The sequence below is a fragment of the Haemaphysalis longicornis genome, unplaced genomic scaffold (assembly GCF_048455015.1).
Source record: "Haemaphysalis longicornis isolate Haplotype H1 unplaced genomic scaffold, Haemaphysalis longicornis Haplotype H1 scaffold_57, whole genome shotgun sequence".
Classification (NCBI taxonomy): Eukaryota; Metazoa; Arthropoda; class Arachnida; order Ixodida; family Ixodidae; genus Haemaphysalis; species Haemaphysalis longicornis.
This window is the reverse complement of record NW_027526400.1, coordinates 271,507-415,685: the sequence shown is the minus strand read 5'-3', so window position 1 is coordinate 415,685 and position 144,179 is coordinate 271,507. Positions and strand designations below refer to the sequence as shown.

The following is a 144,179-nucleotide window of genomic DNA, read 5'->3' as shown; positions in this document are numbered from 1 at the left end:
CTGGAATCACTTCCGTGACGGATATGACGTCAGGGAAATCTTCGTGTATCCAGGAAGAAAACACTTTCGTGTTAAAATATGTAAAAATTACGGGAAATGGGAAAACGTATTACGCATGCCATTTCCACAATAATGCAGATTTCGCGAAAGTTCTACCTGAAATGGTTATAATACAGTAAGTGTAGATAATTGGTTTAACAAAATTTTCAAAAACTAAACAAATAAGGAAAATATAACATATTTACAGGAACTGCAAACCGTGTAACCCCACAACCCTTCCCCAGAGCAGTGGGAGGGCCTGCTGACCAGCTTTGGTCACGCTGACCAGATCTTTCTGGTCACCCGTGCCAGGGCTGCAGCTAAGACCCAAGGGTACCTGGACTGAGGCGAACCCTCCCCACCGAGTGACGGCTCAACCACCACCATTTGCTCTATTAAATTTTTGCTTCACCTCCCCTCCATCTCCACAATAATGTAGAGTTTGCGAAAGTTCCAAATCTAATCCTTCTAATAACGTAAATGGACATAATTGATTGGACAAAATTTTGAAAAACTAAAAATAAGAAAAATACAAAAATATTACTGAAAAGGCAAAACGGATAACGCATGGCGTTTCCACAATAATGCAGATTTAGCGAAAGTTTCACCTGTAATCATCATAACAACGTAAATGGCGACAATTGTTCCAACTGAATTCTGAAAACTGGGAAATGGCGTTGTAAAACGAGTGTCCCGGTGTTTTAGCAACGGGACTACATGAAACGACGACGACGTCAGGAGACGACGATGACATGAGACGCCGACACCCCGAGCCCCTAAGAAGCTTCGCCCCTAAAACATATTGCTACAAGAGAAAGAAGTGGGCTGGGGCACACTTCGCTATGGAAGCATGATGACAGTAGACGAAGTGTAGCATAGCCCCGCTGTTCACTAGCCCTATCGTAGCCACCCATAAAATGGTGGCTTCATCTACCACGGTTTGTATCTGTCATCCTGCTGCCGTGTAACAGCACTTTTACTGCAAAAAACAGCAAAACAAAACCTTGCTGCCACCCGAACAAGAGGTGGGCGGTAAACATTCTGTAGCCCCAAAACACAACCGTCAACAATGATTTGTGATAGTGTCGCACATGAGTATATTTGGAATGAAATTACGCTTGTCGAGTTCACTTCGGTGCATTGGATGTTATAGGCTTAAAGCATCACCTCCATTTGTAACGAGGTTTCGCTTCGAAGTGCATGCTTGTCACGAGCCACTCGTTGGAGCTGCGGCTGCCTCTGCCTGCCTCCTTTTAATTGCTGAACCAGCAAAGTACGATGGTGGTGATGACTCAGACGATGCACAACAATAGGATTCAATACATACCCATCCCCAAAGCATTTTTATTTCTACTTATTTCACTTCTTTGTTAGGCAGCGGTAAACAACCGAAAAATGGGACGTCATATCTTTCAATTATCACCAAAACGAATTACGAAGCGTCTCTACCACGTTCGAGATCCCCTGAAAAACGGCGCGTCATGGTAACAGTGGGAGACGCGTTGGAGCGGCTGTTAGAATGGCTGCTCCGCACTGCCTTGCGCTTCCCGCATCGAGTTCCACCATTCTCGTTGCCAGACTTGTATTTTCCTGCGCTGTGCCTTTGAGCACGACCTGGATCTTGAATTTTTGCGACCTGCGGTGGCCGTCTTCTTCGTGGCTCCGGGACACCGAAGGCTAAAGCCCTGCCGCGGGCTAACGCCCTGCCAAAGAAGGAACGTTGCTGGTGACGATAACGATGATGATAATAAAGAGCACCCCAAAGAGTTTCATACCCATTCACCTGGCAAGGGGACCGGAAAGTGGCCAGCACTGTGACAACCGTCCCCTGCTCAGGATGTCCCTAGAGCACAGGGAAGGCCCGCTGACCAGCGGCAACCTCGCACTTTGATCACCTCAGTCAAGCTGTGGGAGAAGGCGCTGGGCTGCTCTAACCGGCAGACTCCGAGGACTCTTGCAGAGCGAGCTGCCATGGTCACTGAGAGGCTGCGGCTGTCCATTACCCAACGCGCTTAACTAGGCTTTTAAATAAAGGTCTCTCGCTCTCTCTCTCTCTCCCTCTCTCTCCAAGTACGTGTTGGTACTTGTACGCGCTGATGTTAGGGGGCGCTCTGACATTAGCCCTTCCTAAATTAAGACGTTTTTTCTCTCTATCAAAACAACTTTGCACAGCGATGTGTCAGCAAGAAGCACTGGTTCTAATGATGAGTGCGTCACCCACATTAAAACAAAAGTACCCAGCAAAACTGAGCTATACAGCCGAAAAAGCCATTCCTACTTATTATTAGTAATAACACGTGGACAGTTCACGTAGCGGAAAATTTGTTCCCTAAACACTGAACTGCAACGCATAAGACACAACGCAACATCATGACGCGTTGGCTACATATGTAGGTATTTCAATGCATTCAATGTAAGAATTGGAAGCTCTTGCAACCACACCTTACCCGCGCCTCCTTCGTGCGTGCATTCAATGAGGGAATTGAAAGCTGGCCGGTTGCGTCGCCTCAATAAAAATAAATCTCATTTCTAAAGTATTCGCCATTGAAATGTTGCCATTGCGTTAAGGGGCGTCACCAGATCGCGCGGTTTGCCCAGACTTTCTCTCAAACACAGGCCTTGCGGAACATCACACCTGATGCCCCCTCCTGACGGCACATGGCAACAGCATGGGCCAGTGACAACCACGTACATTCGTAGTAGATCATGGAGGGAAAAAATCATGACAGCTCTGCCTAACGGCGGCGACGGTGGAACGTGAAGATTTCTAGTGATGGATTCTTTGGTTGGCCAATCCCAAACTGCGACTGCGGGGTACTCTGTAGGTATACACCATCTTTATAGAATGCCCACAGCAACTCTCGTGTGTGCACTTCGTAGGTCTAACGTTTAGGTTTGAGTGTTACCACGCGAATCGGTACCTGCTTCTCGGCGTTCGTTTTGACCATGTCGAAATGGAGCAATCGGATAGACGCCGGCTTCATAGCGCAAGGAATCCAGTTTCCCGCCACGGAAAGTTCTTTCCTTTCACCCTCGATCATTCATCATCGTCGTCACAGAAAATTGGCTTTCCTGCATGGCGTACTGGAGTAAAACGGCATCTGTGAGGATTTTAAAACTTTGCTTTAAAATTAGAAGACCGCATGCCGTCATGCAGACAACCTTCGCAATCCCATGTCCGTCTCCACCACTCTATCCTGCTTCCCTTGCCCCCGAGCATGTTACCATGCACGTGACCCGCGATTCTTTCCTTTTCCAGTTGGAGCAGGCGCGCTCTCACATGGCGGGGTCACGTAGCACAGTGACGTCCGGACCGAATTTGATTTTACTTTTCGTGAATGGGCCCCACGCTTCTTGAGTTCCGCCGTCTCCTACTTTTTTTCATCCTCGGTGTGGCAGGTAATGCGGCAAACACACCCGACGTTATCACCCGCAGTTCTGCGGCCACGGAACCATGCCGTCCTGCAAGCGTGAGGACGGCAATTTGGGCTCACGGCGACTGAAGTGGAAACTGGTCCAAGTGAATCCTGTGATGGCCGCTTTTGATTTTCGTTATAACGGGGGGAAGATGACAACGAAAAATTAGGTGTGAGCCCTCCTGCGAGGAGTTGAAATTTTCCACAAATCCCCAAGTGCTCACGCATTCTAATATCATAGCAGAGTTCATGCGGGTCCTTAAAAACATTGAAAACCGTTGAATTCGGAAAGCTTGTTTTCAAGGCCTTGAAGTGCTGGAATTTCTAGAGAATCTCGAAAACCTTGAATTTCAGGAGCTTCCTTTTTAAAAAGCATAAAGCAACTGGACGCAACTCAAAGACTAAACGAGCGAATAAATGTTCCATTTTTTATCACACTGAAACGGCTTATCCCTGAAACTCTAACAACGTTGAGAAATCGTCCATAAATGAAATGTTGCTGGAGTCGTTGTTTTGACAACGAGAAGAAGATTCTCGGCTGAAGGCACTTCACATGCGCTCCGGGATCTTTTAACTCGCTCTCTGAGAATCCATCCGAGTCAGATTTATCTCTGTATGTCCCCTCATCTTTGTGCTCCACGGGTAACTTTCCCGAAACGGTAGGAGCATTTTTCAACCATCGACGACGGTTTCTTTATGGGAAGAGCGCTAAGCCTACCGCTGGTGTTGTGGGCCTAGTGGGAGTATGGTGACGATGGAAGGCTTACCCGACGATGACGGAGGCTGAGCCGCGGCTTTTTCAAGCGTCAAAGCGTCAAAGACCTGGACCCGAAGATGATACCGATATGCAACACGACGCAAACGATGACAAGAAAGAACGTTCGCCGGCGGAATACGACATGCCATGGTTCGCGGTCGTGTCAAGAGCTCAGTGACGCCGTCAAGAAAAGACTCAATATGAACTCAGCCTACCTTCGGCCCCGCTTATAATACAATCTACCCCAGCCCCAAGAGCCCAGCCCTCTGCTAGGAGACGACTACATACTCGTGCTTCGGCCGCAAGACGGACTAAAACTAAGTGAAATCCAACCATCCGTGCTTTCACTTGCTCTTCTCCAAACCACCAACTGCACGCCGCAGCAAGCCAACCTACGCCTCTGCAGGGCGCAGCGCAAAATACAGCCACCATTACACCCAGTTTAAAGAAATAGCTAACGCCTTCTGCCGACTGACCCAAATACATTTTGGCAACATCATGTACGCCGTCCTCTTATATTCTGGGCTAACTCCCGACGACGCAGTTAAATGTGTCATTCGCGGAGTCCCCACAGTACTCACCGAAACAGAAATTCCAAACCAAGGCAAGCTTGAAGATTACTCGTGCCGGCAACTGGCAAAATAGTCCACAACCATTTTCCTGGCATTTATAGTACCAAAACTTTCCTACTACGTCCGACTCTACGGAGCTGAACACCCCTGATCACTATACAAGGAAACTGTTGCAGTCTGCAGTCGCTGCCACGAAGTACGCCACCAGATAACGGCGTTCCCTAATCCAAATATTCATGTTTGCCACCAATGCGGCATCTAGAACTTCTAGACCGGCAATACCTGCGTGGTCAAGTGCGAACTTTGCGAGGGCCAACGTCACACGGGAAGATAAGAACAGCCCCAAACGCTTAATAACACCCTACATTCTCCGCAAAAGGGAGCACGACAAACGCCAAGCGGAGCAACGATCCTCCCGACGGGACCAGACCACCCAGCACGAGATATCTCGAGACCGATCCTCCACCCTGCAGCGAAGGCAGTCACAAAACCGGTCCCGCCGACCATGTCGAAGGGGTCGCAGTTCTAGCACAAGAACAGCTTCGCAGTCTAGGTCTGCCGCTCGGACCATGACACCCGAATTTGGTGTTAAAGTGGGCAGCTGGGCACGCAAAGTATCTCCCGCTGCTCTTGAAAACTAAAACCACTTTCCCGCACTAATACAGGATATGCAAACACCGTTTAAAGAGGGCAGGGAACTATAGGCCCAACTAGCACAACAGGCCAAACTGATAGAGTCACTGCAAGCCCGCTTGGAGGCCATCGAGCAAGCCCGACAACACAATCCTTCTGACTAGTGCAAGAAGCCAAACCCTCAGCAATCGGTAACAGAGGCAACTAATACTCTGCCACCGCAAGCGACAGCAGCAATGCAAACACCACCTACCACCGACGCTAGCCCTATGCTTAGCCCTCAACCAAATAGTCTCGCCAAGGAGATTCAAGAAGCCATTCTAAACATGTCAAACGTTCTTTCGAATCACGTGGACGTGCTTCACAATGCAGTTCTCCAGCAAATCGTGAAAATTAAACAAGGCGTGCAAACACTCAGGCAAGACGTGCAAGTACTCAAACAGGACGTGCAGGTACTCAAAAAAGAAGCACAGAACCACAGTGCACGACTAGATCGACGTGAGGACCACACGAGCCAAAGTTCATTTAATCACTCAGTCAGGCGCTCAACTCCATACTCAAGACCCCACACAGACGTCAAGAGCTCCACTAGCAATAAAGATGGCCCCAAGCAATAGATCGCACAACACTGCGACAATCATCCAATGGAGCGGTCGTGGAATCAAAGAAAAAATTGTAGAGCTACTGCAATTCAACGCGACACTTGATCCACAAACCAGATATTAACCACTCCAAGAGGTTAACAGTAGGACGCGCTTGCCTGGGTGTGTTACGTACACCGAATCAACAGGCAAGCTAACAGCCTCACCAGTCAGAAAGAACGTCGCTGCAACGCAGCACCTTAAAAGCCAGAAAGAATGTGGACACACTCTTGCAGACGTTCACTCTTTCTCCACCAAAAAGAGAGGAAACTCGTTCGTGCTCAACGCGTATTGCCGACCATCTAACAAAAAGACCTGGATAGAAGACACCATTCAAGAGACCCTCATCCTAGGCAAAGACCACTTAAGTCTTATCCTGGGAGACTCTAACGCTCCCCATCAGATGTGGGAATACAAATTCAACTTCCGGAAGGGAAAGGAAATCGTTAACATCATTGCTCAGAACCGACTCACTTTGCCTAACCAGCCTCACGCGGCCACACTCAAAATCGGAAATATCACCGCAGATCTTATCAGCTCCTCTCCTCGCTCCTATTTAACATCACGCTACTGGGTATACCGACAAGGCTGGGAAGTATTCCAAATTTAAACCATGCGCTCTACGCAGGCGATACAGTCAAACCGGGATGTAACCAAGTTGACGAAAGTTCGCAATTTTTCGTAACATTCAGGTTTTCGCTACATGCAGGTTTCGACCTAACGGTCGCGGGAATGCAGCAGAAACGGGACCGAAATGCTAGATATCAGTGAAGGTGAACTCACCCTTCATGTATTTATTGCGCAACGAAAAGTTGCGTGAGTTTCGGTTTCTGCTTTCGTGCGAGCTTAGCCACTACACGGCGCTCAAAAGAACCGAGGACACTTACTCCCGTATTAAGAAACGTAACTGAAGTATCACTTGTGCCTTTTGACACTTTTCTGTTCCTTAACACGTTATAAGGACCAAACTTATGCTGAAAAGGTGCCTTTTTGCGATTTTGACGCTCTTTATCGCATTCAAGTTTGTTGAGAGGGTGCCAGCTGGGATACTATACTAGGCGCAACATTCTTCTTTCTCGCCAGGGGAGACGGCATTTAAAACTGTGCGCTTTTCTTGCACAACTATTCGTGTTTTTTAGCAGCAGCACTCATCACCGACGAACCGATACCACAGATAGAAGTGGAGACGTGCGACTACACGCCGTCAGGACGGCCTAGAACCTCAAAACTTAAGTCTAGAACCGAAACCACACTCAAACGTGGAAACGCACGGTAGTTAGCGGTGCGGGCGAAGAAAAAACGTGAAAATTAGTTACTCGTGCTACCTGGTGTGGTGTCACTCTACACAAGCAAAACCAGAAGTGACTGCTACGTTAGCCGCTGGATGGTGGCTCACGTTCATCATCAGCATAATCAGGACGATTTTCGTGTATAGGCGATTCCAGATGTTTTCATTGCTGCTGGCTGCATACGGTAGTTATATTAATTGCTATATTAGTTCCTTTCTCCGGTCGATTTTTTAGTAAAAGGGCCGAAAACAATGACGGATCAGCTCGCCGACTTCGTTACATCAAGGTTAACCGCCGCGACATTTTGTTACATAGAGGTCGCAAACACGTCGGCTTTAATGGGGATAACAATGGGGAACTAAAAAAACTTTGTTTTATCCAGGACTTAATTACATGAAGGTTTGCTACATCAAGGTTTAACTGCATAACAATTTCGACTGGCGCTGACTCAGTCGGGAGACTGCAAGACTGCCTGCAACAAGCACCTGACGCTGTAACGCAATACGCAAAGGAAAGCGGAGTGTAGTGTTATCCTCAGAAGTCAGAACTCTTGGTAGTCCGGCGTCGTCACACTAAAAATCACAAAGACAGCATCGACATCGTTTCAGAGCGACACACAATTGAGCCTTGCAGCTCACTCAGGGTACTTGGACTATTTGTTCCAAGCTGATGCAAAATGCGACATAATGCTCCAGCATCTCGCCAGAACTACCGAACAAGTTGTGCATATGATTCCCAGAGTCACAAAGAGACACCGAGGCATGAAAGAAGGCGACACCACCCGCCTTATGCAGGCCTTTGTTCTATCGAGGCTGACATATGCAGTGCCCTACAAGGCTCTAACCAAGACAGATACGAAAAAACTCAACACCCTTATCCGTTAAGCCACGACGCAAGCACTTGGGATCCCCATGAGTGCATCAACTGCGAGGCTCCGTCGCATGGGTCTGCACAACCCGGTAAATGAGCTCATTGAGGGCCACCTGTTCAGCCAGAGAGCGTGGCTTGCAATGACAAAAACCGGCCAAAAACTGTTGAACCGAATCAAAAGGAGCTCTCAGACGTCAAGCCGAACAATCAGCTTCCTGAGCCGTGGCGGCAAATCTTATCCCACCCATTGCAATGAACATGTACCCTGTTCTTTACCCCAGTCGGCGAGAAGCTAGAGCAAAGCCTAAAAAGAAATACGGCGCCCTCCCGGAAACGGTCTACGCGGATCCAGCCGCAATCCGTGGTAGAAAAGCAAAGACAGTGGTACTCACCCCATCCACAAAGACAGAGCTCCTTGTCAGTGCCACCGTAAAAACCGCATCGGCCAAAGAAGCGGAAGAGCTAGCTGTGGCGCTGGCCCTCACGCAGACGGAAGCCACGGTGGTCGTAAGAGACCTCCAGGAAGCGTGCAGGAGCTTCAGGTCTGGTTGTGTGGCAGCAGACACGCACCGCATGCCATCAACCAAATTCCCTGACAGAAAAGTAAGGATTGCATGGACGCCTGCACATGCTTCCATTGAGGGCAACGAATTTGCCCACCAAAAGGCCCGATAAATTGCCGACCAGGCCTCGGAGGATGTGGAGAAACCTGTACCTCTTCTAACGTACCACGAAATAACACATTATAACCTTAATCGACGGTCTTTCCCGCTACCTCACCCTAACATCACCAAATCTTATACACTCACTCCTACAAACACCTTCTTGCATTCGATTACACTACACCGGATATCCGCCACCCAATATCGAGCAGAAAGAAAATACTGCCAACAACCAGGTACACGCAGACATATTATCCTAGAGCGTAGAAAAAACAAGGTACTACCATGCCTTCCCCGTATCCCAAACCCTCAAAAGCAGTGGAAGACACTGCTGTCCAGCCCCTGCCTCTCGGGCCAGCTCCTGCTCACCGAGAGCGAAGCACGTGCTAAGGCAGCTCATAAAATCTCCTGAAGGTGATTCCACTCCAACGCCATAAATGCTTTTACAGTAAACGTTTCTCTCTCTCTCTCTCTCTCTCTCTCTCTCTCTCTCTCTCTCTCTCTCTCTCTCTCTCTCGTTTTGACAAGGGGACTTTTCTGAATGCGAATCCTCCCGTTGAAGCGTTGGCTCCATCAATGTTCCCATCTTTCGACGGTTTCTCATTACTTCAAGCCTCCATTTTACCCTGAACATCAATCTTAGTTTGACAACAAGGTCCTCGAGAATCCACGCAGGGTGCTTGAAAGTACTTCAAAACCCTTGACCTTTTGTCATATAAACCAGCATGGACCCTGCCATCAGGTTTTCATTCAATTTTCGTAGAGGAATCATTGGCACTATGTTCTACTTCAGTACACCATATGTCGTGGAAACACAGCAGTTTCTTCTCTTGGAGCTTTTTGGATAAGTATGCTTCGCGCCTTCAAAAATAAATAATGTGTATTGCTTTTTACTAGACATTATTAGTGGTCTTGTTCCCTTCTTGCCACCCACTCAACACCTGCATCCGATGCATGCTGTTGCTGAGGTCCAGCATGTCCACCCGACCCCTCACTCGGTCCCCAGCGCGTGAAGCACCAGGTACCACAAAGTGCGCCTGCGCACCGGCAGCATCTTTACTGAAGTCAAGGGTTTGACGGACAGCATCTTTACTGCCGTGAAGGCAGTAGCAGCCAGGCCGACCCCGATGCGTAGAGGTGGTGGCAGGCGTCAGGGGCAGCGGCTGAGCCAATGCAGCCATGTTCCAGCGACCAGCTGGCCGCCATAGAACTTGGCGCTAACCCAGGAGGCCATGGAGTCGTGCGCGAGACCTTGAGGTCTGAACCCGGCCATGCGGAGAAGTACGTGCGTGGACAGGTACAAGGTGCCAGTGGAGAGCGCTGAAAATAGAGCGACATGAAAGGACATCACAACGCCGTCGAAAGGAGGGTGAGGTTAGTTTCCTGCTTTTCGGCAAAGAAATTGAATTTGGCAAGTACACTACAAAACGCACCAAAACGTTCTTCGAAAGCCTTGCTAGGCAGCATTGGGCATGAGTGGGAGCTCGAATCGCCGCTGTGACACAATCAGTTTTAAACCATCGTCAAAAGCGAGGTCTAGTGCAGCTACTGGGACGATGGAAGGGTATTTTAGCTAAGGACGCTTACCCCAGACGAAAAGAAGACGAGCAGCCATTTTGAGCACGACCTCGTCCTCTTCCAGCTGCAAGAACAACAGCGGACGGGAAGGAGGGTTCAAGAACTTTAGTCACTTAGCCCTCAACAAGCCGCCCACCACTACAACTTTCAGCTAAGCACTACTTTGAAATTGTGAATGCGAAATCATTGATGTCCATGTGAGCTCCCCTTGCCCGCTGGGGACTGCCGAGTGAGAGGAGGGGACGTGTGGGGCTGAAGAACTCTTGTGGAAAAAAATCCAGCCGCACTGGTCTGCCCGCAGTCCGCGTGTTTCTGGACTGCGGGGAGGACGCTCACACGACATTTTTACAGAAGGGCTGTCAACACCTCGGTTTCCACACACCTTAGCTGTCTGGCACCGAAACAGAACGGAAATTTTTCGCAATCAAGAGTCTTCATGAAGGGTCCCACAGTGACCTCTTGGCCGTTCTCGCACAGCTTTAAGTTATTCCAGAGCGGCATTCCGTCTGTTGTCTTCCACGCCCCAGCATGCGCACACTGACGGTAGCCCCGTAATGCGTGCACGCGGAGCCAGTCTTCTCACTGCCTCGAGTACTCCGTAATCGCATGCGGATTGGTTAGTGCGACAGGGAAACGGACAGCCCTGTCTTTGTTCAATACAATAATCCTTCTCACTTTCATTCAGCTATGAGTTAAGCGGTGTGCTTGACCGGGAATCCAAAACAAACGTCCCAATTTTATCGTGCCGTTCTTGGACTGCGCCAAGCAGCATGGTCATCTTTCTTCACTGTTTTTCCTTCTTTAGGTAGTACTGGCGCAAACTTGCGGGGTTCATATTATCATACAGACGGCCTCAATACGCTGTCTCAATTCCGAAGGGGCTTTGACACGTAGAAGAAAATGCGAGTCCTATTGTGCCAATCGAGCCGCCCTCCGAAGGTAGCGCGCACCAGACGGACATCCTGAAGACGCCCTCCCGCTTGGACTACGTGACGGGAGGGACATTGAGGACAAAATGACAACGCTAAATTTCACAGAACTGGCCCTTTCCCAGGCGGCACAGAAGGTGTGCCCCAAGACCGGCCCGTGTATGGCCGCTTTCTGGCATGTCCGGCCAACATCCAGGTTCTGGCAGCCACTGATCATGCATTGAATGGCCAACATTCGGCAACCAGAACTTCGGCATTTTTCCGTCCGCCCGTGTCCGGACGCACAACGGCAGCTAACCGGCTGCCAGATATTCAGTTCTCTTACGGCTGCCGATGTTGAGAAAGAGAACGGCCGAAGTATGGCCTTAGGGCATCCGTTTTTTCTTCGGGAAGCGGTAATCGGCCGAAGCACGGCAGGCGACCGGCCACAGAATATGCGTATTCTTGCGGCAGTTGGTGTTCGAAAGGAGACCGGCCGGAGCGCGGCTGCCGTGCATTCGTCGTTTCAACGGTGAACCGCGCGTCCGGCGGACGTACGGCCCCAGAATATACGTTTTGCATTCGGTTAGCTGTCCTCGGCCGAATTACGGCAAGCGAATGGCAACAGAATATTTGGCAACCGGTGTTCAAGAGGAGACCGGCCTACGTAAGGTATCTCGTTATACGTCCTTTTTTCGGCAAACGGCATACAGCCGAACAACGGCTCGCGCCTGGGCGCCGAGAATTCATGCACAGACGTGTTTGGAAGGAGACCGACCGGTTTTTTCCTGGGGGGACAAAAAGCCGTTAGAGAGCCGAACGACGGGGACGCGTTTTTCATCCGCTCCGTGTTTCTACGTTTTAAATGAACGAACATCGTTTGTCAAACAGTAATGAGTGTTCTCGGCGAACAGGCAAGGTGTATGGACTCACTGGACATTAGCAGGGAACCTTTTAGGCCATCGAAATGTCATTTATTGCCACAAGAAGACTGTGCCACACCGACGGGTGAGCTAAGCCTCGCCAGTCATCGCCGCTACCACGCTTCTGCCGCCGGCTTCGCCGACGCATCATCTCGAGGCTATTCGCCCGCTCAAGAAATGGAGAGCATTGGAGACATCGATCCGCCAGAGATGTCCGATCCGAGATGGAGATGGTTCACCAAAATATCTGGCCTTCAAGGGCGTCCAGCAAGCGGCAACCACGCAGGAGCTAAACCGCCACCATGTCAAGGACTCCCCACCAAAGAAAGGCAAGTGGGAGCAAAAGCGCAAGTTATTCTGCTTACAATTAAACTGCGACAAGCAATGTTGCACTATGTTGTTGGTGGTAAACGTAGAAGAGACTCGCTCGTGCATTGGTAGGATCAACTTCATGCCCTGCACTATGTTACTTCAGGGGATTTTATGACTGCCTATTTAGAAAAAAAATTATTTTAAATTTGCGATAACAACAGAGCCTTGTCACTGACGAAGCGTAGCTGTTAATTTAGTTCTGATGTTTGAAGGTGAGCTTAGCTACTCTTGGGATATGACTCATTTGGGTAAGCATAATCGCCAGCATCCTAGCAAACACGGATTTTGTCAGGATTTTCTTGCTCAACGCAGATTGTTGAGTTCACGCACTATTTGGCTCTTGAAATAGATAAGCCTAAAGTGGTTGACTGTATATTCTTGGACTGCAGAAAAGCAAATGATGGTGTTGCATATCACCCTCTGCGTAGTACATTTCATCCTATGAACTGAATGAATCGGTTTTTGCATTGTTATTACTATTGGTCCTATAGCTTTGTTCAAAAGTACTGTGTAGTTAACCGGACTATAGCGAATGAACGTGATTCCGTATACCTGCAGCTTTATTCGCATTTAATAACATCCTGGTGTGCTGATTCAGAAAAGTTTTTGGATGTTAAACAGTCTGTTAACGGCACCTTTACAAGAAAACCTTCATTCCAATTGGATACGTATACCGTAAATTATGCTGCTGTGACAACGGCCGAGGAATATAAATACCTAGGAGTTTATTTAGGGAGTGGTTAGAGGTTAAATAGGCAGGTGCACACCGTAAAAGTTACAGCTGCATATGTTTTTGGCTTCCTGAGACGAAATTTCAGTGAACCTCCATCTAACTGAAAAGAACAACCGTATTTAACTCATGTGCGCTCAATCTTGGAGTACGCATGTGTTTTCGTGGATCCCTACGCCAAAAGCTCGTTGATACGCTCGAAAACATACAGAATATGTCAGTGCGATTCGTATTAGGTAATTGGCACGCTCAACTTAGCATGAGAGAAAGTAAAAATAAACTGAAATGGCAGGACGTGAAAGATCACAGACGAAACTACAGGTTTAACTTTTTTCGTAATATCTATCATTCGAAAACTGTTGTAGAAGGGGAGAAGTATGTCCAAGCGCCATTCTACATATCGCAAAGTGGGACCGCTAGCTTAAAGCAAATTATTAACTTTCCTTTAAAGGTGACGCCTTGCGCGATTCATTTTATTTTACATCAATACTGCAGTGTAATTATCTTCGACGTATGATTGTATTAACTGTTTATATTGACGATTTTCAGCGCGCCTTGTAAAATTATTTTGTTATTTTGTCTCATATTTAATGCTTAGTGTTATGTATCTCCCTTCTGTAATGCATGCAAAGGCAAGCAGGCATCAAATAAATAAATAAATAAAACAATGAATAAATAAATAAATAAAAATAAATAAATAAATAAATAAATAAATAAATAAATAAATAAATAAATAAATAAATAAATAAATAAATAAATAAATAAATAAAATTCCAGAGGGGCAAGTTTTCCTCCGACGGGTTGAGAACCCTACGCAGTCAACCTTGACCAATAAAATATTTATTGCCCTATTCGTTGCAGTATGCAAGGTTTCCTGTATACATGCTACCATTGCTATTACGTAACTCTAATTATGTAACTAACAAATTATGTAACTCTAATTTTACGCCTTTCCTTGCGTGAACACAAAGGGATACAACTGCAGCCACCTGAAGCAGGGCGTCATTCGCGACGCGTCTAGAATTTTTTGAACGTAGTATGACATTAGAAGAAAATTAAGCTCTTTTGGACTATTAAGTGGTGTGGACGTATACTCATGAAAACAACATTAAAATAGATTGAAAATGAAAGTACCTGTTCGCTCCTTCTTAGGATCAGCCCTGCGCAAGATCATCCGAAAAGTTGATCGAGTAGAAAATGTCTTTGCAAGAAAAATGGGCAAAAACTGGACATACTTTTTTGTGAAGGAGTTATATTAAATGCTCCTGAGTGTTTTGTTGAGAACCAAAACGCTTCGTAAAGGCATTCATGCCGGTTTTATATACATCAAAATTGGTCAAGCAACTGTTATAAAAATAGTTTATGTAGTCATAGCATGAAAGTGTTCCGGAATATTGCCCTAAAAGAAATTGGCTAAAAGCGGCGCAATTTATCTCTCTGAAATTCAACCCACTAAAGTATGCGCCCCCCCCCCCTCCTCTTTCCCCGTTTATTACAGGTAAGCCGCCCACAGAGGATATCAGGACCTGGACAATACATCTATTGAAGCTCTACAAAGAACTGAATATTTTCTGTGTTCGGCAGTACATGAGGCACAGCAATTAAAGGAACGACAATTTGTGAGCACTGTTTAATAAACGAATTTTGCTGTCTACTGAGGCTGGTAATTAAGCAAGGCTGCGCTGAAAGCTTGACGGCTGGTGGTTGCGCGCGAGCTCACTTTGATGTGGCTGCATTGGACCCAAAATGCTGGGTTTGTGCTGCTTCTGCACTGCGCGAATGAGTCATCTGCTTGCGCGATATGCAGTGACCGGCCTCAGTACAGCTAACGTACTGTGGCTGAACTCCAATGCCCGTAGGACGGCCGTATTTCCGGTAGCTGTAGTCCGGCTGGAGTCCGACGACCGCATCTCGGCTGTCCTCCGGCGGACGTACTTCGGCCGTACACGGGTGGCTTTGGAATGGCCGGAGCCCTACGGCTGGAATCTGGCCGTATGACCGTACGCCGGTCGACTGGCCGACGGACACTGGCCGTTGGACAGCCATGGGAGTACGGCCGTATACGGCCAAAAGGCCCACATTTGGACATGGGCCGAACATGGCTGCCGGAAAACGGCCGGACAGAAAATCACCGGCCAAAGTACACCGGCCTCTTTTAGGCCGAACAGTCCTGTGCTGCCCGGGTAGGTTCTATTCCACAATGAAAGGCGTTCTTGTTAACACCAGAAATGTTTTAAACTTTCACATTTCGTGCGAAAGCGACAGAACAGAGGCCAGCACCAAAACCCTAGTTATCAATGTATTCTGGCACGTCAGCCTTAACGTGACGCGATCAAATCGGAATAGACACCCAGTGCAATCGTCGGTGATGTTTTGTGGCGGTTGATGAGGTAGGCGGCTGCCTATCGCACAAAGAAAATCCTGTGACGACATAGAATCCTATCCAGAGATTGGCTACGTGGTAGCCTCTGCTTCACCTTTCCCTCAACACCTTAACATTTCTTCACCCTAATGTTTGTTCGAAGTTTGCTCTGAAATTGGCAGCGAAAATGCACCCTCGAGCTCCGTAACACCTATTTACCCGCCAAGACTTTAGAGGATGAACACTTTAAAAAACTGACATGGTCGCCTTCCAGCTCAAACTAACCCCACCCGGCCTTCAGGGTCTCGGTCCCTCCTTGGCCTCGGCGATTAAAGGCCCATTCTGGTAGTCTCTCTGTCTCTTCGCCGACCTTCAATGCTCGTGAAGCATAGCATGTAAAAGCATAAACTCCGTTCCAAAGCGCTCTCTGGGAGTTAAGGTAAGGGTATCGCATCCTACAACTCAAGTCCAAAACGTATATGTCATCTGCAACTTTTGGGGGCGAAGCCCCTTAGCATCTCGGGCTGCCGGTGTCTCCTGGCGTCGTGTCATTTCATGACGTAGTCATGGTACTAAAACACCGGGACACATGTTTTCCGACGCCTCGCGCTAGAACGCTTCGTGCTTCATTGACACGAGACTTACAGCAAAGTTGTATAGCTCTACATCCCAACGGCTTGACCTACGTGGGGAGATACACCAAGGCGCCAAGAATACACTTATTCACTGGATGCTTCGCCCCTCCTCAGGTTTCACGTTACTGGAGATGGCCCGGAAGTTTTTGTTTTGCGATGACCAGTGTAGACATTAATGAAGCACGAGAGCACTTTCATTACTTCGGAAAGGTCTTTCCTGCGTTCGCCTGGCTTCCACATGACATCACCACAGCCCTTTCGGGTAGATTACTCTCAGCGTTCTCAGCGCTGAGCGATACGGAGGCGGTGAACTGGCTGACAGCCTTGCACTCAGCACCAGCACAGCAGCTACGATGACGTCAGTGCCAGCTAGCTGTAAAGAAAGAACTTCAGATGTTCGGTGTCGGTAATACAAAAAAAAAATGCTGGGAACACCTCACCTGGCGTGCCAGATATCCGACACCTGAAAAGACGTCATCTACCCAGGAGCACAGCGTCGCCCATACCAGGCACAGAAACGCCACGGTCTTCCGGAATAACATGATGGTTTACTGCAAAAAGAAGGGCAATAAAGTAGACGTTTTAATGAAACAATTTCAGTTGCTACGCACTCCTAGTTGGCGTCTTTTTGATGCCAACAGAATGACTGGTGTGAAGTAAATCCTTGGTTCTTACCACTAGAAAACTCAAGCTGACGGTAAAGCCACTAATCTCTGTCTTTAAAATCCAAATCTTGAAGGCGAAAATATGTAGAGCAATTAGGCTCTCCCGATAATGTCTCAGCAGTGATTTTTAATACCTCGTGTGCAACGCCAGTGTTGATGCGCGGCAGTCTTCCACTAACCCTGTGGTGTACACTGAGCGATGGCAATGGCGACGCGAGAAACGTTAATAATGGGTACAACGGGTAGTAAGTGTGGGCGACAAGGACAAAAAAAAATAGCAGTGGCTTAGCTCGGCTATGCCAGGATATACGTAGCGTGAGCTAAAGTTTAGCTGGTTATTCTTAGCTTTCCTGGCTGGCTAAGATTAGCTTGATTATCATGCCTACTGCTGCTTCAATCATGACACGGACACGGTATACGCATTATGTGACACATTATTATTTATCAGGCGGCTCCGGCGCAACGTCATCAATCTCCCCAGAGCTAAGCTGGTTCCACAGGCGCACGCCGGTGTTGCTGCGACGCACGAGTCATCGGTTCCACACCCGGCCACCCCTCGCATGATCAAGTGAACCGGGCCGCCACCTGCGGAACGGAGGTCGGCGAAGACGCTGGACGCGTGGGGTGTGGTTCCACAGGCGCAAGCCGGTGTTGCGGCGACGCACGAGCCATCGGTTCCACACCCGGCTACCCCTTGCATAATCATCAAGTGGACCGGGCCGCCAGGTGCCGCGCTGGCGCAGCACGGCTCTCCAGGAGCCGCGCGAGACTGCTCAACCTCGGCCAGTGTAGCTCACGCTACAAAAAGGAATACATTGCAGCCAATGCGCGCCTATGTCGTCTCTCGTCGCTGCCGCTCGCTTGTGGGCTCCTTCTGGCCGGCAAAAAACCGGTGATGACGACGGCCCCGGCGGCCTGAGTATAAATGTTTTCGCTTGTCGCTGCTGCCGCCCACACTATCCGTTTGCTGTCTCCATGGAGCTATGATTTTCGCGTCGCTCGTCGCCGTCGCTGCATCTCGTGAATGCTTGAAACATGCACTGCCTCTGACAAGCGCATTGAGGTATTATATATGGCGACTCTACAAGCCTGGATGTACTTGCCATTCAAATTATTCATGCAATTTCATAATGCTTTGCGCGCTTGTTTTATACCTTATTTGCGGTAAATGGTTTCGCCTCTAGATTTATTTCGTCTGCCTGGGCAAAACAAATTATTACAACGTGAAGGCATCTCTTGAATCTCTAGTTGTTGCATCTCCTTCCCCTGCCAAAGTGCGTAGCCGACGATAATGCAGTATTGAGAGGAAGCAAAAAACAGTTTAAGACAATTGAAAATGTCTATTTTCAGCTTTTTATTACCATAAAACTAATACTATAGCATTTACTCTGGAGTATACAATAATTTAAATATACCCGGGACGGTCCGCTGTATCTGGTCGTGTGAGCCAGTTGCGACACGCCTGCATTTTCTTCTTTCTAACCGCGAAATTTATTTCTCAGCCTGAACCCGTTTGAATGCGTAACGCTGCGTTGCGCGTTACTGCGGTGGCTAGATACCGTGAGCCCGGACCAGCTCCGAGAAAAAAACGAGCCCCTTAGGAGCCCCACACTTACTGACTGGTTGCGATGTGCCGAGAAAAATCGATGTCTCCACGCCACGACTTGAGTGACGTCGGCTGACTAGAGCAGCCGCAATCGCTCGCTCTTGTCCAAGTGGGAACGGCACAGACACGGACGCCGAGTTGGTTGCCTAAGGCTGAAGTTAAACACTGCGCAACGAGTTCCACTAGGAGCCTTCGAGTGCGGACGGCGGCAGTTCCCCCGGCGAACAGCGTCTTGTATAGGTGGTTCAGAGAGGTTTAAAAAAAAACGCGCGAGCCGAAAGATAGCAGGGCCACGAAGCGGTGTCAAGGTGCTATCGCTTACCAGTTTAATCAATTCTGGACGGCTGGTCAACATGACGAGGCGCGGACAAAGTCATCATCATCATCATCATCATCATCATCATCATCACCAGCCTATCTACGCCCACTGCAGGGCAAAGGCCTCTCCCATTATTTTCCAATTATCTCGGTCCTGTGCCAACTGTGACCAATTTATCCCCGCAAACTTCTTGATCTCATCTGCCCATCTAACTTTGTGCCGCCCCCTTGCAACGCTTGCCTTCTCTAGGGATCCACTCTGTTACCCTTAATGACCAGCGGTTATCTTGCTTTCGCATTACATGCCCTGCCCACGTCCATTTCTTCTTCTTCTTAATTTCCACTAATATGTCTTTAACACCAGTTTGCTCTCTGACCCACTCCGCTCTTCTTTTCCGCTCCATTGCCCGCTGAGTCGTTCTCAATTTAAGTTGAACCCTCTTAGTGAGCCTCCAAGTTTCTGCCGCGTAGGTGAGTACCGGTAAGATGCAGCTGTCATACACTTTCTTCTTCAGCGACAATGGTAGGCTGCTATTCATTATCTGAGAATGTCTGCCATATGCACCCCACCCCATTCTGATCCTTCTAATTATCTCTGCCTCATGGTTGGGATCTGTGGTCACAACTTGGCCTATGTAGATATATTCGCTTACCACTTCCACTGCCTCGCCACCTATCTCAAACTGCTGTGCTGTCCCGAGGTTATTGATCATTACTTTAGTTTTCTGCATATTAATTTTCAGGCCCACGGTTCTACTCTGTTCGCCCAGTGCGGAAAGCATGCTTTGCAATTCGTCCCCCGAGTTACTTAGCAAGGCAACGTCATCAGCAAATCTGAGGTTACTGAGGTATTCTCCATTAACCCTTACTCTCACCTATTCCCAATCCAACGTTCTGAATACTTCTTGTAAGCATGCTGTGAATAACATTGGAGAGATTGTGTCTCCTTGTCTGACACCCTTCCTTATGGGTATTTTACTGCTCTCCCTATGGAGGATTATGGTAGCTGTAGACCCATTGTAGATATCCTCTAGTATTCTTACATAATGCTCATCTACCCCCTGGTTCCGTAATGCCTGAATGACTGCTAGGGTTTCGACCGAGTCAAATGCTTTCTCATAATCTATGAAGGCTATATATAGGGGTTCAGTATACTCAGCGCACTTTTCTATCACCTGATTTATCGTGTGAATATGGTCCATTGTTGAATAACCTTTACGGAACCCTGCTTGTTCTTTAGGTTGACTGAAATCTAAGGTTGCAGAGGTTCGGTTAGCGATTTTTCAAGTCTTTCATGTCGCCTTTCTTATGGATTAGGATGATGTTCGCGTTCTTCCAAGATTCCGGTACCATTGTGGTCATTAGGCATTGCGTATACAGGTTTGCCAGTTTTTCAACTACAATTTCTCCGCCATCCTTCAAGAGGTCTGCTGTTATCTGATCCTGACCAGGTGCTTTGCCCCCTTTCATTTCTTTCAAAGCCTTCCTTACTTCTTCGGTCGTTACTGGTGGGATGTCTATCTCCTCTGAACTACTGTCTCGTTCGGCATTATCCTGTATGTCCCGGCTACTGTACAGATCCCTATAGAACTCCTCGGCCACTGTGACTATTTTATCCCTATTTGTGATGACATTGCCTTGCTTATCCTTAAGATCATACATCTGATTTTTCCCCACGCCAAGACGTCTCTTCACTGCTTTCAAGCTACCTCCGTTCTTTAGAGCGTATTCGATCCTCTCCATATTATGCATCCGTATGTCAGCTGTCTTACGCTTATTGATTAACTTCGAGAGCTCGGCTAGTTCTATTCTGTCAGCTGCGGTAGAGATTCTCATGGTTGGCCGTTTCCTGATTAGATCTTTCGTCTCCTGTGAAACTTTACCAGTATCCTGTCTAGCCATAGTGCCCCCGACTTCTACTGCACACTCTGTGATAATGCGTGTACGGTTGTCGCTGGCTTCCTGTGTCGTAAGCTCGGCTTCCTCGTTAAGCGGGATTCACACGACGGAGAAACCCTCTCTTTTTGGCCCGCGGGACCCGCTCACGTGACCGGTTTTAGGCTCCGCCCCTCGGTGGGGATAGCACGCGGTGGCTCCGCGAAAGAAAATGCCTCCGCGTGTTTTCGCTCGACGGCGGTGGCCCTCGGCGGGGAATAAAACCTGTTCCTCGGCGCTGTCGTCTGCTACTCACTCCGCGTAGCTCCGCACGTGTGGATGCGCCGCCAGGCCGGATAATCCGGTCACGTGCTGTTGACGTCACATATCCGTCCGCCTCCGTGAGAGGGTTCCTCCGTCGTGTGAATCCCGCTTTAAGGGCGGAATATCGGTTCTGCAGCGCGATCCTGAATTCTTCTACTTTACGTCTTACTGTTAGCTCATTTATCGGCTTCTTTCGTACTAGCTTGTTGCGGTCCCTCCTCAAATCTAGCCTAATTCGAGATCTTACCATACGGTGGTCACTACACCTTACCCTTCCGAGCACTTCCACATCCTGCACGACGCCAGGGTTATCGCATAATATGAAGTCTATTTCATTTTTGTGCTCCCCATTCAGGCTCCTCCAGGTCCACTTCCGACTCTCCCGTTTGCAGAAGAAGGTATTCATTATGCGTAGGTTATTCCGTTCTGCAAACTCAACTAGTAGGTCCCCCCTGCTATTTCTACAGCCCAGACCATAGTTCCCAACTGCCTTGTCTCCAGCCTGATTCTTGCCTACTTTAGCATTGAAGTCCCCTATAACTACGGTATACTGTGTTTTTAATTTAGCCATTGCCTATTCTACATCTTCATAGAAGCGTTCTACTACTTGGTCGTCATGGCTGGATGTGGGCGCGTAGCCCTGCACCACCTTGAGCTTGTACCTCTTATTGAGCCTAATTACAAGACCTGCTGCCCTTTCGTTAATGCTATAGTATTCGTCTATGTTGCCAGCTATGCTTTTATTGACTAGAAATCCCACTCCCAGCTCTCTTCTGTCCTCTAGACCCCGGTAACATAGGACGTGTCCATTTCTCAGCACCGTAAAGGCTTCGCCTGCCCTCCTAACCTCGCTAAGCCCTATTACATCCCATTTAATGCCCTCTAATTCCTCGAACAACACCTCGAGACTTGCTTCGCTAGATAAGGTTCGCGCGTTAAACGTTGCCAGGTTCAGATTCCATTGACGGCCTGTCCGGATCCAGGGATTCTTAGCACCCTCTGCTGCGTCACAGGTGTGATCGCCGCCGTGGTCAGTTGCTTCGCAGCCGCTAGGGACTGAGGGCCGAGGGTTAATTGGCGTATTCATGGGAGGTTGTGGCCGTTACTACACCAGGGTGGCCAACCCTGCTCTGGTGAGGGAGTGCATTACCGGCAATGGTCGCCGGGGTCAGGCCGCACCCCAAGCCCCTTTGTGCAATTCCTTCAATACGCGGATTTTTTTTTAATCCGGTGGGAATTGTCTGGCACCGGGATTCAAACCACGGTCCTTCTGCACGCGAGGCGGGTGTTCTACCTCTACGCCATCGCTGCCAAGGATGGTGGTTCAGTGGTAGAATACTCGCCTGCCAGGACAAAGTAATAGCGTCCAAACGCCGCTGGTGCGCATGCGAGTGTCCACAGCGATCCCTGTGCTGACATCAGAAACGAACAAATAAAACTGATGGCTCGCAATGGCGGCGGCTTTGAGCTAGGGGTATACTTCAAATGAATAATAACTATTTTTTGCAGCTTTGGACATCGTTAGGACTGTTTGCGTGAAACGTAAAACCACGAGGCCATCATCATCATCACCGTTTTGAATAACTTCTTCGTAGGGTTAGAAATCTCGAAACCACGCTTCGGGGGCCCAACCGGTGGCCACACGACCGGAAGTACTGGCAACGTGACTAACAAACAAACTACGAAAATAAAATGAGGCTTGCAACGCGGAGGCTTTGAGTGTAGGGGTATTCTCAACATGAAAAATTGCGACTTTTTACATGGTGCTTCAGGCATCGTAAACATATTTGCGTGAGAACGCCAAACCGCAAGATCATCGTCAGCATAAAAATACTGTGTTTATGGTGAGACCTTCGGCAGAACCAGGTCGGCAGCTTGGTGGCCTATGGACGTGCTTTTATATGCTGCTGCCGTTGGTATCCCCTTTCCTGTACCCTTACGATTGTTGGTGCGCAAGAACGGACATCAGCAACGTTCTGAGTGCGCTTGGCATCGAAACCGGTGCTTCAGCAGGCGCTTACCTCTCATCATCATTGATCACCATCATCATCATCTTTATCACTACTCCTCCAGGGGAAGCTGCCTGCTTGCGGAGGCGAGGGACGGGGTGGTGCGCACTCGGGTGTGGCGGGCGCGCTTCCCTGCGGGCATGGAGGAAAGAAAAGCTTAGGAGAGGCCCTGACGTCACACCCAGCGCAGCCGGAAACGCCATTTCTGTAAGTCGAATGGCGGCATGGAGGAAGAAAAAGTTAGGAGACGGCGCTACCGGAGAAACGTGAAGCCTATACATAAAAAGTAAAATCTAGGTCGGCCCAGGCGTCACTGCACCATGTGACCCCATCGCGCCGCCGCCGCGAGCTCTTCAATTTCGTCTGCTCGAAACTACTCTGTTGCCCGTTGTCGCGAAGCCTGATATATGTTCGTTTTTTTTTTTTTCACGGCTTTTGTCTCTCACACATACGCGGCACTCCTGCCCGCACACGGGCATGAGATCACCGAGCAGACAAATGCAGGAAGGACGGGGAAAAGCTACCGCCAACCAAACACGAGAGAAGCGCCGGAGTCAGAGACCGCCGCCGCCGCCGCCGGCCCACCCGACCATGGAGGTCACGTGCTGGGCCGACTTCGGCGGCTTGAGAAAGAGAAAATTCCCCCGCATTTCCCCGAGGGGGAGAATGTGAAAGTGCGAATGCACGGTTGTCGGCCCGCTTGCGGCGCTTGCGCTTGGCCCCCGCAGCCCACCGCCTCGCCGCCTTCTCTTCCATCTCTTCCATCGGGTTTGTAGTATCACGTGTACACCACGCAGTTATCAAGCCGCTATAACGCCACTGAGTCGCCAACGCACGCCGCTGACGACGTAGTTTGAATGCGTTAAAGATATAAGGCGCGTCACTAACACTGATATCAGCGTCGCGTCCGTGGCTTGGACGGTAGAGCGTCGCGCTGCGGCCGCAAAGTCCTCGGATCAAAACCTGGCGCCGGATCCTGTTTCTTTTTTAAATATACAGGAGCACTGCGGACGCCGCCGCCGCCGCCGCCGGCGGTGGATGGTTTGGGGTCGCTTATAAAGTGCATTCGCACTTAAAACGGCGGAGGGAGCGGCTTCAACGGAGCTGGGCTTGCGAAGGCGAGCTGCGTGACGTCATGCCGTCTCCTAACTTTTCCTTCCTCCATGAATGGCGGACCATTGGCCCTCCATGCCATTGGCGGACTCTTTTTGCCTCTCTCTCTCGGTGCACCTTCTCCGCCTCCTCCGTCCTGTATCGCCTCTCTTGTCGTCTGCATCTACCAGCGCCGAGCCGGCGGAAATCAGCTGATAGGCAGGTAGAAGGCCGTTTTGCAGCGCGTGACCGTGAACCTAAACGTGCGGTTACACAGTTACACGTCTTCAGTGTGGCCGCAGCGGGTTTGCGAAGCGGCTCGCTCTAACAATGCCGCAATGCTCGGTGCCAGGCTGCAAGTCGCGATCGGTACCCAAGGAATTGGGCGTCACTTTCCACCGGTTAGTGCATCATTCCGCTGACAAGTATTGCTGTACATTGGTGTGCATTCATCCTTTGTTTGCAATCGCCGCCGTTTATAGGTTCCCAAGCGATGGAGAACGCCGCAAACAGTGGGCGAACGCCGTGCGGCTACCGGACTGGAAAGTGCCCAAGTTTGCGTTGCAGTTTCACTGGCAATCCCAGAGATGACTAGCCAATCAAACGGCCGTTCTATATATAGGTGAGCAGTACTTCATGCAGATTTAACGCTAAAAAATTTTGGAATGTTTTTACCGTTGTTCGCGTGCCTTCGATAGAATTTTTTGCGAAGGAGGAGGAGGAGGAGGAGGAGGAGGAGGCAAAACATTTTACTGAGTAAAAAAAATGACAGGGTGGGTGGCATCAATAAACTTTTTTTCGACAAGTTTCAACTTGTCTCAGTGTCAATAAATTCAAGGTGATATCAGTTGAAAACGTTGATACACTAACCTCGCAGTATGAAGCGTTGAAAAGCGAAATCCAGAGCGAGACCACAAAAAGATCCAGATTCCAGATCCAGCACTCTTCCAGTCAACAGACGTACACCTACTAAGGTAATAGGACGATGGAATTATATCAACTGGGAATCTACCTTGTAACAGTTGCAAAGGCACTGCCGCGCATTGCCGGCCTAGCAAACTATATATATTGCAGCGGCGATAACCAAAAAATTGAGTTGCGAATCGTTCGGTTGCAAGTCGCCTACGTACTGCACACCGTGTATCACTTCCCGAAAATCTACCTGACGGGTGTCCGCGCGTACGACGTGACGGCGCGTTCATGATATCTGCACTTTAATAGGCGCGTCGTGATCGCGACCGGAGCAAAAGCTTGACGCGGTACAGGGTGCACTTGCAAGTAGAAATTAAATGACATATTCACATCGGCGCAGCTGTCGCAACTCGCAGCATCCTTTTCGAGTTCCGCAAGACCACAGCGCAGCAAAGCGAAGCAGCAATCTTCGCAATCGGACGACAAGGCAGGCGCTGCCTTTCCTCCATGACTGGCGAACGGCGGGCGGGCTGTTGCTAGGACGCCGTTGCTAACGCGACTTCCAATGGCCGCCGAAAACACGTGATTTCCTCCACACTTTTGCCAATTCGCGGGGATAGCTGGGGGCATGGAGGAAAAAAAAGCTTAGGAGAGGCCCCCAGCTATCCCCGCGCATTGGCAAAAGTGTGGAAGAAGTCACGTGTTTTCGGCGGCCATTGGAAGTCGCGTTAGCAACGGCGTCCTAGCAACAGCCCGCCCGCCGTTCGCCAGTCATGGAGGAAAGGCAGCGCCTGCCTTGTCGTCCGATTGCGAAGATTGCTGCTTCGCTTTGCTGCGCTGTGGTCTTGCGGAACTCGAAAAGGATGCTGCGAGTTGCGACAGCTGCGCCGATGTGAATATGTCATTTAATTTCTACTTGCAAGTGCACCTTGTACCGCGTCAAGCTATTGCTCCGGTCGCGATCACGACGCGCCTATTGAAGTGTAGATATCGTGAACGCGCCGTCCCGTCGTACGCGTGGACACCCGTCTGGTAGATTTTCGGGAAGTGATACACGGTGTGCAGCACGTAGGCGACTTGCAACCGAACGATTCGCAACTCAATTTTTTGGTTATCGCCGCTGCAATATACAGTTTGCTAGGCCGGCAATGCGTGGCAGTGCTTTTGCAAGGTAGATTCCCAGTTGATATAATTCCATCGTCCTATTACCTTAGTATGTGTCCGTCTGTTGACTGGAAGAGTGCTGGACCTGGAATCTGGATCTTTTTGTGGTCTCGCTCTGGATTTCGCTTTTCAACGCTTCATACTGCGAGGTTAGTGTATGAACGTTTTTAACTGATATCACCTTGAATTTATTGACACTGAGACAAGTTGAAACTTGGCGAAAAAAAAGTTTATTGACGCCACCCACCCTCTCATTTTTTTTTACTCAATAAAACGTTTTGCCTCCTCCTCCTTCTCCTCCTCCTTCGCAAAAAATTCTATCGAAGGCACGCGAACAACGGTAAAAACATTCCACAATTTCTTAGCTTGAAATCTGCGTGAAGTGCTGCTTACCTATATATATATATAGAACGGCCGTTTAATTGACTAGTCATCTCTGGGATTGCCAGTAAAACTGCAACGCAAACTTGGGCACTTTCCAGTCCGGTAGCCGCACGGCGTTCGCCCACTGTTTGCGGCGTTCTCCATCGCTTGGGAACCTATAAACGGCGGCGATTGCAAACAAAGGATGAATGCACATCAATGTACAGCAATACTTGTCAGCGGAATGATGCACCAACCGGTGGAAAGTGACGCCCAATTCCTTGGGTACCGATCGCGACTTGCAGCCTGGCACCGAGCATTGCGGCATTGTTAGAGCGAGCCGCTTCGCAAACCTGCTGCGGCCACACTGAAGACGTGTAACAGTGTAACCGCGCGTTTAGGTTCACGGTCACGCGCTGCAAAACGGCCTTCTATCTGCCTATCAGCTGATTTCCGCCGGCTCGGCGCTGGCAGATGCAGACGACAAGAGAGGCGATACAGGACGGAGGAGGCGGAGAAGGTGTACCGAGAGAGAGAGAGGCAAAAAGAGTCCGCCAATGGCATGAAGGGCCAATGGTCCGCCATTCGACTTACAGAAATGGCGTTTCCGGCTGCGCTGGGTGTGACGTCAGGGCCTCTCCTAAGCTTTTCTTTCCTCCATGGCTGGGGGCCTCTCCTAAGCTTTTTTTTCCTCCATGCCTGCGGGCCTGTCGACGACTTGCGCCCTCTGTGGAGGCGCGGAAGATACTATTGCTAGAGTGTACCCGTGGTTGTCAACTGCCCAGACATCCTCCCAGCCGCCCGCACCACAGCCGTGCTTGACGCGCTTGGCTTCGCTGAAGAGGCAACCGAGACGGAGCGTGGGAAGGTGGTTGAAGTGACAAAGGGGCGCCTGGAACACTGGCGGTCCCACGGTGCTCAGCGCCAGACGTAATGTGGAAACTGCGTTTTTTTTTGGCTCCGCCGTGTAAGACGCAGTGACCTGCTGCAAAGGTTACAGCGACAATAGCCATGGCCATCGCCATCACAGCCTACTGCAACGATTGCCTTGCCGGTCGCTCAGCGGCTACGCCTCACTCTCCTCTTTAGCGGATGCCTGCGGCTGCTGCACGTGCCACCAGTCTTGTTCCTGCAAGCGCGCGTTGGCTCGCGCCGCCTTCGCTGACTCCTCCGTCGGCGGTGAAACCCACGCGGTCAGCATAATCATTGCAGCAGGTAAAGAACTCGCAGCGACCGTCTAAACAAAACCAACGGAGACGGCAGAAGAAGCCGCAATTTCCCTGGGGGCCACCGCTAGAAACGAGTACATCACCATCATCACAGACTCGCAGACGGCGTGCCGCAACTACTTAAACGTACGAATTTCAAAATCCGGACTGGTCATACTGCAACGCCACTCGCAAGTGCCGCGCACAGACAACGTGTGGTCACCGGGACACTGCGCCATCGAAGGAAACGAGACGGCCCACGCCACAGCACAGAACATTCACTGCGGGCAGTTTCCGAGAGCGAAACAAACCAACAGATCGATTCATTTTCACAGTCCATGCCACATCACACATAAGCAGAAGTATTAGACTCGTCGAAAATACTCAGCGCTGGAACTCAGGAAGACGCCACCATGCTACGAAGGCTTCCAACCAACACATATCCTCACAACAGTTTACTCCGCGCCATGTGCCCTATACAGCATCCTGCCACCTGCAAAGACTTCCGCAGACACACACCCTACACCACATCGTTTCTGAGGCCCTCACACGCCGGTCCTCACACACTGGAACCCCAATCGCTCTGTCGAGCATTGGATAGAGCTGCTGACCAGCCCTGACCTCTCCGACCAGCAAACGTTGGTGCTGAGAGGGAAGACGACCGATAGACCCCAAGGGGTCCGGAGTGAGGACCCCTCAACCGGGCGGGTGCGCCTGTGCCTGCACCTTGCTGCCCAATAACAAAATTCAGGGAAGCACGCACTAACGCGTAAGACTTGAATGGCGAAGCTGTTGTAGGTGAGCATTGCCGGACACATAATTAAGTTTCAATATCCTTGTTTATTTGCTTAGTTGCAGTGCTAGTAATCGTCTTCATTTGGATCGAAGAGGTCGTCCTCTTCTTCGCGGCGAGGGGTGGATGAAAAGTCGTTCTCAGCAGCCCCGCGTATTAGGTGCGGTATTCTTGCGACACTTTCGTAATAAGTCGACCAGATTTAGGGGAAATCTCCAAGGTGAAGTAAGTTTCTGTGAAAGAAAGTTTACATCCACCTAAATGCAGCCATACGGCTACAAAGAAAAGCTATACAGCTTTCTCATAAACATCTATAATGAGGAAAAATTCGTCCTGGTCCAGGATTGAAACCTGGGACCACCGCTTAACCGGAGCAGTCCCTCTACAAACTCAGCTAACCAGGAGGCTAGCAGTTCGTAACGCGAGAGTGAATCCTCGAAGTGAAGGACAGGTGTTGGTTACGGTGCAATCCGTTATGGTGCGCCTCATACCGCGGGTTTAGCTTCTTGGCGTTCAAAACCCAAAATTTGATCTTTGACCTCCTCGGTTTGAAAGTCAAATTGACGCCCTGCTGTGGGAAACCGGTAAGACATACTGACACTCAACAAAAGCTGGGCGAACTTCACGAAAAATGCTAGTGGCATTGAAATAAACAAATAAACACATCTGTCTCGTCGTTCTTCGTTTTTTTTTCTGTCCTCGTTTGTAGCGCTTGATTTTCTTTAAACAAATCGAAATTGCGCTTTCGTTGAACATTCGAATTATATGTTCTTCATATATACAATACTTCCATGGGACAACTGGTGATTTCTAGGGTATGTCTAGAATACCCAACCAGTCCAAATTTTCGGGGTCCTTAAAAACGGCTTGTTACTGCACATTTTGAATTAAATGTGCTTAGCATTGAACTGCGTGGGGTTCGTCCAGTTTCTTTGGACGTGGTTCACATGGTGACGCACTTTTATAAGCATCGGATCTGAGTTGACGGGTGATGAGCAGCGGGGCACCTCGTGCCGCACCCTTCTGCAATACTTCCAGCCTTACTCAGTAGCCCACGTGCACCAGAAGCACAATTGTGCAAACCAACACATTCTGCTGAGAGGTGCCTGACTTTGACGGGAAAGATTGTCATGATGTCCTCCACCTAAACAGATTTGATTGAGGTCACTTTATGTATCCACAAAAAGATTGGGTCAACGGAGGAATCTATTCAAGCTAAATGTCGCTTACACAAGTTATTTTCGACTCAAGATGAAACAGGCCGCTTCCCCCTTCCTGCACTCTTTGTAACGTGCGCGAGGACTTAAACCACGTATTATGTGAGTGTACGCGGTACAGAGCAGCTAGAACGTCCCTTTTAGTGTCTTTGGGTCTTCCGCTTTCTAGAGGACTAACTCTAAGTGACGTGCTAGGTACTTGGTCGAACTCTAAACGAGCATCTCAAGCGACAAACGCTCTATTGTCTTTCCTGAGAAGCACAGGACTTGATCAGACTCTTTAAACAGGACTCTATTAATGAGCGCATCACCTTCATCACAGTCATTATCATCATCTCTTCTTCGATTTCCTTTTTTCATACATCTGGTGTAGCAAGCTAGGCGCCTTGGCCAGGCTAACCTCACAAGTATCATTCAAGACTATTCTGTCTCTCTATTCAAGTTGCGCGCATCAGGTTCGCGTTTTCCGTGGGTGTATTAGGAGCAGGAGGTTATTGTTGCTGTGATTGCCCCAACGTTTCTGTTCTCAGAAATAAAGTGAGAGAGTGCAACACGTGTAGTGCACAGTTTTGCTTACAAAGTGATATTGTCGGAGCAAAGGGTAATAGTTCGTTTTCTTGCACGCATAATTCTTATGAGATGTAATTTCTGTGCATTCAGTATAGTTTTTTCATTGTGCAGGAAAAGGCCGCACCTCCATTACTGGAGTAGAATTAACGGTTATACTGCAGACGGTGCCCGAATATGTATTGCATGGGAAGCAATGTTCAAGGCTGGCTGATTCATTGCCTCTTCAAACTTCGGATTGTGACCAAAAGGCACAAGTGTCTTATATTCGATTTGCCCAATCTGCATGCCTTTTAGATATATCCTTTCTAAATGATAATTAAGCTGTTTCAGTAATAGCCCAAAAGTGAAAAAATGATTTAAAAAGTACACCCTGCGCGATTAAACGAAGACAGAAACAGGGGTATGACCAGAGGAGAACAAAGCTTGTCCTTTGAAGAATGGAGAACACGCAAATAAACATGCCATAATCAACCGTACGCAAACGACAGCGAGAACATTGTTGTCCTCCTGCCTCTGTCCTCATGCAATCATGCAGTAAGTGTATTTTTAAATGATCAGGAACTACATAGCCAGGAACTCAGGATTATGATTTACCTATCGGCAGCTTGTGTAAACTTAATGTTTCAAGATTTGCAGTGTGCCTTATAGCAGTATGCAGTAGGTCGCTATTTCGCAAATTTGTCCACCAGTACTTCCTTTTTTATTATACGGTTGTTATTAGTCACCTTAATATATGTTTTATTAGCATTATGAAAACCTCCGAACTGCCGACATTTAGGTGAACGTTAAAAATTTCCATCTAGTGAGTATTATTCCGTAGCCTTCCAGTACTTCTCTCACTGTCAAGCATGCCTCATAATTTAGGCATGCTTGACAAAACCCTCCACAAATGGTACCGTGTATAGCCATTAGCAGACTGTGATACAATTTACCTAACACTTCCATGGCTCTATTATTCTTTCGCTGGCAGGAAAAACGTTCAGTTTTATTTATTTTTATTTATTTATTTATTTATTTATTTATTTATTTATTTATTTATTTATTTATTTATTTGTTTGTTTATTTATTTATTTATTTTTTTTTATTTGAAATACTGCCAGTCTCTTTTTGAGGCCAAGGCAGGCGGGCATACAAGGGTGTATTCATATACATACAAAAGTGCTTAGTCGGTAGGTATTTGTTTTATTGCTTGGGAGGTCGTCCTCGCAGTACATCTGCGTACGAAACGACATGGGGTGCAGGCACGTTGTACGTTGTAGCTGGGATGCTGCCGGGTGACGGTGGAGGCTGAAATGCCTGTCGTACGTCTTCACAAATTACGCCGGAGAGAGAGGCGGCGCTTATCTGCCGAACGACGCGGTGGGGTTTCTGCAGCTCGTGTTCTTCGCGCACAATGCTTCTCATGATCTCCTGCACAGAGGATTCATCGGGTTCCAGGACTTTATAACTTGGCAGTTTAAATTCAATAAATCAGCTTGGTGACTGTATAGGATGATGCGTTGCAGTAGAGCGCGTTCCATCGATGCTGCTTCACGCAGGAAATCAGCCACGCTGGCCAGATGACCGCGAACGAGGTCTGCAAAAAGCTGCTCTCTCACGCCCCGCAATAAATGTCGCACCTTTTTTTCTCATCGGCCATATTTGGGTCGACCCGCCAAAACAGACAGCACATGTCCTCGACGAACATGGCCACGGTCTCGTTCTGTCCGTGCACTCTGGACTGAAGAGCGAACTCTGCTTCTTCTTTTCTGTCGTTGCTGCAGAAGGTAGCTAGAATCATGCATTGAAATTGATGACAGGTATTCATGGGAGCCCATACTCTTCGAACCAAGTATTGGCAGCGTCCTCTAGAGAAAAGTAGACATTTCTCATCTTCCGTTCGTTTCCCATTCATTGTAAGCAGCCACGCGGTCGAAGCTGTCGAGCCAGCCTTGAACGTCCTAAACTCTTTCCCCGTGGAAAGATTTGGTGTGCGAGGAGAATGCAGGTCAAAGAGTTCAACTCTGCTTGCCGATTGACTCGGTTGGCTGGGCGTAGACGTCATCGCAGACCTTACCGGCGTGGCGAGACGTTAGACCTCTGGCGACAAACCTTGCAGGCGGTTAGTCTGGTGAACCAGTGTCGTGTCCGCCGCGCCCGTCGTGGAAGCGATGGGTTCTTCGAGCTGGAGGTGCATGGGTTGCTACCCAACAAGCTCCACCAACATGTCACGAGTGAGGCAGATAGTCTTGGCTTTGTAGGACAAAGGACTTGGTTTATCAGGCAAAGTACAGAGCAGCGAAGGCAGAGTCTCTTCTTCTAGAAAAGTTTGTTGATTCCACCTAGATGTTCTAGCGTTTTCCCCATCTTCGGTGCATGCCCTTACGGGGCTAATCACGGTTTATAGTGTGGCAATAATTTAAAAGGGTGTTTTATTACCGGTTTTTCAAAGATGTAGGGGTGTTAGTTTTGGACACGAATCCCCCTCAATGGTCTAAATCGTCTTACATTGCAGCCTTCCCTGTTGGTCAAGAGCGCTCTGCATGCCTCGCCGCAGCAACATTTCAGGCACTATGGCGGCTTCTGCACATGGCCCATCCCTTACCCCAATACCGGGGTAAATGGAGCCGGCCAAAATACCGGAAGAAACAAACCTTAATACGTGTTCATACATTAATCCAAGACAATTCACCCAGTGCAGTGCGTCTACACTGCTTTCGCGCTCCCACACATGAGCAGTTGTAAATGTATTCTCGTACTTTTCACTCTGCCAAAAGCTTAAAATATTTTTTGTTCTCGAGTTTCTTATTTGTGTTTTTTTCGTTGCTAATTTTTTTATTGAATTCTGCGGTATCCTCGTTTTGCTGCTGCGCCAGATTCCCGCGGGAAATCCCCCGTGGTACTAGTGTATTTTTGCCCTTCTTTCGGCATCAAGACCACCACAGTCGCGAGCACACAAGCCAGTCTTCCTCTTCCAGCGATTCACAACAGGCCCGCTTGTTGTGCCTCAACATTTGCGAGAAATGCGTCGCCGACGTTCGAGCAGCACTCCCTCCGATGCCAGAGTTCTCAGCCCAGGGAGATGGCCACTGAACGCGCCCCTGAGTAGCCAAGATCCCCCTACTCGCCGCCCATTGCCACAGCGTGAGGAGCACGCAGGGGCGTCACGGTCGTTTCCAGATATTGCTGGCGCCAACCGTGCCACCGTCACCAACAACCACCTTCAAATATCGTCTAAAACGCCTTCCGAGTCCACCATTCGTCGCCATTACAGTGCCTCGTCATACTCACTACCGTGTGCAGTACCGAGCTCAGCTGATCGCCCAGGGCGCTGTGCCACGAGAGGCCACAACACTGCCTCTTCAGGAAACTGGCGCAGTACTACACTGGTAGATCAGATAGCGAAACCATCATCACGTAGGCGGCGCCTATCCTCTGAAGCCCGCGTAAAGATCCCATTCTTTGTTACCCAGCTCAATAGGCAAGTGCGGGGCCTGAAAACCAGCATTTGTGATCCTTGGCGCAGAAGATCATCATCGGCCCCCGACACGGCGCCGCCGGATTATCCTTGCACCAGGAATGCCAGCGCGTCTGGTCGTACGCACCGTGCGCCAGTCATGGCTGCAGACGCAGATGCGTCTTCTCAAATTTGCCTCACATCATCGACCACACGCAAATTTGGTCTACGAACTGGTCACGTCAGCTGCGCATTAGGAGCTCGTTCGCAAACCACCAAGACCACCTTAGGGACTTTGCTTCGGCTCTCCCACAATCCTACGGCCCCGCAAGCTGCGCAAGGAGATAGGTACGGGCCATCCCCCCTCAACGTCCACGTCCTCGTTGTACGTAAGCAAGCGACGGCCTCACCATCTCCCCAACGCTGCGAAGGATCCACCAGCATCCTCCATACAGCCGAGGATGCTCCTCTCAATATTTACTTTCCCCGTTCGCCAGTGGGAGATCCATCCCCAGTGTGGACAGGACCGGCCTCTTCATCCCGTAAAGCGCAAGCCGTCGCACTGGTGCCTGAACCGCGTAGTGGCGAAGTCAGCCCGCCCTTGGACTCCCTCCAAATTCCTACAGCCGCTGTCAATTACGGAGATCAGCAGCCAGTTAGGAAAATTTGTTTGCAGTTCTGGTTCATCTGCAGCGCTTCTGCGGTCACAGTCCTACTGCCACTTTTGCTCCTCTGGCTTTCCTATTACGTTACGCCGGGCGCGAAGCGAGTAACAGGGGAAAGCAGTCAGCCCTTCAGGAACCATAGCATCTCGACAAGCAGTCCGAAGTTGGTTCCGATAAGCCTCCCTGCAAGCAGTGCGACCTTGAGAACGACAAGCCTCCCTACAAGTAGTACGACATCGGGTCCGACAAGCCAGCCTACAACCATTCCGGCATTAGGTCCGACAAGCCACTCTGCTAGCATTCCGACCCTGGGTTCGACAAGCCCCCCTTCAAGCAGTCCGCCCTTGGGTCCGACAAGCCTTTCTGCAAGCATTCCGACCCTGGGTTCCACAATCCTCTCTTCAACCAGTCCGACCTTGGGTCCGACCTTGGGTTTTACAAGCATCCCCGTAAGCACCCCGACGCATTCATCACCACCGCCTCTGCTCACAGCTGAGACACCCTTTCTCGCTGGTTGTGGAGGCGAAGTGCCTGTGATAGATCCGGCAGTCCTGTTTCCTGGTATCCCTGTCAATTTCACCGATAAACCAAAGTTGCAGAACACATTCTGCATTTATAACAACACGCGTGTCCAGCGGAAGAACATGGAGTACTTCTTGCCTATAAACATGCCACTCACATACTGCAGACAAATCGTGTACTGGTCGCTGAAAGTTCAAAATGGAACCGTAGGCTCCCGAATGCCGCAATTTGACGGAGAGTATGGTCTGAGCAAGTTGCGCAATTTAACTGTTGCGGCAAAAAACTCCAACGCCATTATTCTGGCAGCCGTAGGAGGCTATCCCGCAGAAAGCCGGGAGTTCTCCCTCCTGGGCCGCAGCACTGACTCTATGGCGCGATTCGTCACTAGCGTTCTCCAGATCGTAAGCGAAAACCAACTAGACGGCATCGCAATCCACTGGGTGGCACCGGAGCAGCGCTGCATTGATCCCAATGCTACTGCAATGCTAAAGGCCATTGTGAGCGCCATTCGCCGTGGTTTCCTGCAAAATCGCCTCAATGTTACAATCGCAGTATTTCTTTCCGCTGACACCAGTACTTCGCTTCCATTGTGGACCGATATCCATACACACGTCGACTACGCCTTCATCGAGACGCAGATTCTGAACCCCGCGAATGGGTTCGACCTGACCATGTGTGGCAAAATGTCCCAGTTGGCCGCAAACATACTCGCGCAGTTTGCTGGATGGAGTGAAGAAAAGGTCTGTGCTGGCGTGTCCCTGGCGCCTTGGCTTGCGTATGGCAAAGTGCGCGGTCCATTCTCGAACATGAAGCTGGACACTGGAGAGCAGTCAGCGGGCATGAGCGGAACCGGAAGAGGCCGAATGTTTGTGCTGTGCAAAAATAGAAAGGCCATGTGCCGGGTTCGCACTTATGCAAATGAATGCGTTGTCTGGGCGAAAAAAAAACAATACGTGGATCATCTATACCTGTTCCCGGATTTGCCGTCCCTGTACACAGTCGTGGCACTCGGAAAAAGTTCTCCTTCGAACCTAAGTCAGCACTGTCTCGCCTTATACGACATCGACGTCGACTTCTACAGACGGGGATGTTATATTGATTATAAAAACCAACAATATTTCGTCAGTTTGCGGCACTTAATCCAGGCAGTCGATGCTCCGAAGAACGGCTCAATTTTATTAAGCGCACCTCAGTGCCTACCTTGATTCTGAATTTTCCTGGAAAATGAATAGCCATTTAGATGATGCTATAGTAATCCGGATGGTTACCTGTGCCAGTTCGCAAGCCAACTTCTTTTACTCAAGCGGTTACCCGAACTGCCTTTTGGATGCGTTCAACATTCACCAGGACAAGAAACGCCTTCTGGAAGCTTATATCATATACATTTTGTATTATGTCGGTACTCCATGCTGTGGGAAGCACGCTGCCCCTTCTCGCTATGTTCCTGCGTGTCACGCATGCAGTAATGTTTGATATGCCTTGTATTAAAATACAGCATGCACGTTGCGCTGAAACGCCCTCTTTTACGTTCCTGGCTTCTTCAGAAAGCACATTTGACGTTCGCGTTGTGACGTCTTGCAGCTTGAAATCCGCGTACAAACATCTTGCTTTCAGTTTTCCTAGACGCTTTGCCAACATGTTTTTTCAAACATTTGCACATTTTTTTCGCCCTTCTCTTTGGAACGTTCAGTAGCTGCAACTTACGCCGCAATGTCTGGACCACGTATACGCTATAACGAAACCGTCCACGCCGTTATTACCGTTTATTCCGGTAGGTGAACGGAAAGAAGCTGATCTGCTCTACGTCAACCAAAATTAATCCCCCTTCATCTAACGATGATGATGGATGAACGCGAATTAAGCTTTCTCGTAATGGAGTCTTTGGTTGGTCAAAGCCACACTACGAGTATGCGCTATTGTGAAAGCGCGCACCACTTTTCTGGAATACCCACAGCAACTCTCGGCTTGGCGATTGCTTCGACCATGTCGAAATGGAGCTATTTTTGCTTTTTTCTTTGTTAAGTACCGCCAGGGGTTAAGTCTTTTCTCTTTCGGCTGCACACGGGAACATTACTAGTGCGCACTTACAGGGAAGAAAAGGAACTTTTTATGGCATGGGGAGCGATTGTTTTAGTTGCAAATAACCGAATACCATGCTTTTTTTGCGTTCTTGGGAGGACGTATATTTTTGCGGTGTTCTGCAGACGACACTTTGCAAGGATTTTCCGCTACACCCTTATGGTATAAGATATCTATCCGTAGATGGAGGATGGAATGCCGTAACATGCAAATAACCTGGACACCGTACAATGCATCTCTCGCAGGCAATGTGCCAGCACATGAGGTGGCCTAGGTTTCAGCTCCCGGGATTGCCCTGATGACGCTGCTCGCTTGGACCAGGGAGCTAGGGACAGGCTGTTGACCCACCAGGACCTCACTCAACACTATCGCATGGAGCGCCCCAAATATCCTGCAGCTTTTGTCACGCTCAACAGACGTCAATCTGTAGCCTGGCGTCAGCTGCAGGCTAATGCAATCCCCAATCCCGCAGTAGTGAGCCACATTTTTCCCGGCCTTTACAAAGGTCAATGCCAGGGGTGCACCCAGCGAGCCACACTTAGTCACATGATTTGGGCTTGTGATGCTCAGGCACGAACTCTATGAGCATGCTTACGAATTACCAGTGTGGAGCAGTTGGAGACCTGTTTGCTTAGCTCCGACCCCGAAATACAGATCAAGGTCGTCCGACTGGCCGAAGTTGCCACTGGCGCCCAAGGGCAGCAGGCCGCCATCTGAGGCGGAGAAATTCAGGAAGGCTCCCACTTCCTCTTCCTCCTTTCGCCCAGTTTTGGGCAAAATAAAGTTATTATCATCATCATCAATGCCGTGGGTGTTAGTCATGGCGCTGGGCCTCCACAGCATATGGCGCTTTCGCACACCAAAGCTGTATCGCGACGTTGATGCCTGTTCTGCAAAGCAGAATTTAGGACAAAGCGTAGGTCGTTTTCTGGAAGTTATTAAATCCCAAGAGGTCTCGCCTGTGTGGATGCCAGAAATAGAGCAGCGCACGGCATTGAAGGAATTTTGAATGACATATCTAGCCCTCGGTTGGGCAGCCTCACCACGCTATTGTATAATCGTTTGCGCTATTGATCAGTGGTGTGTACTGCCGAAGAAAGGCAATAAATTAAACTATGACGAAATGGAGCAATCGGGTAGACGCCAGCTTCATAACGTGAGGGACCCAGGCTCGATTATGGCCTCGGGAAGCATTTTTTAAGAGCGGAGATGCTTTACAAGCCGTAAGTTCTCCTCATCTCGAACAACTTGAATCCAAACTAAACGATGTTGACGACAAACTCGCCAGTAGGGTGTCGAAATTAGAAAAGGTTTTCGTAGCAATGGCAGAGTTGAAGAGCCTGAAAAAGATAGAGGATAGACTACTGGAAATGGAGAAACGCACGGACCGGTTAGATAAGTCTAACGAGACGGCAAAAGAGCTCGAAAAATCAAGAATTCAATAGACCCGATGGATCACAGGCAACCGTATCTTGCAGCCTGGCAGTGGAATAGTAGGGGCTACGGCAGAAAACGTTCGATTTTGCAGGCTTTCCTCGACAGCGGCGAAGGTCGTCCGGTAATAATTGCGATTCAAGAATGTGGGAAAAATTCCAAATTATCGGGGTATAAAGCCTACCCGGGACTCGGAGACGACACCCGGGTAGTCACGTTCGTCAAGCGAAACGTAACGGCAGTGCAGCACGAGACTGGGAATACCGAGATCGACCACTCGATGGTGGAACTCATCCCGCGTAAGCGCACGGATAAGAGTCTCTACGTCTTGAATATGTACAGCCCACCCAGACAGAGGAAATTCGATTTTGGAGACTTGTTTTTCAGAGCAAAAAATCTAACCAAAGGTGCTCCCTTGTTGGTCATGGGGGATTTCAACACCCCACATCCAGCTTGGGGGTATAAACACAGTCTAGTCAAAGGTAGGGCCTTGTGCCAGGCAATTCAACACCACGATCTACTGCTAATCACCGACCCCATGAATCCGACGAGGCAAGGTAATAGTGTGTCGTCAGACACAACGCCCGACCTCACCCTCACACACGGCGGAGTCAAGGCCACATGGCGAAATACCGGGGAAGACCTAGGCAGCGATCATAAAATCATAGAAATCGTAGTGAGCAATGTTACCCCATTTCCGAAAATGCGCAAGCACAAAATCACTAGCTGGGAAACTTTCAGAAGCATAGACGCGACGGCAAGCGAACCGATACGCGACATTGGGGAGTGCAGTAAGAAAATTATCGAAGCCGCTCAAGCGGCAACGGACGAGATAGAGACGGACGAAGGGATCAAAACGGCTGACAGCCGCCTCGTCGGCTTATGGAGGAAAAAGAAAGAATTAGAGGATAAACTCAAACATAAAAAATGGGACAGGAACCTACGTAGGAGGATTGCAGCCTGAAATAGGGAGATAGAGGACTATTCTTTGGAGCTGACCAGACTAAATTGGGCAAACACATGCAGTCAGATGAACCAAGAAATGGGAAACGCGAAAACATGGAAGTTACTTAGACACCTACTCGATCCGGAAAAGACCAGATCAGAGGCGCGCCAGCAACTCCAAACCCTTGTCTACAAGTTCGAGGGAACCACGCAAGACTTACTAGACGAGGTCCGTAGCCGATACCTGGGGCCGTCCACCCGCGAAACTCTTCCTGAATACGCGGGAGCCGCAAACGAGGCCTTGGACGCCCCGATTACAGTAGCGGAAGTTAGAGCAGAGCTAAATCGCCTTAGAAGCAAAACTGCCGCCGGGCCAGGCAAAGTCAGCAACAAAATGCTACGAAATCTAACCGAAGAGTCTATCTATGACTTAGCCGCTTACATGCAAAAATGCTGGGACAGCGGGGAGATTCCTTTGGAATGGAAAAGGGCCAATCTGGCCCTCATTCCGAAACCTGGAAAGACACTAAGCCTCGAAAATCTAAGACCGATCTCTCTCACGTCATGTGTCGGCAAGCTAATGGAACGCGTAGTCCAGACCAGACTTAGCCGATATCTCGAGGACGAGGAACTGTACCCGGACTCAATGATAGGATTCAGAGCTAAGCTTTCGGTCTGCGATGTAATGCTCCAGATCAGAGAGGACATCATAAACTACACGGGTAAAGATACGAGAGCCATCGTCGGTCTTGACGTTGCCAAGGCCTTCGACAACGTCAGACACACAGCCATCCTTCACAACTTGAGCAAGTTAAACGTAGGCGCTAAAACGTACAACTACGTGCGAAATTTCCTGTCAGATCGTACGGCAAACATAGAACTGGGAGGTATGTCCCTCGAAAACATCAATCTAGGCAACACGGGAACGCCACAAGGTTCGGTACTATCTCCCACTCTCTTTAATGTAGCTATGATTGGACTCCCTAAAAAACTCGACAGGATAGAAGGCCTAAGGCACACCATGTATGCGGACGATCTCACGCTGTGGATAAATCGTGGCAGCGACGGACATATTGAGAACGTTCTTCAGAATGCCATAGACGAGATCGAAAGCTACTTAGAGCCGCTGGGACTCAAATGTTCAGCCGAAAAATCCGAGGCGCTTTTCCTCGTCTCCAAAAACAACAGAAGGATGGGCAGAAATGACTGCGACATAAGACTGAAGGCCTGCGGCAAGCCTATACCCGCAAGGGACAAGCTCAGAGTCCTCGGGCTATACGTTCAGGACTCCGGTAGAAATACTGAGACTATCCGCAAACTAGACAACGCCGTCGCGAAAATTTGCAGAATGTTAAGGCGAATCTCCAACAAGCACGGGGGAATGAAAGAGACTAATCTACTGAGGCTCTTTCAAGCCTTTGGCGTTAGCAGGGTACTCTTCGTAGCCCCCTTCATGAAGCTAACCAAGGCAGAAAAAAGTAAGCTCGACATCATAATTAGAAAGGGCATCAAATGTGGGCTAGGCCTTCCCCGAAACACCTCCACGGCCAAAATACTTAGTATGGGTGTATCTAATACTATCGATGAACTGATTGAGGCGGTAAATGCGTCACAACAACAACGGTTGCTGAGCAGCAAGACGGGTCGGAGGATTTTAGAGCATCTGGGATACCAGACAGGAGAAAGATGTAAAGACAGTATAGAGCTACCCAGGCCGCTCAGGGAAAAACTTACTGTGTCACCACTGCCAAGAAACATGAGCCCAACGCATCATGAGGCTAGACGTAAAAGTAGAGCCAGAGCCCTGCAAATTAGATATGGTGGCAGGACTGACGTCCTGTACACAGATGCAGCGCAATATCAGACGAAAAAAGCTTTCGCAGCAGTGGCAGTTACGGAAAACGGTGTACCCGTTTCGTGCTGCACGGTACTGAGCAAAGACATAACAGAGGCAAGTCAGCCATCGCTCAGGCGATGACTCAATCAGGAATAAAAACGATCGTGAGCGACTCGAAGTCCGCCATCAGAAACTTCGATCGAGGAAGGATCTCCAATGCCGCATGGATGATCCTCGCGAACGCAAAGGCTCCCATCGAACAGGCAACATTAGTGTGGGCACCAGCTCATACGGGTCTCATCGGGAATGAAAAGGCACATGCGACCGCCCGAGGTCTGACAGTCCGGACGATCGCCGCCGCCACCGAGCCAGACGCGGTTCCTCCGTACGCGGAGCCCCTCCCGAGTGCAGACGACGGGCTAGGAAACTTCCACGAAATAGTACAATACTATAGACTAGCGAGGAAAGTACTACCGCCGGCTCACCCGCACCTTACTAGGAAAGAGGAAATATACTGGAGAAGGTTACAGGCGGGGGTCTTCCCAAATCCCGAATTGTACAGTAAATGGCACCCCAAAGTATCTGATTCCAAATGCAAAAAATGTCAGGGCATAGCGGATCTCGTTCACATGGTCTGGACGTGTCCCTCTTACAAAAAACCTCACAGAAATGCTGCATCCTGGGAGGCCCTGCTACTCAGCCAGGCCTCCAGCAGTCAGAGAAAAATCATCGGTCTCGCCCTGGAAGCCGCCGAATCGCAAGGGATTCTGGCTGACTGATGGGGGAGCGCACCCTTTTGTGCTTTTGACTGGTGTAAATAAAGTTTCCCCTCCTCCTCGCCGTGTAAGAAAAAAAATATCGAGAAACAGCCGAGCGCTCGTGAGCGCGTGCCCAGCGGGGACCTCAAAGCGTCTCCGGCACGCGCAGTGCCTTAAGCAAGAAAACTGGCAAAAAATCCCGAGGAGCTAGAAAAGGCCGAGCGTTCGTGAGCGCGTGCCTCGCGGCGACCGCAGACTTGTTAAATCTTTTATTCAAAAATGAAAGGCCGGAAGCCTCGTTGGGAAGTTGGGAGGGGAGCATTTATGCACTCAAGGAATTCGTCATGAGTTCGTGGCCGTCTAGAGGCGGCGTGAGTTTTAGGTGCGACGCTGAGAGCATCTCTTGTCGGCGGCCCTGTCCTTCCTGCGTGCGTCCGTCGTCGTCGGCGCCCGCACTCTCCTCCGCTCACCCCCTCTCCTCTCCGATAGCGAACACTCTCTCGCGAGGGGCATTGGATTGGATTCGTTTTTATTGGCTTGGCTTGGCTTGGCTTGGATTGGATTGGATTTGGATTGGATTGGATTAAAGTAGATTGTGTTGGATTGTGTTGTGTCATAGCCGCGGTAGACGCACTGGCGCCGGCGCGTGTCCAGGTGAGAGCGAACGCTCTCTCTCAACATCTGCGGGTGTCCGGCCCAGCGCGCTCTCACTCCGCCGGTGGGCTGCGCTGCTCGCGGTGCTGCGCATGTGCAGTACTCTCTCTCTCCGCGGTCTCCTCTCCTTCGGGCGCGCTGCGCATTTAACCGGTGTGCCGCTCTCCGGCGGCCTTTCGGTCGACGGTTGCTCTCCGCTTGCGCTTGAACCCCCCTTAGCGTCGCATCACACCAGGGTTCCTGCGAGGGGAGGTGGGCGTAATTTTTTAGGGGACAAGCCCCTTAGGGACTCGGGCTGTCGGCGTCTCCTGTCGTCGTCGTCGTCATGTCTCGTCTCGTGTAGTCGCGGTAATAAAACACCGGGACACTCGTTTCCAAACGCCTCGCGCTAGAATATAATGCTTGCAAAAAAAAATTCCCCCGCATTTCCCCGAAGGGGAGTATGAGGAAGTGCGAAGCACGGGGCGATGCTATGAGGGGGAGTTTGTTGAAGTTTGGTGGCATTTTGCCCGTTAGTTACATTAACACCCCCTCGTGATCACGTTCGGCTTAACACGCCTCGTTTGTCCCTGTGCGGAAATCTTGGTGAATTAACGTGTATGTTCGAGAGGAGGAGCGCACCGCACCGCAGCGCACCGCAGCTGCGAAGCGCCGACCGGAGTGAAGGGAGAGGAGGCGCAGTCACGTGAGAGAATGCAGAACTAGCGGGTTTGTAGTATCACGTGTACACCACGCAGTTATCAAGCCGCTATAACGCCGCTGAGTCGCCAACGCACGCCGCTGACGACGTAGTTTGAATGCGTTAAAGATATAAGGCGCGTTACTAACACTGGTATCAACGTCGCGTCCGTGGCTTAGTCGGTAGAGCGTCGCGCTGCGGCCGCAAAGTCCGCAGCTCGAAACCTGGCGCCGGATGCTGTTTTTTTTTTATATAGTGTAGTGGCCTGGCTGGCGCGCCGAGAGAGGGTGTTGCGAGCTGGAGAGCAGTAAAGGGGCTTTAGGAGAGTAGGCGAGGGGGGAGAGGAGGCGCTATGCGAGCGCGACTATTCAGGCTCGCTTAAGAAGTGCATTCCCACTTATTCCTGGCCAATCTCCTACGTGGGTATGTGCCATGTCAGCGGCCAGGCAGCGCGCGCCCATCTCCCCCCGTTGCTAAGGAAGACGAAAAGCGCGCGCACCCGCAGCTGTTGCTATGCGGACGGCGGAAGGTTCGGGGTCGCTTATAAAGTGCATTCGCACTTAATATCACACCGGGACAGTAGTTCTCCAATGCCCAGCGATAGAACGTAATGCGCCCTAAAAGAACACACCGGGAAACTCGCATCGCGCAGGAACGCTTCATGCTCCAAAGACACGAGACTTTTACAGCAAAGCTGTATGCCTTTACCCTGCAAGCGGTTTCATCTCCGTGGGCAAAAACGCCAAGGCGCCAAGAATACACGTTGCACCTCATGCTTCGCGCTCCTTCAGGTTTTACGTTAGCGGAGACGGTCGGGGACTTACGAAGAGGTGTAGGTAAGGACCATCGTGTGGAAGGAAGACTTCCAGAGCGAGAATCTCCACTGGGCCGCTTCGGGGCAGCCGAGCCCGAGAGATTCGAGCCAATTTTTAGTTTTGGCTGCCCTGAACTTGTCGCCGTTCACGTTGACAACGTTATTTTAGAGGCGAAGCACCTTAGAACCTTTCTTTGTCCGCGGCTTGGCGTCCATGTACGCAGTGTTGCGCACGCGCGAGAAGCATTAGATTGGATTGGATTTGGATAGGATTGGATTAGATTGGATTGAAATGCATTTGATTGGATTAAATTGAATTGTATCGGATTGGATTGGATTGGAATTGTATATACTGTACACACGCGTTGACACTCATTTACATGCGTGAGTGGGCAATGCCACGGGTGATTTACAGTAAAAACGATCTCCAGTGCTTCGCCCACTCGTCATGGTTCACTTCGTGGAGATGCGTGAATTTTTTTGTGTAGTTAGCACGGCCTCAAACCCCGTCCTTCGACGCACCCTACAGGGATTAGACTGAACCACAGAAAGGGTGTCAGTGTTTACGGTGCCTAAATGATGTTAGCGTAGTCGCGCAGCAATATACAGCTCCAAAAGGTGCATTGGACGCCCAAAAGTGGGCGTGCTCCGCTCGACGTGTCGAGTGGTCACCTGCCTGTAAGGGCAGCCTCCAACCCCCCTCTTTTCCTTCCAAGCAGACTGGATACTACTACACGCATGGCTTGCAGGGAGAACATAAACGACAATCGTACAGAACGCGGGCAACCGGATAAAAAGACGATTTCAATTGCATTATTCCGATACTGCACAGTAGTGCACAGACAAGAAAGGCACCGACGGTGGCGATAAAGCACATTGCAATCGGCGAGACTTTGTCGCACCACTTGCAACGCCAATAACGGCGGGACGTAATATGAATACTGGCGTACGAGAAACAAGTGGGCATGAGGAAGTGAAACGTACTGGAACTGGATAGACGAGCTGGTCGTTGGTAGTGAAGTATTACTGAGACTTGAGGGAAGAACTTTAAAGGTGCGGACACTTCTCCCCTAACCAACCTCTTCACTCTCTCCCAACGCAAAAAAGGTGCATCGTTCAGTCCTATCTATATAGAATGAACACTTCAAAATACTGACAATGTCGCTATCTCGCTCAAGCTTACCTCTACCCCGTTTTTTAACACAAGCGTGTTTTATTCTCGGATACACGCAAATTTCGCTGACGTCATATCCTTTACGGAAGTGACGCCAGTACAACGAAGCCAGCGGCCTGTAAAGGGTGACCCCTGCACACAGGGTCTTCTTGTGGGGAAGCAACCTTTAGAACCAAAGAGTACGTTATACGTGGGGTTGTTCGTTTTCAGGTTTTATATTTTAACACGAAAGTGTTTCATGCCGCGATACCCCATGATTTCACTGACGTCATATCCATCCCGGAAATGACGCCAGCACACCTTTGCCGAAGCGGCCCGCAAGCAGAACGTCTCTCGCAAAGCATACCCACAAGAAGACACCCGCCGACCAGCAAATCATGCTCAGCTGCAGACTTCGCGGCATATTTCACTTTCGTGTTTTACCGATTCCTATGACAGCGGAATCAACCAGTTTTTTTTTACTTTATATTGACCACCACCCCGCAGCGACAACCTTTCTTGATCACACCTTAAGCCCCAGGACCGCAGAGGGTATCTGACTTTCCTCGGAAGCGGTGATCAAAAAGCGTTGCTGCTAGTCTTTCTCTCTTTGGTGGCTCAGTGCTCGTGAAGCGCAAGTCTTAAATGCATTACCTCCATTCCAAAACGCTTTCTGGGCGTCAATACAACGCTGTCGCGTTGTACATCTAAACACGTGAAATGTCGTCTGCAACTCTTCCTTGATATCTTAGCGTGCACGTGCCTCCGCAGCATTAGCGTCCCTAGTAAGGCTTGATTATTGCATGAGCGTAGCCCATTCTGCTACAATAATACGGTCATAGACCTGCCGGGTACCAAGTCTCTAAAACGAGAGGCAGTCGTTTTGAAACAGCGCGGTAGTGCCATGCAAATGCATGTGTTCTCTGGTTGGGGCGCCGCTTTCAGAGGCGGGAGTAGGAAGCGACACGCACTTCCCCCCGTCGTTTTGCGTGTCGCTTTGTGCCCTTTGGGAAGCACCCCCCTCACTGCTTTTCTTCCTATTCCCGCCTCTAAAAGAGACGCCCCAACCCGAGAACACTTGCATTTGCATGACACTACCGCGTCGTTTCAAAAGGACGGCCTCTCTTGGTTGCGTGAACAACACAATTACGTTACAACACTCGCCATGGTTTTCAATAATAAATCATTCGCCTGTTTCCCCACAACTATAGATTTAGGCGTTTACCGCGAGACGGACGAAGCGGGTATGCCGACTGCTCGCTATAGTACTTTTTAACGGCGGAGCTGTAGAGGCGTTCTTCTGTCTGTGCGGATGTGGCGAAGAGGCAAGGAGCCCACAAGCAGGTTTTGGAAATGCACGCTTCAAGAAAAGACTTCGGTTGCGGAGACTCGCGGAATCGATCCCGGGACCTTCGCGCCGTCAAACCGTCGAACCGACAACCCACTGGGCCATCCCAAAGGGCCGAGAGGTACGGGGTTACTAGCGGTAGGGTAGAATAACATGTGCAGCCGTTTGGAGAGAGAACGCTCTTTAATGAAGTCTGGCGATGTTAACCGGGCTAAAATGCCTAACTTGCTACGCCAGTTGATAACGTGATGAAGATGATGGCGATGATGTTCAAGAACTTGATGCACACAAAAACGGCGCGTTAGTCACAGCGACTGGTCTAGACCTGTGTGTTGCAGGTACTCTATCAGACCTTTGGTAGCCTGTAAAGCACGTTTGGGACAAGCCCATGGTACTAAAACGTCCTTTAGCTGAATTTCCATGGAAAGCGGCAGTCCCAAAGACACTGCGAGGGACACTCTTTGGGCACTGAATCGGGCACATTCACAGATCAGGTGCTCGAGGGTTTCTCGCACATCACAGTGTGGGCAGAGACAGAGGCGACGTGCCTCGTTACATCTTAGAGGAAGCTGGAAGGGCATGCGACATTCAACCGCGTGCGATGTAGAATTGCTTCTATCCGCATGGAGAGTCCTGGTGGCATTTTGGATTTGCAGTTGGAATCGATAGAAAATAGCGGCGTGGAATGACGTGATACGTCATCCCAGGTTGCAGTCAGCATGTTCCACGCCACGGTATATGCAAGGACAGATGCATCTTTCCTTGAGAAGCGTGAGGATATTGACGATGCACGAAGGTTATGCGCAACGGATGCAGCAATGTCCGCCTTCACATTGCCAGTTATCCCACAAGGGGCTGGAATCCACTGAACTGCTATGTGATGGTGCGCTTGATAGCTTGATAATGTAAAGCGTGTAGTCACACACAAGGTGGGGTTTTGAAAAAGACGCTGGAAATTGAAGGGTACCCCTTAAGTCTGTGCACATGGCCCACTCTCGTGCGAGTTGCGAGCGTCGGAATCGAACCAGCCGGAGTACCTCCTGCTATAAAAGCGGCGTTTATCCGATTTCGCTACCATCGCACTCGGCTCGCACCACATTTCCTTTGCGAGCTCCTTTGCGAGCGAAAGCCAGCGAAAGGCGGATGTCGAGCGAAAGAACATTACACAGTTTTTAGATGCGACGCTGAGAGCATCTCTTGTCGGCGGCCTTGTCCTTCCTGCGTGCGTCCGTCGTCGTCGGCGGCGGTGGCGTCCGAACTCTCCTCCGCTCACCCCCTCTCCTCTCCGATAGCGAATACTCTCTCGCGAGGGGCATTGGATTGGATTCGATTGGATTGGCTTGGCTTGGCTTGGATTGGCTTGTATTGGATTTGAATTGGATTGTGTTGCGTCATAGCCGCGGCAGACGCACTGACGCTGGCGCGTGCCCAGGTGAGAGCGAACACTCTCTCTCTAACATTTGCGGGTGTGCGGCCCAGCGCGCTCTCACTCCGCCAGTGGGCGGTGCTGCTCGCGGTGCTGCGCATGTGCAGTACTCTCTCCGCGGTCTCCTCTCCTTCGGGCGCGCTGCGCATATAACCGGTGTGCCGCTCTCCGGCGGCCTTTCGGTCGACGGTTGCTCTCCGCTTGCGCTTTAACCCCCCTCAGCGTCGCATCACACCAGGGTTCCCGCGAGGAGAGGTGGGCGTAACTTTTTTTTTACCGTATCTATTTATTTCTTTCAATCGCTTTTAGCAACATAGCTGGGCTCTCTGCTTCAATGCAAGCTTTGCTGCGTTATCACCTTCCCTGCCGCCACCACCGCCACGCCATCGTCTGCTGCTATGTTACAAGTTTATGGCGTGATCAGAGAAAAAGAGAGCCGCGACTGTCGCTTCTGTGACACATAAGAGCAGTGAAGCGCTACGCCTGATAACCGCGGAGCGTACCGATGTCGCCGATTCACTTATTCGTCAATCTTAACTTCAATCAGCGCTGTAATGAACCAAAGAGTCACTTTTCTTTGTTATTTTTCTCTTCAGTTCGATCATGTGACCCAGCAGCTTACCAGGACGAGTGGGGACAAATGCCATGCATTGGGTTCTCTTTGTCATGGAGAGGCTTGTACTGCCGTCTTATGTTGCGGTTACGCCAAACAAATAATCTGTTTTTATTGCCAAACATAAAAGCAAGACACTGCACGTTATTTGTATGCTCCATGATCGCTGACTTGGAAGCAGTTGAAACTATAATTTGTTTCGGTAGGAAACATGCTTTAAACAGCGTGCATGCGAAACTGCGCCTGCAGCACATTGGCGGACATTTCGCGGCATAGAGATAATATACTCTTCACGGCGCCGAAAGCCGGGGCAATTTTTTGCCCTAATTTGCTTGTATTTTGCGACAAAAACAGCCGCGATTTTCAAGCTGTTACGTAACGTTACATCACTTTTACGCAGGCTGAAGTTACCAATTGTTGTATCCGCCGCCCACCGAGTCACCACACGTGGCATAGAGACGCAGACGCTACCTCGTACCCACGGAAAAGAGCCTTTATTCTTGTTACACGATATTTATAACCGGGCTCGCGGTTGCTGATGATGATGCTGGAAATTGGCCACCTTAGCATTGTGCGCCACCAGGTGGCATGAACAGAACTACATTACACAACACAACATCCCCTCCTCCCCAAAAGGGGCAGCACACCGTCGCACAACACAACATTCGCTCCTCCCAAAAAGGGGCTTGCACAGTCACTGCATTGTCTCATAAGTCATACTCAGCCAGCCACGCAGGCTTGCGTCGATCTCTGGTGGATCGCCGTGGAACCGCACTTTCAGCACTTGTCTCAGTCCCTCCCGACACGCTCCTTGGTACACTCATGTCCGTGACATCAACACTCGGCACACCAGTACTTGCAGTTGAAGTTGGAACTGCCGTTCTGTCGGTGCTGGCCGGGGTAGTAAGTGGCTGGAACATCTGGGCACTCGGGGGCTGTGCTGCGGTGGAGCCGGGAGTCCCAGGGGAAACGCAGGTTGCCTCTGTCGCAGGATTCCAGGCTGCAGTGTATGGAATCAGCCGCTCACGATTCCAAACGCGACCATCGCTCAGCTCATACGTGTCCTCATTTTGGCGCCGAACCACGGTGAAAGGACGTGAATACGATGGGGAACCCTTTGGCACATGTCCCGGTAGCTTAATCCGAACTGCTTGTCCTGCGCTCAATGACGAATGTTTGGCTGCACGACGACGATCCGTATAGTGCTTGCTTGCAAGCTGTTTCCGAGTTACCCTTCGCTTTACGGCTTGAAGCTCCACGCCTCCGACCTCAGGAACACTTCCAGTCGGTCCTGCAGCGAGATCGAGTCTGGTCCCTGGGTGACGGCCGTGTAGGAGAACAGCAGGTTTCTGACCCGTAATTGCATGCGGGGTGCAGCGGTAGATCCCAAGGTATTCTGTGACAGCCTCCTTCAGTGGGCGGTGTTCCTCCAGACATACCTGAACGTAGTCCTTTAACACACGATTAAACCGTTCCACTTGTCCATTTGACTCTGGATGATAGATTGCCGTGAATGTGTGGTGGATACCTCTATTGCGCAAGAATTCTTCGAACTCGACGGATGTAAATTGTGGCCCATGGTCACTCACTATCTCCTTCGGATAGCCTTCACAGCTAAATATACTCCGCAAAAAGGACATGGTCGTCGCTGAAGTGACGTTGGAGGTGAACCCTACTTCTGGCCACTTGCTGAAGTAGTCTACTAAAGTAATGGCAAGACGACAGTCCTGAGGAGTCCTTGCGAAAGGACCAACGATGTCGATGCCTATCTTCTCCCACGGCGCTGAAGGAAATGGTACCGGCTACATTAGCGGCACAACTGGCTTTGCTGATTTGTCAACAGACTGACAAACGGCACAAGACTTGATCAGCTGTTCGACGTGCTTGTTCATGCCAGGCCACCAGTATTTTTCTCGGAGTCGTTGCTTTGTACGCGTGATGCCTGGGTGTGATTCATGGGCGATATCCAAAAGTCTGCTCACCAACGAAGAAGGTACCACGAACTGTTCCCCTCGGAGCAGCAGGTCATTCATCACTGACAGTTCGTCTCGAACCCTGTAGAAAGGCATTGCTTCTGGAGGCAGCGTCTTGACTGATGGCCACCTGGACGTTGTCCACTGCATCACTTGGCAAAGTACGGAATCCTGCGCAGTTGAGGTTACGAATTCCTCGTGAGTTAAGCATGAAGAAACAAAGCAAACAGCATCTTCCGGCTCCGGACGGGCTCCATACTTCTCCTGCGGTAACCGGGAAAGGGCATCTGCGACAGTGTTTTCAGTGCCCTTCTTGTATTCTATTTTGTAGTTGTATAACAGATCAGGAGAGAGCTCTTCCGGTTTACAAGAAGTGTGGAAGCAGCTCCGTGACGTACCATTTATCTGTAGTTGCAGTGTGTTGATGGCGTCGATGCCCAGGAGATTTGTGCCTTGTGGTACCACGTAGAAAAGGAGTTGAGCATGCCGGTTCCGATACTGGACTGGAGTGGCGAAGCATCCTTGAATGTTGATTTTTCTGCGTGAAAAATCGAGCAACGTCGCCGATGTTGGCTGGAGTGGTGGTGGAGGCCTCAGTTTGCTGTACGTGTCAGCAGCAAGAATTGAAACTGCACAACCCGTGTCCACAAGGAAATCAATGAGAGTTTCTTGAACCTGTACTTGTATGCGCACTCCGGTGCTCTGTTCCCCGTTAAGTTGCAGTACGCTGAGAGCTGTTGGATCACGGTGCTGGACTTCTTGAACAGCGAGGGACTCCTTGCTACGCTTCTCGCTACGACAGACTCTCTCGAAATGGCCTACCTTGCCACAGTTGTTGCAGGTCTTGTTCCTAGCTTTGCAAATACTAGAATTGGCTAAGTGTTTCGCAGAGCCGCAGTGAAAGCAAGTCCTACTATTTTGTCCCGATGAGGCACGTTCGGCTGACCCTGGCGCCAAACGCTTATCCACTTTTTGCACGTACCCGGCAGGTCTAGCTGATGACAACTCCTTGGAATATTTTGCAGCCTCTTCGATACTCCGAGCAAGGAAAAGGGCACGGCGGCACTCTTGGCATGCGGGTGGATAACCCCTTCGTATTTTTCATGCAGCTAATCGTTGCCTTGCTGCTGATACCGGCAAGGAGCAACGCAGATCACCAGCAAGCGGAGGCGACGATCATGGTCAACGGCGCAGGCCCCATATTGTGTCCCACGCCCCCGATCTTGGATAGCAACTGGAATCGTTACTACCACTCGTCGTCGGAGACATTCTGCGGCGGCGCGAAAACATGTGGCGCCCTGGCGGTGCCCGCTCTGCAAAGTATAAAGGCCATCCACGATCCTCTGCGCAGCAAAGGGCACGGCGGCACTCTTGGCATGCGGGTGGATAACCCCTTCGTATTTTTCATGCAGGTGAGAAAACATTACTGTAAATGCTTCCGTTCCGATAACCCCTGCATAATTGTGCTGCCGTGCCCAAGGCTGCTGTGCTCATGTGTTTATGAACTAGCGTCATGCCTTACCGAATTACTATTGCTGGCTGGCGATGTCGAAACCAACCCCGGACCTAAAACGGACGAGCTGCTACAAAAGTTAGAACTGATTGCTGGCGACATCAAGGAAATTAAAGAAGATAGACTGACTTCAATTGACAAAAAACTAGAAAATCTTGATGTTTTGGCCATGAAAATTTCGAGCTGTGTTGAACAAGTTGCACATTTACAGGAAGTTGTATCTGCCCTCGAACTGAAGGTAGACGATTTAGAAAACCGTTCACGGAGGTGCAACTTAATAATATACGGAATACCTGAAAACCAAAACGAGGATAATTCCAGCCTAGAAGAAACTGTAACTGAAACGGTGTTTAAAGAGAAGCTTGAAATTGATGGTGTCGGTATTGAACGAATACACAGACTAGGGAAGCCAGCCGCAAATAAAACTAGGCCCATAATTCTTAAGCTGCACGACTTTCGAGACAAAACGCGAGTGTTCAAAAACTGCCACAAGTTAAAAGGAACAGACATATCGGTTAGCGAAGATCTCTCGGTGCGGGTACGGGACATAAGAAGAAACTTGTGGAACTGTGCAAAGGCTAATAAAGAGTCAGGGGACAAAGTTTCACTAGCCTATGATAAACTCCGAATAAACAAAGTCTGGTATCAATGGGATGAAGCAAAAAAAGACAAAGTTGCTGTACGTACCGACTCGAGTGCTTCTTCAATTGAAAAAAAGCAGCAAGTCGAAGCACCGGCACTACGCCCTCGGCGCCCAAATCAACCTGCCAAACCATAGTCTTTGCAAATGTGAACGCACGAAGCATTCTAAACAAATCCGAGGCCGTTGAATCGTTATTGCTTTGCATAAAACCCGACTTCTTAGCAATAATCGAAACATGGCTCACACACGACGTTATGAATTTTGAAATTACACCGCCCGGCTATGTTATCGTACGGAAAGATAGAACAACACGTGGAGGAGGCGTGGCCATCCTTATTAACAAAAAATACCTTATACTGTTATGCCTGAAGCTTTCGATGTAGAGGCAATATTCTGTAAACTGATGTTTGGTTCATGTAACGTTATTGTAGGATGTGTTTATCTAAGCCCCAATTCCGGAACAGATAGCTTGCAAGCCCTGCATGGCTACATGCAACGACATGTTGCTGGTGCAAGGGTTATCTTGTTGGGGGATTTCAATCTCCCGACTATTAACTGGGAAACATTACGATTCCAGTGCGCACGCTCGGAAATACTTTTTGATTTAATGTTGTCCTTTAACCTAAGCCAGATCGTGAAAGAGCCAACACGTGTTCAAGGAACGAAATCAAACATACTTGACCTGATTTTTACAAGCAACCATTTCCCAACACATGACTCTAAAATTGAAATAATGACCGGTATATCAGACCACAAACTAGTTCTATGTACCTCCCACATTCAAAGAAGTAAAACTGATTCAGTATCACGGACCACATTTGCGGACTTCAAAAACGCTGACGATACAACTATAATTGATTATCTTTCCTTTCAGTTAGAGTCATTCGTAAATGCTTCAGATCATCCCTCCGCCGATATAGATACAGTGTGGCAATTATTTAAAAACATTGTACTACACTGCCTTCACAATTACGTACCAGTGAAAACAAAAAGAACTAATAAGCATAACCCATGGATAACGCGAGACGTTATTCATGCCAAACGCACAGTTAAAAGACTTAGGAAATCGCTGAAGCATAAACCTAATCCTTCTAGGAATTCACTTTGCACTGCCATAGTTGAAATCAAATCTAAAATTAAGATGGCGAAATGTCACTATTTTAAAAACGTTCTACCGAGCTTTATTCAAAACGCGCCAAAGAAATTCTGGGATTATCTTAACCCTAAAAAACGTAGCGACAAACCGACCACGGGAACAAACCGCACAACAGCAGAGTCCTTAAACACGTACTTTACATCTGTTTTCACTATCGATGATGGTAAACTACCGCATATTGACTCATGTGACGAAAATCACCTCGAACCAGTGTCTGTAACTGAAGCAGGCGTACTCAACCTCTTGCTAAGTCTTGACATAAAAAAAAGCCCTGGCCCTGACAAGATTCCAAACCAATTCCTAAGAAGGTATGCCGAATGGGTAGCAAAGTATTTATATGTCATCTTCAACAAATCCCTCCTGACAGGTACTGTTCCAAAAGAATGGAAGAAGGCAAAAATAATCCCTATACCTAAATGCGATAACACAAATGATGAATCAAACTACAGACCAATTTCTTTAACATGCACAGTATGCAAAATTTTGGAACACATAATTCTTAAACATTTGACCACTTACCTCGAGCAAAAACACTTTTTGTCACCTTCCCAACATGGGTTTCGTAGAGGGCTATCGACAGTAACTCAGCTAGCTGAACTGATACACGACTTGTCTTCGAGCATTGATAACCAAAAACAAGTAGACCTCATCCTACTAGACTTTTCAAAAGCTTTCGATCGTGTCTCACACGAAAAAATAATTAAGAAACTTCAGTCAGCTATAGGAAATTGCTCGGTTGTTCGCTGGATTAAAAATTACTTATCTGATAGGACACAGTACGTCGAGATAAATAACGAAACTTCCTCTATAGCAACAGTAACTTCCGGAGTACCTCAAGGCAGCGTCCTAGCACCTTTGCTGTTTCTTATATTTATTAATGACTTACCCCTGAATATTCCTGTTACCGTAAAACTTTTCGCCGACGATTGCATACTGTACAATGAAATTAACTCCCACGAAGATCATATAGCGCTAAACAATGCCCTAGAAACCGTGTCAAAATGGTGCGCTGATTGGCAAATGACAATTAACGCCAAAAAATCCGCTCTGCTGACAATAACTAGAAAAAAAAAACAGGTCTAATTTCCCCTACACCATTAATAACATTCCCCTGCCACGAGTTTATGAACATAAATACCTCGGCCTAACAATAACCCAGGATCTCAGGTGGGACTCCCACATATCCACAGTAACCTCAGCTGCGTTACGGCGCTTGATGTTCCTTAGACGACGCCTTCGGTTAGCTCCTGCAGAAACAAAACTAATTGCGTACAAAACTTTCGTCAGAAGACCTGTGTTAGAGTATGCCAATATTGCTTGGTTCCCATTTTCTGTCACTAAAATTAACAAGTTAGAAGGAATTCAGAGGAAAGCAATTAGGTTTATATACAATAAGTATCGATTATCTGACTCACCCACTGAACTTATTAAAAAAGCTGGAATCCTAACTCTTCAAAACAGAGCCAAACTAGCACGACTACGGTTCATGTACCAACTGATACATGGAGAGCTAAAGATTAATAAATCCAAATACATTTCTATTGCACAAACAAGACTGACACGTCACACACATTCCGAAATGCTTGACGAGTGCTCATTCCACACAGATTCATTTAAATATTCATTCTTCCCATTGGCAACAAGGGAATGGAACCGGCTGAGCCCTTCTATAATACACTGTACTTCACTGGATAATTTTACCGCGGCAGTAAGAGAGCATTTACAAGGCGACAACGAATAACTCGACTACATTACAGATTCTCTGAATTACTCGTGTTCTGTACGAATTTTGTGCTTTTGTTAAATCAATAAAAGAAGGTAGTTGTTGTCAGGTTGTCATGGGTACAAGTACGAACATTGATTGTTGTTTTATTCTATATACTGCGAGACTTGTTTGTCATGCTACGTCATACTAGGTACTATGCAAATTATGTTACTCCTTTACTGTTCATTGCCTTTTCAAACAATTACCCTGTGCTAAAAAGTGACTAGCTTTCAACATGTTTCCCCTCGTGTATGTATGTGTTATAACTTGAAAGCCCAAATGATTTGTCTTTTATTATTGTTTACCTTCTATGAAATGCCCTTCCTGCTAAAATCCCAAATAGGGATTGGCAGTATCTGTAAATAAATAAATAAATAAAATAAATAAATTGTGAGGGCCCTGTCCAACGTCAATGAGGAGCCTTCCAAAAGTAGCCGCTCCCGAAGTACGGTGTTACTCGTCTTGGCTACGAGTTTGTCGTGTATGAACTCGTCGGCCCTGTCATTAAAGGCGCAGGAAAGTGAAAGTTCTCCCAGCGAAGAAACGAACATGTCCGCGGTCTCACACGGCAACTGAACGCGTTGACCAAACCGCTGGCGTTCAATGACAACGTTAGTACTTGCTGCGTAGTAGGCCTCGAGCGTCTGTAGAGCAGTCTTGAATTCTTCTTCGTCCTCCGTAGGTTGCTTCTCTGGTAGCGTGTAGTAGATTCGTTGACCCTCGACCCCCAGGCAATGTAGAAGGAGCGCCTTGCGGCGTGCTGGCAGGTACGCGTCGCTTGCCGACGCTATGAGGTAGTTCTCGAACAGCCGACGCCATTGCGTACACGGTATGGCGGGCTTTCCCGGTGTCGGTAGAAACGGCGGCGGCGGCGTCAGTGCCATTGAAGAAGGTTGCAGTATGCCGTACTTGAGTAGTGACGTGGCGTTCCGCCCGCAGCCGAAAAGGGTTACCTCGTCGCCATTATGTTGTATCCGCCGCCCACCGAGTCACCACACGTGGCAGAGAGACGCAGACGCTACCTCGTACCCACGGAAAAGAGCCTTTATTCTTGTTACACGATATTTATAACCGGGCTTGCGGTTGCTGATGATGATGCTGGAAATTGGCCACCTTAGCATTGTGCGCCACCTGGTGGCATGAACAGAACTACATTACACAACACAACATCCCCTCCTCCCCAAAAGGGGCAGCACACCGTCGCACAACACAACACCAATGCATGACGTAATTGTTCCCGCCAACTGTTTAAATTACGTCGTGCCTTCTCAGCCAACCACAGCGTGTATTACAGGCATTATTGTTGTTGAATAGCAAAGACAGGCCTACGTTTGCATGTCTAGTGCTTTTAGTCTAGTTTTCATTGCCGGCCAAGAATTATGCGCTTTCATTACAGAGAAATAAGGCAAACTTTAGAAATGGTGCCCGTAAACGTCATAAAACGTCAAAATGACGACAGCACACACAAACACACAACCGCTTTGTCAACCGGAAGCACGTGACTAAAATTGAAAGCCAATCAGAAAAGACTTCCGGCAAATTGGCAATTTGTGCAGTCGAGAATAGGGCCCAAGCTGCTTAACCTGTAGAAACGAATAACGGCCTCGCAAGCGCCCGGGGGGGGGTGGGGGGGGGGGGGGGGGGGCAGTTGCTCAGCGCGTGCATCCGAGTTGTTCCACAGTTGTACACGTTTTGCACACACGCAGATCAGAGCTGGAGACTGCACAAACACACTGGGCAAGTCAGGCGCAAGGGCCTCGCCACCTACTAGCACACTTAAAGAAAATGAAAACCAAAACTGAACTACACACTAATTTTTGTTCAGTAATTGGAGCCTAATTACTCTAAAAGTTTTCTTAAAGACCTACTTTTAATTACCGAGGCAATTATGTGTAACCATGTTGCTTCAGTTCTTTGTTTTAGATAAATAATTACAGAACAACTTTTTAGAGGGTTGAATACAATTTCTCTGGCAACCATGGGAATTGTACATGTCAGCGTTCACGATTTTTACGGTCTCGGAGCTCGCTTTACCCCCCTGCACTGAAAGGCCGGTCGCGACATCCGCCGACCCGAAGTTGCTAAGCGGCGGCGAGAGGCGGCGCTGCAGTTGCGGGAAAAAAATTTTTTAACCTCCTTGGCAAAAGGTACGCAGCGCCTTACCTGTCTGCCGCTGGATGGCACTACTCATACATGCTGGCAGCGGTGCCGCTAAGCGATGCGGCGTGCGGGTACAGTGTTCACTGTAGTGCGGGGGCCGGGCTCAGATGGTTGGTTGTATACTTCATTCCACTGCTGTAAGGACCGCTGCTGTCTCAATGTACTTAATCTAACCCCTTGTGGTTCCTTAGGGCAAGTATTGTACCTTTTGTATACTCCAATGCCTGGAGTAGCCAGCTCCTGTTTGGGTTGGAGCTAAACTCTCCAATAAATAATTATTTCTCTCTCTCTCTACACGGGGCATCACAAAACAATTTGCTTGTCTTCAACATAGCGTCAAGTTGATCATGGTTTCCACGAAGAAACAGTTTGCTTAGGGGTCCCGAGCAGCAAAGGATGGGGGGGGGGGGGGGGGGGGGGGGGGCAGGGTTCGGGGAAGCACAACTGATTTGACCGACAACTAGCGAGAGAGAGGGAACTTTATTTGTCATCTTTGCTGAACGTAAGCACCCGACAGGGGGGTTCCGGGTGGGCGCTTCGTCAGAAGGCGGCCAGGAGCCCATGGCCCCTGGCGGCGTCTTTCGCCAGCTGGATGCTCGCAACTTGTACTTGGGGAATGCAGCTGAGCAGCGCGGCCTCCCACTGCTCGGATATACTGATGGGGAATCCGAGGTTGGCGGACTGCGGTTTGAGATGGCAGGCCCGAACCATGCGTGTGAGTGAAGCAGCAGACAGTCCACACCATTTGCATGTGTCCTGGTACCTTTCTGGGTACTGCCGATGGCATAGCGCGGGGTGGGGGAAAGTGAATGTCTGTAGCCTACGCCACGCTACTGATTGTCCTCTTGTAAGGGACCTGTGAGCTGCCGGAAGTTTAAGACGGCTCAGCCTATAGTGCTGTGTAATTTCCTGATATGTCCATATCCCTTCCCCCCGTGTCAGACGGCACCTCTTCGGACTCGGGATCAGCCTGGTTGCAGAATTCTCGAGCTACAGGGTGTGCCATCTCGTTCCCTGGGAGGAACAAGTGCGATGGTGTCCAAACCAGATGGACTTGCCTTGCTGTTGTCTCAGAGCTGGTCCGTAGTATGTGCGCCGCTTCCGTAGAAACCCTCCCTCTTGCGTAGTTGCGAAGGGTGGTTTTATAATCCGATAAAATTATGCTGTCCCGTGTACCCGTGATGGCGAGTGCGATGGCCACTTCTTCTCCCGTATCTGGTCGGGACATGTTGAGTGAGCACGAGGATGCCGAATTACCTTAGTGGTCAACCACCACTGCCGTTACCGCGCTCGCCGGCGAGGTCCGCAGTCCGGCGAGGGTAGCTCGCTATGTCTACGTAGCAGACCTCTGGGTTAGAGTGGTACTGCTTGTGTAGCGCCATGGCCCTTGCTTGTCTGTGCTCCTGGTGGTGCGATGGATGCATGTTGCGGGGGATCGGCTCCACACAGATGTGCTCCCGGATTTTCCGATATAAGGTGGTCTTGTGTCCATGTTGATGGGCGATGCGCACGGATTCTAGGATGGTTCTCCCGGTGATTGTAGTTGCTAAACGATTGTATTAGGCCGTGCGTTGGGCTTCACTGAGCTTGTACCAGGTATTACGAAGGCCCATCTCTAGCAGCCGGTCTGTGGCGGCGCTGATTGGGACACCGACTGCTGCTTTGTTGGGTTTTCGAATAATTCGATTATTTTTTTTTCTATTTCTGCTCTCCTGGGCTTGAGATATGGGGCGACGTACGTAATTCTACTGATTATATAGGTCTGCACAAGGAGGACGAGGTTGGGCTCCTTGAGGCCATGCTGTTTGTTTGAGATCCTTGATATTAATGTGATAATCTGGGCAGCTGCATTGTGCAATGTTTGAATGGTTGCTGTGTTGATGCCTTTCTCGTGGATCCGCATATCGAGAATGCGAACGCAGTCAGCTTTGGGGGTGGCGTTCCCTTGGAGGAACACTTGAATGCCTGGAGCAGATGATAGTCGCCTGCCTTGCCTTGTGGGGTTGTACAGAAGGATCTCAGATTTCTGCGGTGAACAGGCCAAAACTAGCGAAACCGATTGGTACGCGGTAGCATTGTATTTTGTTTCTCCTATACAGCTATACATCACCTCTGCCTCACTTGCTTCCTGTTTATTGTGACGCAAACACCCGTTGTAGCAGCCGCTGTTTGCGTCATGGCATCGCTTTTGCAAGTCGTTTTGTAGCGTGAGCTACACTGGCCGAGATTGAGCAGTTTCGCATGGCTCCTGGAGAGCCGTGCTGCGCATGCGCGAGGAGCAGTGACGTCACATGGCGCCCAGCTGGCGCGCCGGAGCTGCCGCCGCCACCGCGCGCGCCTCGCCGGTCTGCGCATTCCAGAGGAGTTACGTCATAGTAGCGGCAGGCGCACTGGCGCCGGCGCGTGCCCAGCTGTGCGCCTCCGTTGCGCAGTAGCCATGTCTGACACTGCGCTGGAGCCGCTTGATAGCGCCTCTCATTTTGTGCTCATGCGCAGAGGTATCAGTGGGGCAAACATATAGCAGGGCGTTTGCCACTGCTCCTCGCGCATGCGCAGCACGGCTCTCCAGGAGCCATGCGAAACTGCTCAATCTCGGCCAGTGTAGCTCACGCTACACAACGACTTGCAAAAGCGATGCCATGACGCAAATTTCGAAAATTTTCAATTCGAGTCGAAGTGAATTCGAATACTGCAATATTCGTTCGAACATTCGAAGCGCCCGAAAATTCGCACAAGCCAAGGCGAATTACTTCTACCGGCTTCTATTGCGAGTCATAGTGTTCGCATCGCTTTCTTCACTTTTAAAGACGATAGTCTTTCTTGGGCTACTTAAACCCAGAAATTTTGGTCTGTCTGTATGTCTGTCCATCTGCCTGTCTGTGACTCGATTCAGCCACCCGGCCAAAGCAAAACAATGCCTGCGCAATAGTCTTATATAGTCACAGCTAAATCTACCCGTCTATGTCCGGTGTAATGTTCATACTTGTCAACATTGTTGAAGAAGAACAAGACATTACGCAAATATGAGACAACAAATCAATACAGAAGTGATATTTGCAGTGTTTGTTTATGAAAAAATCAAACATGCTTGACTTTTGTGAAATTAAATACTTCATCAACTGCAGAAAAAGAATTCACTCCGCCGTCGCCTGCTGTCGCCCGCGCCACTATAGCTTCTGGCGCCATTTTAAGAAATCAACCGGCAACAGTTACGCAAGGTTCCACTAGATAGGTTCCACGTTCTGCTTGCAACGCACGTGGAGTAGGGAAACGCGGTTCTATAAACGTTGAAGTAGGGCGCCTCGATTAACGCGCGTCTTCGCCGTACGGCAGCGTTCGCATCGAGACGCCCGGTTTGGAGCAGTGGAACGCGGGAAATTTAAAATGATTTAAGCAAACCTTTGGCGTCTTTACATTGGGAGGAGCGCGACGCAAGAGGAACAACATGAGAGGTGAGCGGGAAAACGAAGGGAGGCATTCGATTTGATTGATTGTGGGGTTTAACGCGCCGACGCAACGCAGGCGATGAGGCGCGCCGTAGTGGAGGGCTCCGGATTAATTTTGACCACCTGGGGATCTTTATCGTGCGCCGAAATCTCGAACACGCAGGCGTTTTTGCTTTTCGGAAGGGAGGCATTCACTTCGCAAAAGCGGATAAAGTCTATCGTCTTTTGACGGCATTTGCAACGAAAGGAGCAGATACGCGGCCAATTTTTATTTTCGTCATAACGGGGTGAAACTCCTGAAATAACAAGAAAATTTCCACAAGCCACTGCAGTGGAGCCACCCCCCCCCCCCCCCCCCCCAAATGCTCGCGCATTGTGACCTCATAGCAGGGTCCTAAGAAATTTTGCTAGAGCAATCATTGGCCCTATGCGCCACCTTGGTACAGAGTATCTCGCGAGCACATAGCAGTTTCTTGTAGTGGCGCGCTCCCCTTGACAAATTAGGCTTGGGGTGCCATTAAAAACGGAGATTAGTTTCTCGTGATTGACCCTTTATTTCGCACACACTACCTTCCCCCTCCTCAAGCTCGCACCCCTCTTCAAGCAAACCTTCCCCCCCCCCCCCCATCCCCCCTGGGGCCCTAGCCAGCAGTCAGGGATCAAGTCCCAGCGGGAAGACGTCCGCATAATGAAATTCGAAACAGCGGAAAAAGACGGGACAAGGAAAGGACGACACAAGGCGCTGTCGTTTCCTTGTCCCGTCTTTTTGCGCTGTTTCAAATTTCAGTATGCACCACCAACTAACCCAAACCACCGTTCTAAGACGTCCGCGTTGGCGCTCCTCTTCTTCACTGGCAGGAAGCGCAGCATGGTGATAGCGAGGGCGACGGCGTACTGGTGGCGAGAGCCCAGTGCTGGCCACGGAGAAGCTCTGGAACCACGACCCGTCTGGCGCCTCGCCGTTGTGGAAGGTTTGCAGGCATCGCCCTGCGAGGCTGTTCTCGGCGATGTGGTCCGGGTAGAAACCGGCCAGCCGCAGGGCGGCATGGGTGGCTGCGACGATGACCGGCGAGAGCAAGCCTGAAGTGGAGTGACATCAAAGGTCGTGAGCATGGCCTCAAGGGGACGGTAAGCTTAGTTTCCTGCTTTTCGGCAGAGTATTGAGATTAGGCAGGCACGCTACGAGACACACAAGAAAGCCCTTGGAAAGCCCTGCGAGGCAGCACTAAGCGTGGTTGGCAGCTGGGAGTGCAGCTCTTACAGTATCAGTTTTGAAACACCGTTAAAAGCGAGGTTCGAGTGCCGCGCTCCTGGACGACACTGGGCTACAGGAGATAAGGACGCTTACCCCAGACAAGGAGGCCCCGCACGGAGCTCTGCAGCACAGGCTCCTCCTATTCCAACTGAAACAGCAACAGAGCATGGAAGCGAGGGTTGAAGAACTCCAGTCACTTCACTCTCACTCCCCATGAGGCGACCACCGCTACAACTGTCAGCTAAGCGCCAGTTTCAAGTTGCCAACGCCAAAGCATTGGGGCCCATAGGAGCACCCCTTTTCCCGCTGCAGTGACTGCCGACTGAGAGGAGCGGACGTCCGAGGCTGAAGCATTCTTGTGGAACACAAATCCAGCCACATAGGTCTGCCTGCCCTCCGAGCGTCGCTTGGGGTAAGGGGGGGGGGGGGGGGGGGGAGTGCGCGCACAGGTCATTTTTACAGCAGGGCCGTCAATAGAGAGTATTAGCAGTCCGTCCGTTCCGTCGTGTACGTAGTTACCGGGTTGACTGTTCCCTTTGTAGCGGGCGGCCTCTAGTGTGGCTTTCACACTCACACACACTGTGGCCTAGCCAAAAGAAAATGTTAATATATACAAAAAAAGCACACTACACACACCAACCAACACAGGAATGAGCGTGGTTCTTGCTGCTCTACCACACTGACTGTCCTTCGACCGGTCACGCAGCGCTTTGGCCGGTTGTCAAGAGAGATGCGCCACCACATCTCTAGACGCCGCTTTGACGCGTCCACTGCCGCCCTCGGTGTCCACCAGCACCACGACAGTGTCGCCATCTCGCTGGACATCAACCACACCACTGTCCCTTGTCCCCTGGAGCGCCCGCACGTAACACCGCCTCTTCCTCGTCCGCCCCTTCCGTTGTGTCGCGTGTTGTGGCATCTTGAGCCCGCTGACTTCGTCGCCTGAATCCCAGTGCCTCCTCCAGGGACGCAGTACGGGGGGTGGACTGAGCTCGGCACACTGGGGCAGAACGTGCTCGGATGTCTGTTCCGCGTGTCTATACGCGGCACACATGGTCGTTTCCCCGGTAGAGAATTTTCTCCGCCACAGACGCGTTCTCAGTGCTCCGAGCTGAGCCTCTGCGAGCTGGCCACTGCCACGAGAGTTGTCATAGAACACTTCCTTGCGAAAGTTTCTCTTCTCCTTGGTGTACAGCCGCAAGGTTGTCTTTTTCACAGCCGCCTATATCAAATCAGTTGCTTTCCTTTGGTGGATATGGCCTGTCAGAGCTTTGCGGGAGGGTGGGGGGTCCACCCATGAGGCACGGCGACGCTAGGCCATATTTTGCCTTTAGCTGCCCCGCCCGCTTCACCCAACGGGTTCGGCACTCGACGTACACTAGTTACTCCAACACACAGCGTACCAGGTTGTCCTACGGGAGACAGTACGCTCGCTGCGCGTAGGCCAGTTTCTCCGTTGCCTCTCTGGCCTCGAACGAGGACCCCCCTAGTTCTCCCTGGATACCCTCAATCGCAAACCCTCGATGTGCTCCCAATGCCATCCTTCCCGCATCTCGCTGTCGCTGCTCCAATGCCTCCCTGGTCCCTGCCGACACACACTTCACCGTGTTGGCGTACCTGGCTGCCAGCAATGTTGCCAGATATAAGTTTTCTTGCCAAACTGAACAAAGAAAAAGCATATCGGGTGCCGGCTTCACGGAAGTCCGCTATAAACATTCAGTCGAAACAATGTTCGCCTAAAATTTACTCTGTTGTAGCGGATAGTCTGCTCTAGCCGGGTCTGTTATGAGCAGAGTGGACTCCATTTAAAATGCATGGGTTTGTTTGTCCGTTGTTGCCGGATCCGCTGTAACGAGCGTAGTATATATATATATATATATATATATATATATATATATATATATATATATATATATATATATATATATATATATATATATATATATATATATATATATATATATATATATATATATATATATATATATATATATATATATATATATATATATATATATATATATATATATATATATATATATATATATATATATATATATATATATATATATATATATATGCAACGAATAGAGAGGCCCATCCACCTAACTCCACGGGTGTAGCCGACAAAAAAAGACGCAATGTACGAGGAAGAAGGGGAAGCTGTTCGTTCTCGGATGCAGCAAGACGGCCACCCTCACGGTGTAGTCCTGAGGGCCGTCTCCGGCTCTCCCGTCCGAGCCACCACTCGGGCTGTCAACGAGACGACGGCCGACAACGGAACGACAAGCCGCTGTTGCGAACATCGGAGTAAGCGGTGTTCCAGTGGCGTGGAGCGCGGGCAGTGAGTCTCAGGCCTAACCCCTTCCGTCTCGTCGCTGGCCATCGGCCACCGTCACGTCCCAGTCAGCGAGATAACACCTCAAAGACCACAGCAACCTGCTCCATGGCCAGCCAAACAAGTGCGTCTCCGCCTCGTCACATCCATGCCATCTAGCCTCGGCGATCGTCGGCAGCGAGCGCATGACTCCCTTTATGATTTTGTCCGCCGTCATCCGCACCTTTGTGTTTCCGCGTGCAGTCTGTCTGTGAGGAGTTGTGTCTATTCCGGCTTTGTACATCAATCAAGTTATTATAGTTGCTGTGTGTGCATTTGCGAAAGCGTAGTCCAGGCTCGTGGCTCTCTACGCGGTCCGGCCCAACATTTCTTACACACACACACACATATACACACACACATATATATATAGATTTCGATGAGTTTTGCAACGGGCCAGAAGAAACGGTCAAGTAAAAGATAAGAACAACTTTGCGGTTAACTTGTTTATTATAAATTAGTCCGACAGTTTCGGAAGTGGAACTTCCTTCCTCAGGAACAATCCCACAATGAACACCGAACCCTTATGCACACCGCATGCGAGGGAGTCTCTCTTCCTCTCCCTCATCAAGGAGGGGAATACGCCAGAGAACGTAAAAAATCCGGTAACAACACGGCACTTGCTGAGTAGGAGAGGACTAAAAAAAAAAAAAGGAGGAAAGGTGGTGGTTTTAGTGAGAAAACGGCACGGGTGGGGGAAGGGAGTGGGACCAAAGTTTTCTATCGGCCCGCTGCGGCTGGGATGAAAGAGAACTGACAAACAAAATACAGACAGCGCATGAACTCAGATGGGAAGAGCGGGGCGGTGGTGTCGTAACTAAGGACGCGGTCTTGGCCCGGCATTTGTTTCGTGGGTCCACCCAGAACAGACCATTAAACGGGGAGGTATTGCTTTTACCAAGAAACCGGTGATAAGTCTACTTTGTTTGCCCTTTGAAGGACCGCGACATGGCGACAGAGAAAGGCACTAGCGGCAGCCAGCGGCGAGCCGCACAGCGGTCGGACCGCGCGGAAGACAGGGATCAAGTTGCACAGGGGCGCGGCGAGTTCGGAGAAGACGACGAGTGCCCCGTCCGTCCTTGGTCGCAGCGTAGAGTAATGTAAAGGCACACATACGACGCGACAAGCGTGAAGTTCAATGGAGGGCCGACACAGAAAACCACTGAATTACGCCACCTCTATGTCTTAACAGAACACGACAATTTCAAGGTACGGCCAGACTGGCACTGCCGTTCAACGTCACCTCCCTCTCTCTTCTTACTCTTCTTAGTTGTCCCAACATGGACAGCATTTATCGCGCAGCACGTCCAGTGCGGGGCTTAGGCGGCTTTTTTGGGCGGCGCTCCCTCTCGGTATGCGCCCGTTGTCTGAGCTAATGGTGGGTGGTCCTGAATAATTAAAAAAAAAACTTTAATGCTGGGGGAAAGGGGGTGGAACAATGTGCAGCCACTTCCTGTTGTCAATCTACGTCCGTGGTCCTCCGGAGGCACGACATGCTGCCTGCGCTCTCGTTGATGCCATGAGTCAGCGTTTTGAACTTATAAATAAGATACGATTCCTTCTGTTCGCGCTCCCGTTTAGTGTGAAAACCGGTCTCTAGCAGAGTGACTTTAATTTGGTCGAATGAATGTCCCGGGAGGCTGACATGTCTTGAAATGGGCAAGTTCGGTTGTTTTAGCGTGAGAACGGTGGTTGTTAAAGCGTTTGCGGAAGGCGGTTTCTGTTTGTCCGATGTACTGCATGCCACAGATGTCACAGTGAAGCATGTACACGACATTTTGGCTGTCACAGTTTAGATGCGCATTTATTTTGAATACGTAATCTGAGGAGCTGGCTTTAGCAGTAGTGGTGGTTGTCATGTGTGAACAGACCTTACAACGTGTTTTCTTGCATGGCTGGCATCCCCGTTGAGTGCCCTCAATGGTAGTCGTCTTGGCTCTGACTAACATATCTTTCAGGTTTTTTCCGCGGCGATAAACAACTCGGGGGGGCTTTTGGAAAATTGAAGACAGCCGGCTACTTTGTTGCAGCATATTAAAATGTCTCGAAAGAATTTTATTAAGTTTAGGCAACGCAGATGAGTGGGTGGTGAGGACAAGATTTGTCTGGCTTCCTTCATTCCTGGAATTCCCTCCATGTAGAATTTCCTCGCAATTTAGGTTACGGGCTCTGTTGATGGAGTCATCGACCACTGCTGCTGGCTACTTTTGACGTATGAGGGCATTTTTTAGTTGTTGGGAATTGTGGTCAAAGTCGGCGTTGTCAGAGCAAATTCTGCGGTATCTCTGGGCCTGGGAATAGGGAATGCTCATCTTGCAATGCCGTGGATGGTCACTTTCAAAGTGCAGATACTGCTGGCGATCTGTGGGTTTTCTATATAGGGCTGTGATCGTGGTCGTGCCCTCTACCTGAATGGTGACGTCGAGAAAGTTTACCGATGTCCTTGAGATATTATGCGTAAAAGATATAGAAGGGTGGACCGCGTTGAAATCAGAAATGAACTTATGCAAGCTTGCCTCGTCATGCGGCCAGACAAAAAAGATGTCATCCAGGAATCGCTTGTATATGAGCGGGCGAACGGGTTGAGCTTCCAAGAAGGGTCCCTCGAGTGCCGCCATGAACGAGCTCGCGTAATTTGGTGCCATTTTTGTGCCCATAGCTGTGCCGCTAATTTGAAGGTAATGTTTGTTTTCGAATTGGAAATAATTGTAACGAAGGACCAGGCCAAGTAGGGTAGTAAGGGCGTGCTCATTAATCTCTAGTGCCATATCAGCGTTTTGACATGCCTCCACGGTATACCTGATGCCGTCTGAATGGGGGATATTGGTGTAAAGCGATGAGACATCCATTGTAACCAGGAAGCTGTCAGGGGGGATTACCAGTCCAGACATCTCTCTCAAAAAATGGTTTGTGTCCTTGATATAGGCCGGAATTATGGGAACTGCGTTTTTCAAAATAAAATCAAGAAAGCTGGAAATTGATTCTGTTGGAGTACCATTGCAAGAGACAATAGGGCGGCCTGGATTGCCAGTTTTGTGAATTTCGGGGAGTAGGTAAAAGCGTCCCGGTGCTGATTGGGTGGGCGTCATTGCTTTAAACATGTCCTTAGTTATATCGATATTTTCAAGAAGCCTTGTGAGTTCAAGGGTGATTTTCGATACGAACTGTTCTGTTGGGTCAGCAGAAAGTTCCTCATAAAAATTCTCATCACTCAGTTGTCGGAGTCCTTCTCTAATATAATCGGTTTTGTTAATTACGACTATGGCTCCGCCCTTGCCCGCCGGCTTTATAACAATGTCATCCCGATGGCGGTGGGAGAAAAGGGCCTTCCGCTCATCAGTTGATAGGTTGTTGCGGACAGGGTTTGTTTTGGAAGTTGGAAACTTCCCTTCGGAGCAGCCCGGAGATATCCGAAACGGAAAAAAGGGAACTCAAGAGATGCGAATCCCAAATAGAAGGAGGTGTAATGAACCAAAAATTTAAAAAGATGCGGAGAGACAATATCCCCATTCTAGATCACTCCTTTAGGGAGCAGGGAGTTGGATGCTCAGGAAGCCAAACCAGAACTGAGAATTCTTCCATTCCGGATAATCCAACTGCTGTACCCTTGGGTGAGGAGAAAAGCGTATGTCCTGTGAGTCAAACCCCATCTGAAAGTTCGGCGCATCCAGAATGCAACGTTGTCAACCTATCGGACGTACCGCTCATAGAATCGGAACTTAAACTGCTATCAAAAGGTCTCACATTCTGTCCCTCTACGGGTAAATTTAATGAATTTCAGCTGTACCAGGACTTAGACAATTTTGCGAGGAACTTGGGCCTTCGTGAATACTTCTACGACCGGGAAACGAACCCAGACAAAAAAATTCCGGGAGCATCAGACAAATGTTGGACACCGAGCGATGGTCGGGACAAACATCTCGATATGTACATTTCGGTCGTTCAAAAAGACGTGTTGAATGCATTAAAGAAAACAAACCCTGTCCGCAACAACCTATCAACAGTTGAGCGGAAGGCCCTTTTCTCTCCGCCATCGGGATGACATTGTTATAAAGCCGGCGGACATGGGTGGTGCAATAGTCGTAATTAACATTGCTTACCATTGCTGCTTGATCCATTGCTGCCGAATGGGACACTCTGGTGCGATGACATCCTGTGGGGCTTCCTTGCCAGCTGACCTGCAGGAGGGAGATAGAGGGGGCTCAGTGGTCCCCTGTAGAGGCACTGGTCTACTGTGTGTGGCTCAGCGCAGTACCCGCAACGCCTGAGCCGGTTGCGGCAGTGCTTTTCAAAATGGCCAATGGTAGCGTACAGCTTGCATGTGGGGATGCTGTGGTGTTGGAAGAGTGCGTACGAGACCCAGCCTATGTTGAGGTGTGTCAGCTGTTTCATTTGTCTGTAAAGGGGGATGGAGGTGGCTATTGCGATGATTCGTATTCCGTTCCTGTTTATGTAGTCAGAGGTGACATCAGCGTCTTGCGGTGTTCCTTGGACGCCAGTGTTTAGTGTGAGCATGTAGTTGTTGATGTCGGCTGCGGGGAGCCCAACCGGAACGCCAACGATTCGAAAAATCGGTTTTTGGGGGGCCAGGATGTGCATGCTGTAGCCTTGTGCCCGCGGGTCTTGCTCGATGGATTGTTTTAGGCGAGTAATTCCATCCATCCTTGAGGATGCAACCCCCACCGTGCTGTTCGTAACCTTAAGGCCTACATCTACTAACCCCAGTTGTTCTGGGTTGAAGTTCGGGGTCAGAAAATTCGCTCTGGTGTTTGTGTTTACACCTTTATGGCTGGTTGCATTGATAACTAGTACTCTCGTTGGTGTCGGGGTCTGGGGTTGCTTTTGGGGTTGTGGATGATGTTTTAGTTTGTTTGCGTGGGTGTTTGAAGGAGTGGGTTGGGTTGTGGGCTTTTGGGTTGGTTGCGGTACAAGGTGTTGGTAACGTGAGGGTTGGGAAGCAGGAAAGGTTTAAACACGTGGTGGTGGCTCAAAGGCCAAGTGGTTGGGAGGGGGTTCTTTGAGAGGCAGGGAGGTGAGTCGAAGAGCGGGTTGGTTGGAGTGGGTGGGGTTATTCTGGGGATTTCGTGTTTGCATGGCAGGAGTGGGAAGTAGAGGTTGTTTTCGGAAGAGTGTTTGAGGGCAGGGTTGAAGAAGGTGATGGGGTGCTATAGAACGTGGTGGGAGGGTTTAAGAGGGACCTGGTGAAGCGGGTGGGAAGGAGGGGTTTGGGGATTCAGGTGGTCGTGACGAGGGTGGTTCAGGAGGGGTTTGGGAAGGGACGGGTAGTAGGTCGTCTTCACTACGCGGTGTCAAGCCTTCATGCTCAGCGATTCGTAGAGAGAGACCCAACAGGATGCTTTTTGTATTTTGGAAAGCATCCATCAGGCGTTTTCCTGTGTGTTCCGTGAGGTCATCCCGTTGAGCCGCAATCAGTGCACCCATGAATTCCGTGTCGTAGCGGATGGCGGCGTATAGGACAGAATCACGTGGTTTCGTACGCGTGTGCATGGTTGCGGCATTGGTGTGCGAGGGTGTAGGGGAAAGGGTTCTTTGGACCTGAGTCAAAAGTTGGAAGGGGGATGCTTGGCTTTGCTGGGTTATGAGAGGGGGAGAGGGCGACCGTGTGGTGGGTCTTGATCTAGTATGAGGGTTTTCGGTTCCTTGGTGGTTGAATGCGGGAGGAGGCGGGGTGGTGTTCAAGAGGGTGCGTGGGATCGGTGAACGTGAGGAGGAATGCGATGCAGAGGATGGTAGAGTTTTTGGCATTGTTTCTTCCGGGTCAGGCTCAGTTGAGCGTGCTGACGAGGAGTTGGTGTTATGACCCGGCTGGTCAAGGTCGACGCCCTCGGCCGTGGTCTCAGTTTTCGTACTTGAGCTTTGAACCAGGCGCTGACCTCAGGTGGAGGACCTCGAATGGGCTCTGGGCGTTCGTTGAGTGGTCAACGCGGGTTTTATGCGCTCCGAGTGAGACCTTGATTCATGTTTGTTGGCTGCTGTGGTTGGAGAAGGGAGTTCACGAGACAGGGCACTGGAGGAAAGGTCGTGAAGCTGATGTTTTTGGGGTGTTTGTTTGTTCCCATGGGATTTTTTCTTCGAATTTGGTTTGGTCATTTTGGGGAAATATGGCTCAAAACACCGCGTGCCAAAGTGCTGACTGGATGGTTGGAGTACCAAGAACGCGTTGGGTACCGAGACTGTTGGGGTAACGAGAACTCGTGACGGGATGGGGGCCCTAGTTGATGGATGTGGTTTCAGGAAGTGATGCTCGTGTTGGCTTAGACCGTACTATATGAGGTCCTACCGCAGCATGTCTGACCAAGTGAGTGAGTGAAACAACTTTATTGACGATCCGGCATAAAGGGAGAAAGGGGTAGGGGAATTAAAGCGAGGCACTAGCGTGCTCGGACGTCCCCGAGCAGCAACCTACTCGCGTCAAACCCGTGGGGGCGCCGCTTTCGGCCGCTGGCGTTCCAGGATGCTAAGCACGTGCTGGACCACGTCTCTTTGGTTGCCTAGCTCTCGGCTGATGATCTTGCTGCTGATGGCAGTTGGCATTGCTTCTTCTTGGTTACCCGGCGGTGGCTCGCGGCGGTGGCGCGAGCCACCCAGAGCCACCCAGAGGAGGTGTCTCTGGGTGGCTCGCGCTTTCTTGCAGTGTTGGCATATATCCGTGGTGTATACCTCCGGGCAAACGTGCTTTGCCCAGACGGGGGTCCATATGGCTTGTACTTGCAACTGCCGTAGTGTGGTTGCTTCGCTGCGTTTTAGGTTTCGGTGAGGCGGTGGGTAGAGGCGTCTGCTTGTTCTGTACCACTACAGAACGTCGCCATAGGTTGTGAAATAAAAGATATTTTTTTCTAGTAGGTTTAACTTTCGGACTTCGACGATTTCAGCCCGCACTAAATACTGAAAATTTCTTGGTCAGACATAACCGATGCCGAAGACGAAGAGTATGTCTGACCAAGAAATTTTCAGTATTTAGTGCGGGCTGGAATCGTCGAAGTCCGAAAGTTAAACCTACTAGAAAAAAAGATCTCTTATTTCAGTAGCATTTTATCGGTTCGTGTGTCGCTCTGTTCGCCATGGTCTCGCAGTTAGTGCTATGCTCCGCTTTTTGTTCTGAGTTGTTGTGGGGTCGCGTTAGCACCCCGAGATGGGTCCGCAATGCTCTGGATTCCAAGTGAGTTCCGAATTTCAAATTCCGGTCAAACATTGCTAAATGCGCTATTTAGGAAGTGCCAGGAAATACCAGGCGCCAGGAAGTGATGTTCGTGTTGGTTAGGAGCGGATTGGATGAGGTCCTACCCCAGCATGTCTGGTCAAGAAACTTTCACTCGAAAAATCCCTAATTTGCTTATTTACAGTGTGATTTTAATTTTCAGTGTGTCTGTGTGTTCGGCATGGTCTTGAAGTTAATGCTGTGCTCCGGTTTACAAGCAGAGCTGTGGCGGGGCCGTGGTAGCACCCCGATATGGGTGTGCAATGCTCTGGGCTCTAAGTGAATTTCCAATTTAAAATTCCCGTCAAAAGTGGATAACTACGCTATTTAGGAATTGCCGGAAAGTGCCAGGCGTCAGGAAGGGATATTCGTGTCGGATAAGAGCGAACTGGAGTGGAGGAGGTCCTACAACAGCATGTCCAGCCAAGAAAATTTCAAGCGTAGTGCTGGCTGAATGAAATCATCGAAGTCCACAAGTTGGAATTACTGCGAAAAATCTCTCATTTGCTTATTTGCAGTGTGATTTTAGAGGTTAGGGTGTCTGTGTGTTCACCGTGGTCTTGCAGTTAGTAGTGCGCTCCGCGTTTTGAGCTGCGTTGCTGCGGGCCGCGTTAGCATACCGAGATGGGCCCGCAACGCTCTGGTGACCAAGTCCCAAATTTCAAAATCCGGTCAAAAATGAATAACAACACTATTTAGGGGCCGATTTTTGTGCTTGAGGTGTCCACGTTTAGGTTATATTACGAGGAATCCGTTTTTTAAGGTTTTACGGAGCTAGTTTTTACGTGTTAGGTTTAATAGACCACGTGTTATGGGCGTGTGTTTTTTCAAGGTTTGAACTCGAGTATTGGAGTGAAAAAAGTTTTTAAGAAGGCGCGCTTGCTGTAGGTAGGTGCGCGATGGTGTGAGGATTGCAGTGATGTCCTTCGTTTCTTCCTGCGTTAATGTGTTCGGGGGTTATAGCTTAAAGTGCATTTTAGCGTTTGCGGCTTAGGCGAGGTTTTTACAAAAAGTTGTGCGAAGTTGTTATTTGCGGACGGATTCTGATGATTAGGGTATCGTTGTGTTCGGAATTACATAGCTGTTGCTGTTGCTGCGTTCAAAATTCGAAAACGTGCAGAGAAAACGTTTTTACGTGGAAATAGGTTTTTTAGATTTCTTGCTCTAATTTAAATATACTTGTCCAATCTAAATAAAAAGGGCCCATCTCTCCGCGAGGGGGACTCGAGTGAATGCGTCGCATAGGGAGTGGGTGTATTGCGTTAACGTTTAGTGTTTGGGGAGTTGGTGGTAGTGAATGCGTTGTATCAGCAGCTTCTTGACGTAGTTTGAATGAGTCAAGGATATAAGGCGCGTTCGTAGCCTTTCATTCTATGTCGGTTTTGTGGCGCAGTGGGAAGAGCACCATGTACCTCGCGTTCCGCCCACAGGTAGTGAATGCGTTGTATCAGCAGCTTCTTGACGTATTTCGAATGAGTCAAGGATATAAGGCGCGTTCGTAGCCTTCCATTCTGTGTCGGCTTTGTGGCGCAGTGGGTAGAGCGCCATGTGCCTTGCGTTCCGCCCGCAAGGTCGTGGGATCGAAACCAGGCGCCGGTAAGTATTATTTTCTTATATAGTGTAGGGGGACGGGTGGGGACCTGTTGTTGAGAGCGAGGAGGGTAGCGTGATGCGGGAGAGGAGGAGTGGGGGAGAGGGCGCACCTGGAACGGCTGCTGCGGACGCCGAGGCACGCCGACAACGCCTGGTGACATCGTGAGTTAGAGAAATGCTCTGCATTTAAAAATAGTGTTTATGTCGTCGGGCGGTGGTTATGAAGAGGCTGTGGTAATCTGGTTAGTGTGCGGAAATGCTACGCTGAGTTATGGGGTTGTAAAAATGGTGAGAAAAAGGAACGAGCTCAAATTGGTGCGTCCTCCTTCGGCGGTGGTCCGGCGGTTAGCTTGCAAGGCAATTTGATGCAAATTGGCAATTTCGTGCCGCATTCTTTTCTGAACTTCAAAAGAGCAGAAATAGAGAAGCTCCAGTGCATCATCCGGAAAGCCTACAAGCAAGCTGTAGGAATACCCGTCATGACATCCACGGAGCGCTTCCAAGCAATGGGGGTGCACAATACCCTGGAAGAGCTAGTAGAAGCACAAAGGATGGCGCAGCTGCACAGGCTCTCGTGCAGCGAGACTGGCCGCGCAATTCTAAGGACCCTGCGCATCCCCTTCGCTTCTCAACACGGTATCCAATGCTCTCTGGATGACAGCACTCGATCATACATCCATTGTTCTCCCATACCACGAAATATGCACCCGGATCATCATCAAGACAGAAGAACCGCCAGAGCTTCTGCACTTCACCGGCAGCTGTGCGGGAACCCACATGTACTCTATGTGGATGCTGCGGATTATCACGACCGACCGGCTGCGGCCGTAGCCGTAGTAGACCAGCAAGGAAACTCAGTGACCTCGGGCACAATCATGACGACGCACCCTGAGGTGGCGGAAGAAGCGGCTATTGCGCTCGCAATAGCTAGCACGGAAGCCAAAATTATTGTGTCTGATTCCAAGACAGCAATAAGAAACTTCCTGGCGGGACGAATATCCCTGCCAGCGGCCAAAATTCTTTCTACGTTTATTGGCGACAGATGCAGGCATGTTCGCCTTGTATGGACACCAGCGCACTCGTCCCTGCCGGGGAATGAACTGGCTCACGAGGCAGCCCGAGATTTCGGCAACCAGGCTGACCTCGACGGAGACATCGGGCCTACGTTCACGGGGAGCAGAGACAGGCTGACCACGTACAGGGAGATCACGCACCACTACAGGTTGAGTCGCCTCAAGTACCCTGCACCACACTCTTCCCTCAACAGATGGCAGTCGGTTGCGTGGAGACGAATACAGTCGAACACCTTCCCCAACCCTGTTCTCTACAACCGATATTACCCAGACACGTATTCCGACAGATGCAAGTGGTGTGCAGACAAAGCCACCCTACAACACATCATATGGGCATGCCCACAGAAACCTCGTTCACCTAATAGAGCATTAAACATCAGGACTCAGGAGCAATGGGGGGCCGACTTGCTCAGCTCTCACCCCGACGTGCAACAACTACTCGTCCAGCTGGCGGAAGATGCCGCTAGGGCCCACGGGCTCATGGCCGCCATCTAACGGGGAAGGCTAGGTGACTTCCTCCCTGTCACTCCCTTCCTTCTACCAGTTTGGGCTCAAATAAAGTTCCTTCTCTCTCTCTCTCTTCTGGTGCATTATTGGTAAGTCATGCAATGTCTTTTAGATGCGAACGCATTTCATTCACTCGCGTTGTCCCTGCATCCATCCGGCGTTGTCGGCGTCCACCCCTCCCCCATTCTCCTCGCCGTGCCAGCTGCGCTCTCCGCCGCTCACCCCCTCTCCTCTCCGATAGCGAACACTCTCTCGCGAGGGGCATTGGATTGGATTCGATTGGATTGGCTTGGATTTGCTTTGCTTGGCTTGGCTTGGATTGGATTGGATTAAAGTGGATTGTGTTGGATTGTGTTGCGTCATAGCCGCGGCAGACGCACTGGCGCCGGCGCGTCCCCTCACCGTTATGCGCGCTATAAAACGCGGTGCCTGCGCCGCTCCGCTCCATCGTTCCAGCGCCGTTCCTCCGCTGTCCAACGCTGCAACGTGAACCACCTATGCGTCGCATCTACACAGGGGTTCCCGCGAGGGGAGGTGGTAATTTTTATTCTTTGTTTTTATCATGTGTTTTATTAACAGAGGAACTGCTAAAGCTTGAGTTCCGGCCATCTCGGGCGTCGCTTAAAAATCGTTCCAGCAATGTGGAATAGAGGAAAAATGCTAGGACAAGAAGTGTGAGGGAAGTGGCGAGGAGGCAAGGAGTCGACGAGCAGGTGCGGAGAGTGCGCCTCGCGGCGCAGATGTTCGGGTGGCAAGACGCGCGTCGGCTATTGGCTGCACCTAATGATGACGTAAGATCTGACGCACAGGTTTTCTCCTAGTTGAGAGAGGGCATAGTCGGTTTTTAAAAAAGCCAAGTTACATCTAGTTGAAACCAACAGCTCCGCTGTCTCCTCTGTCTTCGCATCTCAATTACGAAGGTGGCCTTTTTTTCCTTGAAATCTTAAATGCTTGCAGAACGTAGTCACCCAATACACCAGTACTTAGATTAGGGGTCGCAAAGTATTTCAGCCAAAAATTACTGCTCTATGCCCATTAAATAACTTGGAAACTCGCTCAAAAGATTTTTCTCTCTTTCCCGGTCTTGAAGTTCTTGGACCGCTCGAATTACGTTATTAAAGGAGCCATGAAGACAAAACACAAGTTTGTGTTATTCGAAAGATTTCATGTTTTATAGTGCCCCCAGCGCTTTCCCGCTAAATCGTGCGTTTTCGTGGTCTGCAATGACATCACAGGGCCGTGTTTACCGTTAGTGAACCTAGATAACGCCACCACACCATGGCAAGCCGTTTTCTGCCTTTGGTTTGTTTGTGGACGTATTTGTACCTGATTTGTTTTGTTCATCTAGACAATCGTTTTGTAAAACGTGGTACTCGTTCGACAAATACGGTTACGTAAGACATCGTAGCTTGCGTCAATCGGCCAGTGTCGGCTGAAACAACCCCAAAACCCCGCAGTCCTGTGCAGCTAAACCAAGCATAGTGCACGCAGTACCAACAGCAGTACGCATCGGTACGTCTATGTTTACGTGGGCTTTCGTAACTGCAACTGTTTGTCCCACCATTCTTAGGGCTTTAAAAAGAATGTGCCCTAAATTTAAGCGCAAATAGCTCGTTCGGCAAGCTTATTGATAGCTTGCACTGACGTCACCGTAGCTGCCATCTTTGTGACCCACAAGCACGGCGAAAGGCTGCACACTTATCTCGTGCTCTTATCTTTCGGAACGCTAAAAAAGCTGGAAGTGTGTCTCAAGAAAGGGTTGTGTTGACGTCATGTGCAAGCTACGTTAATTTGCTTTTGCTTTTGCCGGCCTCCGCCAATCGCAAAGCTGTCTCGTATGACATCATAGGTTCTGTTGCGAGAAATGAGCTAGTTGGGCGCATGGCCATTCCATTTTTTCGTAATTATGTAGCTTATTTGAGCGGAATTTACGTTAAAATTGGTGTCAATATTATTCTAACGAGGCAATCTTTTGAATGAACCAAACTTGTGTTTTCTCTTCTGGCTCCTTTAAGGCCATGTAGCGGCTGTTGTCCGGTTTTCCTTCAGTTGCGGCAGATAACGCTTTTCGATAGCAACTAAACATAAATCCACAAAAACAAGGCAGAAATTGAAGGAGTATGTGGTGCGACGAGCGAATCGCGCAGTGCCGCTCCATGCTGGCGATATCTGTAGCTTTCACGGTGCTTCCAGAGGCGAAGGAAAGAGTGAAAGCGCTTATCAAACGTGTTGCAGGGTCCCTTTCATGCTAGCCAGCCACACTAGCCGGTGTACGGGCCGTTCGTCACATGGCGTATATGGCAAAACCTGTTGGTAACAAGGCGGTTCGTAACAGGGGAACATTCGTAATGGGATGACTTGTCACGGGGGTGTTCACGTGGAAAGAGACCACGTGGTTTGTTTTTTTGCGTTGGTCCCAGTGGAATGGCGAAGAAAACTGTTTCCAGTTGAGAGGGAAGCCGGAAGACAGGCAGGGGAGATAGCAGAAGATATCTGTTCTTGGGAGAGGGGTGAGGATTAATGTTTTCCCTCTCGAGTTTTGGGGGGCGTGCGTGCCATTTTTTAGCTTGACGCGTAGCTGCCGGAACGTGGGCAGACCGGTGCTCGAGGACAACCCGTTCTGTTGCTTCTAGCAAGACAACACGAGGACCCACCCCAGCGCCGACTTCAACACGAATGAGGCGAGTGCTCACTTTGCTTAATCTTTATACTATATCAATTTGCGAAACGATGTTCGAAGGTATATTACAAAGCACGGGACGAGACTCCTAAAAGGGGGCCATTTCCTACCGTATTTTTATTCGTTCTTTTTTTCCCAGCAGGCGTGTCAGCAGCTATAGAGTGAGTGCAGGAAATGAACAAAACTTCTTCGCCGCAATACTAAACAATAATTTCCTCACACGAGAGGCGCCCGCATGCCCTCATCCGTTGCGTTTTCGTTTTTTATCCTTTTTGGCGTGGACTCCGTCATAACCTTTGCACTGCTGGGAAGTTACGAGGAACTGGCTGTTCCTCTCTGTTCTGATCAAATCAATTTGTTTTGAATGCGCTAAGCTTTTCAATGCGCTAAGCGCTGAGATGAAAGTGTTCGGCCGTACCATGTTAGCAGACACTCGTTTCTAGTTACGTTGCATCGTGGAAACCTGATACCAGTCCCTGTATTCGGACTGTAATATTAGTCAATTAAGATTTACGCATTGCAGCTGCAGACGGTGCATAAATGAGTACGGCCCGTTCGTCACATGGCGCTTCGTGATAGGCCGACTTTTGACAACACTAGCGTACAAGTGCTATTCATTCATTCATTTAAACCTAAGTTTCCTGGAATAAGGAAACCATACCCATCTACGGCTGAAACAATATGATCTCCTTTATTCGTCTGTACGGAGCAGTTCATTGGCAGTCCAACACTGCTTTCGCAATAGAAATTCCACGGGCAAATCAAAATATATACGAAGCCGCTATGGAGCAATTCTAAGCGGTCCCTTAAAAAAAAAAAAAAAAAAAAAAGATCAAGTTCTTTCTCTGTCCCGTCCCCCTTATTACATTTTTTTGGACTGACAGCCAATTGCGGCGTTTTGTCTAGTTAGGCATGTGTCTGACCCGAACTGCCAATGAAAATACGACATTGCTCATTCACCTGTTACCTAACTGTCAGAGCACGGTAGCCTTGAGGCTGTGGCGCAAGAATGCCACCAGGAATACATTTAGGAGAAGACATTCCGATTGGGCTGCCGAGGAAACTGAAAAAAAAGCTGGGGAGCCTCACGCCAGCTGCTGAGCACGTTGAACATTTTTTTTTAATAAAGTTTTGTAACCGGATGCTGAAGTTGTTTAAGTGCGCCCTCCCAAAATTTTAATATCATGGGAGCGGTGTCCCATTGATGTGTTAACGCCTTATAAGAGAGTTTTAGCTGACTGTTTTAAATGCAGAGCATTTCTTAGCCTCGCCTCTTCCTGCGTCGGACGGCGTCCACAGCTCCGCGTCCGCAGCAGGTGCGCCTCTCCTCCTTCCCTCCTCTCTCTCAACAGCAGCTGGCGCGCGCATGCGTCGTAGTCAGCCCGTTCGCTCCGTCGCGGTCTCGGCGTAACAGGTGCGTGATAGCAGCGCGGTGGGGCGTGGAAGGGCGCGCTCTGCTTGCGCATGCGCGCTCTCCCCCTCCCCCCCCCCCCCCCGTACTGCTCTCCCTCTACTGCGCGCGCTGCAAATATAAAGCGACTAGCGGTCGCTCGTGCTTCAGTCACTGCGTTGCTCCTTCGTTCCTTGGTTGACGCTCCCTCCCACGTTTGCTCGTGTCTGCTACTCCAGCATCACGGAAGAAGCGATGGAAGCAACACTGCCTTCAATCAGTACTGAGGCCCCAATACTCTGCATTTACTCGTGTTCCCCTCGCGGGAAGGCGCGGGAATTTTTTGACGCTCAGCTATGCTCCCGACGTCCCGCTCAGCACAACCGGAGCGTCAGCAGCCGAAAGGCTTTTAGCTAAGCGGTAACCGTATCTCCCTCGACGGTGAATGATACGCGTGACTGGTCGTTTCGGGTGCGCGTGTAAACCAAAACTTCATCCTAAAGTAAACAAGAATTTGTAATTGGTCGCCCGAACAAACCAAAATACCATGTTTCTTGGCCTCATTTAACCTTTTTTTTTTTTGTATAGTGTAGTCGCTCACATGGTATAATTTTTCTAAATAACAATAAAAAAGCCGATAAACTTTGGAATAGCCAAGCCAAGGCTGCCTTTCTCGGCGCTGCATAGAAGCAGCCCCGCGCTTCGGTCGACGTTTTTCGCTTCCGTTCTAAAGATCTTTAAGGTGTGTGGCACCATTGCCTACTCGGAAGCGCTTTCGCGGCTTCGTCGCTCGTGTTTCAACTGAAGAAACGAAGTTCGCCGTAGCGCGCTCGCATCACGGGGGCAGCCACGTTAAAATTCCGTAAGGTAGCGTAAGCTGCCGCGACGGTCCGCTAAGAGGCCCTGATTAGCGGAGCGGGGCCCCGCTCCGGTATCTTCGGTAGCGCGCCACGCATGCGCAATGGCGCTCCCGCGTGCTATCGGAGCGGAGCGGACCGTCCAAAACGGTCAGCTAAAACTCTATAATCACGGTGTCCAGCGGCGCAGTAGGTGAGAGTGAGCGCACGCGTATGAGTGTCGTCTGCTACGCTGTCTCCTTAAAAGCAACGCACCCTCTGCTTTTCTTATCAGTCCGCTTTGCTAGCCGTCAAAGGCAGCTAGGGATTACAAACATTCCTACCGCACGTGCCGGGGAATTGATACAAAAGTAAAATCAATCGGGCATTGGAGATGCGCATGTTCTTCAAATAACCCCTCTTTCAGGTAAACAAAGTCATGCAAATACCGGAAGGGAGGGGGGGGGGGGGGGGGGTATTTGGCTCTCAAGAAAACTGGCGTAGCAGATAATGCTCGCACAGGCAAGGCTTTTTTTGCGCCTGCCCGTTCTCTCGCTTATTTGGCCGTTCACCACCATGATAAGGCGATAACATGCCGATCGGTCGTCACTCCCGTAAAAAATTTGGGATGGTGTACAGCCGGTAAAAGGCTTGTCTATAACACAGCGTTCGTACTCTCAGCCCTATCCTGCCCCGCTGGAGCGGGATTTGAATAAAACTACTGCGGAATTCTGAAGTCTTAGCCCTTCGCTTTTGCCTCCGACATGTTTGGAACGAGTATGTTTCGGCAGTTTTCGGATGTAGCTGGTTGAAGTTGAAATCGCTGTTATAGACAAGCGTTTTACCGGCTGTACATTCCGAGCCCATATTTTTCGCGTGAGTTTTTATTTCGCCGCTTGCTTCAGTATATATCTTCTACAAATGTTTTTACCTAGCGGTGCAATGTGGTACTGATCGCATTCTCTTGACACGACGTGCCCGGTGATATGCGAATGCTATACGCTATATGCAAAAAAGCGCAGTTTTTCATGCGCTAAGGTTTTCTTGGCCATCTTTCTGGAAAAAAACATTCTGTATTTAGAAGATATGTCAGTTTAATGCGAATATAGTTTCGATATAAAAGCAAAGCTATATACAATTCGAATTTCTTTCTTTCTTTCTGCTGGCCGCAGCCTAATTGCAGGAACTCGTTAGCTCTCCTTGAACCACAGTTTTTTGCGTCATTATGTGCGTGGTTCCACGCGTATACGTGATACGTCGTTTGCGTACAGCCGTCTGAGAATCGATCGATGCTACAACTAAGGAAGGGGTGTTCAGAATTCAGAATTCTGAATAAAATTCAGAATTTCGAATTTGGTGGGGTTAGAGATCCTCCTAGAGGGGGAGAGGGGTGTCGGGGCTGGGTGTATAAATACCTTAACTACAGTGCTCTAGAGCGCTATACCTGAACTAAACGTGTGTCAAAACTGGATCGATATAACGAATAATTAAAAAAGAATGGACAGATATGCGCATGCACTGACTCTTTAAATGAAACATTAGCGGTAAAAAAGGACATGGCTTGTATCCCGCTCGGGATAACAGAACAACACGTTCCCTCTTAACGCCGCCTGCGTCAGGCGCCACAGTCGGGCACCCTCTGGACTCGGCCGCCGACGCTCTCACTTTCTCTCCCCGCGCACCACGAAGATGACGTCACCGAAAAATCTAAGTCCCTAATTTTTCGTGACGTCACTTTCACTAGGCAGGGCGTACCGCCTGTCCCCGTAAGGGGTCGGGCGGTACGCGTCATTACTGCGTGAGCGATGTTGGCAAAAAAGTTTTGCCGTCGATCCGTGGAAAGAGCGACAGGAGAACCGAGAACATGCTAGAAAGCGCGTCTATAGAGAGGGTGACGTCATCCCAGCGGCAGCATTGGGCTGCCGCTGGTGACGTCACTTTGTGCGGTGGTACTATGTACTTTGTGACCCCTGCACTTCATAACCAGTCTCCATGTTTTACCGTTTGTTTATCTGTGTGTCGCCCTGTCCTTTTTGTGTGCACCACCCAAGAAGGCCTAGTGCTGTTGGTGGGCACCACCCAATAAACAATAAACAATAAGGTGGCTAGCCACCTTAATTGAGCTGTGGTGGCGCTGCCATATATAGCACCGCGTCAAGTCGAAGCGCGCCTCACTATCTGTCTCTCCCGATTCGCCCGTTACAGTGTACACCCATTGCCTCTACGCGTTCTGTCAGCTCTTGTGCGCTTTGTAAAATAGTGAACAGCTAATTGAGGGCGGCAAAATGCGGTAGCATGAAAATGGCGGCGACGCATTGCCGATACTGGTCGACAACAAAAGGAGCGATCCGGCAGTCGTCGAGCAAGCTTGTCTCGGAGGCGGTTAGAACGAGAAGTACGGTTGAGATAGTGCACGGAACAAGAATGGTCGTGCTCTGTGGCATGGTGTTTGAAAATTGCGCATTCGAGAAATATTCTAAAGCCCGATTAGGGCGTGCACATCGGCCGTGCCAAGCTTCAAGTCCGTAAGGGAGAGAGAAAATGCTGACGCCTATTTTCCACGGCATATGCCCGCCTCATCCTTTCGCGGGTATTTGCTCAAATAGTCGTCCTCTCAGGCAGCCAGCTGGGACATAAAAAGCACCTAAAAAGAAATGCGTCCGATTATGCGTGACACGGCGCGGTCGATTCTGCACATGCAATGTTACGTGGAATTTTCAGGCATACGTTGACAGAGAGGCGGTGCTGGTGGTCAACGGTGTTGATGACGATCTCCCTAGTTTCGCTTTAACCGCACTGTGCCTGGCGTTGCCGCGCTGGTTGCAGGTAAAAGTTTGCTCAAAAACTTGTTTCCTTGTTGTAGATTTGAATGAACGAATGCGCGCTGCATGTGGGAGTCCACATTCTACCGCGACTATGCACCCTTGACGCGCCAACTCTTGGCCTGACTTGCCCCAAGCGGCCGTTGGCGCGGAGTGCATTCAAAAAGGCCTCTACATGATGTCCACCGGTATGTAACCGCAGGTTTTCGCGGCCTGTTTGTGAACTTCTGTGCTGTTGAGTGAGGCCTGAGACACTGCGCTGCGTGTTCGTTATGCGTGACCGCAAGATGCATCTGACCTCGTTAACTTAGTTTACGGCTGTTCTGCTAGTGTCTAAAGTCGCCGACGGCGTCTCGCCAAGGTGTGGGAGTTCAGACCATGTTCGCTGCTCCCGATATATAGCTTATTAGAGTTCGGGTTTGGGCTAGTTGGTAGCGGTAATCCATGATGTCAAGGGCCACTTGGGCATTCAATGCCGTGATTGCGGTTGTACGCCCCTCTTTGACAGTTGTGCCGTCATCGCTCGTCACGCCAACCAGAGGACCAGAGAAATGATCGAGGCTGCCGAAATAGCACGCCTGGGGGATCGTTGCGTGTCCGCGCCATCCGTGGCTTTGTCCGATAAGGAGATGGTCTATCTGAGTGGGGGTGGGTGCCACCTTAGTTAATACCTCGTGCTGCGTTTTGTTCGACGTCACAGCGTTGTGCGAAATATTTTGTGTGCAAATTTTGTCATGACCTGTTTTTATCCGTTATTTCCTATCTTTGCTTCTTTTGATAATTTTCCGCCCATTTTTTTCAATAATCTCAATTGGAAGTTGGCGCTTGTGCCCGTTGCCTCCGTGTCCTCTGTCGTTTTGTTGGCGCCACACGACGTCATCTCCCGATTCTTTAGCGTAGCACCGTTTAGTGTTCTCGAGTTCGGTACGTTCTTCTCATCTCCTTCTCGAGTGATCGGACGTAACAATTTCTTCATACACTTTAACTGAAATCCTTGTGATTGTAGCCCGTGAACAAGTATGTTCCTTCGCGTTTGTTTTGTTTTCTTTTTTTGTTGTTCCTGTGTTTTCAATGTTTTCATTCTTCTTAGTGACCCTAAGTGGATGCCACTTATTCCCGTTGTCACCTGCGAAGCGCATTCAACGCTGTCTGCTTTCCCGACATACTTGAATTACTATTGAGGGTCGATCTCGACCAACACGAACCTCGTGCTCTCCACTTCAGCAATGTCCATTAGCAGTTGTTCTCTAGCGCTTGCGTTGAAGTTTAATGTTCTGCCTCCGTGGTGACCTGTACAGGTTTCTGACGGGGATGCCGATGAAGTAAGCTCTTGTCCGCCCAGCCAACGTGGTATCTTCGAACGGCAGACTCGCGGATCTACTGCACCATGCACGCCGGTTCAAGTCGACAGCAGCGAACAGGTTAGTCCCATTTTCTTTTTTTGTAATGTATCTAGCAGCGTGTATCTCTCGTATCGCTGCACGGCTGCTAAAAAGCCGAAACTATTCGCACGTTCGTCACTCTCTCTCTCTCTCTGTCTATCTGTCTCTCTTTCTCTCTTTCTCTCTTTCTCTCTTTCTCTCTCTCTCTTTCTCTCTTTCTCTCTTTCTCTCTCTCTCTCTCTCTCTCTCTCTCTCTCTCTCTCTCTCTCTCTCTCTCTCTCTCTCTCTCTCTCTCTCTCTTAGATGATGATGGTGATGATTTCTATTGGTTTCCCCTTTCTATCGGGCTGATGACATGCCATCTTACCAAAAAGGACTAATATACCTATGTTTTACACTCTTGGTTTAATACTAGCGCTGCTTAAGGCAGGCACAAAAAGCTTATTAGGCACAAAATACTTTTTTTCTGTTACAGGTGGTAACTGTGTTAGGCAATATCTTCCTCTCTGCTTTTCATCCACCATCATTCTAATCTTCTTTTCGTCCCCTCGACAGCGTTGGAGTTAACTTCCTCTGCGATACCATTAAATCCTAGCTCTTCTAGAAGCCGAATATCTCCTTCATGTAGATTTGGATGGATACCCTCACATTCTAACCTCTCTCTCTCTCTCTCTCTGTCTCTCTCTCTCTCTCTCTCTCTCTCTTTGTACCTCGTCTATTCTTAATAGTTCCGCATTAAGTTATATAGTAGCTGGAAGTTAAATTCTTTGGGTAGAAGTGTGAATTTGGGTTGGAAGGATTAAAAAGTGTGCGAGAAAAGTTATTGAGCAGTCAATTTCATTGCTGCACTAGCTTTGCACTATTTCATATTTGTTCCTGTTTCCGCTGCTATTATTAAAATGCAGAGCTTTTGTTTAAAACCGCTGTTTTTTTTTCTTCTGTCTCACAAGCACCAAATATGTTGCATTGTGACCACATTTAATGCAGTTACCTGGTTTTGAATGTGTATGTATACAAAGCTCTCTTGCTCCAACTTGTCATGCTTAACCCTTTCAGCCGTGGTGTCCCCAATCGAGGACACTAACAAAAGTTCTGGTAGCTCACAGAGAACAAAACCAAAACACCTAGTTTTCTGGGAAATAGTTCTTCAAGGATGCCTCGTGAGATAGATGTAAACATTGTTCGTTTTGGTTGAGAGCTGAACGCTGGAAAGACGAAGGCACTGCCGTAAAGACCAGGCTGATGTTAGATGGCCCCAAGGACCGAAGTCCTAGCTTGATGACATAACTGTAAATCAAAAAGTACTTGCACTACCAGCTTTCGTATTAGTACGCTGGCTCGGCGCTGTCCAAACTTTAGAAAAACTAGCAAAAAAAACTTTTCTGTTGCAATTTAAACTTTTAATAATAGATAACCTAAATAGATATGCCTCTAAATCACTAATCATTTGCACCACACGCTCAATTTTTTGTTTGTAAGCTCAGAGTTCAAACGTTAAGAAAAAACACTGAAAAAACGTTCTTCAAATAAAAAATACAGGGTTGAAAGGGTTAAAGGGGCTATGAAGGCAAAAAAGTTTTGGTCATGTTTAAAAGAAATTGTCTTTGGTAACTCATACCCGTGACACACGTACACGAAAAATGACATTAAGTATTTAAGGCCTTAAGATACCAAATGACATTGTTTGGTCGGGCCGTGCTACATGTGAAAACGCAAAGGCACTAGATGTGTTAGGCATGGTGGTGATAAAAACGAAAGAAAGAAATGCACCCATATTTTAGAATTTTTTAATGTAGAGAAAAACGTCTTACAAGGGTGAAAGATGTTTTTGTTAAACAAAGCGTTATGAGAAAGTGTTTTCTAAAAAATGGTGTTAGCCGTTTCTAAAAGCGGCTGCAGCAGCTGCCGTCACCTGCCAGCGGTAGCCAAATCCGAAAAATTCAAAACGTTGAGTAACACGATGTTTTGCCTATTGCTGCTGTTTTAATGAACTTCGTCTTAAGAACTGTGCCACCAAGAGTGCACAAAAAATCGTCCTATTTTGAAGTTCAGCTACGTTTCCGCGTCAACACTGGTATTGAGAGTTTCGTTGGTTTCATTTCGTGCTCATCGCGTTCGAGAGTAGGCAGATCTAAAACGTTCGTGACGGCGAATGAGTTGTGTGGTACTCCTTAAGCCAAAATTGACAATAAAGGGAATGGCATTATACTTTTACGTGTGGCAGTGAATTAATGGAATCAACACCTAAGCCATTACTTAGTCATTTTTATATACGTGTGGCACGGGTATCACTCGGCTTAGTTCCAGCCACGAAAGGGTCCTTTTTAACTGAAGAAAATGTTAGAAATATTGAAAAACTAACATTACTCAGAATGATGACGTAATATTGGTAAAAGCGACGTATTATGGGCCAACACTAAAACGTTTTTTATCAGTTTTAACTACATGTTCACATTCCAGTGATACGATTAGGCGGAGTATGGGGCCCCACTAGAATGGATGAGTCATGTTTCTCGGTGGTGGCTTAGGTCGGTGCCCAGTAATCACACAAGCAACATTCTGTGATGTCACAGAGTAAAGTGACTGGGGAGTCGTCACTGCTTTGCATGTTTTCTTTATACAGTCGAACCTCGTTATAGTGAACATGGATATAGCGTATTACTGGATATAGCGAACTAAATACGAAGTTTGTTTGGTCATGCTTCATTTCAATGACACCTGAAACTGAAACCTCAACATCCGCGCGATATAGGCTGTAACAAAGACATCTTTGGTTCCCGTGAGACTCAAAACTCGACAGCTACCATAATACAGGCAAAATTTAAAAAAGAAGTGAAACAAAACAATCGTTTTTTTAGTAGCTTGAAGCGCTTTATGGTGTGAGCACTGTGAAAACCTTCATTCCCCTCAGACTGTGAAAATCCACCAGGCGAAGGCCACGTCCCCCTTCAAGAAACTAAGGAGGCCGGCCGGCCTGTTTTGCCGAACAAACTTTGTTTAGTTGTAATTTCGCGTTCTCACGTTCCGGTCTGTTTAGTTTGAAATGCCACAAGGAGACAGATAAGGACTACCTCGTGTATAGTGGGTTTGAAGCCTAGAACAATTTTTTATCTAGGGTTGTTGCACGAGCCAGATTTCCGATTTATTAGAGCCAATTTTCGCCCCTACGGTTATAACTAATATCGGATATAACAAACTAATTTGCTGCCCGGACACTACTTCGTTATAACGAGGTTCGACTGCATCTCAATTTGTTTGAAGTTCATGATATTGTGATCAGGGGAAAGCAGTCTTTTTAATGGACCACACCAGTGTTTTACCTTCATGGCCCCATTAAGCAGGCAGGCTGAAGTTTGAAATGTACCAATCAGCCTCAAATACGACGACGTTGAAAATAGGGTATTTACCATCATGGCTTGCTTCACTGGTTTTTAGTATTGGCATTTTTGCCACCTGAAAAGCTGCCAAAGAAAATGGGAATACATATTGGGAAAATGTTATATTTGAAATCTTCGGGAAAAAAGCAGCAAGACTGAAAAGTTTCACAAAGTTTACTTGAAAATTAAAAGTTGTTTTAAGACCGGTGTCCCCCTTTAATGCATTTAGAGCACTAAACAGGGGCATTTTCGCGAAGTTCATGCTCTTTTCCACCCTAAAAATTGTTGAGAGGGTGCTCGCTGGTATACTGTACCGGTGGCGGTGTTCTGCTTTTTCGCCGGCGGATACAGCATTTAATATTGCGAGCTTGTCTTGAAAAGCCAAAACAGTTCGTTTTCTAAAAGGGTCACCAACTCGTCACCATCGCACCAACACCAAAAATAGCAGTGGAGACGCGCGACTACACGTCTGCTGGTTGGCCTGGCACCTAATCGAGCACCCACTCACACGTAGAAACGAACGGTACTTTGGGGTGCTGGCCAAATTTGCCAAACTATAGCATTTCGCCGAGCAATGTTTCAGAAAACTAGCAAAAAACAATAGCTCATCAGCATAGTGAATTCGTGACATCGAAGTTAACCGTCGCACAGCTTTGTTACATAAAGGTCACAAGCACACAGGCTTCAATGGGGTGGCAATGGACAATTGAAAAACCTCAAGTCCAGGAATTCGTTACATGCAGGTTCGTTACATCCGGGTTTAACTTCATTGCATTTTTCCAATGCGATGATGCTGTTTAGAGGTGTACGGTAGGTACCCCTGGACCAGTGCAAGTATGTACAGGAAAAAAACCCTTGCATGTTCACCGATGTTGGCATGAGCATTAGTCACTAGGTTCTAGGTCTCCACTGTGTTTAACAGCTCATCCGCGCCTTGAGATTAGAGTACAAATATTTTTATTTAGATGTACTACGACAACGTAATGTTGCCTTTCTCAATCCTCTTTTCCATTCCCTACCCACAGGGCTTTATAGCCTCCTCTCTGCAATAAAGTCATTCATTCATTCATTTATTCATTCGACCAAAACCAAATATTTGTATACTGTGAATATGGACTTCTTGAAGAGGATTCAAATAAGCACTATTTGGTTTTTATACGAAGTTTTGACTATCTTCACATCTGTAGGAGTATTGTCTTGTGTAACGTCAAAAACTTATTTCACAGGGGAACATTTGCAAGCTGATGTAGTTGGTGAAATAAACTGCATCGGTCTGCGAAGTATGGCGGCCAGGCTTTCTTTGGCGGTGTTTAAGTAACTCGCCTTAGTCGGGTGTATCGGCATAAGAGTTGAAATATGTATTGCTCTACCTAAACCACACTCGCTTTCGTTAGAGCCAGTCGGTTTCTTTTGAAAATGTATTGTAAATCCAACCGGCATTTTAAATTTTCTGCGTGGCCCTTTTTGTTGTTGCGTGTCCTTGACGAGATGGCACTTTGGCACGTGTGTGCAGATTCGCAGGACACGTACGCCCGGGCCGGCATGTCTCAGCGGTGCACGGCCCAGGACGGTGACATGGAACAGCGCTACGCCAGCCTTCTCACCCCGATCCGAGACCTGACCAAGAACTTCGAGGTGGACATCGCCGCCTCCCTGGACCAGTTCCTCGATGAGGTCAGTGAAAGTCTCGGACCTGTGCTGTCTAGTCTGGAAAAGCAGGGGGGGGGGGAACAAGACTTCTATGTACAGGGAACTTTGTACACTGTTAAGGAAACCTGGTGCCTAAATGCAGTGCTCCACTTGGGCATGCCGCATAGAGCTTGCGATTCTTAATTGCGGTGAGAGAATAGTTCATATCAGCTGCGTATTATACACTGGTACAAGGTAAGAATGGCAATAGCTCATGTTTGGTATCACTCCGCTAAGCGACGGACCCGGATGTCAGCGGGGGCACGCGTTATGAAAAATTTCTATAAATGCGTGATATCATCTGCCTGTTCTCACATAACTTGTTTGTCATCGCTGCACTCGTTTCTAAGCATGTTAAGTCCAAAAAATGGCAGAAACGGCTCGTGCCATGTCCAAAATACATCCAGTAAAGCACTACTTGCGCCCCGCGGAATAACATCTGGCTGCAGTGATGAGGCACAGCACCAACTTCCGTTGCTATTCTTAAGTTGTTCCCAGGTATACCAGGAATCTACTGTATTGCTAAAGCTGCAGCGACCAGGCTTTAGGTTTGATGAGGATACTTTTATTGGGATAGCTAGCCGTGTGACATATGGCTTGTGTAACTAATGGGTGTATCATTATTTTGGGGCACTGTAAGTATGAAACACGTTATATTTTTATATTAAAATTTAGGCTATGGTTGGCAGATGTGCAAGTGAAGCATTTGCCTGTGGTCTTTCAAACACATATCTTTGTCTTCTTAAAAGCACAGAGTGCCAGAAACCTTAGCCCAAGTAAACACTCAAGTTGGCTCTACCCTTGGTCGAATTTGATGTGGAGGGGCAAAACTTGGGGGCAAAAATAACATGTAAAAGTCTCGTTGTGGTGCAAGTGCCTGGTAAAGAATACTGTTTAAAGACTAAAGTGTAGAAGGAAGTTTGACTGTGTCGGTTGAAAACAGCCATAAATGCAAATGTGTAACTCATGGCAGTGGCAGTCCCTTAATACTGCAAAAATTGCCGAAAATGTCAAAACACGTATCCTCCCCCTGCATTCACTTTCCTGAGCCGCAATTTTTGTAAAGTCTTGAATTTTGCATGTTGAAGCGTGGATTGGTGCAGCTTGTCTAACCAGTTGTTTGGAACAAGCACTTTGGGTAAAACAAACTTTCTGAAACGCTGCCGTAGTGTTTGTTACAGAAAAAATGATGCAGCTTGGTGCACTAGTGGTGTAAGGCTGGAGAAACAGCAGAGGGCCCCTCTGCCTTCCCCGGAGACTCTGCTTTTGCACCTCACATGGATTTCCAAACTTGCCACTGAATGATCTCCACGACTGGCAGGCCTGGATCGTTTTGTCTGCACGCTTTCACATCTCTCCCAAAGTGAACCACGTTAGCACTTGCTAAATCTCGCAGCAACTGGCTGAGCAAACTCGGCATCTGCAGCAGGAACTCGGCGCCTGTGCTCCCCACTTTAGGCACGAACGTACGTGAACTGGCGAGGAGATGAACACGTGATAAATCGCACCACGAACGCTGGGCAGAGTATTCTTGATGGTCGAGCTGGCTGACGCGGAGCTCTCCTTAAGAGTGTGCGTTCACGTGCGCGCGGTGTTTTTTCACGTATTGCTGGACAGGGGAATGAAAAACTTCGATAGCTCACTGTCAAAATGCTTACGCAAGCTGCACCAATTCCGCGTTTCAACATTCAAGTTTCGTGTCGTCACAAATCGTAGTGCAGGAAAGTATATGCAGGGGGCGATGATACTTGTTTTGGTGTTTTTGTTTTGGCATTTACTGCATTAATAAGCGACTGGTGCTGCTGCGAGTGGTATATGTACATTCACGGCACTGTTATTTACGTATAGGAAAGATCTCGTTTCTACATATTAATGTCCCTTTAAAGTAACCATGAATACAGAATACAAGTTTGGTTCATTCAAGACACATTTGTCCTAATAGCAGCGATTCCATTTTTAATGCAAACGTAAGAGTCGAGGTAACAAGTAAAATAGATGAGGCAGTGGTGACTGCCAGCTGCTTTATGAGTTAGCCCTTATGAAGTCACTGGGACTTGTTTGCGCACTTGCCGGCTGCCGCCCAAAGTCACCATGAAGAAAAATGACTGTGCGATTGTCGTCCTGCATCTAGATTACTTCGCTAGTGCCACCTAATTCTACCGTAAAGTTATTAGGCTGATAACCCTGTTTTAAATGTCTACCTTGTTACGTCCCTGCTGACATTCTGTAGCACGAAATTTGAAACTTGATTTTTCGTGTGGGTGCAGACATATTTCAAGGCTGGTATAGGGCTCAGTGTGTTACCAAAGGCTAGTTCTTTCACATTACAGAAAGTTTCATGCCTGTGTCGACCCTGTAGGTGTGAAGAACAAAAGAGAAATAAACTGAAGTTGCATGCTCCAAACCAACCTTCGAATCCCGGCAAGCCAGGTCTTTATACGACGAGACAGATTGGCTGGATTGCCTGAGCAGTGGGTCAAAAGAGCCCGCATACGTTCAAAGCAATGTGTTAGTCACAGTGCAGTGCGCCAATGCTGTGACCCTCCAGGCCTCGCCACTACAGGGAGTCACGTAGCTAGATCTTGTCCCAATCCTGGGGGTGGGTGGATCTGGGTATCGACCTTAACGTCTTGTTTAAGAGGAATTTGCTTTTTCATAGAGAAATGCAAAAACACGGTAAATGGCATTAGGTTGTGAAATAAAATTTTCACTTCAACATGTGTTTTTGTTGTTTCTTTTTTCATGTTGCTTTCAAACATCCTAGGAAGCTGGAATTGACTTTGGTGTGTGTTTAAATGTATGGTTTGGGACAAAACCCTCTCCAATCTACATTTATTGCCTAATTGGTTTTACGTGGTGCATTGTATTTATGACTTCATATTCTACCAGAGCGTGTGCTATCCTATTTGCTACATAAAAAATTATGGACTTAAGTCTGATGCTGTCTCTACCTTATGATTACTGGGAAAATGTTCCTTTTTTCGTTACTCTTCTTCATTCCTTGTTACGTGTTCCTTTCTGTTTTATGTTACTTGTTTTTTAACTTGCTATACTTTGATCATTTGTATGACCGCACGTTGTACTTTTGTACATTTTCCCTTGCTTTGCCTTTTTTTCTCTTCCAGTTGTCGCACACTCCAATCACATACCAGGAAGGGGAGGCCAGTATAAATTTCACTCAAGCGGCTTTTCTCATCCAAGGAAGTGCCTTTGTCTATGGCAAAAAGGTGACTGATGCTCATCTCTTCTCACGTGCACTGCACGCCAAACTTATAAGCACGGTTGTACTATTGTCGACGCCGTCTGTGGGAGGTCTGACAAAGGACCGTTCCCTGAGGGCTGCACATTGCTGAAGCAGGTCGCCGAAGGAAGCGGGTGTGAGAACAGAGAAAAGAGAAAATCAGAAAAAAAATCTGTGTTACTCGTTCTCAATAAAACCTAGAACAAAGGTACGCAAGCATCCCCACAAATGCACGCATTCACAAGCTTGAGTATTTGTTAGCAGCACTGTTTTTTTTATTTTAAGTACAGGAGCCTTTTATAAAAATGGGGTTCGGTCGGCACCAGAATCCCGGGACGCTCACCGCCGAGTCTGTACACAAAGCAGCCGCGTCGGCGGATTGCCTCGAAAGCGCGTCATCCCTATTTCATATTTGCCGCGCTTTCGAGGCGCTTTTTCAAAGAAAGTGCTACGGGTTGTGCCGCGCCACCGCCAGATGGCGCCACGGGTCCCGCGACCGAGAGAAGACGCAGTGAAACATCCCCCTCGCGAGGGGCACGATCAAATGCAGAGCATTTCCGGGGGCGCACGACGTTAAGTAGTTTGCGTTACGTTAATGTTGTTGCACCACTTGTGACAACTGCTGACGAGAGAGAGCTCGTCAGCAATTTGAATGAGTCAACGATATAAGACGCGTTCGTAGCGTCCCATTCTGTGTCGGCTTTGTGGCGTAGTGGGTAGAGCACCATGTACATTGCGTTCCGCCCGCAGGGTCGAGGGATCGAAACCGGGCTCCGAATAGTGTTTTTTTTTATATAGTAGGGACAACGACGGTGCGGACTACGGACGTCAACGCGGGTGACATCGTGAGTTACTGAAATGCTCTGCATTTAAAATACAGGGAAAGAAAACCTGAAATTTAGAATTTTTTGCTCAAGCCGTTCAGGCGAGGACGTCGTTAAACTGGTGCACTTGAATGCTCTTTGAAATTCGCATAAAATGGCTCATTCCGATGGTACAATTTTCTGACTAATCTCTTTGACGTGATTGGCTTGTAATGACTCAACGATGGTCCCATTTGTTGTAACACTGAATTGTGCTATTGTAGGGTCCAGTTAATAAATTTGGTCCTTCGACAGACCCTCGTGAAACGTTTGAAATGGCTGAGATGTTTTATAACTTGTCTCTCTGCAATACTCTTCCCCGTGTCCATTGTAGGTTGAGCACCTCCGTGCCCTTGTACAGAAGATGGCTTGGGAGATCGCCAATGGCCGGTATGTCCCGCCCTCCCTTTGTTGCTGATTTAACTCGTGCCCTGTATGTTTTCGGTTCGTTTTATGTTGATTGTTTCATTTTCTGTGAGTCTTACATTTTTGCAGACAGTAACATGTATGACCATTCGTTCACATTGACTTATCTTTTTATAAATCATGTTTGTTTGCTGCTACTTTTTTCTTCTTCTTATTTGCACTGATTTGTTGATAGTCCCATTCACTGAAATTAACAATAGATCTTTCTTTGCATGTGGGTATTAATAGCCAGGTTGGGTTGTGCGAGATCACCAGCAAATTTAAGGTTGTAAATTCACGGAATAAACTGTGTTCGAACTTGCAGAATGGAAATGTTCAGGTTTTTTAGTTTTATTCGGTGTAATCGGAGAATCAAGTGAGCACATCATCTGGTCATAACTTTTGGCATGGCTTACTAGCTTTTGTTCTTGCTCCTGTACATGCTCTTGTTTCAATTTCTTTTTAGATACACTAACTGCGCTTGCAAAAAGAGCAATTTGGCGGCGGTGCAGTGCCTACACTTATTTCTGCTTATTCTGTGCCTTCTTTCTATATCTTTCTCTCTCTGCACAGCTCAGGTCGACGTTCCAATTCCACTGTACAGTATGTTCGCAAACCAACGTCCTTGTCTGCGTGTTTCTAGAAATTTGCGGGCTGCACAGCAGCCTACTTGCAACATTGCTCAAAGTACGGTCAGTGTTACAATTTGCAGCTGATCTGAAGCATTGGCATTAAATGAATGCTCAAATTCTGCTAAAGGCACTGCCTTCACTGTGTGGTCTGTCTGGATGAGTATTTTCACGTTCGCTGCAGGGTGTGAAGGGGGAACTTAGGTTGAAGCCTACCAGAATGCGGTGGACATTCTATTTTCGTTTGAACTTATGCTCAACTCTCACCAGCTGCCTTCCCTGATGTCACAGTGTATAATTTAACACTTTTGGCATTTACAAGGCAGTTGTTAATAATACGCTCTTGCTACGTTTGCTCGTTAGCGGCTCTATCGGGGGTCGGGGGGGAGGGGGCTGGTTTTGTTTTTATGGGAACTTGGTGGTGAAAATGTTGCACGCTCGAGCGCTGTGAGGAAAGTGTAGATCCTCCAAAGTAAGGCCATTGTAAAATGACGTGGTCTTGTGAAATGCACTGTGTGGCTTTTGTTTGACCATACCTGCAATGCAATGTTGTATTAGGGCGTCGCCATGGGTAATTGCCACGATAACGTGAACATCGTTGCAATCGTTGATCGTACAGCCGTGCTGGATTTTTGCACGATCCAATCCAGAAATTATCCCAGTTTGAAGCGTTTTCAAATGTAGTGACGTTTCAAGTTTCGATATTGTCCTGCAATATTTACAAACTATGCGTCCAACAAGCAGCAGTCTTCGCAGCATGTGTGGTGCAGATTAGATCCTACTGCGAATTGTTCTTGCGCCAGCTTTTCGGGGTTACGAGTTTCGTTTTCAGAGTAAGTGTAGCTTTTTTTTCAGTGAGAGCAAAGTGACTGAAGCTTAGTCTTTGCCAAGAATTTGCCATCACTGCTTCGGAATTGTTTATTTTGCAGCCGTTGTCTGTTCTGCTTCTGACGTGTGCATTGAGTCTGGTGTTGATTGTGTGCTTGTTGCTGTCCTTGCAGCTCAATGAACCAGGGCTCTCAGGATAACTCTAAGGAGCCGAGCGGTGCAGCGGCACGGAGAAGAACGGAAGACACGGTGAGGCGTGGGGAATAATGCACGGTTGCCGATCACTGTGCAAAGACTAGCTTTCAAGTCATAGTAGTGATCCTCAGGCCCCGTATTCTGGCACGGTTCCTCGTATAAGCACTTGCTTGCAGTACGGAATGGAGGCACATTTAAGAGGACTAAAAGGAATAAGGGGTACTGGTTCCCTAAAACTTGCGGTAAATGTCATTTGGCTGACAGGGTGTAGGTGATAGTCCTTATAGTCTGTCTTTATAGTACAGTTTTTATATTATAGTCTATAGTCTACACTGTATGTTATAGGTGATAGTACAGTTGAACCCCGCAACAACGAACGCCGTTTCAACGAAATTTTCACTTCAGCGAAATATTTCTAAATCCCCGCCAGCTAGCCATAGAAATCAAGGCTTCAATATTCCCGCCACAACGAACAGTATTTCAGACTTGTTTTCGCTTCAACGAAAATTTCGCTCGGTGGAGCTGGGCTTGAACATTTGTTTTACGATATATTAAGCGTAACGCCAACTATCTGCAACTTTTAGTACATCCAGGCTGTTTAATTTTAGCGAAAACGTGCGACCGCCGCTCCGCTAAAACAGCTCCTAGGAGGGCGCCATTTTCTGCTGGGGATGCGATGCGGTAGGCCGCCTTGCAGCAAGGAGGTCTACCTAGCCAAGTGAGAGCCACAGCCAGGCTACGGTAGCCAATTCGTATCCATTATAAATCCCGTTGTTGTGGTGGCGTAACGTACGTTACGCCACCAACTGAAAAGTTTCGCACATACGGAATTATGGGAATACGGAGTTCATACGGAGTGTTACGCCCCCAAGCGTAATAAATGTAGATATTAGTCCTACAAACACGGGCATTATATGAGTTTGCACAATATGAACGTTTGGCACTGTTTTCGTGTTTTTATCTTCAATAATAAATAAAATCACTCTCCGTATGATTTCCGTATACTCCGTATATACGGAATTCATACGGACAATGATTTATCGGTTCTATTGATCATAGAGACTTAAAACCGGTGTCAAATGTTTCAATAGGCATGTACTGTTTCATTTTCATGCACTTCTGAACAATCTTTATTGATTTGTGGCGGCATTGTGTCATGCTAAGAATGTACTCCGCATTCCCATAATTCCGTATATACGGAACGTTTCAGGAGGGGTGTTTGTGCATTGCTTGTGTGTTCATCACGTGCACTTGTTCGAGCCGACACTATCTCATGACGATGAAGGCAAAGTGTAAGTTCCTTTATTTGGAGAAGGCGTGGATCATCAGCGAAGCTTGAACCGGCAGAAAAAAGGAGAAATCGCAGCGGAATTCGGCATATCTAACAGTACGCTATCCACAATTATGAATTCGAAGGATACAATAACCAATGCCCTTTCTTCGGGGGCGTCCACCAAGTGCAAGTAGACGCGAGGAGCACATGAGGCTTTTGAGAAGGCATTGTTCAAGCGGTTCCTTGACATGCGTGCAAAGAAAATGCCTATCAGGATGCGCGTGCTGCAGCAAAAAGCGCTACAGTATGCTTGCCTTCTCGGCATCGATAATTTTAAAGCAAGCACAGGTTAGCTGACACGTATTAAGGCCCCGCATGATATCGTTGCAAAGGTGTTGTGCGGCGAGTCTGCTGCTTGAGATGCGAATGGTGCAGCTACTTTGGCGTCATCTGCGTTGCCGGACGTAATGAAAGATTATTCCCCGTCCGACATAAACAATGCGGACGAGACAGGATTTTTTTATGAACTGCTACCCGTGAAGACTCTTCACATGAAGGGCCAACCATGCAGCGGAGGAAAGCATAGCAAAAATCGTGCGACTCTGCTTTCTTGTACAAACATGGATTACTCGAGTAAGATGGCAAGTTGGGCTAGTTGGTGCAGATTAAGATTCATGGTGAAAAATAGCGCAAGGAACACAGGGACAAAAAGGAAGAGCTGCGCTGTGCGTCGTCCACTCTTCCTTTTTGCCCCTGTGTTCCTTGCGCTGTTTTTCACCATGAATGGATTACTCGGAAAAGCGCTGCCCGCTTGCCATCGGTAAGAGCGCGAAGCCTCGATGCTTTAACGGCGCTACAATCTTGCCAGGTAAATATTTAGCGAACAAAAAACCTTGAATGACGCGGGTATTTTTTGTAATTGGTTGAAGGGTTTTGATTGTGATATGAATGCCCAAAGTCGCAAGGGGTGTTTGCTAATAGATAACTGCTCTGCTGATAACATTGAGGGCAGTAAGCTTGAGAACCTAGATGTTCGTTTTAAATGCAGAGCATGTCAGTAACTCACGATGTCACCCGCGTTGACGTCCGTAGTCCGAACCGTCGTTTTCCGCACCCCTCCCTACTATACAAAAAAAAATACTATCCGGCGCCCGGTTTCGATCCCTCGACCCTGCGGGCGGAACGCAATGTACATGGAGCTCTACCCACTGCGCCACAAACCCGACACAGAATGGGACGCTACGAACGCGCCTTATATCGTTGACTCATTCAAATTACTGCTGACGAGCGCTCTCTCGTCAACAGTTGCCACAAGTGCAACAACATTAATGTGAAGCAAACTACTTAACGTCGTGCGCCCCCGGAAATGCTCTGCATTTGATCGTGTCCCTCGCGAGGGGGATGTTTCACTGCGTCTTCTCTCGGTCGCGGAAGCCGTGGCGCTATCTGGCTGAGGCGCGTTGGTCGTTTTCGAATCACTCTGCTGTCTGCTGGCATACCCCAAGCATAGTATTGTCAAGCTGCCCGCATAGCTTTTGGCTAATTTGCGGTAGTAAGTAGCTCAGTAGTTTGTTACTGTCGCATCGATAAATTTGATGAACATTTGTTGAGCGGCGCTGTTTGGTAATCTTTTTTTTTTCCACCGAACCGCACGGCTTTGATCCACCCACTGGACCAAGGGATCATCCACAGCATTAAAAGTGCTTATCGGCAGCGGCTGGTTCAGCGAAAGGTGGTCAATGTTGACAGGGGGCGGCCGACCCAGGTGGAATTGTTCATGGCTTTGGAAATGATTGCCGCGGTGTGGAACGCAACCCGGCGAAGCGTTATGAAAAATTCCTTTGCGGATGCCGGTTTTAAGCCCATTGCCGAAGAGGCAGCCAACTTGGCAACGGTCGAGGAAGATGACTGCGTCAGAGTGGAGCCGCCCTCCACGGAAGCTACTGAGGCTTGGGCAGCCCTTCCCGTGTACGTCAGCATACAGGAGTTCATTGCCGTTGACGCGGACGTCGTTGCTCATGAAGAGGAATGACGAGGCCATAAATTAAGAGGTTCGCAATAACGAAGCATCATCCCAAAGAAACACGGACGCTCGAGATACATCGGCCCCGTCTTCTGAGGTGGATGTGATGGCGGGTTTTGTGAAACCAGGTTTTCTGATCATCTGCTAGCTCATTCCTAGGTGCATTTTCTTATCGTCTGCTGCACTATTTGGCTCCTTCCTACCGTGAATCCCAAATGTGCGTTTCGCGCTGCATACCCCAGGTGGCGCAGTCGTTCCAAAATCAACTTGCGCTGACTCGTACGCATGGAGAAAAGAAAAGTTTACCAGGGAGCGTCACGTGACAATTGTAAAGCCTAGTGATAAAAAATAAAAAATAAAAAGGAAAAAGGAAAAACTTCTGGGAGCTCCCCCCCTCACGTGACAGGCAACCAGTAGTTCTTTGCGCCTCATGTGGCCGCTCGCCCGCGCTACGTGCGTGCCTCGCTACGTTCGGTTGCCGGGCCGTCCGGATATTCGGGTTTCGCCGACGAGTCATCCCCAGTGATGCCAATTTAGCGGATTTTCCGCCAAATCTGGCGGATTTCATTTTATTCTGACGGGGAAAAAATTAGCCTAGCGGCTAGTGGATTTTTTGACGGGCCATTTTCATACATAGCGGATTTCTGGCGGATATCTCACGCAGTGCACCGATTCAAAATCGCCCTGCAAGAAATCATTTCCGTGTCCTCTAAAAATGCAGAAATTGTTTAACTTCAGAGGGCAGGAGGGCTCCTGTTCACCTGCGCCGCCTATATGAGACAAACAAATCCGTGAGGTTTCAAAGCGGCCCTGAGACAATCAAAAAAATTCAAAACCAGTGGAGCAAAATTACCCTCCTGAACTGGAAGCAAATATCGTCCACGCAGTCGTTCTGGTGTGAAGTTCACTTCTATAAGGACGCCTGCGGCGAAAACCCGTTCGCCGAGCCATGTCGATGCTCGCGCTGCCTTATTCAAATGCCGAAGTAGAGATGACGTTTAGTCGGCTTAACATCGTAAAATCCAAGCTGAGGAACAAGCTGAAGCCTGAAACAACAAACGCTATCCTCGTCGTAAGAGCGGGGCTGAAGCGACACCAGAAAAGTTGTTTTGATTACGAACTTCCCGCGGCAGTTGTTAGTGCAATCGGGACATCTGCAACGTATGTGCAACCAAGTCACCATTCTGGTCCCTCAACAAGTACCAGCGGTCCTGTGGAGATGGTGTCAGACGACGACAGCGGCGACGAAGACCTCGATGTGTTTTTCATTGACCTGTGAGTTCTTTTTTTTTCATCAGTGTGAACATTTATAACTTTTAGCCTCATCTGTGATGACGTTGACCAATGACGACCACCGCAGCACTGAAGCCTCAAATGTTCTAGTTAGACTCCTTGGAAGACTCTTTTATGTTATTTCAGCTCTCGTAATTTTGGGGAGCTTTTAAGAATGATAAAGGTATTTATCATATAAAATTGCACCGTTTTTTAAATAAAATAGGCCCTAGCGGGAAATTTAGCGGATATGTGTTAGAATCTAGCGGAATCTGGCGGATTTCTCATTGCTTTTTAGCGGATGTCTGGCTCCCAGCGATGGCAACACTGGTCATCCCTGCATTGCGCGCAGCGCTGCCTGCAACCCGAAACGCACAGCGGGCTGATCGTGTAGGCAAAGTGGTCGGACGAGCGAGACAGAAGACATTTTTACTCATTGAGATTTGGGATCCGTCTAAGTTCACGCCGCAGTCGAAGAGTTGTGTGCCGCCGCCGTGTATAAGTGGAGATGACAGAGTACGACATCTGTGCCTTATATTATCTTTCGCAAAACACACCGCACTTTCTTGGTTCTGGTAATTTTCTCTTCTCACCTCCCAGGCGTAATTCAGCATTCCTTTTAGCATCGTATACCTATCGCTCGGATTGAACAGCCCTCGTTCAACCACCCCGCGTACTGCCTGCAGCGCGGCGCGGAAAATGATCCCTTCTTTCCGCGCAAGCACCCAAGATAACTGGTATTGCATCTTTTGTTTTCCGATGCATTGAAGGAGACAGCAACGCACCACAGACGTCATCAAGACAATTGTGGCCGTACAACGTGCCACCATTCCGGAGCACCGATAAGGCCAGCGTATGCAAATGCGCACGCCAACGAAACCAAAGCTTTTCGCGCCACCTCTCGGCTGATAGGACACTTGTTAGAGCGCTATGGTGTAAAAACAAGGTGGCGAGATAATTCTCAGCAGAATGCCAAACGCAATCGTCAAAGCACACTTGGCAAACACCGTGCAGCCGTAGGCTGCTCTGTGCTTGTGAATGTTTACGTCAGAAGTGAAATTCGGCTTGCAGTTCGTGAGGGTGCCTCGTGAGAATGCGATCGAAGTCTCGCCTTGCTTTGAACAGCGACAGCGGCAGTACTTCCACGATACGAGACTTGGAGCGCAACGCTGGCGAACAATCTTGTACGGCGCCTTTCGGCGACGGCGCTCGCCTGCACCTCCACGGGCTGCCGCTGTGGCTCAGTGGCTAAGGCGTTACGCTGCTGAGCACAATGCCGCGGATTCGATTCCCGGCCGCGGCGGCCGCTTTTCTAATGGAGGCGAAAAGCGAAAACGTCCTTGTGTACGAAATTTAGGTGCATGTTAAAGATCCCCACGTAGTCAAAATTAATCCGGAGCCCTCCACTACGGCGCGCCTCATTGCCTGCGTTGCGTCGGTGAGTTAAACCTTACAATCAATCAATCCACCTCCACCGACAGCCAGCCGGAGCCACTAAATGCTACCGCGAGCTTCAATTGGCTGGATCTTCCATGATGCATTGCGCGGGAGGAGCCCGAGGAGAAGATAGTGGCTTCAGAGGAGGTTGGCTTGCCGACGCTGGACCGCCTGGCGTCATGCTCCCTCCTAACATTTTTCTTCCTCCATACTCGTACGTCCAAATCAGCTGCCATTTGCTATAGGCGAAAATCGTTTTGATTTATTTTCAGAATAACTGGGTAAGTACTGTCGTTGTTCCCGGTATCAAACAAAATAGACCACAAATGCGACCTCCGTGTGACGTTTGAGCACAAGCAGAGGGGCGCTTTGCTCAGGAAAAAATTTTCAGTGTTCCATTTATCGTCACACCACTTGTATACAAAGAACTCGGACGCATCGCAGTGAGAAAAACTGCAAATTTTAACCTTGGAACACCCCAGTCGGGTGTGCCCCGACATGGACCACTACGGCCGTTTTGCGTTTTTGGGCAGGGGCTGACAACGGACCACAAAGGGTTAAATGAAAGTGACACATCTTCTAAGCAGCATAAGAAAATTTCGGTGTGGGGTTAAACAGAAGCTGCAATGTAGGTTGCGTTGTAAGCAGGTTTTCAGTGGTGATTGGAAGGTATGGTTTTTTTTTCCTAGTTTAGAGAGCGGTCGAGCACCTCCACCCCCTCTCCATCTTTTTTTTGCTGTCACTGCTGTTTATTTGCACATAGAAAGAACACTTGACATTGATGCAAGTGCACGACTTTTAAACAAATACTGCATTTTTATTTTTAAAGGGGTGCTGAAGCATGTTTGAAAGCATAGCAATAAATGGTGTAGTCATTACATGCATGGTCCACGGAATTTCTTCCTAGCATGAACCTTTGTGTACTGCGGCAATTTACAGTTTTGCTGCAAAGTTAGTTGCTCCCTTCCTTCGATTTTGGGTTGCGGCCTACCATTTTGTGTTTCTACGTCAGAGTGCAATTGGAATTCGGAGTTTTGTCTGTTTCGAAAATGCTCGCTCCGTGTTTAAGCCGGGACAAAGTTCCAGTTGCAAGGCTTGCAATATGCACAGAAACCTTTGTTTGTTTTGAGTCCCACCCTGCCATCCTTGGGGCTCGCTCAATATGAACACCAAAACGGACGTAAAACGGTCAGAAAAAAGGGAAGCCGCTAAACAGACAAAAGACGAAATAGACAGAACGCATACTGGTGCCTGTATGTGCTCTTTGTGTCTACTTTGTTTTTAGTCTTTCTAGCACCCCCCCCCCCTTTTTTTCCTGTCCAGTAAGCATGAGCAACTACCTTAACAAGTTTTGTTAAATAAATGGACAGAACTCGGAGTTGTCCTCCAGTGATTCCTGCTGTCAGACTACTTTTCCATGCACTTCCACTGAGTAGAGATGTTGTATGCTCACTGCTTTGCAGTTTTATTATAAATTGCAGCCTTATTATGGATGGCAGCCTTATTTAATTAGTATTGTATGCCGCATTTTTATGAGCCGTTGTGTCATCATCTAGGTTCAGGCTTTTTTTTACCAACTGGTCACACTTTTTGTTGCAAAAAAATTAGGACAGCTTGTCAAAGTATGGCGCATCCTGCTTGAGCACGATAACTGTTTGCCTTGTGCTTCCGTGAGGGACCCATCAGTGCTGGGAAGGCTGTCTCAGCTTCTTACCAAACGGCAGGAACCGATACAGATCACACTTGCTGCTTCTTCTAAGCCATCGTTTTAGATCTTTGCATGAAAACGACGCAGTGCAGTCGCTGGTTGCAAAGCGTGCTGCGGCAAGCGGGGCTGCTACGACGCATCAATGTATCAGCTTGGAACAAGCTAAAATGCATGGAGGTTTCTGAGCGACACTTTGCTTGTGGTGCTTACAGAAGAAAATCGATGGGGATACTATTCATTGCATCCGCCAGCTAAACGTCTTGGGAGCCAAATGTGATGCCGATGCTGCAGCATTCCTGCTGCGTGCCGAAGCTTCACGCGGCGAGTGGGCTTTAGGTCGACACCTGGCTGGAATATTTTTGTTGCGCGTACGACATATGTTGCTGCTGTACCGTCAGTCGTAAAGCTTGTGCAGCGATGATCTGTAGTAGATCAAGTCTCTAAACTGGAAGTTGTTTGCTGACGTATGCGTGACCAGGCCTTTTTATTATCCTGAGCCAGCACTTTGTTACGGGCAGGATAAAAAGGTGCTTCTTTGCCATGACTCTTTTAATGCTCAATGCATGACAACCTTTTTGTGGCTTTTCATTACTCATACTTAGCTGTGTGAACCCTATGTATGCAGTAGCGTCACTGGAGGCTGATTCAGTGTCCTCTTGTATGCCAGAAATCGCAATTTCTGCTCAATGTGGTGTGCCAGAAAAAGAAATTCAAGGGTGAACAAGTATCTAGTTTTTTTTAAATTAGTTTATCACGGCTTAACAAATGCATCCCTACTTGGTAGTATCTGCTTTGGCGAAAAATGTTCGCATTTAAAAGTTTCAAATGTTCATTGTTTTAATGCCTCAAGATATGGGCTTTTTGGTGAATTATGGAAAGTTTACACCAGCTCAGCGAGATTGAATAGAGCTAGAAAATTGCACAAACCTTGTTGTAAACCTTTTATTGTCTTGTTGCGTTGGTGGGAACATTCTGTGAGAGACTCATTACCTTATAGAAAAAAAAACAATATCTCTGCAAATAGAATACTTAAAAATGGCATATGTTCATTATGACTGTTATTTTGTCCTGCACACTAAAATTTGGCGCAAAGGTTCAGCTGTAAAATGTTGTATTACTTTTGCTTCCACAGCGGTCCTGATATTATACTGCTTGACTTCCTAACCGTGCTTAGGAGCAGTAAGTGTGAGAACGATATTGAATCTAGTTTTCGAATTCTTGATGGTAACTTATTCATGCAGTGAGCCTGGGGCATCAGCATCTGCTCGTCAGCAAGTTTAGTTTTAATAGCGGATGCAGAGGGTGTCTACCCTTGTTGCGTTTCAGAAATGGGTGTTAAAGCATCAGCACATTCCTTTTTCTGCTGTCTTTTCCTGCTTCTGTTATTAACCCTTTAAGGGTGGAATTTCTTCGCCAAATGTGACCCCCCATGGTCAATTTTTTTTATTGCTGATTTCGATTTTTCGAATGAATCTGTTTCGAGAAAAAATTATCGTAATTTCTTTAGGGTGACCATGAACTGACAAAAAAAAATCGTGTTTGTTACATACCTGTTGTTTATTCATTAGTAACAGAAGAAAAATTCCAAATAAAATCGAGACTAACAAGCCGGCACTTTTTGAGTGAATCGAAATCAGATAGACATCAGTTTCGCGGGCGCAAAAGGCGGGAAACGCCTGGAGGACGATAGTGAAACCAGCCGCTAAGCGCACGGGTGTATGCGACCTCATGCGCGAGTCAGACGCCACGCCGCTCCTATAAAATACAAAAAAGGGAGAAAAAAGCGTCATCAGTTTCGCAGGCGACCTTGGTCTGTGGCAGGGGCAAGAAGCGAGAGGCGCCCCGGTGGACGTATAGTTCCTTTATATCGCGTAGCGGAAGAGTTGCGCGTCTGCTTGCCACATCCCGGGGGTTCCAGTTCGACAGGAAAGCCCGCTTTCAGTGCTGCGCACAAGACCGCGCGTATTCGTCAGGTCTGCTCAACTGAGCATCGGCGGTTGTGGAAGCGGCGGCAGCTGCGGCGGCTGAGCGGATAAGCAGCCGACAATCGTGCGCCAGTTCTTGTCCGGCCACTCCCCGCACACTCCTCCTCGCCGCTGCCGCTGGCACAGCAGCTCCTACATGCGAGACGGGTGGCTTTCCCGCTCGACCTGGAACTCAATATGGCGGATGGACGCGCAACTCTGCTCCCCTAGGGGAGTTCTATACCGGCACTCTAGGTGGGCAATACCCAGCGCGCCCCCTTGTTACCGGATGCGCAAGCGACAGCCGGCGCACCGCTGAAGTAATTCATAAAAAATGAAAGGAAGAGCCATCGGCGCAAGAAAATAATTCGACGTATTTCCGCACTGTGGCAGCACATGCCAACCAAGAGAAGTTGGCGAAAAGGCGCGCTTTTTAAACAAATAAGCGATGACGTACACATAGCCAGCATTCAATAGCCAGGCATGCGTGCAGGAAACCATGTGAGTGAGTCGTCACTGGTTGCGTCGGGCTCCGCGGGAAGGCGGTACTTGTCCACCCCGGACATTCCAAGCTCTAGCCCGCCGAACGCAAAATAATGCCTCGACTCCAATGTGAGTGCAATTAACATCCCTGTTGACACCACCGTTAAGACCAGGGTTGAAACGAAGCATACGACGAACGCCGGTGTTATTTTTTTCTTCAGCGTGCGGCCGCAATGGCACAAGCCGCGCAATTCCGTGGCGCTTCGGCCATGTCTGTGGTAATTTTCCAGTGTTTCCAGGCTAAGAAATTGACAGCTAAACTTTTCAATGAATACCACCTATACGGTATTCACCATTTTGAAGGTGTTTGCAGAGGACGTATATGTACGTCCATGACCCTGAAAGGGTTAAGAGCCTTTACTTTCCGCCCACGTTAAGCCTATACTTTAAGGCTTAACGTTTGATAGCCCTAATAGTAAGCTTAACATGACAAGCGAGATCACTTGTTCTACTTGAAGCTCGGGTCCTGCTTGACGACGTGATACCGTGGAGTGTAATGTTAAGCCTAACGTCCGGCGGCGCACACCCAACAGTTGCTGCTGTTGTCGTTTCCACTTTGGTGTGATGGCGTCAGTTCGCGGCACACGAATAGCAAGCGTGCCAAAATCATGGATTGCTAGCCTAGTAGCTCCTCCGCAGTAATAACGGTGAGTTAGTGCTCATTTGTATGTTCCATTCATGCTCAGATTTATCATTGGACGTGTCGAATTTACTCTGCCGTGCTCTCTCCCGCCCGCTTATTCCGTCCGTGTCGGCTAAGTGCAGCAGTACACGGCGCACGAGGACATGGAGCTGGCCGACAGCCTCGACGACCTTCCCACCCCAAGGCAGTCAGCCCGGAACCAGGCGGTGGCGGCGAAGAAGAATTTGTTCCGGAGGAAGCGCCAAAGACCTCTTTCGATGGTGGTCTTCGACACCGAGAAGGAGATCAAACTGCACGAGTGAGCCGCTCGTTTCGTGTCTTTTGAAGATTGTGGTAGCGTTCCTGTGATACTCTCGATAAACGCCGCAAATTTTATCAAAGAACTTGACTCAAATAGGCGTGTGATAATATTTATGTAATTATATTAAAGTTTCGAAAGAATGTCCGCCGAAATGTTTGAGATATCAAGTGAAAAATACGGGGTAAGCGAACTTTAGTGTCAGGTGTGGAAAACTTCAAAGGCGTGGCCGGACCCCCAACTAAAACTGTGACGATACCAAGTAAAAAATACGAGATAGGCTAACTTTCAGGTAAAATGCTTAAAGGACAAATAAGGGACTGTATCGACACATGGATAGACGATTCACCTTGAGTTTGATCACTCATCGTGGATAAAGGCATCGAACGATGCGTCGCTGTCAGTCTAACACGAGCTGCATCGCTTCGCCCACGATGCTGTCCCGAGCTTCGAGGCCCCTCGCCGGTTCCGTGCTCGCAAAGGGCAGGCCTTGGTTGAAGCCGTCTTCACAACCGTCATGGCTTGTCTAGATGCCGCACCACTTAAACGATTCCGCGACGGTATCTCTCCGCACTTTTTTCCTCCCATCTACTAACTCTACCTCTTTTCAGTTCTTCCCATCTACTGCCTCTTTCTCCTTTAGTTACCCGTCAAACTAGACACGATGTGCATCTTTTTGCTCAAAATGGAAACATTGGCGCTGCTCGCGGCTGATGGACGTTCTCGTGGAGGGACTTCCTCGGGCTTTTGAAGGTGTCGAAGCTGGCGCGATTTTCGGGGGTGGGCAATCTTTTGAGCGTTTAGTAAATTGGATATCACTTTTGAAGGGAGGTGGGAGATGTTTCGGGGGAGGGCGCTCTCTCGGAACTTTACGGTAAGTAAACTTGCATTTACAAAATTTCATGGACACCCTAACAACGAGCACTACATGTGGAACTGTGCAGAGATTGTACAGTCAAGGCGCACACATACACAAACTTCATTTCCCCTTCTCCTGGCACTTCGGCCGAATTGGCTTCGAAAACTTGCATGGTGCGCTGACTGCAATTCATTTTATTAGGAAAGGGACCCGCTTCTTTCATTGTTTTTTTTTCCCACACCACACGCCCTTACCTTCTAGTACACTGTAACACGACCACACTGCAACAGATGGCCTTGGCACGGCTGTGAAATTGGCTGATACTGGCTACTTCTAAGCAGGGGTGCCCTATGCCGGCCACACAAAACTTTTTTTGGTGCCATCTGGTATGGGAGGGAAATTTCTCAATCGAAACTGCAGGGTGCTGTGAAGCAGCAGCGCGGTGTTCAGTGCGCTTGAAAAGTTAATCCTACTTTGGTTTGATCGGGATTGAAAGTGAAAGTGTGACGGTTTTTCCGAATTACGTTGTAACGCGTGAGCCTTAAAGGAACCATGAAGACAAAACACAAGTTTGGTTCATTCAAGAGACTGCCTCGTTAGAACCATACTGACACCACTTTTACTGTAAACTTCACTCAAATAGGATATATAATTAGGAAAAAGGGAATGGCCATGCGACCCCCTAGCTCATTTCCCGCAACAGAACCTATTTGCTGCTGCGCAAGCGCTGGGGACATTATATAACACGAAATCTTTCAAATAAAACAAACTTGTATTTTTTCTTCATGGGAGTCCTTTAACGGGAACTATTCCACGTTTGGCTGTCGGGAGGAACCGTGAAGGCAAAATACATGTTTGTTTTATTCGAAATATTTCGTGTTTTACAGTGTCCCCAGCGCTTTCACGGCAGCAACTAATGCCGTATTCACTGAGAAATTAACCAGTTTAGGTTAAAAGTTTGATTCTCCCGCCAAATCGTGTTTTGGTGACGTCTACCATGAAGTCGTAACGGCGCGTATACAAAAGAACTTCCACTGCGCCATTCGGCTCTGCAGCCTTGTTTGCCGTCAAAACTCCCAGATGGCGCTAGCATACGCAGCACTACGCCGTTGCTTTGTTTTTGACCGCATTTACACCTGGCTTGTTTTTTGCTACGATAGAAAGTAATCGCTTCGCAAAAAATTGGGTATGCTTGACATACAGGGTCATGTACGGCAACGTTGCTTACGCCAATCGGCCAGAGTCGTTTAAAGGGACACTGAAGTGAATTTTTCAAGCACCTGGTTTTGCTTGCACTACGTAGACTGGCTCAAATTACCACACTTTTCATCGTTTATCCGGTTGATAAGTCGTTAATTATTTTATAAAGCGGGAGAGAAGAAAAACTACCATGCGCGGTCTGTGGCGGCCGCACCAACTAGAGCTGTGACGTCGCGAGGAGACTGCACCGTGATTGGACGATGTCCGAGGTTAGCATTCAAACAAGTTTCGCTTTCGGTTCTGTAAAACAACATGCTTGACATCCGACGGCATCGTTGGATGGGCATTCTCGATATCTCAGTAATCGCCGGACCGCCCTTCTGCCATATTGTCGGCTGTAAAATGCCTGCGATAAGCCTCCCAGGACGGCTTGGAATAGTAGAAATCACTAGCCGAGGCCTACGCAGTGGATGAACGCCCTCCGCGTCACCGCTGACGCTCAAATGCCATGCGCTTTTCCCGCATATTCGGAGCTTGCCTCACTCATGCCTGTATCGTAAAAAGCGTGTTCGCACCAGGCCAAGGGTGTGCTGATTCAGGCCTGTGCCCACTGCCCGCAAGCAGTCGGTGCTTGTGGCAACAGCACGCTAACGAGAACTCGCTAGCACATCAGTGGCAGTCTGCGCGCGTTCTGCGAACTCGCTCGGGGAGCAGTGAACGTTACGGCCCAAAAATGGTGAACTCAGTTTAGAAAACATCGGCCGAAAACGAAAAAATGAACTGGCAAAAAAAAAACGATGTACCATCGGGGATTCGAACTTGCGACTTGCAAAACTAACATAGGGCCTCGAACCTCTCGGTCACAGGCCATTTTTTTTTCTTTATTGCAAAACTCAACAAAAGCACTTCAAAACAGCATTTTTCTCCGTGTAACAAACAATCCCTTCACGACTACATTAAATGATATTTACATGCCAATGCACTTTCATTTCAATCAATTTACTACATAAATCCAGAACATCATCGTCATAACACATTTGTAACACTTCACGGACCTTGCACACGTTTTAAATAAAATAACCATGAACGGATCGGGCATTTACATCATTATGCCGTACCGCTAGCCTGCTCTGCCATATTGCGTGCAACCCTAGAAGAAAAATGAGGTCGTACGGGATTTTCTGGAGTTTCATGGTGTTCTAGACAACAATCAGGCAGGGTTTAGGTCTGGGAGATCAACTACAGACAATCAGGTTGCGTTTGATTCGTATGTTAAAGACGCTTTTGTCCATAAACAGCACTGCTTCTCTGTATTCTTTGATATGGAGAAAGCCTACGATATAACGTGGCGATATGCCATTCTATTGGACTTGCAGTCGTTTGGCCTTAGTGGCAATATACTCAATGTTATTCAAGACTATTTGTCTGATCGCACATTTCGTGTCCGTGTGGGGACTGCCCTGTCTAGAACATTTGTTCAAGAAAATGGCGTACCCCAGGGAGGAGTGCTGAGCTGTGCACTGTTCATTGTTAAAATGAGTTCTCTTAAAACTGTGCTGCCTCGGACTGTTTCATACTCTGCCTACGTTGACGATATCCAAGTTAGCTTTAAATCCTGTAATCTGTCGATATGTGAACGTCAAATCAAATTAAGTGTCAACAGGCTGGTTACATGGGCTGAAAGAAATGGTTTTAAGTTTAACGCTGATAAAAGTGCTATTGTTGTCTTTTCTAGGATACGTGGTGTACAGCCTCTGCCTTGTATCACGTTAGGAGGTCAGCCAATACCAGTGAAAAAGGAACACAGGTTTCTATGTATTTTGCTCGACCACAAGCTCACATTCATACCACACATTAAATTACTAAAAGTAAAATGCCTGAAAACAATGAACATTTTAAAGATACTATCTCATCAGTCCTGGGGTACGGATACAAAATGTCTGCTAGCACTTCTTAATAGTGTCGTTAGGTCAAGAATAGACTACGCCTGCATTGTATACCAGTCTGCAACCGAAACAGCACTCAAAATGTTGGACCCAGTATACAACTTGGGGCTTCGCTTGGCCACAGGGGCATATCGAATAAGTCCTATTCCATCCCTTCATGTCGAATCAAACCAGTGGTCTCTAGGGTACCAGCGCGCCTACACTGCTCTGATGTATGCCGCAAAGATGACTTCTTTGAAGGAACACCCTCTGAATACCATAATGAAAAATAACACAACTGATCATCTCTTTGAAAACCGACCATCCATAGCTCCACCTTTCCCGCTGGCAGTTTCACACCTCGTCAGCGAGTTCCAAGTTCCTCTCACTGATGTCTACTGTACCTCAGTTTATGATTTGGTCGCTCCGTGGGACACTTTCCCAATTCACTGTGACATGTCCTTTAGAGAAATACATAAGAAAAATGTACCAAACTTTTTCATCACTCAGCATTTTCTGTTCCTCCAAGACAAATACAAGGCAGCTGAATTTTACACAGATGCCTCAAAAACTACCACAGCCGTATCCTGTGCAGCAAATGGCCCCCTACTTAATGTGTCCAAAACGATGAACACGAACACAAGTATATTCACTGCAGAGGCGTACGGTATACTACTGGCTTTAAACCACATTCTTCAAAACAAAATTAAGAACTCAGTTATATACACGGACTCTCTGAGTGTCGTCTCAAATCTTTCATCTCGGAAGGTCAGTAGAAACCCCACTTTTAATTGTGTTTTAAGAGCTCTCTACTCGGCTTATGGCCTGAAACTCGTTGTCACAGTCTGCTGGGTTCCTGGCCACTGCGGCATTGCTGGAAATGAAGCTGCTGACCGTAGTGCTGCAGCTGCCGCCCTTCGAAGCAGCATAGACGTAAACGAGGTCCCATATCAAGATCTGAAACCTTTTGTAAGAAGGAAGCTGCGGGACCACTGGCAGCAGCAATGGGACAGAGAAGTAGAGAATAAACTACATATCGTTAAGCCCAAAATAGAAAAGCCCCCTGCTGAAAAACATGAGATTTGTAGAGGTAGCATTATGCAGATTAAGAATTGGCCACACACACATCACACACTCATACCTTTTAACAGACGCAAACAAGCCACAGTGCCATCGATGTGGGGGTCAGCTTTCTGTCCTTCATATACTTATTGAGTGTGACATGTGCATCACTGAAAGGAAACGTCATTTTAATGAAGCTTACACATATATAACATCCCCTTGCACCCTTCACTATTTTTATCAGACCATCCAATGTTCCCATACAAAAAAGTTTTTAGTTACCTAGCAGATGTAGACTTTTTAAAATACATATCATATAGACCATAACCTCACCTCTGTTCATTATGTGTTTTAAAACAGTGGTGGAACCTGAGACTTTACACCTTAGGTGCTTACACTCACTGTTTTAATATGACCCTATACACTATTTATCTTAGTATACTCACTATGCTTTAATTATGGCCCTATACACCAACCCCCTGAGTAAAGCTTTTTAAACTAGTGCCTCCTTTACAAATCTTTCTAATCTTTCATCATTGTCATGGCGCTCTTTGCCTTTGTCGGCCTTGCGCTATTAAACCCAAAATCATCATCATCAGGTCGCACGGGATTACATCTGGTTGCAACTCGAGATAGCGGATGCCTTGAGCAGTCAAAGGTAGATCTTTCTTAATTGTTCTCTGCAGGACATCCCAGAAGAAAACTGCATCCCGACAGTCTAGAAAAACATGTTCTATGGTCTCCGGTTTCTTTCACAGATAGGCTCGGTCGAAGTTGGATAATAAGGTATATAATGTATAACCAGTTTACACTTTTATTTAGTCTTATCATTTGAAGTTCTTTAGGTGACTATTTGTTGTATAGCGCCCGTGCAGTAAGCATCCCCCAAGTTTCCACAATAGCTCACGTCTAGAAATTGCATTTATTAGACGGAAAAGCGTTCGCAGATGCGTAGTCGTGCTGCTGGCCGCTGTGCTCGTTCGCCCAGCGCAAAAAAGTGCTTCCCGCACCCCAGTTTTACGCTGTACGGTAAAAATATCAGATGATTTTATTTCCTTAGTAACTATAATTACTTCGCTGACTCTTCTCCCGCCTTCAAGAGGCCTTATATTTTCCTACTGGCGTACCAGTCAGCGAAGCGTCGCATGTGCGCTTGTGCAGCGCTCGTGTGAAGCGACCTTGACTTGAAGCTAGATACAGTGTACAAACTAACCAAGTAAAGAAAGGCACATTCTTCCATTCACAAACGTGTCCTGGCTTCGTTTCAACTGAGCGAACGAATTGCTACGACCCGTCGGCGGCCGGCGGGAGAAACGCTGGGCCGAGTGACTCTGTCTGAAGGCCGGGGAGCCGTGCAGTAGCGCAGCCAATTGCGAGCTCGGCTCCTCCCGACGTCACACGAAAACGCCACAGAAAATGGGCGAGCGTAAAGAGAGGAGGACAGCATTTTCTAATTAATTTTTCTACTACATAAAATCAAGTAAACGCGCCCTGAGTGGTCGAAGCATGGTCTGGGGACTCCGGACTACAATTTGCGCCAGTAATCCCGCAATGTTTACATATCACTTCAGTGTCCCTTTAAGACAACTCCATAGCGTCTGACTGCTGTGCAGATAAAACAAGCATATTGCGCCCAGTACCAACAGCAGTGCGCATCGGTACTTCTATGTTTACGTGTATTTTCGTAACTTTTGCTGTTTACCGCACCATTCTTACGGCTGTAAAGTGGATATGCATTACATTTAGGCGCCAAATAGCTCGTTGGGCAAGCCTATAAGCTCTGGCTAATTCGCGTTTTCTTTTTCTGGCCTCCGCCTATCGCGGAGCCGGCTGGTATGACATCATAGGTTCTGCTGCAGGAAATGAGCTAGTGGGTTGCATGGCCATTCCCTTTTTTCCTAATTATATAGCTTATTTGACCGAAGTTTACGTTAGAAGTGGTGTCAGTGTGATTCTAAACGGGCAATGTTTTGAATGAACCGAACTTGTGTTTTGTCTTCATGGCTCCTTTAAGTGTCTGAATATAGAGTGGATCTAACCGGCCGCCACTCCTGTTTTGCCTGCTCCCTACAGTTGCAAGCAGGATGTGGTGGGCTACCAGGAGGACTACCAGCTGTTCTCCGGGATGCACTACCTGCCCGAATTGCAAGACTCGGTCGAATGGCAGGTCCACGGAGACGACTCGTCTTCGAACTTCGGGCCTAACTTTGAGGATGCGTCATCGCTTGATGTGGTCGACAGCGGGCCGGGTAAATTGTGCACATTTTCTGTTTGCTAAATCCTATGTACTGCTAGCTGTATTCTGCAAATGTGGCTGTAGATGAGCATATCATGACACATTGTTGTACCTTTTTCCTTGCTAAACAGTTGTTGGCTAACAGCCTTAATGTGTGAAATGGGCATTTGAAATGGTCCCTTGCCATGGGTGCCACCAGGGCTTAATGAGCTGTAAAATAATTCCAAGTGGTGCATAAAAAAACCAATTCTCTTATTACACTCACCAGGGTTCAGAGTATCGGAAAATATAAAGATTACAGTTTTATGGCTAACCCTGTTTTGTCTAGTGTTCTTCCAAAAATGACAAATTATCTCTAATTATCTCTTGGTAAGTAATTGACTTACTCAAAAATGATGAAATATTTGAAATATAGAAAAAAGCAGTAAGACTAACGAGTTTCACAGAGTTTACTTCAAAATAAAGGAAGCTGTTTTAAGAGCCGTGTCCCCCTTGACTCTTTTTAAAGTTTGTGTTAGAATTGGTATATTAGTTGTTGGAATAAAGCAGTCTTTCAACCAAACTTGTATCTTATCTTCATGGCCCCTTTAATAAGACCTCGCTTACATATCTTCTAATGAGCGTTTCGGAGTTCATTTGCTTTTTTATTGTCACACCTTCTGTGGCCTTCCTCTGGTGGAACTCGCACGGCCACCGTGAACCGCCATGTCCCCCTTGCTGCCGCCGCAGGGTCCCCGCTGTCGGAGCCCCAAGACGCGAAGCTCATTCCCTTCTGCGGGGACACAGCGGCCTCCACCATGCCAGAAGCGCAGGACACCTGTCCCACCTCGCCTCTGCCTCCTCCCTTGCGGCAGACCCCCAGGCGGGTCAAGGAGGTATGGTGGACTTTGAGGGACCACTTGGAAGTGTTGCGCGACCGCGGTGTCGTACGATCGGGGTACGGGTGACTGCAGCCCTAGTAGGTAGTCGCACCTGACAAATGGGATACCTTCTTTGAATTACGATATTTAGTGTGTTCTCGCATAATTTGCAAACGCCTCACTGAAATTCTAAGTTTATATAAGAGAGAAAAACAAACAAAAAAACCCGCCCATTTTGCGCCCCCTCCCCTCCGTGGCATCTGGCACTAGCCCGCCAGCCCTGCACCTCACACACGCGAGATAAGCTGGAAAGTCCGAAGTGGCCGAGCAAATTGGGAAGAAAAATGAGTGTGAAACTGCCCAGGTCAAGTGAAATGAACGATAGTACGAGGTGGCGATGAAAAAGGTGGGAAAGCGACAACGCAGCTTTGAAAGACGCCAATAAGCAGCGATCAGATGGTAAGACCGGTAAAGGCCAAAACGAAAGGACCGTGGGGTGATGAGGAGGTTGAAACAACGAACGCAAGAAGAGAGTGCGGTGAAAGGAAGAAAGTTGCATCGAGCGGCGAGGAAAAGTGGGTGTTCGGTCATTGCCGTGGGGTGGCATGTGTTCTCACGTTTGTCGGCTCGATGGGACCTGTAAATTAGTGGTCCGCCAGACACCTGAACTCGGACTTTTCACGGGTTGGCATGTTGGCGATCTGCTGCGGCATGGGGCCGTCGAAGGTGAACTCCTGCCTGCCAGTACCTGCCGGCTTGCTTGCATCTGTTCATCAAGCGGTCGGGACTACTGCAGACTGTTTACCTTTGCAGTCGAAGCAGCGTCAAATGGGGTTTAAGAAATAAAGGCTGCATGAAAGTTGGGAAAAACTCTGGTGTTATGTTCTCAAGCATCCGTTGTCGTATGAAGTGGACTGTGTGGACTTGAGTGTTGTATAATTGGGGTTTTTAATGCATCATTTCAATCGGGAGATTGCCGGGACCGCGGTAATCTGTCATAAGAAGCTGGTTGTCTTAAGGGGGGACGCTGGTCTTACAACAACTTTTAATTTTCAAGTAAACTCTGTCAAACTTGTAAGTTGCTGCTTTTTTTCACGGATTTAAATATGCCATTTTTTTAGTAAGTCAATTGGTTACCAAGATAATTAGAGGTAATTAGTCATTTTGAAGGAACAATAGAGAAAACAGTGTTGGTCATAAAACTGCCATCTTTATATTTTCCAATATTATGAGCCCTGGTATATGCACTAACCGAAGCAGTTTGATGCATCGCTTGGAACTAATTTTACAGCTCGTTAAACTTCAGTGTTTGAAGTGGGCACTCAAAATTGTTCTATTCCACTGGTGCCACCAAAGTGTAATGACCTGTAAAATTAGGACTCTGTAAAACGTTAGCTTAACCTGTTGGTGTTCCCCACCAAACATCTAAACCGTCATAAAAGATACAAAGCCACTTTTATTTACGGAATCATTGTAGAGGATTGAGCTAAGAGAACATTTCACAACAGAAAAACATCACGAAACTTGAATAAAATATTGGTATTGCGGGGGCTCGAACCCTGGGCGTTCTTTCCAAAGCCCATATTTCAACCCCTAGGCCGTTGAGCAGCGCAGCAAAGTTTTTTAGCAGTCGCGTAAGCGAATAGGAGTGTTCCAAGCGAAGCACTGGATGGCACTGAATGCCACGAGGCAACGGAATCTCGCTTTCTGCAGCTGAAAGCCACCCAGCCGCAGCACATCTTGCCGATCAAGAGGTTGCACGATCCGATGGAGGTCATCGCGTCCATGGAGAAGCCCCTGGTCTTGCGCCGCAGAACGCGCAAGCGGCCACGCGAGGACAGTTCCCCGGACCCGGAGGGCGCCCCCACAGACGTCATCGTGCCCATTGCCACGCTCTGGGTCAAGCAGGGCCAGTTCCCCCACTGTAAGCAGCACGGGGCCTTGTAAATGTTGGGGGGGAACGGTGTTTAAAACCCTAGCTGCAGTGGATAAGCCATGCTGAGAGGAGGAGGGCTTGGTTGAGAAATCGCTATTCCCGCAATTCTCGAGTAATTCTCGAGAAGCGCATTTCAAGTACGCTGTTCTCGAGTAATTGCTCACCGCGGGGGCTTTCTGCTACGGGGAAAAAAGTTGAGATTTCGTTTCTTGGCTGCTGCAGTAGGCTGCATTGTTCCTGGTGGCGAGATGTGCGATAGCCTTAAATGCAGGTTTTGGTGCATGGGAATAACCCTGGGTGGCCTGAAACAACACCGAGCCATTACCACTTTGGTGCAACAATGGTGCGAAGCCTTATTGTTGCCTTGGCTTGTCAGGAATTAGTTTTGGCTTGCCTTCGCTGGGGAGGTTTCAGTGTGTTGAGGTGGAAACATTTTAGCTGACTGCTTTGAAACCATTACCCTCGGTGTAGTGGTGGCCACATTAACAGGCTTTGCTGAATTTGGGCACCTCTACCGTAACTGGAGGTCATCATAGAGAGGTCATTTAGTCAGTCCCACTCCTCCTTTCTTCTTCTTTTTGCTGTACTCGGTCAGGCTCCATAAAGACCCGCTCGTACTCGCTCATCTTGACACACTCGTACAAATGAATACAAGTAGAGGCGAGTATTGTACAAGTACTCGCCTGTACCTGTATTCATTTTCGTGCTCGTGCTCATACGCATACTCATTTGTACTCGTCGGTAGTTGTAGTTACTTTTACTCCTAGTGACCGGTACTGATGCTCTTACATAATACTCATGCCCACTTTTCTCACACCCATGTAATTGTATGGTATACCATTATGTACTCATACTCATTTGTTCTCAATCACTCATATGCCTGTGCCCAACTAGCCCCTGTTCACCAGTCAGCATTGTCAAATGTGATTAAATTGTATGTACGTGGCAACTTCCGGCATACCATTTAGCAGCATTTCTCATACAAGAATTATATACAAGAAAATGAGCCCATCCAAACCAATAATGTTGGGCGTTAAGGAGGCAGAGTAAAAATGAACCGTTCTTATTCCTAGCGCAAGCTTACGCCGTTCTTAGACGTATTAAATTACATCCAAGCAGTAAACATTGACGTTAAATTTACAAGAAAACAATACGTATTTACTTAGACCCATTCATTCATGTATTGTTTCACACGAGAACGTAATTCTGTCTCGAGCCTGCAAATTCTCCGATTTAGCGAAAGAACACCAAGGGCTGAACAAGGAACACAAAGAAGTCTGAACTTACCAAATATGCAGTTATTTTCCTTTCTGTTGTTGCTTTACGTACATCTCCCAACAGCATACCGACAGTGTGTATAAAAATCTGTGTACCTGATGTGTACGGCAATTGTGCAGTTATCAAGTTCACGATGGTAATCTTCTGAACACCCCAGATGTTAAGGCAATGTAGCTGCTTCAATCGCGATGACACGCAGGAATGCCAAAGAAAGTACAACTATGCAAACATAAGGAAAACAAGCAGATGGTGGCAGAATATATTTACCGTGATTTTGCAAAATGGCAGTCTGGAGTACTGTACATGAGAAATGGTTTTTTTTGGGAAACATTTTGTGCATTTCCTTGGTCAAGTGGACACTTTAATTGGTGTTTTTATTAAATGCCAATAGGGGGAGACACTTATTTAATCAACTTATGAAACAGTGGATCAATGTGATCTTTACATGGGTGCACCTTGTTCTGCCTTTCTTCAGGTGTCTCTCGATCTGGGAATGCTGTAATGCAAATATCGGGAAAAACATGGTAAAATCTTGGAATTTTGTAGACTCCCCTATAGAACTACTTTAAAGTGTTATGTCAGACGTGTAATGGCGCTGGTGTGGGCAGTCACTGCCCTCAAAATAACAGTAGTTGCAAAGCTCTAGTCATTGTAGAAATGCCATCAGTATCCGCTGTCGGAGTGTTTAGTTTATCTCGTGCTGTTTGCATACGTGAGGTAGGTCTGTAGAGCTGGCGTGGGCACAAGACATAATACAGCCTGCGGTCTCCTTAGCATACAGCAGCAGCATGTTACAAGCCTTCGTATAAGGAAGACGCATAGCCAGGCAGCAAAGCATTGCCTGGTAGCAGCTTCTATTGCAAAATTACGTGCGTTAGAGCTTGCATCACTCTTAGAACCAGTTAAGGATTAGAGGAAGAAATGACTTCCTTGAGGGAGCAGCTAGCCATTTCACATTTCAAAGTTGACACGACCTGTACGAGGAGGCAAGATAAGGGATAAGATTCTTGTTCCCCTCTCAAGACTTCATCACATCCATCAGGTGGGTCGCAGAACATTAAAAGAGGACATCTAGGGGAGGAACCAGTGATTGATTTGGAAGTTAGAAGTGAGTCGCTTTCTGGTCCTTAATGGGGTAGAATTGAAAGGTGCTTTTGGAAAAGCTTTTTTTTTGCCTGCTTCTGTCCTTTTTTCGTTGGGTGTGCAGAGAAAGCTATGGAACTAGTGCAGTCTAATAGGGCGGAAAAGGTTTATGTGCTCTGTGAGCTTAACTGCTGAAATTAATGGCGAAATTCTGCGCCACCATGAGTTCGTTAAATTGAATGGACACCTGCTACTGCTGCTGCTCGGGTCGACAGTGCACTTCACTTGGTGCACCCACTGATGCTGCTGTTCCCACGGCTGCCTGTGCCGAGCCACCGACACACCGTTGACGCTGCTGCAGCCGACAGTGCCAACCTGTCAAGGCACCCTTCAACTCATGGTGCGAACCCTTGGGGCACCTGCTGATGCTGTTGCTGCTGTGCACATGGTTGCTGGTATGCCTGTTTACACTGCTGCTGCTGCCAGGGTTGAAGGTGCAAAGCCTCTGGCGCATCCATTGATGCTGCCTTGCCCAACTGTGCGAAGTGCCTGCGCACCTTCTGATGCTACACTTCATCTGTGGACCAAGTTGTGGCTCCACCCATTGACACTGCCTCTGCTGGGTCAATGGTGTGGAGCATTCGCTGCGAGCTGTGACATTGCTACCGCTTGGGATTTTGGGGCAAATCCACGAGGACACCTGTTGATGCTGTCATGGTCGACGTTGCAAAGCTGGCAGTGCACCCTTTGGCAATGCTGTAGTGGCCGACCGTGCGAAGAATTGTGGGCCCCTTCTGCTCCGCTGTGTGCAACGCTCTGCCAATACACCTGCCGAAGTTGCTGCTTTTCGGATAGACTGTGCGAAGCCAGACCGCCCACTTCCATTCCGCCTGGTACGGTGTTCCTGCAACTTGGGCAGTACTGTAGACAACGTGAAGCCTGCCTCCCCTCCGCTTTTTTTCACTTGTGGTTACTGCTCCTAGATAACGGAGCTGTCTTTCTTGTCGTCCGCTGCTTGCCTCTAATTTTCGCGAGACTTTTCTGTTGGCTGCCACTTGTGAATTCCCATGATGCTTCTTTGTCCGAATCTTATAGGCCAAGACTGTCAGTTAGTTTGGGTCAGAGTTGCAAGAAAATAGCAACGAAAAGCACCTCCTACCGATTCGTTGCTGTTGAATGTGTTAATTTTTCACAAAACTCAAATAACAAATGTAGTCAACAAGGTGAAGTGCTATCAACTTTGCATTATTTGTGGTTTGTAGTAAGCTTAGTGTATCCAGCAACAGCATTTTAACAGATTTTCTGCACTGGAAATTAGTTGCCAAACAGTGCAAGTTAAAGGGACCATGAAGATATATAACTTCATTTTCCTATATGTTACTGTGTCAAAATAGGACTCCATTTTTTTTACTCAAACTGTATATAATGAAGCTAGATATTTGAGAAAATGATACAAATGGCCGTTATACCTGCCAATTCTAGCGGCATTTTTTCAAGTAATGCGCAGGTTGCAACCCCTGATCAGCCAACGCTGACAAGAGCGACTGCAAATTGAAAACGATTCTTAGCTTGCAAAACAAACTAATTGTGGCTGAAATTTAAAATGACTCTTTTCTTAGCCGTAAAGCAAATAATAAATGGTTATTTTTTTCTGAAGCCAACAATGACTTGATGTTCGTACTGAGCAGCAAACAATGTTACAAGAGCAACTCAGAGCTGGTGCTAGAATTCAAAATTTTGTTTGGATGGACTCAGGTACTGACAAACCCTATCCAATAAAAACAGAAACTGAATTCATGGCAGCATAGCTACACATGCGATCAACACTGCTGGCTTAACAATTAAAATGAATTTTAAAATTTCATTGAGTGATAGCTGTAGTAGAGGCTTTAGTTAGGCTAATGACTGCCTTGCTGATTTTCCCCGCTTCCTCATGCTGAAGGAAGAGGGCAATTGAAAATTACCCTGTTAGGCAGCATTTACTCTTGTTTATTTTCGTGAAACAAGAGCTAGACGCACAAGCCCAAATTTTTCGAATGGGCCAAAATTGTGTGTTGCTTAAGGTCAGTCCTCCTTTTCTGGCCCGGTTGGTAATGATCCTTCCAGTAAGTGGTGCTGAAAATGTTTCGTGTGCTGAATGCTGGAAGACAGTGTGGTACCCAAGCTTTTGACACAAAATTTCGAAAATTGTGTGCTGCTCACATTTCGGTGCAGAGGGACACTGCTTTTTCCCAAAAACAGAAAAAAAGCCCTGAGAAACATTTGTTTCCCATCAGAGTTGCTCAATATACACCAGTTGCGAAAATCCCCATTGGCCACATGTGTCAAACCGTTCGTGGTTGGCTCCCCTGCACTAGGGGCAAACAGGGCCAGGCACGGTGCAAGTGACTAGCCGGCTATCTGTTTAATAGTGTATGTGGTACTCAAGTGCTTGCGGCTGCTGGCGAAAGTCATAAAAGAGAAACCGTAGAAACATAAGCGAATATTGCCTAATTTGATGTTTCCTAATTTGAAAAGCAACCTTTGGTTTATTAAGTTGTTTATTAAGCAAGTGTTTTGCACTGTTCAGTTATTGTGTCCTAGGTGCTGCGCCAACGCATTTGCCCCTCAGCATCAATGAATCAGGGGTGTTCCCAAGGCCCAGGTTCTGAACTAACGTATTTGCTCGTGTAATGAGCAACCTTTCTTCCCAGAAATTTCGGCATGAATTTGGGGGAGGGTTCATTATGCAGAAAAAAGTTGCAACAGATTCCTAAAAGTTGAAACTTCATACAATAAAGTTAAGAGAAGCGCTGTCAGAGCCTTACCATTTTCGTAAAAAGGCATTGGTATTTATTTAATCAATTTCTTTTTTTATATCCAACGTGCTCGTGGCCCCTACTTGCCATGGAGCTATCCTCCTCATTGAAGTCGCTTGCGGCTTCCCATTTGTTGTCGGCCCACAGCGCACAGCCTTCCGTGCCGTAAAGACACTCCAACATTTCTTTTCCGACGCCGGAAAACTTCCCTTCTTTGGGCCTACGAAACACACGGTGATCCCTGTACACCGCTCAAAAACCTCTCGTTTTCGCCCGTAGCGTACCCGCACTGGGTCAACACTGAAGTGCTGCTTGGCGCGTGCATCAAAGCTTGCATCACCACCGTCAGTTTAAAAAATGGCTGTGCAGCTCATGTACTGGCTCATCGTACGGCGCGCACCAGGAGCACAAAAAAAGGTCTGAACACAGCTGCACAACAAATTTCATGGAGCATAATGGTTAAAACGCGGAACAGGCTTTAGCAAGAGCACAGTAGTGCGAAGTACGGTTAGTGCTTTGTTCGCATGCCACCAAAACCAGCCACAACAGCAAAGAGCAGGGAAGGAGTGCGAAGTGCGTTTTGTGCTTTTGTTCACACGCCAACCCGTTTTTATGGCGCAAGAAGGCTTGTTTTTCGTTCAGCAGGTGGCACTCCGCAAGCGCGTAATTTTTAAATTGTGAGCAACGTCATTCACACTCATGTCTCCCGCTGCTGTTGAGATTTTTTTTTGTTTGAATGCTTTTTTAGCATTTCTGCGTATGCTGTAGCGTGATATCGCGTTACTGAGATCGTCTATGGCATCAGCAACCATGCTGGGATAGAAACATATGCCCTATGCATTTTTTACTCAAACTGATAAAAAAGTAACGTCTCAAGAACAGTGTGGAGGGTTCAATACACGAGTGGGTTCATTACGCGAGTAAATACGATAGGTATTCATAGCTGGTGTATATTGAACTCTGGTTTCCCATTACACCATGGCGGCAAATGACCTCGTTAGTGAGCCACCAGAATAAAAGTAATCGATGCGTTAATTCCACCCTGGCGTTCAAGTCGTCCGATCGAACCGAACCTTGGCTACAATATAACCAAACATAAGTTATTACATCCCTGATAAACACGATAGGTTCACAGAAGGGCCCATTTGCCGATTGCGAATAGGCCACACTCGTGCCAAACGCGCATATCTTTTGAATGGCACACTCCAACCACTTCGTGACAAGTGCGGGGAACGGCTTTTCGTGCTCCACGTATTGAGTGCACCTCCTGCAATGCCGCAAGAAAACGGCACTTTCCTAAAATCTACTCATACAACATTCCACTACATCATTCACTTCTCCTAGGAGATGAATTAGTGTTCACTTACAAATGACTTCTAACCTACCTTGCGGATATCAACTTCTTGAAACTCGTATCATTCAGGGCGTGACTTGACTCTCTCATCCTGGAGGGCCGTCCTAATGATTCTTTTGTGTGCACAGGGAGCCCCACTAGCGCATCACCCTCTGAGGCTCGAGGCAGTGTCGCGTCTCAATCACAATAACTTGTATCCATCATTAAGAGCATCGTACTCATCTCACGCATACATATTTTATGCCTGAAGGTGACATTGAAAGGCCACCTAATGGTCTGGCGGTCGCACACGATCACACAATCGCAACACAATCACGATCGCACAATTCTGTTTATTGGAGGTAGCTTATGTCGACGGCCGCCAGTCAGAGTAACCCGGGGGCAGTGCAACAGAGTAGCTGGTAAGTCACCATTCTTTCATCTGTTTTTCTTTATAACTTGGAGTCAAATTGTTTGAAGCCGCCATTACATTGCCGCTATTGTTACTCTGTTAAACAATCTTTACAGTCAAGCAAACTTGTATTTCATCGTTATGGTCATTTTAACTTGTGCTTTCTTGCAGACGCTTTGCTTGTGCTGAGAGGGTTGAAGCGGTCGGTCGCACGTCGACTTGCTATTTTCGCCTTTTTTTCAGCTACATGATGCATTTCACCGGCTTGCAGTGGAAGGTTTGAGTGTTTGGCGGAAGCATGAGTTGCTTTGCCATTTTGCCTGTCTCGCAGTGATGGCGAAAGAGCTGCAGCTGCAGAAAAAGGGCGAGGTGGTGCCAGGAGGAGAGCGGTTTTTACGACAGACTCTAAAGGCTCTCAAGCAGATGGACAAAGACGTAAGTGCGGGATGTGTGTTACGCACCGACCTTGGCGCGCATGTTGTCTCGACAAGTGCTTGTGTCTGCAGGCGATGCTTTGGCTTCCCGCGAAACTGGAGCCAAGTTACTGCAGTAGAAATGTAGGCGCGTCTGGGCAACGTGTTAGCATGAATATTCCTTTAGACATTGTTGGTTTGCACCAGAGTCTAATAACCCTGTCTCAAATGGGCACTTTCAATCTTGATTGAGTCGATCTGGATCGAGCTCAATCCGAATCAGGCGCTGCTACGTGGCAGTTTCAATCACAATCAAGCTTGATCCCACTTGAACTTAATCCTGGTTTCTCAAGCGTTATGGAGGTTTCCAAGCGCGATTGGATGAAAGCGGTGATACTCTCGTCCCCGCTGACTCATGTCACAGAATTCGACAACTTCAAGTAATTCCAGTAATTCTATCAAAACTTGACCACAAAAAGCGTGTGCTAACATTTATATACTTGCGTTTACCTGTGATCGCGCATAATTACCAGACGCAGGCCACAAAGTACATTTTTGGCGCCATCCGTCGTACGTAAGTGCCACCGGTGCAATTTCTCGATCGGGATTGAAACGTGCCGTGCAGCAGTGGTGGTGCGTCGAGCGTGCTCGAAAAGTCAATCCTCTTCGCTTCAATCCAGATTGGAAGTGCCCGTCTGACAGGGGTATAAGTTGCTTAAAGCACAATGAAGTAAGTTAGGCAAACATTTGTGGTGCATGTCGTGCCGTTGTTGTGAGCACAAATTTGAAGTACTGCTGATAGAAGGTAGAAAAACAGGAATCATTCACTCCCAGCACACAGCCGGGAGTAATTGGTCCCTGTGCTAACAAAAGCTGAGAGCGATAATGACGCAGCAAACTGGGGGGCAGCTTGGAGGGAATGCTTGCTATACGTGGGTACAAGTTAAGAATGGTAACAACTCAAATAGTGTATCACTGTGCTGAAAGGACATACCCGGATGTCAGCGCGTGCATGCGGTTTGAAAAAAGATAGCACATAATGCGCGACATCATCTGCCTTTATCTCACATGGTATGTTTGCCATTACTGCTATACTTTATAAGCAAATGAAATCTAAAAATGACTGGGACGACTCATGTGACGCGCAAAATACTGGCAGTAACACAATCCTTGCATCGGGCGAGGAAGTTGCGCCCAAGTATAGCCACAGAGCATGACAGAGGAGTCTTGGGGCTAAAAGCTATTGCATCTTCTTGCAGTCGGCGAACAAAGAGAGGTTTGAGGAGGAAGTGGATGAAGACTACACTGACACTCCCGGTGATGGTGACTTGCCAGGTAAGCAGTCCGACGGGTGGGTCACAGCACTGCCGCTTCGCATGGTGCTGGTAGTGACGTAGCAGACAGCACTGCAACGGCCTGAGAGCCGAGGCATATTTCATGTCTTGAGCAAGGTGCCCTGCTGTGTTTAGTCATGATGCACTGTGGCTATCAAACTTTTCTAGACATGGTCGAAAGTTGTGGTATTGGATTTTCTCTCTTGATTAACAGGATGTAATAAGGATTCGGTAATTAAACATTTCAACTAGTCCCCTCTTCATCTCGCTCATCTCGTGTCTACCGTGTGTCCTGATAATCAGGAGCATGTGCTAGTGCTTGCACCTTTTTTTCCGCTCTCCTCCGTACTCTGCTCACAGTATTTGTTCCGATTGTCACAAGAATGTGCCAATGCTTGCACAGCTGGGGAGTGCGCTTTTTTTTTTCTTTTTCGAACTACCGAACGGCAATTATTTTGTCATTGAGCGCACCAGAAAGACTCCCAATGGTGCGTGTTGTGTACTGAGCTCAGGATCAATGTAGACCCCTTTTAAGGCCACACTGTCTTAAATGCTAAGTCTTTTATTAGAGAGCTTTAGCTGATTGTTATTGATGGCCCACTCTGCTACGATAGCAACTGGGAGTGCCATTGCCCATGTGTGGCCCACTTCGTTCGCCGGACTCGCTGAGTGGACAGTCAGTAACAGCATACGAGACTGCGCGGAATACTAAGATGGCTGCCGCCAGCAAAGTGAACACTCTACTGCCAACTTTCTTTCTTCCGTTAAAAGGTGAGCGACGAAACTGCGAAAAGCACTTCTGAATAGCCAAACATCTTGCAAACCTCAATGAAGTTTAGAAAAGAAGCGCAAAACGTCGACTTAAACGCGCGCATACTTCTATGTAGCTCCCATAAAGACAGCCTTGTCTTGGCTCTTCGGAAGTTGAACAGCTTCATTTAAATAATTTGGGACTATTATGTCATCAGCAACTGAATTGAAATAAGCAATAAACGCAGGATTTTGCTTTGAGTGACTGAAATATCCATTTTTATATTTCCTTCTGTATGAGGTTTTGGTTTGCATTTGCACAGGGCACGACCAATGATGCAAATGACGTCATCGCGGGAGATAGAAATTCAGGAATGGATTTAGCTCAGCGAAAGGCACGGGCGGTGAAACGAACGGAACGGGTACTACCCGTCTTTTTGACCGTCAGTGCCTTTCGCTGTGCTAAATCTTATTTCTTAATATGAACCAACCCACCAGACAACGCGTCTTATTGGGAGATACAGTTATCAGTTAGCCAAAACCTTTCTGCTGTGGACGCTCCAGTTGTGCTAAGCGGGCCGTCAAGAACAGAGCGGACCGTCTAAAACGGCCAGCTAAAACTCTCTATTTTTTTCCTTTCCAACTTTATTAAGAGTGCGGCTGCCACGCCAGGGGATCGAATCCGCAACCTTGTGTAGCGTCGCGTCCAATAAGTAAACAAATTCCCTCCATTGGAAAATTTAGTCTTTTTCTATTCCCGTGTGTGAAACAAAGACAACACAAAGCCGACAAAAAGAGTGTGGCTTTCTATTCAGATTCGCAGTTCAATTTTCCAAGGCTGAGCTACGAGATGCACCATAGTGGGTGGCCCTGGAATAAACCTGACCACCTTGGTGTTGTGCAGTGTGTGCAGTATTTCTCCTCCATCAAACAAGCAGCTGCAGAAGCCAGGGTTAATAATATTTGGCAAATTTTCGCTCACGGGTTACGGCGGAGATATGCATGGCAGGGTGCCCTGGGACCCGTTGAAGTCTGGAAAATATTTTTTTTTCCGTGTGGTTTCTTTTTTGGTGGGATGTTCCACCCTTTTGTGTGTGCTTTGTCATGGTGGTTGGGCGCCTGGGCTATTGTGCGAACCATCCTGCACCCCTTTTCTGTGGTGTGTTTCCTCAATCACCTTGCACTGTTCCCCACAGGTGGTGATGACGAGCCCAACGACGACAACAATGACATTGACATAGGAGCTTTTGCCGACGCAGACCTTCCCGTGGAGTCTGCACAAGGCAAGTGCAAAGAGGAGCGTTTCGTTTCAGCGGTACGCCCTGGTTATGTGGAGGCTGTTCTAGATTAAATGTAAATAATTGATCTGTGGTCCAGACATGGACAGTATGCATTGACCGATCATGTGCAACTACTGCATATATTAAGCCGTTTACATTACGTAAACGGCCATTTAATTCTGGCAAATGGGTATTTGGCTTGTAAATGGGCCTGTAACATGGCAAGTAAATGACTACTACAAATGGCCAGCAAATGGCCATTTGTAGCAATTTACGTTAGGTAAATGGCTACAACCAAAGAAAACTGTGCCTATTGGGAGTGAGAGATGGAGTTTCCCTGATACTAGCATCATCGTAAGTCTTGCAAAAAGATCAATCAACATGAGGAATATTCGTAACATGAGAAAAGCAGTTTTTATTTGGAGTTGTATTACTGCACATTTCGAAAAGGTAATACAGTATCTCGAGATCACAGGGGAAGAACGTGAAATATTCGGGGAATGTCTGGATGAATGAGAAATGGTAGACTTCTCATTTCCAAATTTCGGTCACATTGCTGCTTTGGTTTTGTTCATTCCTTTCTCCTTTTTTGCTAATTACTCTCAAAAAACCTCTTAACAAACTTTCAGAGCTTGAAAGGACACTGAAGGGAGTCATTTGTGGCCAGTTTTGTACTTTAACTTATTTAATTCATACTGCAACTGTTTTAGTGCAAATCTAGAGCCTTAGTTTAGTTTAGGTAGATAGTATTAGGATGTAAAAGACTCTCGACGATAGTACTTTATAGGTACCTTTGTGTATTTGTATTTCAGCTTTGAAATACATTTGCCAAATGTATTTGAGGAACTTTTTTTTTCAAAATTCAAAATGAGTCAAATCCACGTGATCAGAATTGCAGAAATGGCCATACAATTTGTGACCGGGCCTTAATGAAACCATCCGATATCTATTATATGTTCTACATGTCAACTAGAAAAAGTTCGCTTTGACAGCGTTGCATTTAGGCCCGTTAACATTTTTGCTTCTTTCTGAAATTCTTCTCCGTGGATTTGAGTTGTGTTAAAAACAGCTCATTCGTATTTCCGTGGTGAAATATGTTCAAGGTGTATCGATTGTATCTCAAACCTTGCCAGGCAGAAGTAAACAATTATCATTGCTGGAAATGACGTGAGATGTTTTTACCGTAAGTATTGTAAGCAGGGTTTTAGCGACTGGAATAGTCATCTGTTTCACTATTCCCTCTTCTTTCAAGAGCAGTCGATCTATTCTCTATGCCTTGGTGGCTTTTTCTAGCCTGCGTAATTTGATAAAAGATGTTGTCACGATATAGGAAATGAAGGGGGCACACTGGTCTAAAATTTTGTTTTGCTTTCCAACCAATTTTGACCAAACTTCATTGGCTTGTTCTGTTGTTTTAGTTGATATCAAATGTCTTATTAGTTTTGATGTGGGGGGACTAGTTTTCAAGATAAAATAACAGCTTCCTTGATTGTCCTTGAGAACAATAGGAAAAAACTCTTCAACAAAAAATTACCAGCAAGACATGAATAGATACCAGAATGTGTTGAGAACGAAATGTGGGAAGCAGTATTTTCATTTTTCAAGCACAGATACGTTTACATCAATTCTAACTTCTAGATTTCAACTACTATTCTAACCAATTAAAACTAACGTTGATTAAATAACTACTGAAACACAAAATGCAAAGTCTGCTTCCCATATCACAACGTTTGCACATTCATCTTCATAGTGCAAAAGGAATGATCTTCCTAGCTGCAATACATGCTCGGATGTACCTCTCTAGAATTTTGTATCACTGCGATACCACTTGTGGCGAAAAAGTGGGGAAATATGAGAAACTAATTCTTTCTTTGTTGAAATCTGGCCTCTATGGCTTTTATAAGAACCTGGTACTGTTTCATGTATGGACTTTTTGGAGGAAAAACTGTGCACATCAAGAGAAAAGTGACACCTGAAATGCTTTTTTGTGCAATTTTTTGGTTCCAAAGACCCATGTGCCCCTTAAGCCATAAAAGTGGTGGTATTCCTTCATTACACAAACGTATGCTTGTTGACAAAGACGTTGTCACGATTTAGGGCTTTTTTTTCTTTCGTTCTAGTCATGAATGTATTGTGCAGGTTTAATAAGAGTATGATAGCCATTATCTAAATTTTGTCGCGTGGACTTACCAGGGCGTCGTCATAAGACGTTGGCCATGCTGGCAGTGAGGATGGCACGAGGGAAACAGAACTTGTGAATGCACTTTTCTTAGTACAAACGTGTTTAAATTGGTTAGAAAAACTCAGAAAATGCCGTATTAAATGTTTTGACGTGGTACGGTCATTTATTCTTTTAAGGAACTACGCAGACATTTGACTTTGTGTATTTGCAGCTGTCTTAATTCAAATTTTTCTGACCTGATGCTCTCCCCCTGTCCTTCTCCCCTTTGATAGGCCCGCCGCCTACTCCGGAGGAGCCCCAAGAGAACTCTTATGAAAATCTAGTCCGCAACCATTTGCGGGAAATCAGCGTGAGTTCAAAGTTTTTCAGCTCTGTTGAGCTTTCTCTGGAAGGTGGGAGCAAGCTGAATTCTTCTTCTGCCTTTGTGTTTTTAACCACCTCAGGAGCCCATGTCTGAGTTCCAGCTGTCCGACCTGCAGAAGTGTGTGGCGGATTGGGAGTCCCGCATAAGACCCCTGCTCGACATGGAAGAGGTGGGTTAAAGGAGCAGCCTGGCATTTCGCACTTGACAGAGCATCGTCTCCTGGACGAGACAGTAGGGAGGGTGTCCTGTGATACTCTCAGATGAGCGTAAGGCAGAAGCACGGTTATGTTGAAGTACCCGCCGCGGTGGCTCAGTGGCTAAGGCGTTGCGCTGCTGAGCACGAGGTCGCGGGTTCGATTCCCGGCCGCGGCGGCCGCTTTTCTGATGGAGGCGAAAAGCAAAAACGCCCGTGTGTACGAGATTTCGGCGCACGATAAAGATCCCCAGGTGGTCAAAATTAATCCGGAGCCCTCCACTACGGCGCGCCTCATCGCCTGCGTTGCGTCGGCGCGTTAAACCCCACAATCAATCAAATCAATCGGTTATGTTGAAGTGTGATATGTGTACTGTTTCATAGCGAAGGACGGTAATTTGGCAGGCCCAGAGGAGCAGCAACAGCTAAGAATGGCAGGCATGGAATGAAACTAGACATCCGGGTAGCATTAAGTGGTCCAGTGAGCCAAAAAGCCAGTGTCAGCATCAGTCGCAGTAAAATTGCAGCTAAATTCACATCTGATTCTTATTGGCTGGCTGTGAACGGTTTGTGGATGCGATTGCGGGTGTGTGCCGGCCAGATATCCCCATTGGCTGCGATGCGTCGTGGGCTTCGAATACGCACTGGTCTGATGTTGGGGCCAACATTGTGCGCAACTGCGTCACTGTTGCCAAGGGGCCAGCTGAACTGCTTGCGTTGCAGTGGGAGGGAGGAGGAGGGTTAAATACACGTCCTCACCTAGTGGCGCAGTAGTCACCAGTATGTGTGGGTGCTCAGCGGCAGTTAACACAAGTCAAAAGTAAGGGGCACAACATGTATGGCAAAACATTGGTCAGAATTTCCAGCACATTTCTGCAATGCACCGCACAAACCCAAGTTTTTAACCGCTGGCAGCAATCTGGAAGCAACTGCAGAAAGTTTTAACTTGTGCTGAAATTGCGAAAACCGCCATGCGAAAACTGTAGGTAGATTGGCGTGGGATGAGGGGTGATGTCTCTGCTTGTCATCTAGCCTAATCGTTAAGATCAAGCCGTTCAGTGCGTGTCCCGAAGAGTGGTGTGGCAGGTAAAAAGATATAACTTTGGTTTTTACACTTGAGAATGGGCTTCATGCATCAGCAGCCCATGGGTGTGTCGTGTGTCGCTTATGTTTACGGTCGAATGTTGTGATTTAAGTTGGCTGCTGCTGTCAGCATGGGTTTTTGTCACCAATGCTGGTGCCTTTGTCACATTATAGCACGGAAGAGGCTTGTCTTGCCTTGTAACAGATGTTGATAGTGCCATTGTTGTCAGGCACATTGTTTTTATTGTCGCATTGCGAATGGATCTGGTGACAGTGCACGTGTAAAGACCTTGCATCTGACGACAGCATGAATTGCATGGCCAACTATATTCGTTATGCCTCCAGCATTGCATTACCTACTTCATCACACGGATGAAGGTTTTAAATGTCAGAGGTGGGTTCATTTTGACAACCTTTTGGTTTAGTTCTGAGGCTTTCGAAAGGACGCTATTAGACAAGAAGCAAGTCGATTCACATTGATGGATTGATTTGCCTATTTTACAAGTAAATCGTGCCCACCACAACAGCTCTTCCATAAACCACAAAATTATAGTGTATGTTATCTTCAGACCATTTTTCATTCTATTATACTTGTTTTACAAATCAGTGATTGAGTGGTGTTGAGGTGCCTTTTTAATCCTGTGAAAACTCAAAACAAACTCTCTACCTGGCACAAACTTCACTATGCCCATGCAAGCTATTGCAGTGAAATCGCAATTTTTTCCCAGTTCAGAAATATTGGTCAGTATTGGCACTTGACGCGTAACCATGGTTGAAAATTACGAGACGGTGATAGTTAACTCTTTGGTTACCGCAGGAAAGTTGACCGATTTTTAGGAATCCAAAAAAACATTTTTTGTGTACAAAAATTTGTTACGCACTAGTTGCAGGAACACCAAATGCAGATTATTTAACGGCCTTCCAGTGACACCAGTTTTTAAATGCTTTCATATATCATAGTTGCGAAAAAATTATCAAAATCAGTTTTTTCAAGTTGTCGTAGAAAATGACAAAACCAAACCACCAATAGTAGAAAAAATTTCAAAGATACATTTTGTACGGAAACATTTCAAATATATGTCCGAAAAAAATTGACTTACGCAGAACAGTTTGTCAGATATTAAAACAAATGTTAGCACGCCTGGTGCCCGTGCCATGAGGTGAAGGCCAGTTTACATTTAAAAATGTGCAGTTTTGGGTGGTTCCATGGAAGCAATCAGGTGGTTTCACAACGTACCAGAGGCAGCGATTTGCCCCCACATAACGTAAAAACATATTGTCAATGACTGGCTTTGGATTTATGGCCAGCACAGATTCGGGACAAGCATGCCATGCGGAAAAACATGCATGAAGTTGAAAATGAAACACCGTGGTTGATGCTAGTTGACGTTCACTGTCAGTTATCTCTCTAAACATAAACTTGCCATTGATTATCATTTTCTGACTCGCTATTGTAGCCTTGCTTGCAGGATTGAGGTTCAATGCGGTATAATCGTGCCCTGCAAACCTCTATAATTAGTGCTTAGCCAATTTTTGTGGCAGAAAAAAGTTTTCTAGGATTCCTAAAAATTGGTCAATTTTCTCGCGGTAACCGAAGAGTTAACTATCACCGTCTCCTAATTTTCAACCATGGTTATGCTTCAAGTGCAAATACTGAGCGATATTTCTGAGGTGTGAAAAAAATTGCGATTTCACTGTAATAGCTTGCATGGGCATAGTGGAGTTTGTGCCAGGTAAAAAAAAATCAACACTGCAAGTTTCCTGCATTTCAGTGCCACCTGGCATTTTTTAAATGAAACAGTACAAAACTTATTGGAAATTCTGTCCAAACTTGTTACAGACTCCGTCCGAATAGACGGTTCAACGAAGTAGCAATACTAGACCTTCAGAGATACCCTCGTATGGAAAGGAAACTGCAGTTAAATAGCGGGCGGTGTGTATAACCGGCGGTTTGACGCCCTCTCCTTTTCGTAAGTAATATCTAGCGACTGGGTGTTGTCTTTTGACTTGCCTGGGAAGTTTGTATCGCAGAAATCGGATTAGGGTCTGGTGAAATCAGGAGCGGCATGCTTTTACGCCCAGTGCTTGAAGTAATTTAGAGGCAGTGTTAGTGAGTGAGAGCGAACAATAGACTGGAGTGGCCTTGCATTGCTGTCGTTCTTGAGGAGCTAAATGAACCACAAAAGCAGCAGTGGGCAATCTTGTAGTCATGCCAGTGATAATAGTTGCAAGGTAGATAGTGTGGGTTTGCATTAGTATGAATACACAATACAGCCATCCCCCTGTTGTCCCATTCTATGTTTTGCTCATTCCCCCTTCTCCCCCCCCCCCCCATTATGTGTTTGCGGGCTTTGCGAGCAGCAGCTTCTTGTTTACCCCTGCCCCTCCGTCCCTCTCATTGGTTGCACGTAGTGAGATGGCGTTGCTGGTGTGCTTGCAGGAGCGGGAGAGCTTCAACATCCGTACCTACTGCAACCGGGTGCTGGACAATTTCTCGGACGCACCGTCCAAGCAGACACTCCCCTTCCGCTCCATCTGCAGGGGCAAGCCCGTCTGGGAGGTACCACGCTACTTTGCCTCCACACTACAGCTGGTCAGTGCCACAACTCTGCCCGGTGTAGTTAATCACCCCTATACTTTGTGAAAGCGTCTGGCCATCGACACCGTGTTCTGAGAATGGAGTGTCGCTGCTTGGTGCACGTGCAGAACTGCGCTAGCTAGATGCAGCACTGTCAGGAAAAACGAATGAAAAGTGGCTTGGCTGTCCAAAGAGTGACACCTCGATCCTGCCAGCCGCGGGCCTTGTCACCACCAGCAAGCGTGCAATCGCTGTTCCTGTACTGTTCTAGGAAGTGCTATGCAAGCACTGGTTCATTTATAGTGGCCCGATTTCTGCGTTCACACGGGTTGTTATGCTGTGGCCGAAAAGTGCTTGTCTAAGAGCAGTGCAAAAATTTGGGTCGCAAAACTTGTCTTTAGAAGGAAAGGTTGTCATCTGTGCTTAGGGGAGAGGGGGCATCTAACTTCCTAAAACACTACTGCACCGATCCTGTTCAGGTACTGCTTCGCTGAGGCATTTCTTGCGGGCCAAGATTAGTGGCCCGGTGTTTCTGCTTGCGGAAAAAGGGAAACATTCTCATGGATGGCATTCAGGGCTGTTTAGGAGCCTTTGTGTGAAAGGCTTCGCCTTTTGGGCAGCAACCATCCTCTATTGCATTCACTTTGTGTGTAAAAACGGAGGCAGTGTACAGCGTAGAAATTGCCTAAGGACGTTGAACACATAGGAGAGCTGATGCTGGGCAGTTGAGCAGAAGGACAAAGCCATGCACACAAGTTCTATTTTTTTAGCATTATGGTTTACTAAATAAATGGCACTCTTAGAGGCAGTCATTTCTATCCAGCATGATTGCCGAATCTTTTATTATACTTTATGAACTTGGTGCATATATTTTCCCCAAATAAACAATAATTTGTAAATATACTGACTCATTCGAGGTTTTTGCAAGAAGAGTGTAAGCCAACAAATGCAAACATTTTTCATTGTTACATGCCTCAGTTTATCCAGTGCCTTAAAAATGAAAGAATTTTACGCATTTTCTCAACAATGATTTTGCCAACGTACCACAGCCGCATGTCTTTGAAGAGGTAACATCCCTTACACGGTTTACAGCTGCGCATATTGCGCAGTTTTGATAAAAGTTTGTTTTCCTGCGCCAGGCTGCTCCAAGAGGTTGAAAATTGGACAAATTGTGCCAAACTGCTCCAAAACAGTATGAGAGCCAAGGATTTGAAAGCTCGCGTCAGTTTCAGTGGGAAAAAATGTTTTCTGGCGGCATAATTTTTCACCACCCCCAAGGTGATGTTGTTCGTAAAAGTTTGATTTATTGATCAATCAATAAAAAAACGCATAAAATTGTCCGCGAAACAGTTTTTTTCGAAAGTCAATGTCGGGTTCAATGCCGTACCTTTTGCCTTTTGCGTACCTTTAACAATGCCTTTCAATGCCGTACCTTTTGAAAGCCCATCGAAACCCATTGCAAAGTCCTGTGTAAAAATACTAATGTTTACTGAGGCGACAAAACTTGTTCAAGTTGATGAAAAAACGGCCATTTCCGGAGCGCCGTATCTCCGGAACAACATCACGGGCACGGACATCTTGGTGTGGTGAAGGTTGGAAAACATGGCCGGCGGGCGAAGCAGTTGCTCGTGGTACAGGCTAGTTCACTCTAGGTCAAGCAGAGCGCTATTCGAAGGTTTCTACTGTGGTTTTGGCTATGGGGGTGGTTACATTTAGCTGTTTGATGTGTTACGGGAAGTTGCGCCACTCGAAAGACGGAGTTCATCAAAAACAACATCATGCCCGCGAATTCACCGTGTTTCGGCCTTGAGTGTGAGGCGCGGTGCGTGCCTGAAGTGAACTTTTGGACTTATTGAGGTGTTATAAAACGCTGAGTTATTGCGGCCTTTGACAGCGAGCTTACGAGCGGCGGAAATTGGACGGTCGACACTGCAGAAGGGTCGGCGCAGGCTACGTCGCCGCAAAATGTTGGAGCAGTGTCCGGTAGCGGGACGGGCTGTTATTACGGGCTAGTAGTAATGATTCATCTATCTGCCATGAAATTTAATTCCAAAAGGGAGGTTGGTAAACATACCAACGTTACTCAAATTACGATCGTAGTGAACGTGACCTTAGGGACTGAAATGGGAAAGCTGGTGGGGTTGACGACTGTCACCTCGCTTTGCGCAACTTTTGCCGTGGCTCTACACTTGTGCTTAAAGCCGAGTCTGGGATTACACAAATAATAATTTACGCATTCGCATGATAATAAAAATCTCTTACGATTGCTTAGTTTTTCAATTCGATATTTTCAACGGCACTGCACGCTATCTATGTGTAAAGCCTGAGAGTTTAAAAATGGTTTGTAAAAGGAAGTGCAGTTCATACCTTGCGATACTCTTGTAGAACAAACTTTCTCGAAAGGCTATTTTGGTGTTATTTACGTTCAAAACTGATTAAAAAGTCCACTCTTCGCCCCCCCCCCCCCTGATTTGCCTAAAATTTGGTTTTTTTAGGCACATAAGGTGACATAATAAAAGTCGTTAACTGATCCCCATCAAGGTTTTTCTGCTCGAAAATCAAGATTTTGCTGCTCCAAAAACTGCTCCCAAATCTCATTCAGCTGTCTCACCCCTGCCGACCCTGCATATGGATGCATGGTCTGAAAGTGGAAATAAGCCATAACATTTTCTTGAAATCCAACACTTGTTAGTTGTAAAACTTTGCTATTCGGATACTTACCTCTTCACTTTTTGTGACTTGTTGTCTGACCCGCTTTCCAGGCAAACAACTCCAACGTGCAGCTGGAAACAGACGGCATCATAGAGCAAGGCATGGACACACTGCAGCTTACCCTGCTTTCGCGGAAGCAGCACTTCCAGGAGCTGGAGGAGTTTGGCGACAGCAGCTCCGTCATGGGCACGCCTCCCTCCCAGCCGGCCAGGCAACGCAAACAGGTGGGTGCGGGGGTTCAGGCATCCTTGCGTTTCTCACAGTTTGCCCGTGATGAGAACAGGTGTAAGTAAGGGTCGCGTGGTTTTCGCGTTACAACTGATGTGAGTGCAGTAAACCGGTTCTGAGTACCATACTTGCCCACGATAGTAACCCGCAATAAAGTTTGCTTATGGAAATTCGAAAAATAATTTGACACCGAACCTACCACACTGATATAAAGAACATGACACCACGTACCTGGCAGAAGATACTTTATTTGACGTACGCAACTGCGGCACTAAGAATTCCTTGTGCTTCTAAAGATGCTTATCCAGTTTCCTGAGAGCATTAAAACTAAAGCCAGGAACATTGAAAGACAATTTGTACGCGATTGTAACGCGCACGCAAATTTCAAGGGTAGTTTTAACGAAATAAGGTGGTGCGCGTTAGAACCTTGCAAATACGGTAAGCACTTTAAAAATGGAAAATATCCCGGGCCTATCATTGTGTTCCATTAGTACTGTCCCTAAACTGCACGTACAATTTTGTGTTGCCATTCCTACTTCCAAAATGAACAGGCTGTACAACTTCCTGTTAATTGTGTATAAAATGCCACCATGCCTTTGGAGGCTGTACAAGCATACTGCAGTCAAATCCCACTATAGTGAAATTGACGTTACGAGCAAAAATTTAGTTGAAGAGAGAAATTCGTGGAGGAGAAATCTGTCCCAACACACCGCAGAAGGGCAAGAAAAATGGCCCCATGTATTATCCGAATCATTGACTGCATAATGCCGTGTTCTGAAAAAGGAGTGACGTGCAATTACATCATGTTTATGCACATAGCAAACGTACAAATTGTATCTGTAGTTTATCCGACATTAAGAGCGCGTTACCAGGGAAGAAATGAAGTTGCAAAACTGATTGCGGTACGAGGCATGTCTACTGAGATGATTACTTGCAAATAGCTGAAGTCCCCCTCTCACTTGTAGCAGGAGCAGAGCGCATTATCTCTTCTGACAGCCACATCGTTGTCACCAGCAAACAATGGTGTGCATGAAGAGCTTGTTTTTGTTTATGGGTGGTGGTGTGGGTGCACGATGCATGTTTTCAGTGAAACTAATTAGCGCCCCGAAGGAACAAAAAGTTACAGATGGCTGGTGTTACGCTTATATTACCATAAAATAAATGTTAAAACCCTGCCCCAATGAGTGAAAATTTTGTTGGAGCGTAAACAAGCCAGACAAATGGTTCATTGTCATGAGGACTTTGTTTCAATGAATTCTATCGCTAGCTGACGGAGCATTGGAAATATTTCGTTGAGACGGAAGTTTTGTTGAAGCGGCAGTGAATTTTGTTGAAGCAGAATTTTCGTTGAAGCGGGGTTTGACTGTATCCGCGTCTCTCTAGAGGAGTTGTGACCGAGTACGCTGTGGGACTCTGACATTGCCTTGCTTGGCCTGTGGCATGGGTAACAGGTACTGAGACGCACTAGAGCAAACGCATTTTCAGCGAGGGCTTGACACATGGAAGCTACATCTTTCACCCATGCCACTTCAACGCTGGCTGTGCCTTTTGTTGGCACTCTTGATGGTTGTCTGTAAATGACTGAGCATTCTTTTGGTTACAAGACAGCGTGGCTCGTAGCCAAGCCTAACAATAGGCCACCCTGTATCCTTTTACCCCTGGACATAACAGACTGCAGTTTCCTCCAGAGGAGGCTGTAACTGTGCTGGAGTACCCCACGCTATTGCAGTGGCTACAGTTTTGTGAGCTGCAGTGTCTTGTAGTCAAGAGGATGCAGGTCAATCCAATTTAACTTGAAGTGACGGAGTGGCTTCGGCAATGGGTTCTTGTGTCCAAAAGTGCACTGGCTCCAGTTCGTTTCAGTGTTGTTTACTTGAAAGGAAGCAACATCTGAAAGTGCACATTTGCCCATCTGCGATGCGTATATCGTCAGAAAGACTCGCACACGCAGTCGATTTGGATGGTGGCAGATCTGTATTGCTCTCTGGTTCTGAAAAAATTTAGCTTTGTTCATGAGCGAAGTAACAACCCTTGTTCAAACCTTGCAAGAGCTGGTAACCTTATTTTTATTTTTCTTGTTACACACCGTGTAACTTCCACGACAGCAACTATAAAAAATCATTAAATGTGCCTCGACTGGTAATGAAGTGGTAATACAGTTACACCTCGATATAACAAAGTCGTACTTGGGGGCGGAAATTTCGTTAAATCCAGAATTTCGTAAAATCGAGGTTGTGAGTTTACAGTTTATTTAACCAGTTATTGAGGTTTCAAAACCTTGCCCATCACCCAGAAACAACTACTATATAGTTACCACTCTACTTAAAGTGAAATTTGTACTAAAAATTGTGTGAATTAAGAGTTTCAACACTTAAGCAATGGAATTCGAATAGCCGACGGTAGTTCATGTGTCGTCGTAAAACCGGTGCTTTTTCCGCAACGCCTCATTAAAAATAACAAACTAGTTTTACTTTTTTTTCTTTTTTTCATTTCGGTCACTACTAAATGCTGTTAGTCAATTGAACCCGCGTCCAAGCCATGTGAACTTCACCCCGGCGAGGTGCTGGTTCTAAGTTAGGCCGCTTTTCGTCCATTCAGTGGTAGGCTTAGGCGCGGCGTTGAGGGGTGCGGTGGGCCAACAGTGGCAGCGTGCTATGAAACTTCCGACAGACTTTTTTCACGTAGAAAGGCTCTGCAGTGTGGCCGCGTGATGCAACCACGACACTCGAGATAAAGCCATGATTGTGAATTGAGCGGGGTACACGCGGACCGCTTGTGGAGCAGCGCTTACGTGCACCCGCTAAAGCGGAAAGCTTACATTAAATATCGTCCGGCCAAATTCGATTAAGCAGTTACTTTTATGCCCACTGAGCCCTGAAGAAACCGATTTCTCTGCATCGCAGCTGTCTAACGAACACGGGTGAAACGATGATGACCACGTTCAAAGAGAGCAATTTATTGCCACCAGCACTCGATCTTCAAGCCGTAGTGAGGAAGTCCGTAAGCAAAACATTTGCGGGCGCCTGCGTGCCTCCGCAGAACGTCGATGGCATCCATCACTTCAGTGGCCGTCGGTTTCACCGACACTTCCTCAGGCTCTTGTTCGGAACACTTATCTTTCCCTTGGAGTGCTCATGCTGCTTACAAGACTCACCAAATGATGCACGAACAAAATAACAATGTGGTTATCAGCGAGCACAACCTAAAGAAGCAGCACTGTAAACTAGGACGCGTAGAAAAAAAGCTTGAAGTAGGCTTCAGCAGCCTAAGCATAGAGGGCGCTCGCGTAGGCAACAATGGAGATGTCAAAATGGTGGCCGCACTATTAAACCGTGTGTGACCGCTAGCTGTTTAAGCAGCTTCTTTCATCACTTTTAATTGTCAACCGCAGATTTCACCGCTTTTCTTTCATTTTAGCCGTTTAAGAGTTACTGCGAGTAGCAAATATTTTCAATGTAGGCTCTGAAAAGCAAAATATAACATGCCTCGACCGGAATTTCGTTCTTCCTTTCTTGCCATGGCTTCGTTAAATCGGGCGCACCGCACAAAATTACATCGTAAAATTGAGATAAAAATACAGGCATTTAGCTAAATTTTGATAGAAAACTTGAAAAAATTTGCTATATCGCAAATTTTATTAAATATAGGTTCGTTATATCGATGTTCAACTGTATCATGCTTATGCCCAGTTTGCTTACGAAAAATTCATGTTTCTGAACTGATCCTATTTTATCTCCTCTTTGCAGGTAACATTAGCTTATTTTTCACAAGGTAAAAGTGAAAAGACAAGATGAAAAAGAAAGGGAACATAACAAGCACATCGCTCATTCCCTTCCTTCATCCTGTCATCCTTGTGCTGTTTAATTATGAGTCTCAAACCTGCTTCCATAGTCAGCATACATAGTTGCAGCGTCTTGTGAAGGAGAATGAGGCCGCCGGTGTTCATTGTAAAGCAGGTTGTGTTTGTAATGAAAGGTTGGGCCGACCCGGCAGAGAAGGATCAGGCGATTTGGAAATATAGTCACGGGACAGATACATGAGAGAGTACAGAAATGAAAATGAAAGCAAAATAATCAGTGCAGCCCCTACGAAAAGAGGTCCTAGACACCAATATGCAGGCCCACATTGTGGTCGAGCTTGTGATGCTAGTGGAGGGCGTCGGCGGTCTTGCTGTTGGGGCTGTCGTGGCCGAGAGAAGGAGTGGCTGTGTGGCCTGTGCGCTCGCAAGCTGTGTTGCCGAAGCTGTAGGAACGTTGTTGACAATCTTGAAGGCCAGAAGCAGGACGTGGCTCAGCTATGCGATCTCCCAGGTGTTGACATCCAGCTGAGAACTCGCCAAGCGCCTCGTTCATCCTGCCTCAGTTTTCCACACCTGTTCTGCCTTGTCCCCTCTTCTTCCTCCTCTTTCTTCACGTGCTCCTCCCCTACCACGACCCGTGCACCTCGTCCTCTTCGTATCTTTTGTTCCTTAAAAAGGGCCTCCTCACGTCGGTTATTAAAACTGCCTGCACCGTCGCACTTTTCATACACCAGCCTGCAGTTTTTTACTGCCGACTAACGCGGCTTTCTCATTTCTCTGCACCGGTTTTCCAGGCCCGGAAGCGTGTGGCCTTCTGCTCGCATCCGGAGGACCCCAGTGACGTGTTGCGTGAGAACCCCGTGGTCCCGGACCCCGACTTCTGAGTGCACCCGCGGCTTCCGCCGGCCGCGCGGTCAACAACGGCACCGTTTTGGCCAATCCGACGCACTTGCCCTTTACGTAGGCATCGACGCCCCTGCTTCGTCCCTCAAGCACCGAAGAATGTGGTTTATGAATTCGGGGTTCATGTTGTTCAGAAAATAAGTCGGCCTTGGGGCAACGGTCGAAACGTAGTTACTGCCGCTGGTGATCTCAAGCATCGCCAAACCTAATTAGGCGATGTCTTACGAAGTATACAGTTTAGGCACGCAAAGCTTTAAGGACAACTCTTGTTAGAGCACAATGTTTTTATAATTCATTATTTTTTTCCTGATAATTATTGAACATTGCATTCCAAGCTATCATTCATCCTTTAAGCTGTGTTTTATGGTTTTTATTTTTTTAACTTTGAAATACAAATTGTTTTTACACCAAAGGTTCACCTCAGGTAGGGTCCTTGCTTCTTTAAATTTGCCTGCCGTTTGCAAGCTTTTAGTGAGAGGATGACGATTTTCTGGTGTCAGGAATGGATTGCACGCATATTTCAACCTCTCGAATGCCAGTACTAATTAATGCTGCTAAAGAAAGTGTACGGCCAGGATTTTGATGCCACAAGAGGCACTCGTGCATCTGAGAAAGCCTATTTTTCCACCCCGTAAAGTTGATTAGCTTTTTCAACATACAGAAGCCAGACTCTTGACTGGGACAGAAAAAATGATTCTTGGGTTGGGATGCCAGCCGCCCTACCCGAAACCAGTGGCTTCGGGAATCGCTTGTGTGGGAAACGCTTCGTTCGTCAGTGTGCTGCCAGCATCAGCAAGCACCGCCATGAATTTGAAGAAAAGCCTTGCAAGTGGGAATGTTTGAGGGACTCTTGGACATCATTCGGTATTGTCTTGTTGTCACTGCTGCCGCTGCCATGTTGCGGCTGAACTACTACTTTCCCACCAGTAGGGTGCGGGCAACTTGCCCACGGCTCCATCTCTTCACGCCCAGGAGACATTGTTAAGAGTGCGCAAAGTTGAGGTTTCCTTCTTTTCTTCTCTCTCATACTGTCTGTCGCTGTATTTTTAGTCTTGTCCGACTTAGTTACCTCGACACAGGTCAGTCGAAAGAGCGAAGTCCCTATTCGCCAGGCAGGAAATGGAAGGCATAATTTTTGGGGTGGCATGGAAAAAAATTTAGAGGTAGGGCTCTTGAAATTTAATCGTTTTAATATGTTGCGTTCGTTTTAGCGGGCTTGTGAAACTGGAATTAAAGGGGCCATGAAGACAATATAAGTTGAGTTCATTACAACGACTATTTTGGCCCAGTCACAACAATACCAATTTTATTGCTGACTTCAAACAAATTGCAGTGATATTAAAGAAAACACATTCGACAGTGGCGATTCCACAGTCACTGTCAGGAGACTTTTCTATAACGTCACAGAATTTTGTTTGTGTGATTGATGGCTGCCTTACCTAACCAACTGCCAAAAAACATGACTGGGTGATCGTAGTGGGGCCTCTAGGTTCACTCAATCATATCAGTTGAATTGTAACGTGCTGTTAACACATTTAAGAGTGGTTTTAGTGCCAGTCTATACGGCGTCACTACTGCCCACATTACGTCGCTACGGCGCGAACATTTGTTTTTCTATATGGCGTTTTTCTGGCTAAAAAAAAGTATTTCGCTGCTGAAACAAGGCCGTGTGAGCTACCAAAGCCAAGTTCATTTCAAATAGAACTAAGTTGTATTTTGTGTTCATGTCCTTTGTGACCACGCAATGTCGCTCATTATGAGCTCACAAGTGTGTTAGGTCGGATGGTTTGTGTAGCCCATATGTTGTGACAACTTGTGTGGTCAAAAACTGATCGCTATATTTCGTACTATGCGTAATTTCAGAACGATTTGTTTCGCTTTTTGCTACAGTTGCTTCATATTTAACTGACGAGTTGCACTTTGTGCTGACACAAGTAGCTCAAAAAGCGAAGTAGTGATAAGGCTGCTTTTATGAGCTTTTGCTTATCTCCTACCTGGAATGTTAGAATGCTGAAGACCTATTGAAAGGAGAAAATTTTTCATTGAAGAGTAAACTTGTATATGCAGTTCAGTAATTATTATATGTATATATCTTTTTGGCTGCCTAAAATTGCTCATTTCATGGTTTTGATGTTAAAGCACAACTGATGTTTTCTTGTGTGCAACGTCTTAATTTCAGTCTAATATTTTTCACCCAAGATTTACGGTAGTCATGGAGTTTTATGCCGAGTAAATAAATCATCAGGCAACTTGGTTTTTCACGTGGTCTTTATCAAAGCTGAGCGACGAAGCAAAAGCAAGTGTTTGTGACAAGGTGGAAAAGTGCATTTCCTG

The 144,179-nt window shown here is 47.8% G+C and overlaps 1 protein-coding gene across 1 annotated transcript; it reads left to right on the top strand.

The window, feature by feature from the left end:
* The first annotated feature begins 78,095 nt into the window (after window positions 1-78,095).
* Window positions 78,096-142,964, top strand: LOC144140950 (condensin-2 complex subunit H2-like). Its single transcript, XM_077672443.1, has 18 exons — window positions 78,096-78,227; window positions 84,573-84,695; window positions 89,547-89,707; window positions 92,848-92,949; window positions 94,161-94,216; window positions 95,862-95,937; window positions 106,869-107,044; window positions 114,164-114,339; window positions 115,056-115,201; window positions 116,900-117,110; window positions 124,358-124,461; window positions 125,699-125,774; window positions 127,720-127,806; window positions 130,258-130,334; window positions 130,429-130,518; window positions 134,066-134,218; window positions 136,966-137,139; window positions 141,737-142,964. The coding sequence occupies exons 2-18, from the start codon at window positions 84,662-84,664 to the stop codon at window positions 141,824-141,826; spliced, it is 1,989 nt and encodes a 662-aa protein (XP_077528569.1). The 5' UTR covers window positions 78,096-78,227; window positions 84,573-84,661; the 3' UTR covers window positions 141,827-142,964.
* Window positions 142,965-144,179: the final 1,215 nt, after the last annotated feature.

Bases quoted from the DNA above. Each gene is read 5' to 3' on its own strand.
- LOC144140950 (XM_077672443.1), top strand. From the start codon at position 84,662: ATGCACGCCGGTTCAAGTCGACAGCAGCGAACAG. The intron at 95,938-106,868 runs GTGAGGCGTGGG...GGCTAAGTGCAG, and splicing joins GGAGAAGAACGGAAGACACG to CAGTACACGGCGCACGAGGA. The intron at 125,775-127,719 runs GTAAGCAGTCCG...TGTTCCCCACAG, and splicing joins CGGTGATGGTGACTTGCCAG to GTGGTGATGACGAGCCCAAC.